This window comes from Colobus angolensis, unplaced genomic scaffold (genome assembly GCF_000951035.1).
Source record: "Colobus angolensis palliatus isolate OR3802 unplaced genomic scaffold, Cang.pa_1.0 Scaffold369, whole genome shotgun sequence".
NCBI lineage: Eukaryota > Metazoa > Chordata > Mammalia > Primates > Cercopithecidae > Colobus > Colobus angolensis.
In genome coordinates, this window is record NW_012117032.1 from 2,325,264 (window position 1) to 2,439,002 (window position 113,739).

A 113,739-nucleotide genomic window follows, 5' to 3' on the forward strand; every position below is an offset into this window, starting at 1 on the left:
CCCTGGGTGTGCACGTGCGCGCGCGCTCGTCCCAGCTGCGCCCCCGGCCCGCACACACCCCAGCTCGTCGCCTCTCGGTCCCCTTGTCTCTCGCCTTCTCCACCCCTAGAAGTTGCCCCGGGGCCCCTCCTGGAAGGAGAGGACGCTGTGACGGGCAGATGTTGGGGGTCTTTTGTGCAGACACATTCGCCTGGGGCGCTTGCTCCTGAAAGGACAGCGGCAGGACAAAGCCAGCTGGACTCGTGGGGCGCTGCGCGGAAGCGGCGGTCTCCAATCCCGCCTGGGGTGGGGGCATGGCTTGGGGAGCGCTGCCCGGGTCTGGAGAGAGTAGAGAAATCGCCAAAACAGAGTGACGGTGACTTGATGAGGTAGCGGACAGGGGCAAACGAAAGAAAGATGCTTCGGATTGCCGCGCTGTGTGTCTGCGCGGGTAACTAGGCGCCCCGCATTCGCATATGACTGGGTTACCTAGTAGATTTTGCTAGTGTGTCTTTGCCCCAAGATGTTATTCTCCACCCGCTCCGATTTCTTTTTCCTAGGGCTTACTGTTGCTAGTAGACGCTCTGCCACCAGAGGGGAACTGGTGGGCGGGGGAGACTGCGGAGGAGAGGGGAGGTGGTTATTTATCCTATAGAGACAATTAGGAGCCGTGACGCCCCCTTCTCAGCCGCCAGCCCTCCACACCTCAACCGCCTTGCTCCGCCTCCCCAGTGTACCGGCTCCAGCCCCGCCAACACCGGAGGGCGCTTGGATTTTCTTCTCTGAGGCGCGTATCTAACCCCTCCTGCATGTATTTCACTGCAGGCTGAAGAAAGCTCAGTCTCAATTGTGTTTCCTGCCTGTCAGCCTCTTGCCTCCTAAACACGTACCATTTCCACTTGATGTCATCACGCAGAAGGGGGTGAAAGAGACTCGGTGACAGATTCAGGTAACCCCCCCCCCACGATCTGGGTAGCCGCCTGGGTGTCTCTGGGTCATTTGGGCCGACAGTGCTGGCACAGGGCTGTTTGGGTGGTTTCTGCATCAGCATCGTTCCTATCTGTGAGAAGGTGTGGGGGCTGCTAAAACTCCAGGTTCAGAGAAAGAAATTGCAAATGACTTTATACCTTCCCTTTGAAGAAGCCATTGGAGGTAGGTGCAGGGTGAATTTGGGATTGTAGAAATCCCACCTGGTTTCCTTTGATGGGAATTTTGATATAATTAATACACAGGCGGTTGTATCTGAATGTGAGGTTTCCATAGATGCCTGCTTTCTTATCTGTAGTACTATATTTAGGCTTCAGTCTAGAGGTGGGGTATCCTTTGTTGAAAAGATGTCATTGGAAGGCTGATTGTACTTTTGCCCAGTGCTCTAATTGAGCACTGGTCAAATGAGGTGACCTTCTTATGAAATACTGTCTTTCTCCTGTTCCTTCATTGTAATAGTGTTTGTAATATTAAGAGAGACATGCTAGCAGCGAGTACTGGGAGGTGGAAGGAAGGGCTGTTGGGGGCAGCAGAAAGAGAACAGAGAAAACAGCTTGAGTGAAGTTTCCATTTAGATAGCCATGAACCAGTAGACTCTCATTCTGCATTTTAGCTTGAGGTTATTGGGGCTTTTCCAAAAACTCTGGCCTGTTCTTTTCTTTCCAAGGATAGTTCTGTTTTGATGTCAGCCTAACCGGATCTGGGGTTATCTTGGTAAGAGTGCAATGAAAAAACATAACCTTCAGACTTAGCAGGACACTCCGGCATTAGCATTTTCTCCTAGAGGGCAGAGTCCTGCACATCCTATACTAGTAGCAGGGAATAAGGATGGTTATGGAAATGGGCTTTCGATTTTTCTTGTAGGAAGACAGATTGCTGAGGGCCAAAGGCTCCTGGTATACTCTCTTTTACACTGCAGTAGCACCTTGGTATCTGTGACAGATTCTCTCTTCACCATTTTCCTCCAAATCCCTTGAAAAATGAAGTTAAAAACTTGAAAGATTTATTATTCACCTCTAATATAGTTTTGTTTTAGAAGGTGACTTTAAAACCATAGGTGACACTAACATTTATCCTTCTACTACAAGCATTCAGGAGTCACTAGTAAAAGTAGTTGGGTTATCTAGTTCCAGGTGAAACAAAGGCCAGTGCTTTGCAAAGATCAGATGAGTAATATGGTGCTAAGCTAGAGGTATTTTTGACAAGTAATTTTTATGTCAGCAATAGTACAGGGTGTGTACTGTGTTGCTGCAAGAAGAAAACACATGTGATGGGATAATAAGGAATGTAATAATGCAATAGAAACAAGGGTGTGGTTATTTTTTTTTAATAGAATAAACACTTCACACACAAAATTCCATATGGCAAAACAGTAGCCTGCGCATGTAAATGCACATCCAAGAACAAAGATAGCCACAGTGCAGTGTTAGGTTTCATTGTGGTTTTAAATTGTGTACAGTGATAAATCATAATAAAGTGTCCATTGATGCTTAATTTTTTTTTTTTTATAAGCAGAAGGCTCCCCACCCTCAGATGTGTTTAGCTTTAGGCTGGAGGATCCCTAGACACTATTAGACTGATCTTTGCCTCCAATGCCTGCTTCCTTTCTACAATGCTCATTTATTCATTTAGCAGATGTTTATTGGCACCTGATAGATAATGGACTCTGTGATAGGTAATGGACTCAAGGGGTTGGGATTGGGTGTAGGGGGAGACACAAAATTCAACTCCCTATAGGAAGACCTGATTCTAATTAACTTCAATGGAACCTCAAGAGGGGTAGGATTGGACTTCTGGGGAGATAAAATATGGTCATCCAGCCTTGACTTAAATGCCTTTTTCACTGAGGAGCTCACTGCTTCATAAATGGCTGTTCCTGTTGTCAGAAGGTGGCCTTTTCATTGCAGTCTTTTTAGCTGAATTCCATACAGTTCAATCCTTACATTGTTGAGGGTCATTCTGTTTTCATTTCTAATTCCCTCAGAGTTGTTTGAACCCACCTATACTGTCAGCACCCTCTGCTTTTCAAGATAGTGTTCCATTCCTGATGAAGCTGAATTTTGAAACAAATGCTGTTTTTCCATATTATCTGATTTAGAAAACAGATTGATGGGGTGCTTTTGCAGATTTTTCTCTTTTTTAAACAGTGACGTACCAGCAAGATAGGTGAAGTTATGCTGCAGTAACAAATACCTCCAAGTCTCCATGGCTAACTAGTTTCTTTCCTTCCCGTGCTGCATCCTGTGTGGTTGGCAGGCGGACCCTGCTCATCGTAGTCACTCAAGGACTCAAACTGATGGCATCTTGGTCTTGATGTGAGCTTGCATGATCATTGCAGCATTGAGAAGGAAATGCTGCAGGGTCTTGCTCTAGCAATTATGTGATCTCACCTAGAGGTGAGTTCCAGAACTCGGCATATGACCCTATTTAATCCCAATTCAATATTTCTTGTGCTGAAAAAGGGAGAAGTGGATATGGGTGAGTAGCACTAGTGACTTCCACAGTGATCTGGTCTAGGTGAGGTTAGAAAGTGTGTCCTATGGGACCTAGCTCAGTGCTTGGTAGGTATTGGATGTCACAAGAGTATTGACTGAATCAACAACCTGTAATTTACAACCTGTATATTTACTACTCCAACCTGTAATTTACTAATATATAGTCCGACCCCAACCTGTAATGTACTACTAATATGTTGATATGTTATTTACTAACAGGGTTGTACACCGGTCATCAAATAAAATAATTATAATCCTCTTTGCCTATTTCAAGTGCATGTTTACTCTGAAGTGAAAGGCCATTAGGTATTTTCAAGGCTGATTCACAAGGAGGTTGTGAGCTTAGCATTATGTAATAGAGAGGTGTTACTTACAGACTTTCTCTTCCTCACCATCTGTGCCTCTTGTTTAAGGCTTCCTGAGTTTGTTTGGAACAGCCCAGGGTAGAAAAAGAGTGGCAATGGGCCTAGGGCCACCCAGGAGGTGGCCTCCTGCAGCAGAGACCACAGGGCAACAGATAAGATCTAAAGGGGGCAGGAATGTGTTTAGGGTAAGCTTGGGTCACCCTTTTGTTACTTTGATGTTTACAAAAAGAAATTTGGACAAGAGGCTTTTTCTGGTCACAGGCCTAGTAGAACACCCAGAGAGTTCGGGGACATTTGTGCTTCCATCAGCAACTGTATTGACTAGGAGGGTGGTGAGTTTTAAAGCCTTCCTTACCTCACTCTCCCTAAAAAGAGTTGGATGCTATGGAATAGGCATTGCAAGGTGCTCTGGATTCAGCAGTTGGTGGCTTGCAGAGATTTTGCTTGGGGAAGAGCTTTTCACTCACACATCTTTGTTCACATTGTGATAACTGCATGCACGGATGAGCATTTTTGAGATTTGATAAATACCTTAAGCATAAGCATAGAATTTAACAAAATGATATTGCTTTTGGTTCAGTAACCACCTTGGCAAAGTCATTTTTATAAAGATAGCTCTCCAAATAAGGAAGTGGTATGGTAAACTATGTTAGTCTCCAAGTCACAGTGACTGGGGGGATATCAGTATCAACCTAGGGAGGTTGAGACCACCCGACTTCATTCAAGTGATAAGATGTAGCACCCAAAGGGTTTCTGAATTGGGAGATGAGCAGCTGGGAGACCAGCAGGAAAAAGCAGATATAGACCATCCAAAAACCCATTCAGGGTGCCTGGGGTTGGGCTGAGGGCCAGGCACAGACTGAGGGAGAAGGAAAATGAAGCCCTGAGGGATAGTCTTGAACTATATTTGGGAAGCCCCAAAAGGTATTTCTATATTTTCTCTGGCCTCTGCATCCCTACCACTTTAATTTCATACCCAAGTCAGCTGGTCAAGTAGAGGACACTTGTGGCGTGAAAGTGGTTTCTGGCACTGCCCATTGTGACGTCATGGAAACCGGAAAGGAAGAAGGCGTTGGTTTTCCTGCTCCTTTCCCCATGGCTTCCAGAGTTACAGTGTGTCATCCTACAGTCTGACTCCATGGTTGAAATCACAACTGGGATAAAGTTGGTAGAGACGCCTCTTAATTTACAGTGGGGCTACATCCTCATAAGTTAAAATAAGTTAAAAATATTGTAAGTGGAAAATGCATTTAATACACCTAACCTACTGACATCACAGCTGGGCCTAACCTACCTTAACTGTGCCCAGAACATGCACATTAGCCTACAATGGGGGCAAAATCGTGTAACAAAAAACCTGTTTTGTGTTAAAGCATTGAATATCTCATGTAGTTTATTCAAAGTGAAAAACAGATTGGTTGTATAGGCACTCAAAGTATGGTTTCTACTGAAAGTATATTGCTTTCACACCATTGTAAAGTCAAAAAATCAAAAGTCATAGGTGAAACAGTTGTAAGTAGTGAACCATCTCTGTTTGTTACATGCTTAAGGATTTTCTATTTCTAATTGACTCACTGTCACTGTAGGATTTAAAGAGGGAGGCCTCAAATAGTGTATCTGTGACCTGCATCTCCTTTGGGTGGTTCTTGACATCCATGATTTCTTGGCCTAGATCATGTTTGGCTGCTGAGGCCTGGACTATGTTCTTTGTGGAGTTGTGAGGGGCCTGTTTGTGATCTCCTGGGAGTGGAGAGGATGCCTTACTTACCCCTTGATGTATTAATGCCTGCATAAATAAAACTCATTGGAAACATCCTGCATGATGAAACTTACTCAAACATCACATAGACTTCCTGGGTACCTGCCTTTCATGCAAAGGAGGGGTTGAGCAAATGAAGATGTGCTGCTCGTGGGAGCAAAGTTATGAGGAAGTGGAATCTCCAAATGCTGTGTTCTGTGCTTGTATTTTCTCTTTCTACAGCCTCCTCTCTCCTGCCACTGTCGCATTCCCACCTACCAAGGAAGTGTAACCTTCCCGGCTCAGTTCTGATTTAGACATCCAGATAATCACACTTAGTGCACTCCTCACTGAGGTTTGACAAGAATTGATGAGATTTTGGTGAAAGCTTTGACAGATACTATGGAAATACGGAACATTCTTTTTTTTTTTTTGAGATGGAGTCTTGCTGTCACCCAGGCTGGAGTGCAGTGGGGCGTGATCTCAGCTCACTGTAACCTCTGCCTCTGGGTTCAAACAGTTCTCCTGCCTCAGCCTCCCAAGTAGCTGGGATTACTGGGATAATTGTTTTCTATTTTTAGTAGAGACAGGGGTTCACCATGTTGGCCAGGCTGGTCTTGAACTCCCGACCTTGTGATCCACCCACCTTGGCCTCCCAAAACGCTGGGATTACAGGCGTGAGCCACTGCGCCTAGCCAGGAGCATTCTTTTTAATATTGCTCTTCTGCTCCTTAGCAGATTTACTGTTTCCCCTTAGTGACAGTTCCCACTGCCGCATCTTAGTCAAGAACCTTGTTTCTCTCTGGGCTATGACAGTGGTCTTGCTCACTTTCTGGCTTTCCCACCCTCACTCCAGTTTGGAAAATGCTGCCACTCTTAGACCACTAGGCCGATTAATCCTTCATCCCCTCACTTAATAACTTTTCGTTGCTCTTGTGGGAGGAAGCTCATATTGTTCAGTCTTACTTTTCAAGTTTCCGCAGGTTGACCCCAAACTTCCTTTCCAACCTTGACTTTTGCTCTGCCTGACTTTAAAACTGAACATTAGCTGGGATGGTTAATCCACTGTTGCCCAAAATGTTTTTCATTGCCTCTTTCTTATTCTAGCACATTCTGTGGCCTAAAATGTCCTCTTCCTTCCTCTGCCTCTATCCTATCGTTAAAGCCTTGGTTCAGCTCTGAACTCTTTTGAAAAATTTATCTTGATCATGTTAGCCTTTAGCAATTCTTTATAATCCAAAGTTCCCTGGCAAAATTGCCTCCATGTCTCATTTCATTCAACATTCATTCATTCATTCTACAAAGGGCACTTGTCATAGATTGTCTTGTATTATCACCTAAGATTGAAATGTCTTTTTCTTTCTGTTTAATTGCAAAGAATAGAAATTCACTCAAGCTAGTTTGCATAAAGGGAGGTAAATTGAAAAGATGTCCCAGGATGTCTTGTCATCAAGCCACATTTCCTAAGAGTTCCAGTGAATGGGACCCTTCCAGTTATCGCTCACCCTGGACCTACTTAGCTGCAGGAGAGGGTTGGGGGCACAGTTCCTTCCAAGGGGGCCTGTGGCTGGCTGATGTAGCAATTGTGACCTGCAATTAACCTACAATGGGGGCAAAATCATGTAACAAAAAGCCTATTTTGTATTAAAGCATCAAATATCTCTGTAGTTTATTAACGCTGGATTGAAAGTGAAAAACAGATTGGTTGTATAGGCACTCAAGGAGATCTCAGTTCTCTTGCAAGCTCCTTAAAGATGATAGGATTAGGCTTTACGCCATTGTGTATTTGCCACCATGTTTGTACACGGGAAGGGCTCAATAAACAAATCATTGGTAACTCTTTGACAACACAGAAAATGATTTTGATTTACAGTGATTTAAAGGAATTTTAGACGCGTTAGCTTGAAGTCTCAGAGGAAGTTAAGAAGAGAGAAACTTATTTTTAAGAGCTTCCCCTACTTGCATTCATAAAGATTAAATGTTGAATCAAATTAGAATGACCAGGCTGCAGTGAATATACCAATGTTTGGGAGGTGAATGAGGGTCATCATTCTAACAAAATTAGTTATTATTCAAAGTCTGTTTTTCAACTTCCATTTGCCTCCTACTTTGCCCACAAAAAAAAAAAAAAAAAAAGCAAAAGAAAAAAACCCTCTCATTGGTGACATATAACAGCAGCTTTAGGACTTTACAGCCCATGAGGCCACCCCACAATCTAAAGGAGCAGGCGTTGATGTCTGGATTTGCAATGACTGGGTGTAGCTGCCCACCACTGACCACCCCATCTCCCTTTATAATTAAGGCTTCAATGCCTTTGTGATATACATCTGTTTTTGCTTACTTCGTTTGATTGTGGAATACTCATTGACATGATAGAAACTCTTCTTTGATACTCGAAATGCTTGATCATTATGAGAGTGCTATTATGAAAGAGGGAAATAAGTTCAGCTGCTTGAAGAAAATGACCAAAAATACATTAATATTAAAAATAATACTCTCAGCTGGGTGCGGTGGCTCATGCCTGTAATGCCAGCACTTTGGGAGGCCGAGGCAGGTGGATCACTTGAGGTCAGGAGTTTGAGACCAGCCTGGTCAACATGGTGAAACCCCATCTCTACTAAAAATACAAAAATTATCCAGGCATGGTGGTGTGCACCTGTAATCCCAGCTACTTGGGAGGCTGAGCCAGGAGAATTGCTTAAACCTGGGAGGCAGAAGTTGCAGTGAGTTGAGATCATGCCACTGCACTCCAGCGTGGGGGACAGAGCGAGACTTCATCTCAAAAAAACAAAACAAAACAAAATGAACAAACAAAAAAAACCACTCTCAGTTTGAAGGGTAGTGAATGGGGTTGAGATAAATGTCTCAGGAACCAAGTATTTGTTGTGATATTCTTTTGTACTTGTGTTGTACAAGTATTTGTTGTGATGTTCATTTGTACTTGTGTTGTACAAGTATTTGTTGTGATATTCATTTGTACTTGTGTTGCTCTGGGGTTGATTTGCAAAGTGCTTCCTCAAAGATTAATCATATGAGATTAGAAGTGGTTGGTGAGCACGTGGACAAATTTGTGTACTTTGGAGAATTTACCGCTTTGTTGCATGAGACATAGGATTACTGCTGTTTTAAGTGAGTAAGAGTTAATTCAACCATGCAGTTAAAGAGGCATCCTTAACTGGAATAAATACTTCTCCATCCACTCCCACTCCTTCGCACTGGTACTTCAGAAACTGAAGGTACAGATCCATCTATTCACCTGTGGTGGTGTGTAAAGCATCATTTGAAACACTGAGCATCAGGGATTTAAACCACTTATTGGGCAAACAATTGCATTCATTAAATGTATTTGAATGACTGGGTGTGGTGGCTCACACCTGTAGTCCCCGCACTTTGGGAGGCCGAGGCGGGCGGATCACCTGAGGTCAGGAGTGCAAGACTAGCCTGGCCAACATGGTAAAAACCTGTCTCTACTAAAAAATACAAATTAGCCAGACATAGTGGTGGGCACCTGTAATCCTAACTACTCTGGAGGCTGAGGCAGGGAGAATTGCTTGAACCTGGGAGGTGGAGGTTGCAGTGAGCTGAGATCTTACCACTGCACTCCAGCCTGGGTGACAGAATGAGACTCCGTCTCAAAAAAAAGAAAAAAAAAAAAAAGAATGTTGAATGCCTATGTTTTTCCATGTATAATTCTAACAAAAATCCCTGCCTTCTAGCTTTCTGTATTTAACTCATAATTAATTTGGTTTTCTTTTTTTTCTTTTTGTAATGGCAAAGCTAAAAGGGTAGAGAATAAAAGAAATGTATCTGATATTCTCTCAATTCTTGATACCGTAGCATATATGCCTGCCTTACATGGCTCTAATTCAGGTAAGTAATTATGAACTGGAATTTTAAAAAGTAAGATGGGTTTGGGTTTAAATTTCACGTCTGTCGTGTGACCTGAGTGCACAAGGTCTGAATGAGCTTTGTTCTTCAGCTGCAAAATGGGGGAGAACCAACCTCATTAAGTTCGTGTGAGAACAGGAGAGACTTACATAGAAAGTGTTTAATGTGTTGTCCTCCACAATGTAAAACTAAATAAATGGCAGCTGTTGCTACCGTCATTCTACCCAGCATCTACCATCCACCAATCACTGGGCTCCGTTCTGGAAATATCGGGATGAATAGGCATGATCTCACCTGAAGAAGCTCTTAAGCTAGCCAAGGAGGTAAGGACATCCAAATAACTACAGCCTTCAGCGTTTACATGGGAGCTTCTTTTGCGTGTCATTATTATCAGAGTCTTTCGGTTGGAAAGTCTTTGTAAAGCTTTAAGTGGCTCTGAGTTTAAAATGATAGGCCTTCTCAGGAGGAAGCGGGAAAAAGCTGGAAGCAACTGGAGGAGAGGATTCTGAGAAAGGGTTCTGAGCTAGCCCACAGGCAACCTGGGCCTTCCTTAAGGGAGATGAGTCGCCTTTCTCCTGTGGCTTCACTCTTCCCAAGTGAGATGATAGGACATCCTCTTTCCCAGGGTCTGCTTTCTTGGAAATAGAGTGAGTCCCAGATGTGCCCATGACTAAGAGCATACCTGGGTCATGGAACTTTCCATTTTAAAACAGTCCCAGAAAAATTGGGATGAGCTGGTCACCCTCCAGTCTTGTTCTGTGATTGTTGTTTGACATCCTGAAGCAGGCTTTGTAGAGATCTAACATTGTTAGTAGAGATACAGCCATCCTACAAGAGAGGAGCAAACGGGGCAGAAAAAGATGGGAAAAAACATCGTGGCTTTGGCAACCCCTTTATTTAGGAATCTGCTTTTTGGAATGGGATATTTATTATTATTATTAAAAAGAAGAGAACTGTTTAATAAAGGCAAGGAAACTAGGCTGTACAATATAAAGTGAATGAGACCTTTTAGAAATTCCTCTTAAAAAGGGGTAGCTGCTTGGGGCCTGGTACACAGTAGACACTCAGTAAAGACTTATTGAAATGGTGGCATCAATTTTTTCTTCAGAAATATTTTTGAAAGCTGCATAGAGAAGTGCAAGGGGCCTCTGAGACCTGCATTCCAGGACAGGTTGAGTGGCTGAACGCTGTGGGCTTTGAACCACTCTGTGCCTCACTCTTCTGGGCCCTTCCATCACTCATTTGAAAATGTGTGTGTCTAGATACACTCTGGGTTTCCTGCGCTGATATCTGAGTGTGTTCATGTATGAGCTGATGCTCTTCATAACTGTTTTTTTTCTTTCTGGTGGAACCGCATGATGCTAGCAGACAAGTTGCTTTGTCTTTTGTTTGAAGCTAGGATGCCTCTGGAACGTTCCTGGGTTGTAAGCATGATGGCATTGTGGGCTGGGTGGAGTGGGGCATTGTGTACTCAGCACCCTGTGTTTTCTTTCCAAAGATTCCAGAGGGTTTTTGTGATGAGTCTGTAATACCAAGTGGGGGTTGGGAAGGGAACCAGGCCTGGTTCCACCCTATGGCAAAGATCTTAGAGATCTCAGGAACTGGGCTCCAATTTGCCAGCATTTCCTCTCTCTCTGAGTCTCCATTACTAACATGTGGGATTGATGGAGACTGTTAAGGCCCTTAGCCAAGCCACCGATTCTTCTAGTATTTTGCTGATGCCTCAGATGATAACCCTTTGTGCTCTCTGTCTCCTTGGAACCTTAGCAAATTGCCAGCAACAGTGATTAGTTTGTTGGTTGCCAGTCCTGTAAACCTCATGCACAGAGCACCTGAAGGCAATTGCCAGACACTTGCGTGCCTCTTTCCCATGTAATCATCATGCACACCAAGATACTGTATTCACTATGTTCCTGGCACGCCAGATTTCTTCGTAGTCTATTACTTCACCGAATAAACAGGCAAATGATTTGTTTTTGGAAGGGGAATCTTATAGGCAGACAGAATGCATTTAATAAATTGCCTTTATTTTTACACACAAAGTGCTAAATATTAGTACAAAGAGTTCATTTCTCTGCAGATTAAGTACAGGCTAATCTATGTTTTGGATTTTGGATTTTTTTTTTGATTTTGTAATATTTGCATTACACTTAACATTCAAACATTATATTTACTGGTTGAGCATTCCACGTCTGAAAATCCAAAATCCAAAATGCTCCAATGAGAATTTCCTTTGAATGTCATGTTTGCACTCAAAAATTTCTGATTTTGGAACATTTCGGATTTCGGATATATGAATTTGAATGCCCAACTGTAGTTTACTTTTCTTTTTTCCAACAGGAGCATCAGATCTATTAAAAATTAATAATACAAGCTACATCTTATAACAAAATAATAAGTTATTTAAGAATGGCATCTCAAGGCAGTCCACACTGCCCTATAAGAAGTCTGTTAATTAACAAGGAAAAATGTCTTCACTGGAAAGGAAATAAGAATATGTCAGATTTCACCCCAAATTTATTTCATCTTATTTGTAGAACTTGTGCATGGAGATGCTAAACTCTCTCTTTGTGCTCCTTAAAATAACATTCTCTTGGGGTCAAATCTAGTTTGCAATGAAGATTGAAAAATGGATGCCATCTAGACAATTTAGAATTCCTTATAAATTAGGAGGACAGTGACAATCAATTTTGGATTCTCAGCCTGATTCAGCCTACTTATAGTTGCCTCAGCATTCATTTGATTTCATGTCTTTGACTGTTGCAAAGGGCAACAGTATTAGCTTCTGTTGCCGCTTTTAGTAAAGGTGAATGTGATTTTACTGAGGCAAAAACCCTAGAAATGGGTTGTTTGCCTGCAATCTGCAATTCTCCTCTCGCCATCAGGGGAAGCAGTTCTGAACAGGCTCTTTGTCCTCTGGGTTCTGGAGTCTGTTTCCCTCATTTTTATTTCTCCCTGGAGATTCTGACTTGTAAAGAAACAAATTTCTTCCTTTTATGAGGCTTTTTAGTACCAGGTGACTGATGTCGTTCGATATAATCTATAGTACTTAACAGCTAAATACACTTTGTTTTCCCCAAGCTGATTACAGTGAAAATAAGAAAATGAGAGGGAGAAAATTTGGGAGGCCGGGCGTGGTGGATCACGCCTAATCCCAGCACTTTGGGAGGCCGAGGCGTGTGGATCACCTGAGGTCAGATGTTTGAGACCAGCCTGACCAATCTGATGAAACTCCATCTCTACAAAAAATACAAAAATTAGTTGGGCGTGGTGGCGTGCACCTGTAATCCCAGCTATTTGAGAAGCTGAGACAGGAGAATCGCTTGATGCACTTCAGCCTGGGCAACGAGAGCGAAACTCCGTCTCAAAAATAAAAAATAAAAAAATAAGGCCGGGCGCGGTGGCTCAAGCCTGTAATCCCAGCACTTTGGGAGGCCGAGACGGGCGGATCACGAGGTCAGGAGATCGAGACCATCCTGGCTAACACGGTGAAACCCCGTCTCTACTAAAAATACAAAAACTAGCCGGGCAAGGTGGCCAGCGCCTGTAGTCCCAGCTACTCGGGAGGCTGAGGCAGGAGAATGGCGTAAACCCGGGAGGCGGAGCTTGCAGTGAGCTGAGATCTGGCCACTGCACTCCAGTCCGGGCGACAGAGCGAGACTCCGCCTCAAAAAAAAAAAATAAAAATAAAAAAATAAAAAATGAAACTAGAGAGAGAAAGACAACAGTTTGAGGGAGGAGGAGTGAGTAAAGAGAAGAATAAGGGTAAAGAACTGTGTAGGTGTACAGTATTTTTAAAATTCAATTTTAGTCAAAATGAAGAACAACTGTTGTTTACATAATGGTGTTGGCTTCATAATTAAAAACATTTTTCCCAATGTTTTACAAAATGACATGGAAATTTATCAAATATCTTTCCTTCCCTAACTATTTTGGATTCCACAATGTATTTCATGACAACCAAAAGACAATTTGGGAGAGTAGGGGAGATAACTGTAGTACAAATATAGCAGTAGATAGTGTTTATTAGACACTTGCATGCTTTCAGTTTAAACTGCTTTAATCACATTACCTGGGAGGCAGTGGAACCTGGAAAAGTCAGGTGACTTGTGCAAGGTTACGTGGTGAGTTTGTACTGGAGCTGGAACTGGGATATGTGACCCTGGGCAGTCTGGCTTGAGTCCTTCCTCTTCACTGCCTGTAAGCCACACTCACAACTGGAATTAGGGTTCGAAAGCATTTTGAAAACTGGTTCAGTGTAACGTAATTTAGGAAGAGATTTGACTTCTTTGCTGATCTGTCTTTGGGAACAAAGATGGACAATTTTGGCCACCCATCTGTTGAATGTGTTTGATTGTTGACTTAGAGAATGGGTTGTTTGAAAACATGGGTGTCAAGTTTTGTAGGGAAATTTGCAGCGAGATTTCTGGCTATTACCTGAGCTTTATCCCGTGCTAATTCAGGTTTCTGTGAAGTCAGGTGGTGTGAATTGTTTCTAAAGGGCCGCTTAACTGAACACCAGTGTATATAGTTATGTGAGAGATTCTGTCAGATGCTAAGAGCTTAGGACTTTTGGGAATACACTACTAAAAAGTGTGAACAACAATTTTTTTTTTTTTTTTTTTTGAGACAGAGTTTTGCTCTTGTTGCCCAGGCTGGAGTGCAATGGCACGATCTCGGCTTACTGCAACCTCTGCCTCCTGGGTTCAAGCGATTCTCCTGCCTCAGCCTCCTGAGTAGCTGAGGTTAGAGGCATGTAAAAACACAAAATCACACCTGGCTAATTTTGTGTTTTTTTTAGTAGAGACGGGGGTTTCTCCATGTTGGTCAGGCTGGTCTCGAACTCCTGACCTCAGATGATTCACCCGCTTCCGCCTCCTAAAGTGCTGGGATTACAGGCGGGAGCCACCGTGCCTGGCCTCAAAAAACTGTTTTTACAATCCTCCCTCCCTAGTTACTGTTTCCCCCGACCCCATACCAGAAAGTGGAATAAATCATACCCTTTTGTATTCCCATTCCTTTGATTAGTTCCCGTTCCCTGGAACACCCTTTCTCCCTATCCTTCCTCTCTGCCCTCCCACAAAACACAGCATAGTGATGGAAAACTGTAAGTACCACATATACAGTCGTCCCTCAGTATCTATGGGGCACTGATTCCAGGAACCCCCTTAGAAACCAAGATTCATGCATGCTCAAGTACCTGATATAAAATGCCATAGTTTTTGCATATAACCTATGCACTTCCTCCTGTATACTTTAAATCATCACTAGATTACTTATAAAGCCTAATACAATGTAAATGCTATGCAAATGTAATGTAAACATGATGTAAATGTAAACGCAATATAAATGTAAGTTGTTATACCATATTGTTGAGCAAGTAATGACAAAATGAAGAAGTCCGTGCATATTCAGTGCAGAGGTAACCATTTGATATTATTTTTCCTGAATATTTTTGATCCATGGTTGTTTGAATCCACAGATGTGCGAACCAGATATGGAGGGCAGACTGTACTTTCTTCGATACTTCATTCCCATTTCACTTGTCCTATTGATCCTCCTCCAGCTCCCTCAGGCGGACTTACTTTTCTTTCCATTTGTTCTTTCTAATCCCACTTACCCTGGGTGTGATAATTCTGCATATGGTTGCCTCTGCAGCTCTATTGTAAGTTCTTTAGCTGTAGGAACTGCTATCATTTGAATGTACGTGTCCCTCCAAAATTCATGTTGGAACTTAAACCCCAAGATGATGGTATTAAGAGCTGGGCCTTTAGGAGTTGATTAGGCCATGAAGGCTCTGCCTTTGTGAATGGGATTAATGCCCAAAGAGGCTTCAGAGAATGCCACGCCCTTCCATTTCTTCTGCCACGTGAGGACACAACAATAAAGTGTCATCTTGGAAACAGAGGCCTCTCACTAGACACTGAATCCACGGGTGCCATGATCTTGGATTTCTCAGCTTCCAGAACTGTGAGAAATAAATATTTATTATTTACAAATCACCCAATCACAAGTATTTTGTTGTAGCAGCACAAACAGACTAAGACAGAAATCTTGTCTTGTTCAGGCGTTTGGATGAATGAATGGAGGCTCAAACAAGCAAAGGAACAGACAAATGATTAACACGTGAGTTTGTTGGGATTGCTTAGGGTGTGTGTTAGTGGACAATGATGTTAGACCTGAGCATGGACCTGTGACTGTGGCAGAGGCTGGCTAGATGCTCACCAGAATCTCGGCATTTTGACCTCTGGGGCTGGATAATTCTTCATTGTGGGAAGACCGTCCTGTGGAGTATGGGATGTTTAGTGGCATCCCTGGATTCTACTCACTAGGTGTCAGTTGTCCCAGTTCAATCAAAGATGTCTCCAGACATTGCCAGATGTCCCCTAGGGGACAAAGTTGCCCCTAGTTGACAATCACTCTACTATACCACTTTCTGTACCTAGGTGGGGCCATGTGACTGGTTCTCACCAATGGGATGTATATGGAAATGAGAGACAGTTCAGAGCGGGATACCTTTTCTACCCTCGCTTCTTTCTAATCTGCTGGTCAGTTTCCAGGGTCCAGGGGAGACGTCTGAAGTCCTAGGATATGACAGAAGGAACCTGGGTTCCTAAGAGACCTTGTGGAGCAGATCCTCCCTTGCCAAGTGTCATTGGAATACACAGTGAAGAAGAGAGTAAACCATTACTGCATTTGGCCACTCAGATTTGGGGGTGTTCATTTTGGCAGTCTACTGTCTGACCTTCCCTGACATTTGGGACGAAGGAACCTTGCTGAAGCAGCCATACCAGTGAGTAAAAATAGAGATTCCAAACACAAAAAATGGGACAGATTTTGTTTGTTTTTTTCTTGTCCAACATCAGCCTTATTGCTATAATTCTTGTAATTTCTATATTTTATCAGAAAATGAGATGATGATAAAATTTGTTATTCCTACCACTCTAATAATGTTGACGTGTGATTAACAAGCAGCTTTGAGCTGTAAATACTTTTAGTAGAAAGTAATAAAACCTCAAGTGTACTGGCAGTTTTCATTTCACTGTGTAAGTATATGTATCTGCAACACAAGTTCAAGTTGAGATATTTGCAGCAATTTATGTATAATGCATTTTAACATTTTTTGGGGGAACAGTGACAGATGTGGTTACCCTGCAGTCACAGCTGTTTCCCACACCATTAATAAATACATCACTGTATGATATGACAGTCTTTGAAATGGACTCTTATATGCTTAGTCCAGCTGAATGCCATGGATTAGTGTCCTGTAAAATGCTGGACCCGAGAACTTGCTTATCAGACTAAATTCAGTGCACCATTCTAAATTTATTCTGCCGCAATCAATTGTATTTGTCATTGTGTCTACGCAGAACCCCTGACCAAAATACGTAAGTCAAATGGTTTCATTTGGTGCCCATCTGGATGACAACAGCCGAGTTGTTTGTGGGAGACAATGGCTATTTGTGGATGAGTCTTTCAGTGGCTGGAAGCTCTGTGTTTGGTTCAGTGGTCTGTGTGCCTGCTCTATTTGCACAGGATTCAATCCTTTGTACAAAGAGCAACCCCAGCTGAGTTTCACCATACCTGTCAGTCAAAATCCCTGTCTCCCGGAAATATAGCAAATCTGGCTTGAGGATACAATGGTCAAGTCACTTTTTCTAGTAAATATTCTGCTAGGCGTCTTAACTTCCAAATATCTGAGTCTAGTGTTTTGTTCCGCCATATAAAGCGTTTGCACAATAATTAGCATAAGACTGACACTTATGCCATGAATCGTGTGCCAGGCTCTAAGGGTTTTGCTGCAGTACGTGCATACTCCTCACAGCAATCCTAAGGGGGAGAGTAGACAGTACTATTAATATCTCTATTATATGGGTGAGGAAATTGAAGCACAGAGAGCTTAAATGACTTGCCTGAGGTCACAAAGCAAGTAAAAGCCGGAGCTGGGATTAGAACCCATGCAGGATGTCTCCAGCATTGATGCTGTAAGCCACTGCAGTGTGCTGCCTCAGCCTTGTCTTTCTGTTAAGGAGATGTGCTTTCTCTGCGATCTCTTGTATTTTCATGACTTCGACTAACATCTGTATATGATGCTTAAAAAGAGTTGTTGATATTATTGCTTAATTTTTGTGTGGGCTGAGTGTACTTTCTCAACTTCATTGTCAGCTGATGCTCTTGTATCTTCCCTAACTCTTGGCATAATGCTTCCATGTTAGAAAGTAGTTCGTTAGCATGTTGATTTGGTTGTTTTTATACCAAGATGCTCCTTTAGGAGGTTACCCTGCAGGAGTAAGGACATGTGTACAAAGGGATGCAAATGCCAGGTGCTATGGGAATGAAATGGTAGTGGAATTCGAAGGATTCAGAATGCTTTCACAAAAGATGTAGTATTTGACAATGCCCGTGAAGTGTAGGTAGTAATTGTCTGGACACGTGGCAGTGAGGAATGGCATTGGTGACAGCATGGGGATAGGTGACTCCTGTCTTCCAGACAGTGAGTAATGCTTTATGACTGGGACTGGGAGTATGGGAGTATGAGAGTAGGAATAGTATGAAAAAGGATTGGAAAGGTTGGTGGGAGGGGGACTTAGGGATTTATTTGCCAGGAAGCCATTGATGGTTTGGGGACTGGAGGAGGATGTGGTCATAAAGCTATGTTTTTAGAAGCTTAATTAGGCAGTCATAAATATGGATTGGAGCAGGAAGGGACAAAGGTGGGGAGACCATGGAGGTGGGTGGGGGAGGTCCAGAGATGTAGTGAAGACCTGAATCCTTGTAGAGGGTGGCAGGAATGGGAGTGTGAATGAATGCCAGAGATGTCTCAGAGACGGAACTAATAGTAGTTTGGAGATTAACTGAATGAGTGGTGAGACATACACAGGTTTTCAAATCTGAGGTATTGGGTGAATAATGGTAACAAATATAAAATTGCAGGGGAAAAAACCGATTTGGGAGAAATTAAGAGTTTGCTTTAGAAACAGCATTGAGTGGACAGGTCAGAGCTGTACCTTTGTGGGTAATCCACGCCCAAATTGTCATTATGAATGTGAGGCTTAAACACCTTGCCATCAGGGAGACAAGCCCTCTAAACAGCTGACCAGGCATAGGTCTGAAGGATTGTAGGAACGAAGAAAAAAAATGTGTTTTCTGGAACAGAGGACACTTGCATGCACTGACAATTAAATCATATGTCTTATTTAAAGTTAAGATGTAGCTTAACTTATATTTATTATTCCCAAATTGGTTATGATTTCAACTGGATTTAAAAGACTGAAAATATTTTACAGACTGTGCTTAAGGACTGTTCCATATAGGACCCTGTCTGGAATATTGGGAATCTGGTTGGCAGATCCCTTCTCATACAAATTGGTTAACTCATTAGCCTCCAGATGTTACCCAAGTTGTTGCCTCATTTAGAATGCCTGCCTTCCCTTTCTTCCTCTATCTTTCTATTCAAACCCTAACTCTTCCTTCAATACCCTGTTCAGATCTCATCTCTGAATCCCTGATTCCGACTGGAAATGGCCTTTGCTGCCTGCAACATCTTGCAGACCATGACATATCACTGGGGATGGCCAGGTGCTGGCCGGTGATGCAGGCGGGTCTTTGAGGGCTGGACTTATCTTATTCATCTTTGCATCTCAAGAATCTTACTTATTTTTTTCACCAGGTCAGCATAAAGAGTGTTTAAGGTCTATACCCAGTAAAGCTAAACTTCATCTAAGTTGTAAAAAAGCCCAGCTAAAATAAAATACACACTGTGGAAGTGACTTTAATATCCTGAAAACACGATAGCTAAGAACCAGACTGGGATTAGATACCCCACTATGCTTAGCCCTAAACCCAAGTAGTTAAATTAACAAAACTATTCACCAGAGAACTACAAGGAACAGCTTACACCTACTTGGCGGTGCTTTATATCCTTCTAGAGGAGCCTGTTCTATAATCGATAAACCCCGATATACCTCACCATCTCTTGCCACTCAGCCTATATACCGCCAGCTTCAGCAAACCCTAAAAAGGCCTTAAAGTAACCATGAGAACTGTTATGTCTCTCACTAGTTCTGCCTTCTTAAGGACTGTGGTGATCTAATGCTTTTTAAAATAGTCCCACACTTTTTTGAATGTGATTTCTTCGGTGGTTGATTGAGGGCTCTTTCATCAAGAAACGTTCTTGCCACTCTGTGCATGCTAACTGCACTTTGGTAGCTGAATCCTGTGTCTGTAATCAGAAATACAATATGTTGGCTATCACCAATGTCTAGGTTTATATTTGTCTGCTCTTCGGAAGACACTGACTACCTTGATGGATTCTTCTCTTTGGTCTGTTCACGCGCTGTTAAACTACGGCAGCGAGGAAGTAATATTAGGAGAAATTATTATGTCATTTTGCCTTTAGTTTTACCTAAGATGTCAGGGTAGTTTTTCAGGAACTGAAGTACACTCAAGCCCAAACAAGTAAAACAGTAGTAAAGTATAAAATTAGTTTTTATATTTCTAAAATTAAATTAATTAGACAAAGTACACTTACTATGGTATGAAGAATGATCATGAATAAGCAGAATGAAACTATGCTTATTAAGATAGATTAGGAAAATACTTTAGAGGATGCAAGGTGTTTACTGTTCCTTTTATGAGATTTGTTTACTAATAAAATTTCATCTCCATCAGCCTCAACAAACTCCCAGTAATTAGTACCGATTAGCTAAGATCTGTTACCTTGGGCTTGGACTGTTCCATTTTCTTGGAAAACAAGTCCACTTTCCTTGGGTTGTAGGGAAAGAAGTTTTATTTCCTCAGAAAATATGTCAGGTCAACTGATGTTCATAACAGACTTTTCAATAATTAGAGTTTACTATGTCAGCAGAAGAAGAAACAAATGGTGGTGGTAACCCCATTGCTGTAAGATGTGAGGCCTGCCTGTGTTTAAGAATGGAGACTGAGGCTGGGCGTGGTGGCTCACACCTGTAATCCCAGCACTTTGGGCGGCTGAGTGGGTGGATCACCTAAGGTCAGAAGTTCAAGACCAGCCTGACCAACATGGTGAAACCCTGTCTCTACTAGAAATACAAAAATTAGCCAGATGTGGTGACATGCCTGTAATCCCAGCTACTTGGGAGGCTGAGGCAGGAGAATCACTTGAACCCAGGAGGCAGAAGTTGTGGTGAGTCGAGATCGTGCCATTGCACCCCAGCCTGGGCAACAAGAGCGAAACTCCATCTCAAAAAACAAGCAAGAAAAAGAAAGGAGACTGCAAAATTTTGAGTATAATTTTAAATATTAAATATCTCTGATATTTGTACTTGTGTAAGTTAAAAAATTACTAAATACTTGGCAATAACTAACTTTTAAGCATTTTGTGAAACTCTGCAGAAGTTGCCCAATTTCATTCTCCTAATAATTTAGGAGTAGGTTCTGTCTTTGCCCTGTAGTTTTTGATGGGCAGACAGAAAGCACAGTGAACTTTAGTAACTTGCTCAAGATTGTGTTAGCAAGTGGCAGAACCAGAACAGAACCCCAAATCTGGTAAGTAGAAGCATTGATACGTTGTTGTAGTCCATTAAAATATGTTAATCTTTCAAAACTTTGCTGTAAGTTATTGAAAAGTACCAACAAAAGGAAGCTATTATCAGAAACAAAATAAACTAATAATAAACATCTTTAGAATAATTATTTACTCACTACAGAAATGAGCATGGTATTAAAAATGAAATACTACAAGTTTTAAGAGTTTTAATTTCAGTCATGGTGTGCTATAGTAATAATAGAGTTGTAATATCTTATTGTGGTTATTTTGTTTCTATACCAGAAATTCATCAGGAAATTATAGCACAACAAATAGCTGTGAAAATCATGATGGTAGTAATTATGTCAATGACATAGTTGTGGAAGAAGAGAATAATGAGGTTATTTTGAGGGAAGTCCACTACAGTAGAATAGCAAATGCTTTTCAAATGTAGGACAAGCCAGAAGGGAAAGAGACCTAACTTTGGGTTTATAATGTATCATGAAAATGGGGGATTGGGAGCAGGGGGTGGTTTCAGGAATACTTTGGTGATTAAAAATTGGACTGTGAGGAGTTCATTTGGAATTTTTAACCAGACATTTTCAAGGTTGTTAGCAATAGTTTTGGCTCTGATAGTAAAATTTTTAAACAAGCATTGTTAGTCTCTAGCTTGTTGCTCTATGAAGTTTCCACCTGTAGGACTGGAAGGAACTTCAACCATCAGGTTTGCTACCTGATGTGGTTTGGATCTACGTCCCCTCCCAAATCTCATGTTGAATTGTAACCCCCAGTGTTGGAGGTGGGGCCTGGTGAAAGGTGATTGGATCATGGGGGTAGATCCTTCATGATGGTTTAGCACTATCCTTTTGGTGCTGTTCTCCTGATAGAGTTCTCACGAGACCTGGTTGTTTAAAAGTTATAGCACCTCCCCCACCCTTGATCCTGCCATGTAAGACGCCTATTCCCACTTTGCCTTCCATGGTGTTTGTAAGTTTCCTGAGGCCTACCCAGAGCCGAGCAGAAGCCAGCATCATGCTTCCTGGACAGCCTGCGGAACCATGAGCTAATTAAGCCACTTTTCTTTATAAATTACCCAGTCTGAAGTATTTCTTTATAGCAATGTGAGAACTGACCCATATGCTGCCTTTAATATAGGATCCTTTCTTGGAGGCTTCCTCACAAGAGGTTTTAGTTGTTACCATGAAGATATGTATCTATCAGAGGCTTACTACCTCCTAAGTAAATTGCTCTTATTTTATAGTTGGAAAACCTGAGACTAAAAGAGGTAATTTGATAGACCAAGGGCTCTGCAGCTCTGAGGTGGACCATGAATTGTCCCTGCCAGAACAAGCCAGGCTGTTCATGCTCCGAAGCCCAGTCTTACCTTCTGAAGGTTTGGCATCGGGATACCATGAACCCCTGCCATGCAATCCCACAACATGCAGAGTAGCCTGGTTTTACCACTAGAGATTCATTTCTCAATGATGTGGTGAAAACAGCATGAATTTTGTTCATTTGGTCAGCTGAGGGCAATAACCCTTCTGTTTATTTTCAGCCCTGTGATCCTAAGTAAATTACTCAGCCTTGCTGAGCCTCTGTGTTCTGGTTTAAGGTGAGACCAGCAGTACCTATCTCGAGAGGTCATGGAGATGATGGATCCTGGTTGTTGATGTGGTGGAGCACTTGTAAGGTATCTGGTGCTGTTTTCAGTATTATTATTAATTCTCAGAACAGTAGTCTAAGGTGGGAATCCAGAGGCAGGCCCAGAGGAATGAAATGATATGTCTGAGTCCAGAAGCTGGTAGGTGGACAGTTCAGTGTGAATCAATTCCCTTCCCTTCTGTTTTTTTTTTTTTTTTTATGGTGGAGTGGGGGGCGGTTCACTGTCTGTGAGTCCTATCCTAAACTGACAGTGTCCTTGTGGAGGTAACACGCACACACTTCTGAGAGGTTGTAGTAGCCAATGATTTCAATCAAAGCCTAAGGTAATAGCCTCTAACAGAAAATACAAATGCTTCTAGTAAATTCTAATAGCCTCTCTGGGAAGCAGGTGCAGGGCCTTGGGATGCCATTATCAGGATGGGGTTGAGGATGTCTGATGGAGGGAATGTGGAAAAGACTAAGGTGGCCCATTATCTAGACAGCTGGGCTGAACTGATTTGGGGCTGAAATCATGGGTGTGATGTGTGTGATGGGTTAGGGGTCAGGTGGGTGTTGGAGGTCCAGAAGGAGTTAGGGGAACAGAGAGAAACAGGGATGCTCAGTTTCCCCTGGACTCTTTTGCCTGAACTGGACCTGGCTCCTTATGTGGGTTTAGCTTCCTTTCTTGCTGAGCCCAAAGAAGGGAGGTCCATAAACCATAGTAGGAAAATAGGACCTTGATCCTTTTTCTTTCTTGGTCAACCTTGAAAGAACTCCCCTTCTCCCTGCATCCTAAAAAAGGAGAGGAAGAGTGCCCTGATGGAAAACCTACAGGGGGTAGCTTTCAGAGTTCATGCTTGGCCAGGAGGCAGACAGCATAGCAGGCTTTGGAACCACAGAGTCGGCAGGGATTTGAAGTCTTCTCTCGAGGGACAGCAAGCTAGCGGGTAATGTGACAGGCGTGGTCTCCCCTTTCTTCCTGGGGTGGAAGAAAATCAGAGCAGGGGAGAGCCCAGAGTAAGAAAATACCACGTGGCAGATGAGGCCAGGAAATGCATCAGACATGAAGATTTCCAAGCCTGTGCGTATTTACAGTAATCAATCCCACCCTCATAGGCTGGGATCAGGAGAGCCTGTTTCTCTTTGGAGTGCAGAGGCCATGTCACAGCTGCAATGGGATTTGACCACCAAAAGCTCCCTGCTGTGTTTTCCACACCCCCACCCCAACACAGCTTCTTTATAATCCTAAAAGCAGGATATTCGTGATACCTGATGTGGGTGCAGGAACGTAGTATTTCCAAATTTTCAAATTATTTCTTTCCAAGAGAGTGTGAGGTGTAGAAGAAATGGAAATACTTTTTTTATGGTATAACAAGTTATATGGTGACTTGCCTGTCTTTTCCTTCATGGATAAAAATCAGAGTCAACAAGCCCAAGGTAAAAGCCTCTATCAAGAAATACAAATGCTTCTAGCAAATCCTAGTGACACTGTTTCTCTCATGGTTTCCTGTTCAAGGTACATTTGCTTATAAACTTTCTGATTTTCCTTTACGTCATTGTTGTGCCAAGCTCATGGACGCATGAAAGCTGAGGAAGTTGGTGGGTAGGTGGCCTGTCTGAGTTTATGAAGATGATAAGCTTCCAGGTGTGTGGATATGTGTGCATGTGTGTGTGTGAATGTGTGTGTGTCCACTCAATTATATGAGTTTTGCTTTTCATTCATTTACTGGACACTCATTTATTTTGAAGTTCCTTCTAAAACCTGTACTTATTCTAATGATCTGTGGTGTCTTCCCGGCACCCTGCAGGATCAGCTAAGTTCTTGATGCCAAACTTTGCTGCATCCTTTATTGAAGGTATGAGTGTAAAGTAAACCCAAACAAATGGAAATAACACAAAAGTTTGTGTTCCTTTATCAAGTGGGTCTCTGGGTGTTCACCTTTAGTGCCGTCTGTGGTGAGGTGACAGGGCATTCCACATTTAGTTCTTTTTCAGTAACAGAATCTCTTTTCAGGTACAGGAGATAATACCTCCAGGGCCCACATTTATTTGGAAGTAGGGGTTGTTTTTATGTATCCTAAAAGATGAATCTTGGAGACCAGTTTTTTTGAACACTTGAGTTACTTGGAAATATGACTGGAAGAAGGCATCTGAGAACTTTTTACCCCACCTGGTGATTTTGTGGAGTTAGCAGTTGAAATTTGAGGATAGACATTCCCTATTTCTTTGGATTTTACTAATTAGGGTTTTGTGGTCAGTGAAATGATTAAGACTGGGCTTTCCTTTAGCTCATCCTACTTAAAGAGACATGGTGAACTTAGGAAATTTTATATAACAAATGAGATTACCTCTGAGATGTTAGAATATTCTCAGAATCTTTTCTGATAACCTCAAATGCTTATGAAAAATGTGTGTTCTTACAAATGATGACTGCTTTTTAGTTACTCTAATCATGAAACTGGGAACCCTAAGAACCTCAAGTACGGGCGATTTATTGTCCATTTGATTTTAAGTCATCTATGAAGATGTGTGGATGCCGCTGGTCTTTTCGCACTGTTGCTTTGTGATGCCTGCTCCTGACTTGACTACACGCTCCACTGCTCTGTCTTTCCACCACATAACTACAAGGCACGCTACTGATTTATGCTTTTCATTCATTTCCTGGACATTCATTTACTTTGAAGTTCCTTCTAAGACCTGTACTTTTGTTTTTTGAGAGGGAATCTTGCTTTTGTTGCCCAGGCTGGAGTGCAATGACACGATCTCGGCTCACTGCAACCTCCGCCTCCCGGGTTCATGCGATTCTCCTGCCTGGGATTACAGGCGCCCGCCACAACGCCCGGCTAATTTTTTTATTTTTAGTAGAGATGGGGTTTCACCACGTTGGCCAAGCTGGTCTCAAACTTTTGGGCAATCTACCCGCCTTGGCCTCCCAAAGTGCTGGGATTACGGGCGTGAGCCACTGCAACCGGCCTAAAGCCTGTACTTGTTCTAATGACCTCGGTGGCTTCCCAGTGCCCTGCAGGATCAGCTGAGAGGTGGCTGGGCTGGGTTTACCTCTGTCCTGTGGTCTCTGAACTGATATTGAGCAATGTAGCGGCTCTTGAGACTTGGAATAAGCTGGGAGGAAAAGAGAAATATTGGGACAAATTTTTAACATGTTTTTAAACATCCCTGAAACATAACACAGATATATGCTGTAGGTTTACAGCAAGCCCTGAAGGCCAACCTCTACAGTGGGCAGCTTGTTCTGAATGCCTGTGCTGGCTGCGAGGAAAATGGGGAGAGGAGCCAGGAAAAGCCCAGCTGCTCACATTACCGTGAATCTCCTCGGACAGCTTTGTAAGTGAGGAGCTGGGGTATCTGAATTGCCCCTCGGAGGCTCGTTAAGTTCTAAGAAGGTGAGCAAAATTGATTTAATATATTATTTGTGTTAGCTAGCATATTCATTTAAGGTTAAATTTACATAATAGTAAAGTTGTATTTTTATGTGCATTTTGTGTATTTTTATAGTACAGTGGGGGGTTCCTTATAGAATTAGGGTGCTCTGGACATTCGTGGCCATTTTATAGGATTTAGGAGCAGTATTTTACATTTTAAATGATTACTGTGAATCCAGTTGTTATTTTTATTTTTCCTGCTGCATTGCTGGTAATATCTAGGTTCATCTGATGCTGAGTTTATAGTCAGAAATGTATCCCAGGATGGTGAGGCCAGCGATATGGAGAGTTCAGCCTGGTTTACATATGGTTCACCCTGGGTTGGGGGTTGCCATACAGTTTCATCAATAGTGGTTGCTCTCCCTCCTTAAAATTAAGAAAAATAAAAAACAGAACAACCAAACTCCTTTCAAATATCTCTTTGACCCTGCTCCCCCTCCTCCCAGGAAACAGCTATAAAAATCAGACCGAGCTGACGATTCAGTTTGTCGTCTTTTTTTTTTTTTTTTGAGATGGTGTCTCACTCTGTCGCCCAGGCTGGAGTGCAATGGCGCAATCTCTGCTCACTGCAACCTCTGCCTCCCGGGTTCAAGTGATTCTGCTGCCTTAGCCTCCCGAGTAGCTGGGACTGCAGGAGCACGCCACCATACCCAACTAATTTTTTGTATTTTTAGTAGAGATGGGGTCTCGCCATGTTGGCCAGGCTGGTCTTGAACGCCTGATCTCAAGTGATCCACCCGCCTCCCAAAGTGTTGGGATTACAGGTGTGAGTCACCGTGCCCAGTCCCCAATCTCTTTGTATTTGTCATGCATGGGTGACTCTTGAGTTTCCACCTCTTGCTGATTTAAAATCTGCCACAGGCTTTCTTCCTACTTCAGCTGGTGAGATTCTAGGTGTTCTCCCCTCTGTTGATTGCAATGTTTGATGTTTGGTGAGAAAAAAAATTCCTGATGTGCAATGTTTAATAAGGCCGCATAAGCCCCTTCCCATCCCTCCACCCCTGCTTATAAGGGATCTGACAGTCATTTTGGGACAAGCCCATAAGTCTGTTTTTTTGTGTTGTTTTGCTTTTTAAAGTTTCACTGATGATTTGCCTTAATGCATTCCTTGGTGCCAAAGGTATGGGCCGTCTTGTCACATGCTGCTCAGTGGTGGGGACAGCGGGCAACTAGGGGAAAGCCAGAGCCGCTGCTTTGAGGTCATACCCCCAGTGTCACCGCCAATGTTGGGAGAAAGTAGTGAACGGTTGGTGAAGGGATGAACGTGGCACTGTGGGAGCACACAGCAGGGAGAGGAGACACGAAGGAGCACAGGAAACACCACGTGCAAGTAACTGATGGAGATAGAGGGCAGATGGAGGGCAGGGGTCAGATGAGGCTGGTAACATAGCCAAGTCACCAAAGGACGCAGAGACCCTGCTGGGGTGTGTGTCCTCACTCTTGGTACTAAGGAGCCATGGGATGGCATGATCAGGTGGCTCAAAGCACAGAAATGCGGGCCGAGAGTGTGGGTGTGAATCTTGGCCTCGCAGATCCTCACTCTATAGCTTGGGGGACTGTTTGAACATCTTTGCTGCCAGCTCCTGGTCTGTAATAAGAAGACAATGAGGGTGACTTCCTCAAGTTGTCCTGAGGATAAAGGAATCCCCATGTATAAGGCACCTGGTGGGGAGTAGCTGTCCATGGGGCTGCCTGGGCCCAACTTGCTGTCTAGAAGCAGTAGATTGGATGGTTGGCATTGGGGAGAGATGAGAGGCAGGGGGAACCTAGTTTGCAGGGCTTTGTGATGATCTGGGCAGTGGTTACCAGAGGAGGTGGGGCCCTGTGCCACTCAGCCCTCCAAATTCCCTTGGAGGTGGGAGTATGTGGCCAGGAATATTCCTGCCTGTTTCTCCACTCAGCCATAAGAGTGAACCCAGGCAGTGCGAGGAACAGACCTGAGAGAAATTTTAGGAGGCAGAATAACCAGGGCTTGGTGAAATTTAGGAAGCCTTATATCATCTGTTGGACAACAGGGTAACTCTAGTGCCTGATTGTTCTAACAGGGAGATATGTAATTGACACTCAGCTGACTAGCCTTCCTTGCAGACATTTTAAAAAATGGTTTTAAGAAAACAGGCATTTTAAAAAATGGTTTTAAGCATATTTTTTGTAGGTTTCTTTGGGGATTGGGACAGCTTTCATGGGAATATTTGCCTTCAACTTAAAGTGAGTTTCCTTAGAAGTCCATTGGGCTCTACGTCTAAACTCTAATGTTTAGAAAATTCTTTTCTGAGGTACAAAGTATTAGTCTATTGTGAAACTCTTTGTGGCAACAGAGACTCTAAGAACTAAATTTCATAACGGAATGGAAGCTGCTAGCAGGGGATTATCTAGTACTCGGGTTTAGGCAATTTGCAAAAACAATTCAGCAAAGTCTATAAAGGCAATGGGGGACAAATAGTATTGCTTTCTTTGTGCTGCCAACCAGGTTTGTCACATGGATTAGTAATTTAGATAGGAACAGCCATGAATCACTGCTTAGAGTTTTGCATTTAATTTTATCCTGGAAGCAATTTCCTTTCAAATTCTTGAGCTGTAGTTATTAATGAATTAAACATTATGAAACCCAGAGAACTATTAATTCATTTCAAAATAAGTAGACATTTAAATCTGAAGAAGAAACCTTACATTTTTTCAGTAGTGTTTAATATTTTACAGCTGACAAAATGTGGCATGGCATTTTGTAGATGTGGTTTCCCCAGAATGATTATTGGTAGGTATCAGAGTATATGTGCCAGACAATTTGGCTGCAGGTTCTACGGGTGTGATGTTGTGATATAATAAGAAACATATATATTTGGTTTTTGTCCTCCATTTCCTGGTACTGAGCTCCTAAAACCCTTGTAATTTCCTGTGTGATAGAGGTGACAGGAATATCTTTTGTTTTTCATCATAAACTCCTTTTTTTTGAGATGGAGTTTCGCTCTTGTCGCCCAAGCTGAAGCGCAGTGGTGCGAGCTCGGCTCACTGCAACCTCCGCCTCCTGGGTTCACGTGATTCTCCTGCCTCAGTCTCCTGAGTAGCTGGGATTACAGGCACATGCCACCACATCCGGCTAATTTTTTGTGTTTTTAGTAGAAACAGGGTTTCACCAAGTTAGCCGGGCTGGTCTCAGACCTCAGGTGATCCACTCGCTTTGGCAGGCATGAGCCACCATGCCCAACCATAAACTCCTTTCAACCGTACCTTAGCTTATGCTAATATGGTGACTCTTGGTGGGCTCTTAGCTGGCCTCAGAGTGCCAGCTGGTTGCCAGAGGAACCAACCCTGTGATTAGAGGGTTGTGACTTTCAGCCTCATCCCAGACCTCCTGGTAGGGAAGAAGGGCTGAAGATGGAGTTAATCCAGAGTGGCCAATAATTTAATCGACCATGTCTACACAATGGAGCCTCCATCAAACCCCTAAGTGATGGGGTTCTGGGAGGTGAACACTTGGAGGAGCTGGGGGAGGGTGACGCCTTCTACAAGGTCATGGAAACTCTGTGCACCCAACTTGGCCCTATGTATTTCTTCCATTTGGCTGATCTGAGTTGTATCCATTATCATAAACTGTTCCTGAGTTCTGCCAGCCATTCTCACAGAGTTCTGCTAGCCATTCTCACAAGTTATTAAACCGGAGAGGGGGTAGTGAGAAACCCCATTGATAGCCAGTCAGTCAGAAGCACAGGAGGCCTGGGACTTACGCTTGGTGTCTGAAATGGGGGCAGACTTGTGGGGCTGAGCCCCTGACCTGTGGGGTCTGTGCTGACTCCAGGTAGTTAGGGTCACAATGGAATTGAATTACGGGACACCCGATTGGTGTTGGAGAGTTGGAGACTTGGTTGTTGAGGTGGAAGACACCCATGTGTTTGATGTCAGAAATGTTCTATGGGTAGAAACAGACTGTGGCTATAAGGGGCAGGAAAGAGAAGTCAGGTTCTCTTGATGACCAATGACTGGGTGTTTTTCAGAAAGAGAAAGATTAAAATATATGGAAAAGGCAGCTGATTAGAGTGGGAGCTCCCCACCCAAGTTCCTTATCATCAGTGCTGCTCAGCTCAACCCTTTCAGTCCTGTTCTTACCTTGGACACCTGCCACTCTGCCCTGGTTCTGCCTTCCTTACTCTTGTCAGGTGTTGCTTTGGGGAAAAGATTTGTCCAGTCATCAGTGTGTAATGCACCCATCACTCAAGCACTCTTCAAAGCCCAGCATCAGGAAAACGTTCTTTGTACAGCATGCTAGTTGAGGACAGGCCATACAGTTAGACAGGATCGCTTGAAGATTTGGAAGCACAAAATGAGACAGGATGCAAAAGCTGAAGACTTGGCTTTTCCAGCTTGGAAAATGTGCTTAGTTTTTTTCCCCAAAGATATTAAATACTTCATGTAAAAAGTCAGTAGGAGAATCTACAGATTGTGTCTGCAGTGATGTTACCTGAACAACTGAAAAAAGTCAGGGGACTACTTTTTTTTTTTTTTTTTTGAGACGGAGTCTTGCTCTGTCGCCCAGGCTGGAGTGCAGTGGCTGGATCTCAGCTCACTGCAACCTCCGCCTCCCGAGTTCACGCCATTCTCCTGAGTCAGCCTCCTGAGTAGCTGGGACTACAGATGCCCACCACCATGCCTGGCTAATTTTTTTTTATTTTTAGTAGAGATGGAATTTCACTGTGTTAGCCAGGATGGTCTTGATCTCCTGACCTACTGATCTGCCTGCCTTGGCCTCCCAAATGCTGGGATTACAGGTGTGAGCCACCGTGCCTGGCCAAGGGACTACTTTTCAAGAGCAACACATTTGGTTTGTTTTGGACATGGATGGCTTCCAGAACCTTTGGTTAACCTGTCTTCAAAATTTTTTAAAGATAGTATTTTGGGCTGTGTGTAGGGAAAATTCTGTTTTTTTCTTTGTTCTCACACGACAACAATCATCAGCACACAACTAGAGACACCAGCTGAGTATCCTCTAATTCAGTTCCAACACTGTCTACCCAGAGATAATGTCAGATCCCACTGGTTAAGGGCTCAGTCCCCAAGACCGCTGCTACCCACAGACCAGTGATAAGTCTGGGCCTCTCTGGAACTTCTGGCCCAGGAGCTTCAAGTTGGGGTCCCCAGAACCCCTGTTTTGGCTTTGATGAATTTGCTAGAGCAGCTCACAGAACTTGGTGAAACCCTTACTTACGTTTACTGGTTTATTGTAAAAGATATTGCAAAGGATACCAATGAAGAGAACGTGGGATGAGGTATGCGGGACAGGGTGTGGAGCTTCTGTGCCTTCCCTGGGTGCCACCCTCCAGGAACCTCAGCGTGTTCAGCTGTTTGGAGACTCCTTGAACCCTGTCCACTGGTTTTTTAAGGAAGCTTCATGATGTCAGCATTCCTTCCTCTAGGGCACAGGGTGGGACCCCCTCTTTGGAGGGTCTTAAGACCCTCCATCAGAAAGACAGTAGTGTTCTGCCCTGGGACAAGTGAAAGGGAGGCAGAAGAAGGTCAGAGGCCCGCCCCGAGACCCAACATACCTAGCTTTATAACAAAAGACCGTAACAAGGGCTATGGAAGTCGTGAGCTGGGAACGACAAAGGAAAGCCAGTACATTTCATAACACCACAGACAGTTTCTTACCCTTCCCTGCCACCTTTTGAAAGCCTCTTGCTCTTACTTCACCTCTTGCTCTTGCATTGTCAGCTAAAGTTCTTCTCAGGACAGTCATCTCCTCTCTGGGCAGTCCCTGATCCCATCTGAGCTTTAGTTTCCTCGTGTGTAAAATGGGAATGAGAATTTTTGCCTCCTTCTCTGCCACGCACATTGTCGTGAAGATTAAATGAGATGATAGACATGAAAGTACTGCATCTAGTGCCTTTCTGTAAGCATATGATGCAGAGAGGAAATAGGGGGGTCAGGATGGAGGAGGCAGGGCTTTGTATTAACATGTAAATAGGGAGAAAAAAGCCTCAATTCCTACCTTTTCCCACTCATGGTCCTTCCCCAACTTAGTACCTGAATTAGATAGAAGGTCCAGCTTCTTCTGGGAAGGAAGGTTCTTCTGAGGGCCTCAGGGAGTTGTCTTTGTTTTTCCAATTTAACCAAGCCACTGCTGTGAAAGATGTTCCTTAGGGGTATAGTTTGGATGTCTGACCCCTCCAGATCTCATGTTGAAAATTAATGCTCAGTGTTAGAGGTGGGGGCCTAATAGGAGGTGTTCAGGTCACAGGAGCAGATCCCTCGTGAGTAGACGAATGCTCTGTGGGTTGGGGAGTGGGTTCTCACTCTGTTAGTTTCCATGAGGGCTGGTTGTTACAAAGAGCCTGCCTCCTCACCCTTGCTTCCTCTCCGGCCATGCGAGCTCTGCACATGCCAGCTTCCCTTCGCCTGCTGCCCAAGTGGAAGCAGCTTGAGGCCCTCGCCAAATGCCCAGTCTTGAACCTTCTGACCAATGGAACTGTGAGCTACATAAACCTGTTTTCTTTACATATTACCCAGCCTCATGTATTCCTATCTAGCAACACTAAAAGGACTAAGACACTAAGCATAACATGTACGGTCATGTCTCACTTGATGACAGGGATTTTAGAAATACATCTTTGGGTGATTTTGTTGTGTGAACATTATGGAGTGAGTACACTTACACAAGCCTAGGTGGTGTAGCCTAGTACACATGTAGGCTATACAGTACAGCCATTGCTCCAAGGCCGCAAACCTGCACAGCATATTATTATACCGAATACTGCAAGCAGTTGTAACACACACAGTATTTGTTTATGCAAGCATGGAAGAGATACAATAAAAATGTGGTATAAAAGATGAAAAAGGTACATCTGTGTGGGACGCTTTGCATGAATGGAGCTTGCAGGACTGGAAGTTGCTCTGAGTGAGTCAGGGTGTGAGTGGATGTGAAGGCCTAGGACGTTACTATGCATTCCTGTACACTTTACAAACACAGTACACTTAGACTACACTCAATTTATAAAAAATAGTTTTCTTCCATAATAATCTTAGCTTACTGTGACTTTTTAACTTTATAAACATCTAAATTTTGTTTAGCTCTTTGACTCTTTGGTAATAACACTTAGTTTAAATCACAAATATTATACAACTGTACCAAAATATTTTTCTTTATATCCTTCTCCTATAAGCTTTTTTTATTTGTAAAATTAATTTTTTTCTTTTACTTTTTAAACATTTTTTGTTAAAAATTAAAATACAAATACACACATTAGCCTAGGGTTACACAGGGTTAGGATTGTCAGTATTACTGCCTTCCACCTCCGTATCTTGTCCCACTGGAAGGTCTTCAGGGCAATACCATGCATGGAGCTGTTATTTCCTAAGACAGTAGTGCCTTCTTCTGGATACCTTCTGAACCTCTTGCCTGGGGCATTTTACAGTTAACTTTAAAAAAAAAATAGGAGTACACTCTCAAATAATGATAAAAGTATAGTACAATAAATGCAGAAACCAGTAGCATAGTTGTTAATTATCATTATCAAGTATTATGTACTCTACATGATTGTGTGTGCTAGACTTTTATGCAACTGGCAGCATGGTAGGTTTCTTTACACCAGCCTCACCATCAACATGTGAGTAATGCATTGCAATGCAACGATGCTCTGATGGCTGTATCACCAGGCAATAGGAAATTCCAGCTCCATTGTAATCTTATGGGACCAGCATCTTCTATGTGGTCTGTTGTTGACCGAAACGTTATGTGGTACACGACTGCATTTTCTCTTTGCTATTTGGTGCTGCTTCTACATTGGGAGGGTTTTATGATTTCTCAGTTGCTTGCTTCCCCCTTATATGAGTTTTCTAGGGCTGCCTTAAAGTAGGTGGCTTCAAACAACAGAAACTGTCACAGTTTTGGAGGCTGGAAGTCCACAGGCATGGTGTCGGCAGGCCCATGCACTTCTGAGACCCATGGAGAGAACCCTTCCTCCCTTCCCCAGCTTCTCATACTATTGGCAGTCCTTGGTATTCCTGGCTTTCGGCTCCTGTCATCACATGGCTGTCTCTCCTTGTGAGTCTTTTCTGTGTTGAAGGACACTAGTCACGTTGGATTAAGGGCTAACCCTACTCCAGTATGACCTTATCTTAACTAATGACATCTGCAGTGACCCAATTTCCAAATAAGACTACATTCTGAGATATTGGGGGTCAGGATTTCTTTTCTTTTTTTTTCTTTGAGACAGAGTCTCTGTTGTCCAGGCTGGAGTGCAGTAGTGTAATCTGGGCTCACTGCAACCTCCACCTCCTGGATTCACGCCATTCTTCTGCCTCGGCCTCCTGAGTAGCTGGGATTACAGGCGCCTGCCACCACACCCGGCTAATTTTTGTATATTTAGTAGAGATGGGATTTCACCATGTTGGCCAGTCTGGTGTTGAATTCCTGACCTCAAGTGATCTGCCCACCTCAGCCTCCCAAACTGCTAGGATTGCAGGCCTGAGCCATCGTGCCCGGCTTAGGTGTCAGCATTTCAACATCTCTTTTTGGGAGATAAAACTCAGCCCATTCCCCTGCCCCACACAGGTGGGTGATGCTCCTTTGCTCTGCAGCCTCCAGGCCCTTCTTTGAGGGCAGCATCTCCTGCTCTGCATGAGAATGAAGCTCCCGGACTCTCCAGAACGCTTAGCCTTGCAATTATGTCTCTGACGCATGTGTTGGGAGCCCCAGGAACACTGTGTGAAAGAGACGTGACGTTTCTGAAGCACGTCAGGTTTGAATTTGCACCGCAGCAGAGCATGCCCTCTCATGCTCCGTTGCCTATTTCACTGCAGTCAACTAAGCCTGAAGCTGAGGGCCTTTGATGGTACCGGTGGGAAGGACAAAAGTCCTTCCAGTTTTATTTGAAACAATTGGTGTGGTCAGAAGTACTGAGGTGGGAATTTGAGCAAGTGCTCATACCAGTCTTTGGGGTGGAACAAGCGCACAGTGGCATCTGAATGGTGGTGATGACTTGTAGGCAGCCACCAGCCCTCATCTATAATAGGGGGTCACGGCTGAGGGACATCAGACGGGCCCATGTGGGTTAGAAAGGGCTTCCTTCACCCTCCTGTAATTAGATATTGACATCACCCAGTGCGTAAGAAACATGGAGTTTCCCCAAATATGATTTATACAGTAAGAACAAAGCCAGGGGACCCCAAATTTAGTTTTTGTTTTGTCTCAGGCTTGCTGACCGAACTTAAGCACATTTCCTATTAAAACGGGATCTCCGTTTTTGTGAAAATAGTGAAATTTGCTGCATCATGATGTCTGCAAAGCAATTAATAGGTTGCTGAATGCAAACTTCCGGCAGACCTCAAGTAAATAGCCAGGGGTGATGATGAGGATGGCCACTCTCCAGCTTCTTCTCCATGGAATACAGAAGTTTTAGGCTGGGACACAGGATTTCAGTAAGAACAAGGCCAGACTTAGGAATGGGTACTGTGGACTGGCTTGGTGGGAGCCCTGAGTGGAAGTTGAAAACTAGGGGAAGTGGAGGGGCTGCAGTAGAGTTGGGGGCCTGGGGCATCCTTCAGGGTGATGGGTTGGAATGTGAATTCTAGGGAGAAGGTATTGGGGAAATATTTCTAGAGGTGGCTGTATCTCAGGGGCAGATTCCTCATCTAAGGTTTACGGTTGCAGGGGAGATAGGTCCAGAGAGCGTGGGGGAGGGAAGGGCTGGCAGGAATCTAACAAGTAGCTGGATCTCAGGGGCAGATTCCTCATCCTAGGGGATACAGTTGCAGGGGAGACAGGTCCAGAGGGCTTGGGGGAGGGAGGGGCTGGCAGGAATCTAACAAGTGTCAGGTTCAAAGAGCTAAGGAATCGAGAAAGCACTCAATGTCACAGAGCTCTGGGCAGGAGGTCACAGCCAAGCCCACAGTCAGCGGGACCTGGGTGGAGTCCCAGAGAGTTATACCAAACTACCTAAATGTCTCTACGAAGTTTAGGGCTGGTCCTGGAAATTGGGGTAGAGGGTTTGCATGTGACTGCAGAGGGGGATTTCAGAAAGACAAACAATTGTCTTTTTCAGCCTCTGCTGGGGTGGCTCTGCTTCATTTATTTAATAGATTGTAGCAGAGGAGACCCCAGAATAAAGCTAAACCCATCCCCACTACCTCAGATTGACTAGCATTGTTTTTTGCTCCTGCTGTTATTGTTTTAGTTGTCTGATTATTTATATAATCAGAAGGCAAATGTGTTATTTTGGAAAATGCTCTTGAATGTAGATGTTTATACACCATGACAAATTTACTTTAAATGACTATTGATTAACAGGACTGAGGCTGAAAGGTGTTTTGTGATAGGCTATTATCCGAAACTAGAATGAGCAAAGGCCCGTAGTTTCTTTTGTTAATTATTATTTATTTATTTATTTATTTATTTATTTTTATTTATTACTGGCGAGTCCCCGGAGGATATGGAACTTGTGGGGTCATTTGCTACTTCTGTGCCCCTGTATTGTTAGAACACGGCCATGAGATGGAAGGTGTGGTCATTTAAAGGAAGTAACAGTAGGTTTGAAGAAAAATTATAGCAATAACAACAGACTGTGGAGAACATTCTCTTGCCTATTGCTGTTTGAAGAGAAAAAGCCATTTTTATGGCTTTTGAAAATTTGCTTCATTCTGCCAGGATTCAAACTAGACTATTCTGAGGCCCTAAAGGTTCTAAAGCAATTCCCAGGCAAAATAGTTGGCAGCTTTTAGTATAAAAATTATTTCAGTTTCACCATGAAAATAAAATCATGTGGACACAGTGCGTGGTTCCCGGAGCAGGCATTGAAGATCTAGGCTTTTGACATGAATTGACTTTGGACAAATCATTTAATTGCCTTAAGTCTCAGTTTTCTCATCTGCAAGAGAGAAAAGTGTCTGCACTTTCTCCCTGTTACAGTGTTGGGGGTAATGGAGACAGAGCTTGAACCCTGACGTGTAATGCAAGTCAGGGTAGGAATTATCAGCACAAAGTAAAAAGTGAGATTCCTCTCTTTTATGCCTGTTCCCCTGCCTGTATTTTAATTATATTCACTCTAGAGTTTTGATTGAATAATGCTGATTTCTCCTTGTTTTACTACTTAATTAATTTAAAATGTTGCCCTGGGTAATAGCTCTGTATCTAAATGAGGGCTGTTAGAAGAGGAGGGATTGTGTGTACAGATGCTTGTAAATAATGCTTAGGTGACACTATTATGATAATTATAGCTTTTTGAAGATGAGCTTTATAGCTAGTCTTCAATTTTCCTGTCGCTTCTTTCTGGGCTTTCCCACTTCAGGGAGCACATTTGTTACATGGAGCTAGCTGTTCGGGGAACTGAATCCCAAGAGATGTCAGCAGCTCTGTGAATCCACTTTTCATTTTCTGTGCCTAACTTTGCAAATCCTCAAAAGTACAGAAGATTGCTCAACCACCCCTCCCCAAACTCCTCACCTCTAGTAAGAATGTGGAATGAGTAAGGACAGCAGAAAGAAGGGGTATCAAATCTCCTAAACACTCCAGTTTTCAACTCCCAGGAATAGCCATCCCTGGATCCGAGAGACCCGGAAGGTGATGCTGGGTCCTTGGTGGCTAGAAGGGTCCTAGCTATGACTCTTTATGTGGGATTTGCACCTCACGACTGTCTTCCCACCCCCTCCCATCCTTTCTGTGCCTGTACTCAGGGGACCCTGAGTGCTAGAGCTGGCATGAAAGAAATAGGCACTGTGGCAAATGAGTCCCCAACAGGCATCTTCAAAATTAACTCTTGGGACCCCCAGTCTTGTAGTGTTCCCAGGAGAGGAACCCATTGTGTATTTCCCCGTGTCGTTTTCCAGCTTATGTGTTTTCTCCAGCATTTAGTTTTCAAGAGTCTTCGACATTGGCTTCATTGTCATAGCTTTACTCACCAACTCAATTAGAATCTCATTTCGGATAGAAATCAGCCAGTGAATTTTGTTAATGGATCTTTTGGAAGCTTTTAGAGTCAGAATTGTAAAAGACCTTGGAAGGTCATCTCATCCAGCCCTCTCCCTTTGCAGATGAGAACCCTGACACCCAAAGAAATCATGTGACTAGGCTAGTGAGTTAGTGTCAGAGTGGGGACTAGAACCCAGGGTTCTTTAAGTACCTCGTTGTAGGGAAACATGGCGTGGTCATATTAAAGTATGTGGAGTAGTGAATACTTAGCAGGTGTACTCTCTTTCAGTTTACTTAGTTTATTTTTGATGCTATTGTCACGGGATCCTTGGGGAGTCGCTTCGCCAACCGGAAACCTCTGTGGCCAACGGCACCTTCTGCCTGAGTATTGCTCCTGCCTGCTGGGCTCGTTCTGCCCACTTGGCCTGGCGAGCTGCACCCAGTTTCATGCTACTGGCCCAGATCCCACACCTGCCAAGGATGAGCCAGGCATGGAGTGATGAGATTGTATGGTGAGCGAGTGTGGGGTCCAGCCACTGTGCACAGCCAGGCACACCCGGGGCTGCAGTGGGGCAGGCAGCTCCAGGCGCTGGCACAGGTGTTGGCTCCATGCGAGGCTGCAGCTGCACCATATGTACTGCACGTGGCTTCCACTGCAGGCACCCACATCTGGACGCGAACGCAGTGGCACCCAGAAGGTTGGAGATGCCAGGAACCACAGAGCCCCAAAGAGGGTGTCACAGCCCTGGCTCGGGGAGCCCCTAAGTCTGGGCTGTGGAGTGCACAGTCCTGGCCTCACCTCCCCAGCTACAGCTGGCGTCCTTGCAGTGGCTGCTCCAGACAGGCCACTTCTGCCATCACTATGATATCATCAAAATAATGAATTACATGAACCAGAACTTCCTAATTTTATTAAACTTTTAAGGTTGACTCCTAGTAAACCAGAATTCTCTTACAATGACATCCTTATTGAAAGGCTTTACAAAATGCATTGTTTTAGTTTTTGAATTAGTGACCACAATTGACTCTTTCTTAGATATTGGGGAACCTTGCTGTCCTTCAAATCATTCCTCCCACTGGTTATAATTGTGTAAGATGATAGCTTCAGAACATGGCTTTGGCGTGAACACAAGCCAGCAGCTCCCTCTCCCCACCACCATTAGCTTATTTAAAATATAATATTTAGGTTGTTTGAATTCTTCCACATGACCTTTAAAAGCCCTATTGCTGGTATTTTATAGTATTTGAGACAGTCTTTGAGTTATCTGGAGTTCAGGAAAGTCATGTAACTTGCTGCTATTATACCAGTTGCATTTTGATGTGACATTGATTTTTTTCCACCTGCTATTTTCACGTCAGGTTGAACACAGACATAGGCGAAATATAAGCCTGGCAGCGAGCTTTGCTTGGCTTGTTTACTTCTCTCGTTGGTAAAGTGGCCATGATTCAGCACTGGGTTCTTTTCTCCCTGATGTGCTAGTGGAAGGAGAGAGAGAGGAAATTCCAGGTTACCAACAGCAGTATGACCATCATAGTAAACTGAAAATTGTAGTCACTACCTTCTGATTACCCCAGCTAAAATATACCCCATTCAAAAAGTGACTAAATGAGGCTCCAGATACCACCTTCCAGCCCTCTTTAATTCCCTCCGTTGAGAAAGAGGAAGAGGGGAAGAAGCTATGGAAAACCATTGAGAGGATGGTTTCCTGTGTAATTTTGAACAGATTGTGTTGAACATGGAAAACACTGGTGTTACTTATTGTGCATTTCCTTCAAGGCTGTTGCTGTGTGTATGTCTTAGCAAGTTCAGATGATTTTGCACTCTTAAAACTGAAAGCTTGCTTTTTACCCCCGTATACTTTCTTGCATGACCAGTCTCTCAGATTGTTGTGACACTGTAGTCTGCACAATGAATTCCTGCCTTGGTGGGCTTTCCGGGTCCTTTGAACCTTAGGGAAAGGCTTGGTTAGTTTTCATTTGGTATGCATCGGCTGAGAAGCAGAGATAACTGAGGGAAAGTAAAAACACTTCTTGTTAACTGTCTAGTGGAAGCTTGGAAAAGAAAAAAATATTGCAAACATCACTTTATCACGGGGAGTCAGTAAGCAGTGGCAGAAAGAAAGTACGGCTTGGAGTTATAAGATTAGGTATCAGCTTGGATCATTTCCATGTGTGGACCTGAGCAAGTCATGCAATCCTGAGCCTGAGTTTTCTCAGTTGAAAAATGGGCAGGTTCACAGGAAGGATGGGCACAACAGGGGTGGCGATATTTGCCTTACTCTGTGGTGAATAACGGACCCCAGAGAAGTCCTTGTCCTCATCCTTGGAACCTCAACCTTGGAACTTGTGAATATGTTACCTTACATGGCAAAAGGGACTTCAAGGAAGTGATTAGGTTAAGGATCTTGAAATGGTGAGTTTGTCGTGAAATATCTGGTTGAGCCCAATCTAATCACAGGGGTTTTTATGAAAAAGAGGTAGAAGAGTCAGAGTTAGTAGCAGGAGATACAGTGACAGAACAAGAGTAAGGCAGGGAAAGGGCTTGTGAGCCGGGGAACGCAGGCAGCCACTGGCAGCTAAAAAAAGGCAAGGAACTGGCTGGGTGCGGTGGCTCAGCTTGTAATCCCAGCACTTTAGGAGGCCGAGGCAGGCGGATCTTCTGAGGTCAGGAGTTCAAGACCAGCCGGGCCAACATAGTGAAACCCTGTCTGTACTAAAAATATAAAATATTAGCTGAGTGTGGTGGCATGTGCCTATAGTCCCAGCTACTCAGGAGGCTGAGGAAGGAGAATTGCTTGACCCTGGGAGGCAGAGGTTGCGATGAGCTGTGATTGCGCCATTATACTCCAGCCTGGGCGACAAGAGCAAAACTCCGTCTCCAAAAAAAAAGACAAGGAACCAGATTCTCCCTTTAGAGCCCCCCAGAAAGAACCGGCTCTGCCAACACCTTCGCTTTAGCACGAGGAGACCAATTCAGACATCTGGGCTCCAGAACTGTAAGATAATCAATTCATGTTCCTTTAAGCTGCTAAGTTTGTGGTAATTTGTTACAGTGGCAATAGGAAACTAATAAACTAGCCTATGCCAGTTCTTGTAGTGGTTATATGTGACGTTGTATCTTATATATTTATACATTTCAAAGTGCTACATAGATGTTACCACTTTTTAAATGGATCTTTTTATGTTCATCTAGATTTCCAGGTTGTGATTAGAATGAGTCAGGAAGACCAGGAGAACAATAAAAAGGGCTTCTTAATTAGGCAGTGAACAGATTGTCTCTGAAAATGTTAAACCCATGTTATTGAATGCTTCTTCATTGTGAAATTATTCATGGCCATTAGTACCTGTGAGGCACTTTTTAGGGGAGCAGGCAGGTGTGTGCCTCACTTTCTGTAGCTGTGGGTCTCAACCTTGTAAGCTCAATGGAGTCATCTGGAGAACTTTTAAAAGTCCTGATGTCCAGGCAGCACCCCCAAGACAATTGAATCAGAACCTCAGGAAGTCAAACCACAACAATGGAATTTTTAAAATCTCTCTAGGTAATGGAAGTGTGCAGCTAAGTTTGAGACTCACTGCAGAGGTATTGTGTTTGCTGAATAAGATTATAAATCAGTTTCTCTTTGAAGACTGACAATCTAGATGTTCTTTTGAGTTTTGGCGGAAGTGGGTGGTCTGTTGAGGACTCTGTCTTATATCTTTCAATGATATATACAGTGAGCGATGATGTAATTGTGGCAGGAAATACAAAAGTATTTGTTACCTAACACTCTTGAGTATGTTCAGCACACAGATTGGTATGTCCTGGTGGCAAACACATTTTTAATCAGCCAACATTTTTCTCCTCTTGTTGCCCAGAGGTTTTTTAAAAAGCAGTAGTGAGGGGGAAAAAGGAAGATGTCTAGGCCTTTTCCTCAAATGGGCTAGTCCCTTGAGACTTGAGGAATATTGTTTTTACTTCTGTCTTATGGCCTTATGTTTCCAGTTTGGAGGAGAAATAATCATATTGGAATGTTTTCCTTTGGAACCACTGTTGCTAGAAGCCACGGTTTTTGAAAATTACCATTGCTGCTGGCCTTGTCACATTCCTGGGTGTTTTGAGAGCAGATGTGCCCCCTGGCGGGCTCTGGGCTGTCTGTCACTGAGAGCGCCCTGGCCTTTGACAGTAGGTGATGTCATTTGCCTTATATATGTCACAGGGAGGATATTATAGATAAGATTGTTTTAATAAGCCACAAGGTGCTCTGCAGATGTCGTTGATATATTTTCAATGAGACTTCCAGGTTGAGATTGGAAAGATGACAGAAAGCCTGTAGAGTAAGTTTATTATATTCATGTACTGCTGTATAAGAACAGATGGGGGTTGTTATTTTCTAGTATCCTATGGTATTAACCAAGTAGAGACTGTAGTGCCACCTAACTTCTTACTGGTTATTTAAGCAATTGAGTTTAATTTTCTCAACTATAAATGGAAACATTAATGCTTGGCTTTTTTAAGGTTGCCCTGGGTGAACTTGGGTGTCCAGACAGTCTGGATTATATTGTCTCAGTTTAACCCTTGGCTCTGAAACTTACTGTCTGGGGGATACTCAGGTAGTTACTTCACTTACGTTTACCTCCATTTCCTCATCTGTAGAAAATGGATAAATAAGATCCCCTCCCATAGGGCTGTCATAAGGATGAGATAAGGCACGGAGAAAACTGGGCACAGTTCCTGAGTGTCTCACTGTAGCCTCACCCCTGAAGCTGGGGCAACTCAGGCACTTGCGTGTTTTCTCCTCCTTTCCTTCCTCCCTCCTCTCTTCGGTAAGCATTTATTGGACACCTACTACTGGTAGAAATATGATATAGATGCAGTGTTTATGCAAAGTGGACACCCTTGTGAAGGACTTCAGCGATTTCAAGTTTGATTTAAAAAAATGAAAATAAAAAAATAAAGTTTGATTTAAAATATTGATACAAAGTAGTGATGGGAGGGAGGGATGGGGTGAGTACAGCCTGTCTGTTTCTAATGGTCAGAAAGATAAGACCTCAGAAGGTTTATTTACACCGACCAGTGTCAGATCATAAGTTTGTTTTGTTTTGTTTTGTTTTTAATCATTGTGTATATCAGCAGATGGTCTCGAGGACCAAGCAGAGAGAGGTTGCTGGCTGATGCACTGGGTGGTAGGTACCCTGGGAAGTGGCCGTGATTCTCTGATTTGATTGGCTACACAGCCAATCATGTATCAAAGCAAACATGGTGATTGGGCATTTCCATGTGCCCAGAGCTTCACTAGCCACTCAGGGGTGCAAGCTGTCTGCCTGGATGGAGCTTCCTGAGTACCTGCACACCTCACAGCCTAAGGGGGAGGTGCTCAGGGGGAGGATGCAAGGTAGGAGGTGAGTAAGCTCTCATCAGTTCCATGAGCTCAAAGAAGTGGTTTGGATAAACCATAAAACTGTCTATATTTTAAGCTCCCTGTTTTTAGAGTAGCATTCACATACAGGTTTACTTTGTTGTCCTGAATTTATATCTTTTGCATAGCAAACGGTCCAAACTGAAATCCTCCTTTTTCCAAGATTCCCTTAGTAAATATTTATTGTGCTCTAATCAAGTATATGGAGCTTGAGTCTGCCTCTCAGTAACTTGAAATTTATTAGTGATTAGAACTGTTAACCAAGTTTGATGGTGATCATAATCACAATGTGTTATTTTTAACTCTGCTTTTCAAGAGTAGAAAAGAATTATTTCAAGGGTATAGAATAATTCTAGCAAATGCTCAAAGAAATTTTGTTCTGTCACCAATTTCATTTAAAAACCACATATGAAAAATGAGAGGATTGTAATAATGATAATGATCGCATTCTGCATTCAAGGAGTTATTCGGTGCCAGGCGATATGTCAAGGGCTTTGCACACATTTCTCATTTTATCAGCCAGAAACTGGATGAGGTCATGCTTTCTTAGTGTTCACATTTTACTGACAAGGGGCATTGAGGAATAACAAGGTTAGATAACGTGCCCACGTTCAAAAGAGCTTCTCAGTGGAAGGCCTTCCATTTGATTCCATACTCATGTGTGCTTTCAACACTACTGTATTATTGCCTTGGGTAGAATCCACAGTTAGGTGGTTGAGAGAGAAGAAGCTCTAAAAGAGAGAGGAAGAAAATATTGGCTAATTCACCCCAATATGTCCCTGCCAGGTTTGGATGAAGAGGAACCATATTTAGACATCTTAGAGATAGTCAGTAAGCACTGAAAAAGAGAATTGCCTCAGGTCACACAGTACTTGATAGAACTTAACCCAGAAGCCAGGTGCTCCTCAAACTCATTTGATGATGTCAGGGCATGGTGGCTCAAACCTGTAGTCCTAGCAGTTTGGGAGGCTGAGGCAGAGGATTGTTTGAGGCTAGGAGTTCAAGACCAGCCTGGGCAACATAGTGAGACCCCTTCTCTTAAAAAAACCCAAGCCAAACCAAAACAACAGCAGCAACAACACTCATTCAATGCTTTCAAACTAATTGATAGAGGAGAGATCCATTTTGTTTTGGATAATCTAAAACCATAGTTTTAAGAACTTTCCATTTGAGTTAAATTTTGAAATTTCTTTCTGCATATTTTGGAACACTGCACAGGGTTGGCATCAGCTCAGTGGCACTTTGGGTAGGTTACTTCAACCCCCTTCGTATGGCTGTTGGGAGGAAGAGGCGCTAATGACACCTAAAGCTTTGTAGGTATTTGTTGTAATTGCTCAGGGATTGGCCACTTGTGATACTTTTGACATAATTTTAGAAAAGGGAGCCAAGTTCTCAAAAGTAATTATGGGTCCAGGGAAATTCCTCAGGGTTAACTTCAAGGTAGCAAAAATGTAGATTTTCTGAAAAGCAAAATTTCTGGCCATGCCACAGAGTGATTGGGTCTTGGTTTTTATGTGTTGTGTACTGGAGACCATTTGCCCCAGACAAAGGGTTTGGTACTTAGGTTATGAGCTGGTAAAGCCCCGCAGGGCAATACTCCCCCGATTCTCCACCCATCTCCCCTCAGTGGAGTGAGAGAGAGGAGGCAGGGAGTCATAGCACGGGTTGACACAGACTTGGCTCCCAAATCCCAGGGGATTCACAGCTGACAATGATGGGAAAGTAAGGAATGATCGAAGGCCCTCTCCAGGCTCCCCTTCCCTGTTCTTCCCTGGGCTGGTGCAGAGTCCAGGATCTCCATGGGCTATTGGTTTGTGCTGGAGATTCTGCATCCCTGTGGATCATTCTCCAGTCTTGAGACCTCTGTGGGCTGTGTCCTGGCTCTCCTGCCCTCTGGCTTCAAGTTGGGTTAGGCCACTGGCAGGAGACTGAAAGACAAGCTGGAGAATTCTGAGTACTTTCCTCCTCCCTGCCTCAGCCCCTTATTCCCATCTGTGTACATCATCTCCTGCCCGGCAGGCCTCTTCCATGGCTCCAAACTTTCAATGCTTCTGGTGATAGCTGCTGTCTTGCCCCCTCCACTCTGAGGTCAATAGGGGCTTTCCACAGGTGCTGGTCTCTGGGGGCCTTGTAGAACCATTAACCCTGCATAGACCTACACACAGTTCCTTCCAAAGCCTCTCCGCAAATACTGCTTAGGAAGGTAGCTGTATTAGGCTTAGCCCACATACGGTCTGGGGGGCTGTGTGTGGAAAGCATACGGATGTTGCTTGCTATTCTCTTACTGACTTCTGGTTTTATCTGGGGGAAGGTGATGGTAGCAGGGTGGTATTGATTTTTTTTTCTTTGACTATATTTGACACATAAACTTAGAGCTTCTCTTTTAGGCTATGGAATCATTCAAAAATGTGGCATAATTACTAATGGTTAGAAAAATTGTGGAAACACTTATACCTTGCAAAAATGTTGAGAAAGCTAGAAAACTTTAGCTGTTATGGTGGGTCAGAGAGAGAGGGAGAGGGAGAGACAGGGCAGAGTTAGTTAGAGCCTGACCTTCCTGCTACCTCATAGGGTTTTAGTTAGCTGATATGAGAGCAGCCTAGAGGCACTTTTAAAATCAGGTGTCTACTGTGTGCCAGGCACAGTTCTAGATGCTGGGAACGCAGCCCCGAATGAAACACACAGGGGGCTTATGTTCTGGGGAGATAGCGGGCGACTCCAAGTAAAATCAGATGGGTAGATTACATAAGGTGTTAGAAGATGATCTGTATCTGGAGAAATATAATCACAGAAAGGGAAGCGTGAGTGTTGTGAGAGTTTGCAATGTGTGAAAAGGCAGTCAAGGAAGACCTTCTGAAGAAAGTGGTATTTGAGCTCAGACTTGAAGGAGGTGAAAAGGAAAAATACATCAGCATTTAAGAGAAGAGATTCCAAGCAGAGGGAAGAATAGGTAGGAAGGCCAGGCCATTGACTGAAGGGGAGGACTGTGGGTAGAGCAGGTTTGGGAAGTGGATGGGAGGGAGACCGGGAATTCCATTTTGGAAATACTAGCTTTGAGACGCCTGTGAGAAACCCAAGGAGTGATCTCAAACGCGTGACTGTTGTCAATGTTTAGGAGTTTTAAGTTTCAAATTGTATCACCTTTGGTGGCTTGCTTTCTCTGAGGTGTGTTTTAAGAAACATAAACGTATACACCATGGTTTTGGTAGTGATTTTGAGAGTGAGCCTAGGGGCAGAATATGCAATGCCTGTATCCTCCCTTGACAGGAAAACCACCTCTGCATAGTTAACAGATTCGAGGACACTTGCGGGAATTTTTTCTGAGCTGAGAGATTTTTGCCACTGTTTGACCAGCTCTGACTATAACAATACCAAATGCTTTTTTAGAGCAGAGCTGTGTTTTATGGCATTATGCAATGACAGTTTCAGTCGCCCACAAAAGCAGACCCCATGCAAATAGAAATAGCATGTTTCTCAAAGCCCCAATTTGCTTGTGTGTTAAAGCTTTGCTGCCCTTTTAGATGTATTTTTGCTTTTAAATGTTACTCTGGTACTTCTTTTTGTGTGTGTTTTTCTCTCCACTTCTCTCTTTTTATTTATTTCTGAAAGTTCTGTTTTCTTGGTGGCAATGTTGCAGTTGCTCCGAATAGTGAGGTGAGACTAAGTATGGGGGAGGAGTACCAGTGTTGGCTGAACAGCTACTATGTGCACTTCTGGGCTGGATACCTTGCTACTTACCCCCATTTAATCCTCATAACAGTATTTTGATGGAGGTGTGATTGTCCCTGAGTTACAGATGAAGAAGCAGATACTCAGTAAGATGAACTTGCAGAAGGCTACATTACTAATTGGTGACAAGAGTTGAGACTCAAATCCAGACTAGTGGATTTCCAAGCCCCAGAGTCTCCACAATTCAAGCAAAGCTTTCTCTGTAGACAGTTCAGTGCTTCTAGATATCAGTGCATTGCATTGTCTGGCTTTCTTACTAATGAAGGTGAGGAGAGCAGTATTAATATTTCTATGTCTGATGCTTCTTTCATAAATGTTTCTATGAATTTCCAGAATGTACAGAACACCTGTCCGGTGCCAGGTGTTTGCTCAGTGTTGAGTTGGTGGCAGCAGGGACTCCTGGAGCTTCCACCCTAGCAAACATTTAGTAAGGAATCACTCAGGAGAAGAGTGTTGCGGGGAAAGGAAGGAGTAGGTGCTCCATGTGTGTGCCTCTGTGAGTTGGGGACCACTTTTCCCCTTACCTTAACCTGTAAGACAATGAATTGTCCAGGTCAGGGAGGTAGAGAAGAAACTCTTGGCAGCAGAAGCAACATGAACAGAGGCTCAATGTAGCGATGAGATTGAATGAAATGAGATTGCACAGGCACAGTGGATAGAGGGAGATGAGAAGGGGGCCTACTATTTGGTAATAAGTGACTGTGTGACTGTTGTACCTTTGACTTTTTATTACATGACGCCATGGAAGCTCACCAAAGATAGTTTTTTGGGATTGTTTTTTATTAAAAAAGAAAGAAAAGATTGAGGAAAAGGCAAGAACAAGAGAGAGTGATTGGGTTGAGAATTATGAAGTGTGTATCTTTGTCCTTTGAGGCTGCTATAAGAAAATGCCATAGACTGGGTGGCTTGTAACAACAGAAATTTCTTGCTCACAGTTCTGGAGGCTGGGAAGTACAAGATCAAGGCAGATTTGGTGTCTTGTGAGAGCCCATTTTCTGGTTCATAAAGGGCATCTGCTGTGTCCTCACATCGTGGAACGAGATAAGTGAGCTCCGTTGGACTTATTTTATAAGGGCACTAACCCCATTCAGGAGGGCTGAGTCCTCATGACCTAGTCACTGCCCCACTCCCTCCCCCACAAAGCCCCACCTCTTAATACCTTCACATTGGTGATTAGGTTTCAACATATGCATTTTGGAGAGACACAAACATTGAGACTGTAGCAGTGTGCATTGACTAAATTTTTGAACAGGCTTACGGTCAGGTTCATCAAACAAAAGTGATTCCTGAGAGGAGGGTTTCAATGAGGAGTACTATTATTCGGACTGCCTCTGCTACGGGAGGTCAGTTCCTTGAAGAATGAAGATGGCGAGTGCATTATAGGGCAGTAATCTATAGCCTTGTTGTGGTGGAAAATTGACTTCACATAAACCCTTCAATGTCTTAAAGTACAAATGTATCTACCATTTTAAAATGAAATGTTATAAAAACTTTCCAAACCTGCTTTAAGGGAAGCAGCCGTTTTGACTATAAACTTCAAACTTCACCTGTGTAGGAGAGAGATTGATGTTTTCCTAGCACAGAAGCTCCCAGGTGGCTGAGTAAGTTTGAGCGGCGGCGGCCTGAGTGGTCTGCTCTGCGTGCCCAGCTGGCTGGGGCTGGTGTGTGGGCTTGGCAAGAGGTCTGGCACTCTGAGCAGACTTCATTGTTTAATGAGGTTTTATTTGAGATCCCTAGCATTGCTCTTCTTACATAGCACAGCCGAAACTGTCACCTCTACAAGTGAATAAGAAAATCGTCTTGGGTGGGTGCAGTGGCTCACGCCTATTATCCCATTGCTTTGGGAGGCTGACGGGGGAGGATAGCTTGAGCCCAGGAGTTTAAGGCTGCAATGAACTGTGATCAGGCCACTGCACTCGAGCCTGGGCGACAGAGTGAGATCCTGTCTGTAAAAACAAACAAAAAACCCACCACCCACCAACAAAAGAAAATCATCTTTACTCAACCTCTGCACTTGTATAGCAATCCTACAGTGGCACCAACGTTTTCAGCCCTCATGTCCACTTATGGCCCTCAGGAGGAACGGAAGGAATAAAATGAATGAAATAGGCTCTTTGTTAGTTGCCCGCCATAAATTGTTAATCACTGGGGCTAGTAGGTGAATAAATGCCTTTTTTTTTTTTTAAACAAGGCCATTGTGAATATCTAAAGGTCATCAGAACCTTTTAAAACTAGGTTAAAATGCATTTTGCACCTTCCCTTGATAAATCAAGTTTCATCGCATCTTACTGCCCTCATTAGACATACAGGTTTTAAGCACATATGACCTACCGACCCATGCTGTGGTTATGCTTATTCTCTCATAAACCCCAGTCATTGGGTAGACACAAGATGAATAATTTGTTGGCCTGTTTGTGCTAGTGATTTCAAAAAGGAAGCTTGGCTTTTAGATTAAAAAAAAATGCTACTGTAAATATTCTGCAGTCCTGAACATGTTTGTTATCCACAAACAATAATACCAACAAGCACATAAAATTCACCAGAGCCAGCGTGGCTTTTTCCACCAGATCGACATAATGGATGGTTTTCTTTTGCCAAGGTGAAGGATGGTGGTAAGGTATTGTTTTTATGATTTTCCAATAGTCTGTCACTCATAACTCCTCTCAGGTTTGTTGGTGTGAGATTTTATAAAAGATATTTGCTCATGAATTTGACTTTGGCTTTCATACAAAATGATTAGTATCATCTCTTTTTTTCTTTCTTTCTTTCTTTCTTTCTTTCTTTCTTTCTTTCTTTCTTTCTTTCTTTCTTTCTTTCTTTCTTTCTTTCTTTCTTTCTTTCTTTCTTTCTTTCTTTCTTTCCTTCCTTCCTTCCTTCCTTCCTTCCTTCCTTCCTTCTTTCTTTCTTTCTTTCTTTCTTTCTTTCTTTCTTTCTTTCTTTCTTTCTTTCTTTCTTTCTTTCTCTCTCTTTCTTTCTTTCTTTCCTTTCTTTCTCCCTCTCTCTCGCTCTTCCTCCCTCTCTCTTCCTCCCTCTCTCTTCCTCCCTCTCTCTTCCTCCCTCTCTCTCTCTCTCCCTCCCTCCCTCCCTTCCCTCCTTCCTTCCTTTTTTTCTCTCTCTCTCCCTTTTTCTCTCTCTTTCTTTCTTTTCGCTCATTCTTCTTATCTGCTTATCTATTTATTTTTACTGTAGTAAAATACAAATAACATAAAATCGAGCATTTCAACCATTTTTAAGTATGCAATTCAGTGGTGGTAAATACATTCACAATGTTGTACAACCATAACTTCCATCCATCTCCGTAACTCTTTTCATCTTGTAAAACTTAAACTCTATGTCCATTAAATAATAACTCTTCCTTCCCCATTCCCTGGCAACCATGATTCTATTAATTCTTTCTGTCTTTATAGTTTTGACTACTCTAAGTACCTCATGTAAGTGGAATCATATAGTATTTGCTTTTTGTGACTGGCTTATTTCACTGAACATAATGTCCTCAAAATTCATCCATGTTGTAATGTGTCAGAATTTCCTGCTGTTTTAAGGCTGAATAATATTCAATTGTATGGACATACCATATTTTGCTTTGCCATTCATCTGTCTATGAGCATTTGGGTATTTTCCCATGTTTTAGCTGTTGTAAATAATGTTGCTACAAACATGGGTATAGAAGTACTCATTGAGACCCTGCTTTCAATTTTTTGGGGTAAATACTCAGAGGTGGAATTGCTGGGTGATAGGTTGATTTTATTTTTAATTTTTGAGGAACTGCCATACTGTTTTAAAACAACAGTTATTGCTATAGATTTTTAAACAATAGCCAACAATCCTGAAGAATGTTAATATCTAATTTAGTGATGCTTAAGTTGAGAAACCAGTGAAACTGACTAGAAACACACCACTGACCGTAGTCATTTCTAGTGAGAGATGGCTTTTCTGTAGGGTGTGCAGGAGTTGAAAAGAAAATAGTTTTCTCAGCATTCAGCAACAGTTGTTCAGGTGCTTTTGGCACATATCTGGCATTCTAAAATCCTTCCCACAAAGCAGGTTATCAGATACCTGGCTAACTCTGAACTTTAAAATGCAAGACACTTGGAAGGAAAACACATTTAAACCACTTCCATTCTGTAGAGTCAGGTTGCTGTGAATGGAGAGGTTACCAGAACGAGTCATGAAACAGGATGATATGGTTTGGCTCTGTGCCTCCACCCAAATCTTGTCTTGTAGCTCCCATAATTTCTCCATGTTGTGGGAGGGACCTGATAGGAGATGATGGAATTATGGGGCTGTGTCTTTCCCATGCTGTTCTTGTGATAGTGAATGGGTCTCCTGAGATCTGATGGTTTTAAAAATGGGAGTTTCTCTGCACCAGCTCTCCCTTTGCCTGCTGCTCTCCACATAAGATGTGACTTGCTCCTTCTTGCCTTCCACCATGATTGTGAGGCCTCCCCAGCCATGTGGAACTGTAGGTCCAATAAACCTCTTTCTTTTGTAAATTGCCCAGTCTCAGGTATGTCTTTATCAGCAGCACAAAAATAGACTAATACATGGGAAGAACAGAAACTCACTCATGAAGGTGCTCAATAGTCCAGCATTTGACTTTTTGCCATGAAGGAAGAGAGAGGCCAGAGAAGAGTCTCTTGCAGGTCCTAATTTTTGTGAAAACAAGTCTCCAGGGAAACAAAGCCCTTGTGACTACTGGCTTGGGTGTGACAGCTGCCAGCCTTGTTCCAGCAATGACAGCAGCCTCCAGAAGAGAAATGGGCCACTGGGGAACACGAAAGAATGTGTTTTGCTTTTATGTCTGGTATGTGGTCAGCTGTCAATTAATAGAACTGTGCTGTGAGTTAGAAAACTAGGCCACAAAGGGGCTTTCAGGAAATGTTTATAATGTGGAATTATTCTGACACTCACTGTGATGGCTAGAAAATGGAACAATGGCTTGTTCATGACAAATTGTTCAGTAGGAAAAAATGTCATAAGCAGAATTGCTGGTTAAGAAAATAACAAAGTGAATATGATAAACTTGTGGTAAAAATACATGTGATCCCTTAATAAAACTCAGAACTGAATTTAGTTTGGTGATTTGCTGTTAGATTCCTTGTGCTAGCTTTAAAGTGATACTTTTTAGTATAGCCCAGGGGTCAAATGCAACCCACCTCATGTTTTTGTAAATAAAGTTTTATTGGAACACAGTCATGTCCATTTGTTACGTATTGTTAATGTCTGCTTTCTGTTAACAGTGGTAGAGTTGAGAAGTTGTAACAGATGCTATGTGGCACACAAAGCCTAAAATATTACCATCTGTCCCTGTACAAAGAGTGTATTGACCCATGTTCTACAACCTTGCCACTGAAAGCAGGATTAGTGATTCACTGGCATGTTGAGTTTGAGACCAGTTCTTCACTTGTGGTTTCATGGAGAGGCTTAAGTGATTGCACTCCATGAAATTATACACACAATTCTGTTTTTGTACAAATGTGTATTTTTCTGCATCTCTACCCACTCAGAAGTAGAGGGATCTGTAAGCCTTATCACTTTTTCAGAGTGACTTGTAACCCCCAAAAGTTAAGAATCCCTAGACTAGAAAGGGTGGCCTTGACTCAGTACGGGTTCATGTCTGAAATGATGGTTGGAAAGATCTTATTCTTCTACACCAAAAATAGATCCAGCTCAAGTTCATTTATTCATTATTCTTAAATAAAGAGTATAAATTTGCAGCACAGCACAGAGGTGGGCTATGTCATTTTGTAACTATTATTAATGGAGAAGGGACTATTTCGTGAATATTGGCTCCTTGTGCCTTAATAACTAGTGTCATGTTATGTTGCAGGTCTGCAGATATTTATTACATGCCTCTCCCACCTTGATAAAGTGAAAACTCTCTCATGTCCAGAATTTTAGGACTTTGTAGTGACTTTTAATGGGAAACTAGAAATCACAGCTAGTTAGCCTGACAGTATTATTAAACTTCCATCATGTATGGAACCCTGCAAGAATTTCTAAAAAGCAGAAGATGAAATCTGAAATGAACCGAGCCTGACTTCTGATCAGCTTCCCCGTGAACTGCTGCTCCATGTGCCCCATGGGTCTTTCTCACCCTATGCCAGCCTCCTGCAGTAGGTGGTAGGAACCAGATAATTTATGTGTGGTTTTGTGTTACCCAGGTGGACAGGTGCTTCTGGAGATGGAAGCTGGGAAGAGCAGTTAAGGGAGGAATAACAATGGTGCTTTTAGAAAGCTGTGGTTTCACAGGTAGGGAAGGGAAAAAGTCTCCGAAATGCAAAACTAGCCGAAGAGAACAGACCTTGTCACTTCCACAAACCTAGAAAGGTACATGCTACACTGTCTATCCATTAGAGATTAATATAGGGAAAGATGGACTATTGCTATTAAAAATATACGTCCTTTTTGGATTTTTCAATGGGAGAATTCTCTAGAACAAATAGGTCCCTGGGTGCTAGGCCCCCATTCTAGGAGCTGGATTCTGGGAGCTGGAATGGAATTGTGCAAGGTTCAGGACTAGTTCTCAGGCTCCCTGGGACCCAGGGACTCCAAAAAATCCATCTGTGAAGCCACAAGCTAGAAGCATATGCACAGAGTATGGCAAGGATGATGCAGTCAGATAGAACTAGGAGTTTCCAGACTAAAATGTGAAGAGAAGAAGGACCACTAAGAGACAGAATACCCACCCCACCCCCATCCTCTGCCCTGTACCCACAGCCCCTTGGGGTTCTGGGTTATGAAGAAGAGACAGACGAGGATCCTAGGAGATTTTACAGATGATGAGGCTTGCCTACTTTGTGGGAGCAAGACTTTGGACACTGTGGTCCATTCAGGCTGCTATAGCAAAATACCATAGACTGGGTGGCTTATAAACAACAAAACCTTATTTCTCACAATTCTGGAGGCTGGGAAATCCAAGATCAAGATACTGGCACATTCAGTGTCTGGTAAGAGCCCATTTCCTGGTCACACACAGTGTTTTCTTGCTGTGTTCTTACATGAGGGAAAGAGCAAATAAGCTCCCCTGGGCATTTAGGTTACATTTATTTCCTAGCCGTGCACATGGGCATGCATGGGAACAGTGATACCCAGTGGCAGTGAGCACACCTGTTACCCAGGCCTTGGCTTCTAAGTGACGTTTCTCACTAAAAGGAGCCAGGGCTCCCTGGAGAAATGGCTGAATCTGGGCCTGGGGATGGGGAAATACAAATTGAGCCTGAAATATTTTTTCATGTCACAAAGTAAGACAGTGCTCAAAGAATGATGGGGACATATCAAAAGCGCACAGGAGCCAGCTTGGAGGTGGTTGCCCTGGCCAAGCACCTTGGCCTGAAACCTGAAACCTGGGACAGTTTCAGCATCAGAAAAAAATAGTGTAATAGATCATAACTCACTGAATAATATGAAGTCTATGAGTTCATATCACTATAAATATATAGGAAATAAGTGAGAATGTTCTAACTTCACTAGAATGCCAACTAATAAATGTGGAAGAAAATATGGGATTTAAAAAATCATTTGGCAATTATTACAGTTGTAATTAATTTAGGCGAGACATTTTTAAGAATGATGGATTAGTGGACAAAAGTTTGATAAAGAATAGGATATTTACATAGTCAGGGTATTGCTCCACAAAATACTTCTTAAATGTAAAAAGAGGAGGAGAATCCAAGGAGGGACAGGTGATCAAAGTTACTACAACACAACCACCTGCTAGGATGGAGTGGGAACATTATGGCATTGCTTCTGTAATAGCTCCTCCTCTCCAAAATAAAAACAAAAACCAAGGTAAACCTGAATCCATTCATGAGAAAACATCACACAAACCCAAACTGAGGGATATTCTATGAAATATTAATAACTTCTGGAAATCTTTAAAACTGCCAACGTTATGAAAGTCAAGGAAAGACTAGGCACTGTTGCAGATTGAGGAAGACTAAAGGATTATGACAAGTAGATGCAACCTGTGATCTTAGGCTCTATCCCTTTGCATTCTTGGAGGAACACTGGGTGAAATGTGGATGAGATCTGTGGTAGTGTACCAAAGCAGATTTCCTGATTTTAATGACCGTACTGCAGTTATGTAGAAAATACTTGGAGCATATGGGCATAACAGGACCTCAGGCCTGCAGCTTACTATCAAATCATTCAAGGAGGGAAAGTTATTAGTACTTTTTTTTTTTTATTTTGCCACAAAGTGGGATCTGATGGGTGAACATTATGTTTATTGAAGTTATAGAAGATGACGGCCAAGTTCAGCTTGGATTGGCGAAGTGTAAGGAAGGTGAGAGTGAATGGGCAGTTTCTAATATTGTCAGCAGAGAAGCAGGTTCTCACAGGGACAAGGAGGATGAGAGGGCAGGTGGGATGTGCTGTAGCCAATTTAGGGTCAAGAAGCATCAGCTGACAAAAGGAAGGAGTCAAGGAGTCAAGTCATGAGAAAAGGCTGGATGAAGACTGATAGATCTGAATGTGGAGGTGAACAGCGGAGGGAGGTGCATCAATCTTGTCAGCCCTCTAGTGCCATCCTGATAAACGGCAGCTCTTCCTTCTCTTCCCGGCCGTGAATGCTAGTGCTGTCTGGGGACCGTCTGTGGCTATCTATAGATGCTTTGGGACCAAGTTGGGGGGTTGCCAGGGACTTCAGAGGAATGATGACTGTTTGTTCTAGAAAAGGAGGTTGGTTTACGCTCACACTGAAGTCCATTTCATTGAATCTTCATTCTTTGAGATTCATTTCTGCTAATGTTAATGAAAATTTGGCTGGCTAGAAGTGCAGATCCAAAATGGGAGGATGTAAGTACGACTCCTCTGTCTCTGGTTACAGGGCTGATCTCTGGAGTCTTTTATGATTGCTGCTTTGGTCCCTTGAACATGCCAAAGCAAATGAAAAGCCAAAAGAGGAGTCTGAAATTGAATTAGGATTGTTTGTGTTTCATATTAATTCAATTCACCAAAGGATATGAATGCCTAGTATGTGCTTTGGATGCTGCAGTTTACAAAGATAATGAACATGTGTTTCTTGCTCTACAGGAAACAAAGTCTGATGGGGGTGAGAATGGTGAATGAACAAGTAATTATCATGCAGCATGGGAATTGTGTAATAGAGACTGATAAAGGCTGAGGGTTTGGGAGGAAAGGAACCTCTACTTTTGTATGTGGGGGCGGGAAGCCTTCAAGTCAGAGGAACCATGTGTGTGTTTCTTCAAAGACTGGCACAGAGGCAAGACGTCAGAGGTTGAAGAGTGTGTGGAGCCTTGGTGAAGATGGGAGGGCAGGAGATGAGGCCTAGGTTTTGTTGGATCCAGATCCCCAGGACCTTGTGGGCCATCCTTGCAAAGTCTGAAGGGAAGAGTGCATGTGGGTGCTGTGAGCCAGGAACTCTGCTAGACACTTTGTCTGCGCAAAATAGAAATTATATCAAGAACAGCACTAAGTTAGGAAGCGTTATTTTTGTGGATCCTCACACAAGTTGTTTAAAGGGCTATTGGCAGCTTTTCTAGAAGCTCAAGAGGCTTGCTATCCCTGTTTTGAGGCTTTCTCCTATCAAGAATCTTAGAAGTAAAAGGAACAGGTGGAATGGAGATCTGTGTGAGGGATTTTGTTATATGGGGATGCAGATAAGTCCATAGTAATTAAAAAAATACTTTGAAAAATGCAAAATATGCAGAAATGTGGAGAGACTGGTACAAAGTCAGCAGTCTTAACATTTCATCTCATTTGCAGACATCATAACCCTTTACCCTGGAATACTTCCAGTAAATATCTCCTGATAATAAAGACATTCTCTTACATAATCACACCATTATCACACCTAAGAAATTCACATTAATTCAATAATATCATCTAATATGCAGTTCATATTTTAAAATGCCTTGTATCACTGTGGGCATTTTCCCCACTCAATCCTGGATCTCATTGTGGTTCATGAATAAAATTTGGTTTCCATCTTCTTAGTCTCTTAAAATCTAGAACAATCTCTTTGCTTTTTGTTTTCCTTTCCATGACATTGACAGTTTTGAGGACCCAGGACTAGTTCTACGTGTCTCATCATCCCTGTCATGACTGGTTGCAAGACGAACATTTAGGCTTGATACCTCATAAGGGATGTTGCCTTCTTCCCATTGCATCACCTTGGGAAGCAAGATGTCAGCTCTTCCATTATTGAGGGTGCTAAAGTTGATCTTCGGTTAAGGTGATATCTGTAAAGATAACTCTCTTTATCATTTAATAAGCCATCTGTGAGCTGATACTTTCAGACATGTAAATATCCTGTCTTTCAAAACCTTTAATCCAGTGATTTTAGCATCTATTGATGATTTATAACTAAATTGGTCATTACATTGGAGATGGTAAAATGGTGACTTTCAAAAAGTTTAGTCAATCGTAATCCCCCCTCTATTCCTGCCTTTCTTTCCCCTTCTTTTTCTGTATGTTTCCCTCTTTGATTGTTACTATGGAGTCAAGGATTTTTTTTTAATTCAGTGTCTTATAAAACATTACCATCTGTCCTAGCTAGCTTGGGCTGCCCTAACAAAACAACATTAACTGGGTGGGTTAAACAAGCATTTATTTCTCATAGTTCTGCAAGCTGGGAAGTCTAAGATCAAGGTGCTGACCATGGTCAGATTCGGGTGGGAATCTTCTTTCTGGTTTGCAGACAGCCGCTTTCTTGCTGTATCCTTACTTGGCAGGAGAGAGAGAGGGTGCTGATCTTTTCTTCTTTTAAGGGCACTAATCCCATCTTGGGGCCTTAGCCTCATGACCTCATCTAAACCTCATTACCTCCCGAAGGCCCTACCTCCAAATGTCATCACATTGGGGGTTAGGGTTTCAACATATGAATTTTGGGGGGACACAGACACTCTATCTATAGCACCTTTTTTGTTTTTTTTTCTTTTTAATATCAAATTTGACCACTCCACTGTGAGCTGGCTCCTGGGGCCTTTTGACATGTCCCCATGTCCCCACTTGATGGCACAAAAGGACATTCTAGGCTCACTTTGTATTTTCCCTCCCCTAGACCTGGAATCAACCATTTCTCCAAGGATGTCAGCTTCTTTTTAGTGAGAAATGCTATTTAGATACCAAGATCTAGGAACTAAGTGTGCTCATTGTTACTGAACTGTCACTGTTTCTAGCCTTTCAGTTGACAAGGCTTAGAAATTTATGTATTATTTTAAATCATGGGCATAATCTGTTGGTTCCAATTTAAATTCAATATAACTATGTTCCTTCTCACCTTCTCCCATGCTAAAATTTTTGTCTCTCCTTCCACAGTGAGAAAGCCTTGGCCTTGTTTTCTGATAATATTAATCTAGTTGCTTATTTGTTTTAGCATATGGTCTATGCAAAATAGTTTCAGAATTACTACTATACTAGTCTCAATACCAATACCAACAACTAACCAACTAGGTAAAGTTCAAGACTGCTTTAGGGTTATTATTGTTACAGAATGTACCCCACTAAAGGCGTATAGAGTGTTTGTATTCAAAAGAGATTTGAATGTGGTTCTATTGTTGAGTTGAATCCAGTTTATTTGTTTCTGTTTGTATTTAATTTTAGGGTTTGATTTTGTTCATCCTTTTTAATTTATTATGTTTGATATGTAATATATTTCCATGGATCAAAAGTCAAAAATTCAAAAAAGGCATACTGAGAGAGGTCTCCCATGCCTTTCCTCTCTGTTCCCACCTGCCTCCTTATTTGTGACCCTTTCCTTTAATTGATTTGTCCTTTCTGTGTTTATTTTTGTAAAAATAAACAAATATATATTCTCACTCTTTCACCTTGAAATAAGGTGAACTCTTTCACGTAACAATATAACCTGGCTCCTATTCCAAAGCCATTCATAAACATCTTTCTCATTCTTGTTTTACAAACACATACTACTCCATCAGGTGGAGGGACATAGTTTAGTCAGATTCCTATGGATAGGAATTTAGAATTTTTTCCTATTGCAAATAATGGCGAAATGAATTACCTTATAAATGTGCTGTTTTGTACTATGGAGCTGTATTTTCAGAATGAATACTTACAAATGGAATTGCAGGGTCAAAAGTTAAATCATATGTAGCTCTATTGGATAATGCCACATTCCCCTGCTACCATTTTGTCTTCCCATTTAGCACTGTTTGAGAGTGCCTATTTTGGGGCAAATTGTTAGAGTCCTTTTTAGTTAGAGTGAGGAATTATCAGTGACTCTCAACCCTCAACTGGCATCAGAATCACCCAGGGAACCTTGCCTTTTTGTGGATCTTTGCAGTGGGACCTTACCCCCAGACACTGATTTATCAGGTTTTCTGTGGACATTATGAAGCATGGATTCAGATTATTTTGTGGAAGTACTAGTTTAACATCTAAGTTTAGTTACCTACCTAGTAACTCTTTCTTTTATCTAACCATTCTGTGAGGAGATATAATAAAAGCATACTGATTATGTATGAATCTTACTATACTCATGATTTCTGAATTGCCTGCAAATACTGGTAGCCAGATATGTCTAATTTTTTTAAAAAAAATGCCTAATATCCGTTAGTTTTCACCCCTTCTACAAGCATTTATTGAGCACTTACTGAGCTCCAGTCATTGCCTAGGTACTGCAGAAAGAATACAAGCCAGACCAGATCCCTGTCCTTGGGGTCTTCTTTGTAGCCAAGGGAGATGAAGGTAAATAAAGGTCAATAGAGTCCATCAGTTGGCTAGATGCTGGGTGTGTGTATAGGTTCCTGCTCTTTAAGGAACTCACTTTTCAGTGTGGGAGACACAAGGACACAGAATATGATCATTCTAGAAAGGGGTCCTAGGAGAACATAGAAGTGGTGTCTAAGCCAGCTGGTGGGGAATGGGAAGGCTTCTTGGAGGAGGTGATAGACATTTGAGCTGAAAGCAATGTGCCTCTCTCATCTATAAGCCATTCTTTCTCTTGGCTTGGGATGCTCTCCTTCTCTTTTTTGGTTCCAGGCCAAAAGGACAGCATCCCAAGCTAAGAGAAAGAATGGCTTAGAGATGAGAAATGCACATTGCTTTTTGAGATGTGCAAGTGACTCAGAGTTGCTGGAGTGTGGGATTCAAGCCAGGACATAACAAAAATAAGATTGGACAACTAACCAGGGGTCATATCTTTTGCTCCAGTGTCTGGTGCATAGTAGGTGCTTAATAAAGCACTGGATGGTTGATTGAGTGAATGACGACTTGCTGATTTGTGGAAAAGAGCAGTTTTGTATTAGATTTTTGCTACCCACACATAATTAAAGGAGTTGGTGTTCTTAGCGTATCTGATATTTTATCGTGTGGATAAAACATGCTTTTTTTTTTTTTCTAAAAAGCCCAAATGGCAACCAGATTATGAAAGTAGCTATAATTGAGAGAGGTCACCTGAGGTGATATATCACCCCATTCTAGATCTATGGACAGAAAGAAAAATCTCTTCAAATTGTTGTCACAATGCTTTTGTCTCTTTATCTGCTTATTATAATCCAGCTTCAGGGATGGATGACATTTTTAAAATGCATAGTCCCTTTGGCCCTGAGAGCTCTTGTAATGTTTCCCATCAACCAAAGAAAAACAAACAGATGAGACTAACAGACGGCCCTCGTGTTCAGTTATGTTAGCCCTAGAATCACTTCCTCAGGAAATCGTGTTTGTGTGTGTCTGTGGTTCTGTGGTTTCATTGATATTCCATTAGGGGGAAACGCAGAGGAGTTTCGACAATTAAAACAATCATTTGAAGGACAGCAGTTCTTGGTGAAAGCTGGAATTGGATTTGCAGCTGTGGCAGTGGGGCATTGTGAATCACCTTAAACTTGGATTTCTTTGAGGCTTTGCTACCTCTACCTTCTTTCTAATGTAGGTTAAATTTGACCTTGTTTTATTTTAAGTGACTCAATAACTTGATAGTATTAGAGAATTATTTTCTGAAATAGACTGGCTGTCTCAATAAGCCAATTTAATCTCATTCTTGAGAGCTACATCAGCTAACGGTTTGTGAGAAATCTATCTTCATTTAAATCTGTATTTGTTGTTTCACTCCTAGTATTGCTGCATCTCCAGGAAAGGCGTCAGAATATGCATAAAGCAAGGAAATAATCGTTTTCTCTGTTGGTAGAAGTCAGTGAATTTTAGTAGAGACACAGGCTGAGGAGTGGAAGAAAGCACGCTGCCATCCCTTAACTGGCACAGTGACTGAATTAATATATGCCTTACAATTTCTTCTGCTTTGATAAATATCTTGAATTAAGCAGATATAGATTTTCCATGTTATAGGTACTCATAAAATGGGAACAGACTGACAAAAGCCATAGCAATATCCCTGTGTGGAGTGAAGGTCATGATATGCCGAGTGGCAAGATGTATTATCATCTAATTACTATTTGGTGATTGAAACCATGTTCTTTGTATCTGGCAAGACCTAGTAATACAGGTGGGCTCTAAACACAGGGTGGCTTTTAAAATCCTGTCAATTTTATTTGCTGGCCCAGAAGATTCTTGTAAGGATTTTCTGCCTGTAAAATGCATGCCTGTTAAATCAGGCTGTTTTTTTAATTCATAGGTAGAATTAAATATTCTACCTATGGGTAATTAAAATATTTTGGATAATTAAAAAATATTAACATTGATTTTAGATACTTTTCATGACTATTCTGAGAAAGATAAGTTATTGAGAATATTTTCACAAAGAAAATGAAAGCTGAAACTCAAGAAGTTATTTGTGGATTAAACAGGCTTAATTCTACAGGGTATGCATAGCTATTTGGGAAATATTTTTGTCTTACTGAATTAGGATAGCAGTTTTTACCAAATGAAACTTAATTACTTTAACTAAAATGACTAGCTTAGGACAAATAAATATTTTATATTGTAAAAATAGACATTTTTATTTTTAAAGTAGTTTTAGTTAAATAGTACATATATACATGTGCACTTAAAACAAAAACAAAAATCCATATACTGTGAATAACAGCAGTATAGACTTTCCTACTTGTGCACATCTGAAATGCTTTAGAATGAATTCACCCCAATCAAAAATATATCCTTTTGCATTGGTAGAAATTACTATTAAGTGTTGATCATTATCGATTAATTCAGATGTTTAATGGCTCTCAACAGTTTACAAATATGACTTGAATATTTTACTTCCTCTAAAATTGAATACATTTGATGTTATGAAGGACAATTGTAACGACTGTAACAAAACCAGTTCAAGGCTTAGGAACTGTGTCTCGTAGTTTCAAGAAAATGAATTGGATTTTATTCGGCCTGTATGTGTGAGTATGATTATAGATCATGACATACTCCCCTACACACACCCACACCCCCCCACACACATAATACTATATTTATAATAATATTTACATTTTAAATGGGTTACATAATTTTTTTAAATGTTCTGGAAGTAAATCGTTTCTTTTTTTCTTTTTTCTTTCTTTTTTTTTTTTGAGACAGAGCCTCGCTCTCACCCAGCTGGAGTGCAGTGGCCCGGTCTTGGCTCACTGCAAGCTCCGCCTCCCAGGTTCAGGCCATTCTCCTGCCTCAGCCTCCCAATTAGCTGGGACTACAGGTGCCCGCTACCATGCCCAGCTAATTTATTTGTATTTTTATTAGAGACGGGGTTTCACGATGTTATCCAGGATGGTCTGGATCTCCTGACCTGGTGATCCGCCCGCCTCGGCCTCAGAAGGTTCTGGGATTACAGGTGTGAGCCACCGCGCCCAGCCAAATTGTTTCTTATTGATGACAGGACTCTAAGTTTTTACCATTGGACAGGACACTTTTTAAAATAGAAGTCATTAACATGTAAAATTTTTAATTTAATGGATTGTTGTTCTCTATCTGACATAGAAATTGTATTTACAGTGGTTTTTGTTTGTTTGCTTGTTTTGCTTTGAGGGTAGTTAGTGACAGCAGAAGGTGAGCATTGTGTTCTAAATTGCTTATTTTTTTTTCTTACATCTTAAATACTTTGTGTATAGTCTTGGATATAAAAGTGTGAATAATCCATAACCTCACATTTCAGTTCCTGGATCCTTAGAAAGTTGAATATTCTTATTACGGAGATAATGAGGGAGACAGTAAAAGCAGGATGCATTTTCATCCTGGTGTTATTGAGTAAATTAGTGCCCAGTGTGTGCCATCTACTCTGCTGGAAAAGCTTTCATTAGTCTGTAAAATGTGTCCACTCAGAGAGGAGGAAGGAGCTCAAGCTAAATAAGCAGCAAAGGGAAAGATGATGAATCTGAGCTTTTCCCCTGGCTGATTCTGTAATCACAGCCCAGGGTTTAGAGCGGGAGGGATTTACAAGACGAGAAGTGGCTGTGGACTAGAGACAGTGGTGATCTGAGGACCTAAAGACCAGCTCCAGCCTGGCACACAGAACCCCTTCTAAGTACTTAGCTGCAGCTTTTCAGAGATGAGAAGAATTTGAGTGCTGTTAAGGTTTAATCTCTATAAACATAAATATTTGTGATTCATAGTCTCTTCCATATCCTTTGTTTCTTTCTAGAAGGCCTATTAATGGGAATTATCTTTATTGTCTAATAATAGACCTGGTGAAATATAACTTCATATAAATAAAATTATAGGGTAAAGCTAGTTTCCCAATAGTTGTCTAAATTACACATACAAGTCAGGACTTTGCTAGTTACAAAATCTCAAGGTGCAGGAGAGTATTGGCCATCTCTGTAACCTTCAGATACCACTCTCTTTGCTGAACTTTGTCACAGCTGTGCCCCTCAGAAATGCTTCCTCCATCCAGTTGCCTCACTGGGAAATCAGGGATCTTTTCTATACTGCTCCCTCACTCTCAGCTCTCTGTACTTCCAGCCAATCTCCAAGCCTTCTTCCTCCTCCTTCATCCCTACCTTCATTCCAGCCTTGCCCCTCTCTCCTTTAGTTCAGGCTCTGCCAATTCATGTCTCACTCTACTGCCAGAGTGGCTTAAAAAGAAAAAATAATACACAATCAAATATTACTCAGCCATAAAAAGGAAATTCCGATACATGTTACAACGTGGGTGGACCTTGAAAACATGCTTAATGAAATAAGCCAGACAAATATTAGGACACTGGTCGAAGGACAAATGGTGTACAGTCCCACTCTTAAGAGGTACCTGGAACAGGCAAATTCATAGAGCCAGAAAAGTGACAGGTTAGCAGGGGCTGGGGGCAGGAGAAACAGGGAGCAGTTGTTGAATGAGTATGGAGTTCTGTCTGGGATGGTAAAAAAGCTCTGGAAAGGGCCGAGCACTGTGACTCACGCCTGTAATCCCAGCAATTTGGGAGGATGAGGTGGGTGGATCACTTGAGGTCAGGAGTTCGAGACCAGCCTGGCCAAATAGCGAGACCCCCATCTCAATATACAAAAAATTAGCCAGGCACGGTGGTGTGTGCCTGTAGTCCCAGCTACCCGGGAGTCTGAGGCAGGAGAATCGCTGGAACCCGGGAAGCAGAGGTTGTAGTGAGCCAAGATCACACCACTGCACTCCAGCCTGGGCGACAGAGTGAGACTCTGTCTCAAAAATAAAAAAAAAAGAAAAAGCACTCTGGAAATAGATGAGGATGGCAACACATGATGGTGACTTAAAGCCATCAAATTATACACTTTCAAATGGCTAAAAGAGTAAGAATATTAATAGCAATAATAACACAGTTTTAACAGTTACACTTGCCCTCCTGAAGTCTTCACAAGCCCCACAGCCTACAAGACAAAACCCAGATTACAGAATAGGAGGGGACTGACCTTTCTCTTCCATTCCTCAGATTCTCACTTCTCACAACATAAGAACTTCTGCTTCCAGCTCCTCCTGGAGGCCTGGCCTTTCTCAGCGCCCCTTGCTTTGGATTGGAAGAGGAGGGGAAAGGTTTGGATGGCATCCTGCCCCTTCTCCCCTCTTCACTCACCTTCAACTGCCCTACGATGTCACTCACTCTTTCTCTCTCTCCACCATATCTCTCTCTCTCTCTCCCCCAATCTCTCTCTCTCTCCTTCTCTCTCTCTCCCTGGGCCTTGTTTTGCTCTCTGCTTCTGCTGCCCCCTAGTGACCTGGCCCATCCCGGCTGCAGGGACAGCCGCTCTGGTCCTTGGGACCACCCCTGCTTTAGAGCGCTGGGGCCAGCAGAGTGGACCTTAACCCCCATCTAGGTCTGTGCTTCCTCTGGCCGAGCTGATTAGTCATCTTGAGAACTGTCACACCGCACACCGCTGGGCAGGCCAGTCCTCCAGGCTGTGCCCTGCGTCTCCTTCTCGTCTCCCCTTATGGTGATATTTGCTGTGAGAAGAGCTAAACCACCTGCTGTGTGCCGCCCTACATGCTCAACATGTATGAATGCATGTTAATCTTAAAACTCTATTGCAGGGGGATTTGACTTACTGGAGGGCCCAGGCTCTGGTTCCTGCCCGTAACCACCCCAGGCACTGCCTCCCCTCGTCTTGGTCTCTGTGCCTTTGTGTCTGCTGAGTCCTCACCCTTGAAATTGAAATGATATTTTTTTCTTGAAAAATCCTTCCTGGCTGCCCCAGACAGACATAAGTTCTCCTTCTTCCAGTTCAACCTGATACTTCCACGTGAAGCCCAGATCAATCACCCGACTGCAGTTTCTTCATGTTGAGCATGGCTGTCTGTATTCCCCACCGGCCTTAGCAGGAGAGGACCCTATCTTTTTCTCTTTAGATTCCACAAACCTAGAGTAGTGCCTTATACTCAATATGTATTTGAATATGCCTGTGTTAATAGTTGTATTTGTTACTCTATGGCTTTCTCTGGGAAATACAAATATGAAGTTGGATGAAAACTTTGTTTCTAAAAGCACACTAAAGTACCCTGAGAATATCACCACTTTTTTTTTTTTTCCTAAACCAATACCTATGGATTGGGTTTTAAATACACAAATTTGCCAGTGAAATGGTGTACACCTGTAGTCCCAGCTACTCCGGAGGCTGGGGTGGAAGGATCACTTGAGGCCAGGAATTGGTGGCTGCAGTGAGCTATGATTGTGTCCCTGCACTCCACCGTGGGCAGCATGGCAAGATCCCGTCTCTACAAAAAAATGTTTTTTGGAAAAGTAGCTGGGCATGGTGGTGTGCATCTGTAGTCTCAGCTACTCAGGAAGATAAGGCAGGAAGATTGCTGGAGGCCAGGAGTTCAAGAATGCAATGAGCTATGATCGTGCTTATGAATAGTCACTGTACTGGCTTGGGAAACATGGCAAGACCCCGTCTCTTAAAAAAGAAAGGAAGGAAGAAAAAAACACAGATTCAAATTCTTTGGAAAGCAGAGCAGTGACCATTAGTGGCAGAGATAGGGGTAGATGGATGAACTGCATGAGGCACAAGGGAACCTTTTGGGGTGGAGGAAATATCTTGATTGGCATAGTGGTTACACAGGTGAGTACATTTGTCAAAACTGGTTGAACTAAACACTGAAAATATGTGCATTTTATTGCTGATACATTTTGCCTTAAAATAAATTTAAGAAAGCAAGAGGAGAAATCTGGTTTTTTTTTTGTTAGGTTAGAAAAGGTGGATTAATGATGGATGGTGTTGGGTTGCACCACTGTTCCATATCTAGTTTCAAGGTTTGTACTTTTTTCTTTCCTTGTTACCTTGCCTAAATGGAAAATCAACCGTCATTGAGTTACTGCAGCTGGAAGTAAGAAAAAGCAGAAGTAATGAGCAGACTGACAGCTGACTCCCTGTAGTGCTTAATTTTAGTACCAATGCCTTTAGGAATTCTTTGCAACTTCAGTGTAAGGCTTAACTCGCGCGATGAATCATCAATATTGAGGGTAGGTAGAGAAATTGCAGCAATAAACACTCTGTGCTTAAAGAAAATAATGTTTTGAATGGCTTTTGAATAGACTTATTTAAAGAAATATCTATACAACCCACTGGGCTTTTACTTTACCATTCTTTCCAAATGTTAATATAGAATGTTCTCTGGGTAATTTGAGGAAATTTAAAGAAATACATATTTTTTAATGTGTGAAAGTAAATGAGTCTTAGCAATTAGATAGGTTTTTGTTGTTGTTGTTGTTGTTTGTTTTTTCACTGAGCCAAGATTTTCCCTTTATGCATCTCCTTCCAGTCTTAGGGTACCTCAAATTAATGAAGCTCTACTCATCATAAATCTTACGTGTTCTTTAGTATTTTGAAGGAATACTGAATGTGTTTGGGCAATTTATTCAATGTCCCTTCTTGACTGTCAAGGTGAACCACCATACGATACTGCTGTGTAGAGTGAGATTAACCTGGCCAAATCGAAATTTATTCAGCTACTTTGTAGCCTGCTATAGCTATGCAAGGGAACATGGGAATTATGGCCAAAGTTCAGACTATAAGGAGGAATTTATCATCATGTCTTTGTGAAGTTTCATCAAATAAGGAATTAGCTTTAATCTGGAGCTATTATTATGACTTTTGGTATCATTGCACATATTGTTGAAATAATAGATCCCTATTTCAAAGGATGAAGAAAGCTTGGACCCCTTCCTATATGTTCTCAATAATGGCAAATAATGGCCATTGTTTATGTTCTTTGCTCAGCTCTTTCTGGTTGTCTGGAAACAGTTACTTAAAAACAAAGTTGCATCTGTAAGCCTTACTGTCTCCAAAATAGAATGCACAATAATTTTGAAACTATTTTGCATTCTGGAGCTTGACAGAAAACTCAGGTAAGGTAACCACTGTTAGAGCAACAAGCTGATTTCCAGGTAGGTGTCTCCAGAGTAATATACTAAATTTAGGAGAATCAGGAAAGGGCTAATGGAAAATGGTATAGATCTGAGGTCAACAAATAATAGCCTGTTTTTATAAATGCAGTTTTATTAGAACTGTTGGGGAGGAAAAGTTCTTGTCCTAGGTTCAGTGTCACGGACATGCAAATGAAAGTAACCAAAAACATATAAAGAGAAAAAGTTTATATATGGATACAACATGTGCCCAGATGAATGTGAGGATTACATACCTAACTTAGTAGAGGGAAGGGACGGGGGTGAGAAAGGCCTCTATGGGAAGAACAAATAGGTATCTTTAGGAAAGACAAATGGGTTTTTAGGAGTTCAAGCGGGAGATAAGAATGTTTGTGATTTGTGATAAGATGTGTGTTTGCATGTGTGAGTGGTTTTTCTGTCTTCTTTGTGGCCATGAAACTACCCTGGAGAGGGGATTTATGGTGGATTTCCCTTGGTTTCTCTCCTAGAAATAGATCTGCCCTAAAGAGAGAATTTATGGCAGTTCTCATTTCTCAGAAGTTTCTGCTTTTGGTTAGATAAGGGATGTTCCACAAGCCTTCTTTCTGTATCTATTGAGTCTCAAATGCCTCCAGCTTAAAATAGTCTTTATACCAACTCTGGGGTTTCCACTGGGTCCCCACAGAACACAGCCTTGCTCATTCCTTGAGATACTGTCTGTGACTGCTTTCACACTTGGATGGCAGCGTTCAGTATCTGTGAAAGACACTGTAGGGTCTGCAAAGCCTAGAAGCTGGATACACTACCTGCCCATTTCCAGGAAAAGGTTGTGGGTCCCTGACATAGATAAAATATAATGGGAAAATATTTTTGAAAGCCAACAAATTGACTTAAGGTTTCAATTTGTTCTGGAATTTGTGGTTGGTAAAAAAAATGAAGAATAGGGAACGTGTAGTTCATTTTATTAAAATGTAAATTTGTACATGGTAACTTTGGGCCTTTGGGGGCCCTGTATATCTTGGACATGAAGAGTAGGGGCACTGGAGGGCTGTAGCAGAGAGAGGCCTTTGCTCTCCAAGGGAGCCTAGCTACTTGGAGGCCCTTGCAGCCCCTAAGGAACAACTCTCAGCCCTCAAACCCTTCACCTCCAGTGGTGACTTTGTGTGCTTCCCTGGTCTGTGGCTGCCTCCAGACCTTAAGTTACCATCTTGATATCTTGCATCTCTTGAGGTTTGTGGTTGGAGTCTGCCTGTATGATGCTGACAGGGTCAGTTGTGATGTTTAATCAAATAGAGGAAATGCCACTGTCCTTCCCCTGAATTTTCTTCTCTCTCCAGTATCTCCAGAGTGGAAAGAACAACGGGCCAGCTTGTAGGCTCCTTAAATGCCAAATGTGCTTTCTGGCTCTGACAGGCAATGATAGTTCTGTTTAATGTTTCTGCTTAATCCCTATGTATGATCAATTGGACGTACAGGCTCTGTTGAAGAAGAGTCTCCTTCCAGTGTTCTGTCTACCCTTCTCTCTTTCCCGTGGTTCTCTTTGTACGGTTCTTTCCTTCTGGTTGTACATCCAGGCTCCTTGAGGGTATGACTCTTGTTTGCCATGGCAACCCCAGTGCCTTGAATAGTACACAAGGTGAGTTCACAATAAACATCTGCTTACTCACCACGATGTGCTTTGCGGCCGTTCAGCTGCTGGTAAGACTTAGTAGGATTTTTGTTTTGCCATCTCTTTGGCTTTCCCTGTGTGCTTGATTTGTCAGTTTTTCAACTCTATTCAGAATTCTAGCAGTCAGGGTAATTGATCATCTTTATTTGCTCTACCTGTCTGTCTGTCTGTCTGTATCTTTTATCACTTCCTCTTTCCAGGGAGCCTGGGGATCTCCTGACAGTCTTTTATAGCTCTTTCCTTCTTTAATGACCATGAGCAACTTTTTCTTGACTGTCACTGAGTGATCAGAGCAAATGAAGATAAAGCCATGTGTTTGATGAATGCCAGTGCTAACCTTGGCTTCCTGCATAAGCCAGAAAACTGTGCAACTTCTTTTCAAAGTGGAGTTGGGAACCCCTTCATCCGGTAACGAGTTTGGGTAATAGGAATATCTTTCTTCATCTGGGAAGGATACTGATTAGACTTGAAGGAGTTTTTCTTTTGACAGTTGCTAAAAAATTGAAGTTGTAGCATTTTCTGTTAGGGTATGGGCTCTAGCTAGATGCATTCATTAAGCTGAAGGCATAAAGGGAGAACTTTCTAAGTAGTTTATATGCCCACTCCCCCATCTCACATAAATGTGCATTCTTGCCAGATCACTAACAGATAATATTTGTAAATCATCTGTCAGGGATGAGAAGCATAGAATAAGTGGCCTGGTAGTACTGCCATGCGGTTGGAAACCCAGCAGTGTTTTCAGCAATCATTTAGGTCACAATATTTTTACTAGAAGGTGCTTTAGGGGACCATCTAGTCCAGAGTCCTCATTTGTCAGGGGAGGAAATAGGAGGTTCATCTAGAGGTTATTTGCTTAAGGTAACCTATCTACGTGAGGACAGAATAAGAGCTAGAATCCTTATCTCCTGATTCCTAATAGTAATGATTGGCAGATGTCCAAAGAAAAACCAGTAGTTATCATCATTCATTGCAATAATGACATGTGGCTTTAATTCCTAAAAATGTCTAGATTCCAATATACTTTGATTTTTAAATATGCATCACCAAACCGTGGAGGGGTCAAATTCATTCATTGTTTGTTAATTTGAAGTAAATGAAATGCACCCGGGGCTGGGTAAATACCTCTCTGGTGACCGTGGAGCTTGATGAGTTGAGTTCTGTAGTGACAGAATTGGCACATGCCCTAGCAGAGTCCCCTGGCACAGGAAGCCCTTGGCTCCATGGCACATGCAGACAGGGACAGCACCTAGGCTGCAGCCAGGCCAATTGGGTCCACACTTTTCCTAGTGGGCTGTGCTGGCAAGGCCAGGCCTTCAGTTGTGTGGTGAGTTCCTGGGGTGACCTTGGCCTTCTAGATGGTGTGCTGCTTTTGTCTGGGTCAGCCACTATTATTCTCTCTGTCCCATCCTGCCTGCCTCCGCCACCTCGGCCAGATGGCCTCCAGCACTGTCAGCATCCCCTGCCCTATTCCCTGTTTAGATATTTGAACATCTTAAATAACCAAAAGGCCGAGCGGGGTGACTCATGCCTGTAATCCCAGCACTTTGGGAGGCTAAGGCAGGCAGATCACTTGAAGTCAGGAGTTCGAGACCAGCCTGGCCAATATGGCGAAACCCCATTTCTACTAAAAAGACAAAAAAGATTAGCTGGGCATGGTGGTGCACACCTGTAATCCCAGCTACTCAGGAGGCTGAGGCAGGAGAATAGCTTGAACCGAGGAAGCAGAGGTTGCGGTGAGCCGAGATTGCACCACTGCATTCCAGCCTGAGTGGGTGAGAGTCCGTCTCAAAAAAACAAAAAACATGTTTAACTGACAATTTTCACTTTCTGGATTCTTTGCTTCATCAAATACGGCAAAACCAGGATGCTCATAGGATGAAACCGTACAAATATTAGAGCTCGAGCCAATGGAATTCTCAGCTGAGATTTGTCAGAGTCCTGCTCCATTAAAATAATGACTGTAGTTACATCAGTTGGACTATGCATGTGTGCAGCAGTTGTGTCCTGGAAGGATTGCTCTTTGCTACCAGAGGACAAAAAGTCAATGACACATCTGTCACCGGGCATTCCCATTCTTGCCACTAATTGGAGTGTTTGCTAAGATCCAATATAACTAAGTGGCTGGCAAGCCAGCTGAAATACCAGATGAAATGGAATTGTGATTATTTTGTTTAATCCCATTTCAAATATTTATATTTTATTGAAGATTTAAGTAGATGGCCTGTATCAGAAAGATGTGCTATTTCAATAGGAAAAGAAAAGCAACGTAGTGCCTAGTTTAATCTCTGCATCTGAGTTTTTTCCCAACACAACCATTGAATTTAAGGTCCTCATAGAGACTATCAACTGCAATGCTTCAAGGTCAGCCAGATGTAATCAATATCAGATCAGTCCACAATTCCACAGAGAAGCTTCATAATTAACCCCACTGTCGCAGAATGTATGAAGGTTCTTAAGAGTGTAAGCAGAGTAAAACGATCTGGATTATCTACTTCACTGGCTTTTCTTTATCCTTGGGCTCATATGCCTGGACTTCTAAAAGCAACTGGGATTATAAAAATTCAATGTTGGAGAGGTTTGCTATTTTACCACCTACCAAATGAATGGGCGCACTTTGTCACACCCATACCTTTTCAAAAGATGAATAAAATTATTTATAGTTTTTAAAAAGAAATTTTATTTTGTGAAAGTAAATCGTTATTGTAAAGGACTTTCAAAAGTACCCAGTATCTGTGGCTTCAAAATAACAACAGCAACAACAACACAAAGACCCCCTTTGTTTATCTGTGTATTGTTCAATTAATATTATTTATGTAACTAGGTCCTGTTTTATGAGGTTATGTTTGAAATAAGTTCTATCTTGGGAGCCATCCGTTTTTTGAGAATGCCATCCCTGAGCTACTGTTCTTCTCTTTGTGGTCTGTTTTTCTCTTTGATCTTGACTTTAAGTTATTTTCAAATAAATTGTGGTGACATTTAAAAATTTTTCTCATATATTTTCTTATATACTTATGCATTCTACTGAAGTACTCTTTCCCTTTAAATGTTAATGAGTATTTTATTGGAGTATCATATCTTGCTCTTCCTGTAAGGAAAACGAGGCCAAACACAGGTCTCTGAAGCAGCAGTCCCCAGCCTTTTTGGCACGAGGGATGGGTTTTGTGGAAGACAATTTTTCCACAGGATGGATGGGTAGGGAGCCATGATTTCGGGATGAAACTGTTCCACCTCAGATCATCAGGCATTAGTTACATCCTCATAAGGAGTGTGCAACCTAGATATCTCACATATAAAGTTCACAATACGGTTCATGCTCCTATGAGAATCTAATGCCATCGCTGATCTGATGGGAGGTGGAGCTCAGGCGGGGATTATCTCTCACCAGCTGCCCACCTTCTGCTGTGTAGCCCGGCTCCTTACAGGTCGTAGACTTGTACCGCTTGGTGGCCTGGGGGTTGGAGACCCCTGCCCTAAAGTAATCACTGATATGTGTTTATTATAACACACTTGATGGGGAACTCTGAATTTCTTTTCTGGTCTACACGGACTTTGTTTCCATTTTTTCTTCTATAGTTGATGCACATCTTTAGACTTTATGATGAAAGGGGGAAAGAATGATTCATCATTAGCTTCACTCCATAGCCTCATAAATTTCCTTCTCTTTACCTAACAAATCATCATCATTACTAATTATGCTCCAGAAAATAAACTGGAATGCAGGACAGGCTGGCTTCATGTAGAACAAATCAGTGCATAACTCAGAGAGGCTGCTGTCAAAATGGCTTAAGTGGCTGAGCATGGAAAATAGGAACTTTTTCCCATTCTGGTTTTGTGTTCAGCTTGAATTGTAAGGCCTAGAACTTACTTGGATAGAGTTGGAAATTGAATAGGATAATCTAATTTTAAGGAAGCTTAACACAAATTAAGAGAACATTACTTGGAACATAAATTTATGAATAAAATTGCATATTGGTTTTGTTGACAAATGATGGTGCGTAGGTCTTGGGGCAGGGCCAGGAAGAACACTTGCATGCCTCCTCCCAGGCTGTTCCAAGTGGCAGCTCCTTGATAGCCAGGAAGTGCCTCTGGGCAGATCTGTGCCTCAGCGCAGAGCACTAGACTGAGTGGAGAGGAAGTGGAGAAGAAGCACTGTCCTCTCTGAACCTTTCACTCTGTGGAAGTATGTGGATCCCCTGAGCTCGCTTGACCTTCAACCACAGCTCCATCATCCCTGCTTGGCTAGGGAGAAAGCAGCCTCAGAGAAGGTAAATGACTTTGGTCTGGTGTCACAGCTGGTTAGTGACAGAGCTAGGCTTAGAGCCCAAGGTTCTTTGAGTCCCAAATGTCAGTTCTTCCCACTCTGTTGAGCTGCTTCCCACATTGTTATGTAGAAGTTAAGGCAAATAGTATGGAAGGAAAGAAGGTTAATAAGTAAATCGGTAGTCACTGTTTTGATAGGATGTCATGAAACATTTTTGTCCCCAACCTCATTTACAATTGAGGGTGGTTGTCCTGGGTGCAATTGTTAAGGAAAAGTCTCTCCAAATTCATAAAATTGCAGGAGTCTGTAAAATTTTATACCCTGCCTCATTTTATTGTTTCTACCCACCCGTAGCTCTGATCAATCCTTCCCCGCAGGCACAGCCACATCTCCGTAGAGTCAATCATAGTCTCACCTGATCTCTGTCTGCGCACTTTAACCTGGAGAGAGATAGAAAAGGATTCACCAACAAACCCTGTATTTTGTTTTAAGAAAAAAAAATGTATTACCTTGGATATAAAATTATAGAAGCATTTTATCCTACTCTCTTTGATTTTTTTTTTTTTTGTGAGATGGCATCTCACTGTCATTCAGGCTGGAATGCAGTGGCGCAATGTTGCCTCACTGTGGTCTCCACCTCCCGGGTTTAAGCGATTCTCCTGCCTCAGCCTCCTGAGTAGCTGGGATTACAGATGTACACCACCGCACCCAGCTAATTTTTTTTATTTTTAGTAAAGATAGCATCTCACTATGTTGGCCAGGCTGGTCTTGAACTCCTGGCCTCAAGTGATCTGCCTGCCTTGGCCCCCCAAAGTGCTGGGATTACAGGTGTGAGCTACTGTGCCCGACCTTCTCTTTGACTCTTTAATACCTTCCTGATTAACTTAAATACCTTCCCTAGCACCTCCAATGGAATATGGCCTGAACAGAACTCATTGTATTTCTCTTCATGATCCCTATTTCTCATAATGACACTACCTTCCTCTAAAGGCTTCATTTTTGCCTTCTTTCCCTGTACAACCTCATTGTAATACCCTGCAAGATCCTGCTGGAATTCTGTGAACCTCTTCACACATCTCATCATTCCGTGCTAATCATCACTATTCACTTTAGCTACTCATTAACTGGGGCCTAACGTTGTGATAGCCTCCCAATAGGTCTTTCCAGTCTTCCCTTGAATGAGTTGTTCTGCTACTCTTAACCTTTCTGGTGTCTTCCCATTGCTCACTCCTGAATCCTTCGCCTGGCACTGGGGGCTGCCCATGGTCCGCAGTCTGTGGCCTACGCCTGACTAAGCTCATTTCTCCCCTCCCTGTGTGATCTGCTATCCCTGGTTGGGTCTGGGGAGAGTGCTTGCAGGTTCTCTGAGAGTTTTATTTCTTTAAAAGGCATCTGTATCAGAGACTGTTAAGGGCTAAACCGATCAAACTCTTAGAGAAGACTTCTGTAAGTTACTCTAGTATTAGAAACAATCCTCTAGCCAGTGTCCTACATAGAGTAGGAAATAATTCTGTAATCACTCAACCTTCTTTCCTTTGCTCATGCTGATTCCATAACACCAAATCTCCTGATTTTATGTGTCTAATTCCATAATCCAGAGTTTTCACTAAACTCTCCCTGATTCCTTCGGCTCCCTTAGGGTACCTTGTATTTACCTTACAATTGTCTAAGTACCTAGCACTCCCATCTCTAGGCCAGGACTTTCTTATGGGCAATGACAAGATCTTAGTTACAAGGGACAAAAAGAAACATCATGCTTGACACATAGCAGATATTCAATGAAAATTTGAATGAATAAATGAATGAAAGAAGAAAATACATTCATGTGTTCCTTCTTACCTAAGTTTAAGTTATTTTCAGGTAGAATCTGGGTCTGATTTATATCCTACAGTATTTAGCATTGTGCTTTGTGCATAATAGATATTCCATAAATATTTTTTGAATTAGTGGATAGCTATGTAGTTGATCCTGATATGAACTTTCTGAATGCTACATTATTGTATTTCACTTTCTGTAACTTCAGTGCTTTTAATATAGCTAATATATTTTATTTTAAAGTATGTTGATCTTTTGATTGCTACTAGTTTTTAACAGTGGTTATTTTTGTCTTTGAACTGGCTTTTTTTTCGTTGTTGTTTTGTTTTGTTTGAGACAGGGTCTCACTCTGTCATCCAGGCTGGAGTGCAGTGGTACAAACACGGCTCATTGCAGCCTCAAACTTCCAGGCTCTGGTGGTCCTCCCACCTCAGCCTACTGGGTAGCTGGGACTAGAGGCGCGTGCCACCACGGCTGCCTAGTTTTTGTATTTTTTGTAGAGATAGGGTTTCACCATGTTGCCCAGGCTGCTCTGGAACTCCTGAGCTCAAATGATTCCCCTTCCTCAGCCTTCCAAAATGCTGGGATTGCAGGTGTGAGCCCCCACGTCGGCCAGGTTGGCTTTTGCTGCATTCTTAATTTTGATTGTTAACACATTATGTATCATCGGTGGAGGTGCTTTCTTAATTTCACAAAGGAAATTAGAAAGAAAAAAGAAGAGTTACTTTTAAGAAAAATGTGAAGGAGCTTATCTATTTGTTATAGCTCCCATCTCTAGGTGTTGGTGGGGTTCTAGGACTAGCAATTTTTTCTGCAATAGCGATTGAGTAGTTCTTTCTAGAGTCATCATGGCTCCATCCAGGGACACATAATTTGGATGCTTTCAATGGGAAACTGAGTCAGGCAGCCTTTATTGAAATGCCAGTGGAGCGTTAGAGGGCATTCCCAAACTTCAGTGAAGTTGAACTAAGTTTCTCTGCCTCCCCTCCATACCAGGATGCTAACAGTTTTTTTGTTTGTTTGTTTTTGTTTTTGTTTGCTTGTTTGTTTTTTACAATGACAAATGCTTGCCAGTCTTCCCTGACAACCTTTAACTATAGAATATTTGAATTCAATTAGTGAATTAATGGTTCAGTCATCTCTCTATGTGAGGGCATTGGTTCCAGGACCCCCATGTATACCAAAACCTGTGAATACTCAAGGCCCACAGTTGGTGCTATAAAACCCAAGAATATGAAAAGACAGCCCTTGGTATACAGGGACTTTGCATCCTGAGAACGCTGTATTTTAGATGTCATTTGGTCGCAGATGCAGAACCCACTCATAGAAAGGGCTGACTGTATCTATTCAAAAAATTCGTACTTAAGTGGATCCATGTGGTTCAAACCTGTGTTGTTCAAGGGTCAATTATACTTGCTTTTAGTCATGCTACTCGGTACACGCCTAAGTAGTAACGAAGCAAAAAGAACTGACTGGAAAATGTCAGCGGTGCCTTTGTGATGAGCATGACTTTGTGATCCACACTGCCTTAAGGTTCACTGCTGCTTTTGGTTTTGTTGCTGTTTGGGGTTTTTTGTTTTGTTCTCTTCAAATGGTTTGGTGGGAAAGATGAAAGATGCCTTCACGTGCTTCTTCTGTAGTGTCACTTCAATTCTCTGTGAAGAGGAACAGTCCTAACCCATATATGTCAACTGAGCAAGCTAGTTATACCTAGGTTTGTGAAGTTGCCTAAATCTTGCAATTAAGACTTACAAGTGGGTAAACAGAGTCAGGAAAAAAGGTCAGAGGATCTAAGGAGAGAAATTTACTTCTAGGAAATGCTATGAACTTATTGGAAGCAGGAGAGTTTCTCCAGTATATTTTAGAAGGATGACCCAGAGTTTGCTGAAATGTACAAAACAGACACAAAATACTCTCTCTTTTTGAAATGCAGAGGCATCATCTACACCTATTAGAGGTGTTCATTTTTTTAGAAATGAACGGAGTGTTTGCCATGACATGCTCTCAGAGACAACTTTCATTTACCTTTCACTGGGCGTTATGGGAATCCTGTAGTCTCAAGAGTGGTACATTTTTAGACTTTTGGCCCAGTGTCAAGTCTTTTGAGCAATGGTATAAGTCCATTAGATATGTTGACATCTCAGCTTCTTTGAAATGATTAAGATTGTTTGCATTGTTTGTCTCTCTCAGAAATGAACACACCTGTGAGTACTGGATGCCTGTGAGCTCGCCATCACCCGCACTGCAAAGACACAGGGCGGCAGCCTCTGAGAAGCAGCTCCTTCCCCTTCACCTTGGCCTTGCCCTTCCGGCTCACAGTCCACCATGGAGACGCTGTCCCAGGACTCTCTGCTGGAATGTCAGATCTGTTTCAATTACTACAGCCCCCGGCGCAGGCCCAAGTTGCTGGACTGCAAGCACACCTGCTGTTCAGTGTGCCTCCAGCAGATGAGGACCAGCCAGAAGGACGTGCGGTGCCCCTGGTGCCGCGGTGTCACCAAGCTGCCTCCCGGCTTCTCCGTGTCGCAGCTCCCCGATGACCCAGAGGTCCTGGCTGTCATCGCCATTCCACACACTTCCGAACACACCCCGGTCTTCATCAAACTTCCCAGCAATGGGTGCTACATGCTGCCCCTGCCCATCTCCAAGGAGCGTGCGCTGCTGCCCGGAGACATGGGCTGCCGCCTGCTGCCCGGGAGCCAGCAGAAGTCCGTCACCGTGGTGACCATCCCTGCTGAACAGCAGCCTCTGCAAGGTGGGGCTCCCCAGGAGGCAGCGGAGGAGGAGCAGGACAGGCGGGGCGTGGTGAAAAGCTCCACCTGGTCAGGGGTGTGCACTGTCATCTTGGTGGCTTGCGTCCTGGTCTTCCTCCTCGGCATCGTGCTCCACAACATGTCTTGCATTTCTAAGCGCTTCACTGTGATATCCTGTGGCTGAACAGGGCTGCAGGGAAGTCTCTTGTGGGTGCCAACTTAGGGGTTGAGCAGGTTGATGATGAGATTCCGGTGAGAAGATGGGGGGCGACACTGACCATTTGGTGCTGAGCGCTGGCCTCTGCATTGCCTCTTGATTACCCCAAAACAGACACAAAGGGCAGAAGGTGAGGTCTCAACAAGATACCAAGCGAATTGTTCTGAGTGTTGATGGCAACAGCTTGGAAGATGATTGCATGCATCCTCATAATCATGTATTCAATGGACTGTAATTTATGATTTTTCAAAATCATGTTACGAGATAGACATATTCTACTTAGACGTGAAACTGTACAAGTGCGTACAATGTGACCTTCTCTAAATGTGGTAGATTCAAACAAAGATGCTATGTAGACAAGTAGAATTAAACCTGCGAATCCGTGTAAAAATTCAGTGAAGACATGCACTGCTGGCTTCCTTACTTTTATTTTTCTTTTTATTGAAACCCAGTCTTCATTTAGTTGCTAAGGCTTTTATACGTTTTGAATGGCACCAAAAGAAAATAAGTCAAAATGGACAGTCATTTTTATTTTGGAGAAAATATTTGAACAAGTGTCTCCAATGTGTTGTGTTTTGTCATGAACCTTCATTTTCTTCACTTGTAATTAGAACTCGCTACGTGTTTATGAAACTGAAAGCTCAACAGGGGAGCAATAAACCGAGAAATCATGAGAAATGTCTAATCCCACAGGAAACCTGTATGCCGATTTTTCTCAAGCCATCTCGCAAAACAAGAATTTCAAATGTAAATATTGTGTATTTGTGTGTGTATGTATGTGTGTCTACTTTGATTTACCTCAGGTGTTTGAGTCTTTGCTGAAGAATCCTGGGTTAAGACTTAATTGGGCATGAATGAGTCCAGTCTCTGAAGCGGTGGCCACTTCATGGACATCTTGACCCAGCAGGGAGTCTCCTGCCCGTCCCCTGCAACACGCACCCCTCATCTGTGTATTGAAGTCCTGCCTTTTGTAAGAGGCAAATGGAGAGTAACAGAAGAGTGTCTTTTCTCCTGGTTTTGGAGTCTTGTGCTGGCCATGAGTGTTGTGATTGATGGCCAACCTGGGCGGGCATTTTAATAGATGGTCTGTGATTCTTTTTTGAAAGATGCTCTTCCACAAGAGTTAAGCCAGTTAGAATTCCAGTTTCCTCTTGTTGATATAAGAGAGAAGATCTCCTGCATTTTAACAGTTTTTACTGAGAAAAGTGGCAAGGTAAACTAACAGCTCAAATTCCCAATATAAGTGGACCAGTTCCTCATAAACTGTCAAATATTCTTAAATGTGTAATGATCTATAGATGCTCATGAAGAAAGATCTGCCAGAAGTGAGTGATAAATTCCTATCCCTGGGTGCATGTGCATTCAGAAATAGCTGTGAGCTTTATAGTTCTCATCTAACTTCTTTTAAGGAATTCATGAAGCAAGTGGTATGTGACAAGGACTCCACTTAGAAATATAACTGTTTTTATGTTCCACTGAATCCCTGAAAATGGTGAGGAGGGTGGGGGGAAGTGAAGGAAAGACAAGCAGGGCTAATTCCAAAAAGCAAGGCTAGAAAATAGCCCTGTGAGGTCAAGACAATTTAATTTATTTACATGCTACCTGTTATTTTCAAACAGCACAAAATATGCATATAAGAGTGATGGAATTAATGTGAAATAAAACAAAAATATAATGACTGCAATACAAAGCTAATACCGCTAATTGGCATGAGAATTTCAACATAAAATTATGAGCTATGATTTTTCAAATTTGTCATAAAACCTTTAGGAAATGTATTTGAAAGCTCAAAATAGAAATTAGGTTAAAATGCCATTTTATTGTGTAAGCTCTTGGGCATTATACAACAAATAATCTAGGATTTATTTGGTATTAATAATTTAGGTATCATATTAGCTGAGTACTATCCTCTATTACATAACATAATATACTGTTGGGTTAGTGTCAATTTCTCAAACTCTCCCAGGCTGCTGTAATGCATGTCTGACCTAATTTCTATTTCTCTTGGAGGAAAATACACACACACACACACACACACACACACACACACACACACACCACAGAAATGTTGCATTAAGAATGCTACATTTCAAATAGACTTTACCCTTGCAATTTTAAGCTATGCCATATTCAGATTAATTTTGTGAGTGATATCTGCATATGTTTCTGTACAGTATGAAATGACTGACTCTGTAGTGTAGTACGTGATAGAGTTCTACTTGTTAAAGTAGGTTAGATATAGACACTAATGTGTGTAATGATAGTGTCCTGTGTTTCTTAGTGCAAATCTGTAAAAATGTCCACAGAACTTTTACTTAAAAACAATCCTGTGCTAGAGCTGCCATTAAGCGTGCAAAATTAATCGGCTGTGTGATGGATTCTTGTTAAATTTAACAATAACAACCCAAATGAGATTATTAATTTTTTTTTTTGTGAGTCTTACTGACCTAAGAAACATTGTTTAAATTGTTTAAATGGATTCTACCTGCAGTTATTTGTGTACCTGTTTGTTGGGGTGTGCATTCTTGTGTGTGTGTGTGTGTGTGTGTGTGTGTAAGAGATCGAGAGAGAGTGAGAATCTCAGTCTGCCAGATAGAATTTTATAGGCTTAGTGATGTTTTAATGTTGCTTGGCATCCCATTGCTGTGGCCTCTTCTGGAATTTACCAATGACCCTTACCAAACACATCTACCCATGTGACCAAAGTCCACTGACACAAGAGGCCAGAATTCATACTTGCACATTAATGAAAAGTCACAACTGGAAAGCACAGAAAGTTAGAGGTGAAAGCAGCCTCCGGTGGCTTCATTTTGTAGATGAGTCCATTTTGTAATTCTGCAGACAAGGGGGGATATGAACTTTGCACTGCAGTGTCTTCTTGTTCCATCCTAGGTCTGTCTACATCTCTCTCTGGCTATGATCCTTTCTAGGGCTGATGAATACCCTTTATTGAGTCAACTAGTGCTTTAAAGGGTTTGTTTTGTAGGTTTATGTACTCATTTTAGTTAGCATCTACCTCTCTGGGAAAATGAAAGGAGGGTTGACTTAGGGATGAGTATAGCTGTTGAAAGACAACTATCAAACCATGTGGTTTGAGTTTTTAAAATTGTAAAACATTGGTGTCCAAACCTCCCACCCCACTTGTATGTAAAGGACAGTGAGTGTTGTGTAAATAGTAAACTATAAGAAGCATGAATTTTCATCTTTATTAATGATCTTGAAATAAGTAAGAGAATGCTTAATATGTTAGGTAGAGCCAAGAATGCTACTAAGAAGCATTGTCTTTGGAAAAATTTTGTATAATGACTTGGGGCATAAATTGTGATGAAAAGGCAACTCGGTTTTCGGTTCCAGTCATACTTAGTGATCAGAAAGCTGTAAGATATTTTCTTTAAAAATAGAATTAAGTTTAATTTTTTGCATGGCTTACAGATTGGGTCCCTTGAAGGTTAAACCATGTGATGGTATAATCCATGAGATCTTCTAGATGGGCTCTGTTCAATAGGGCTTTCTGTGATGATGGAAATGCTCAAAAACCTGTGCCATCTGGTATAGTAGCCACCAGCTACAGTGACTTTTAGACAGTTAAAATGGGGTTACTACAAGGTAAGAACTGGATTTCAAATTTTATTTAATTTTAATTAGCTGAAATATAAATAGCCGTATGTGTCTAGTGGTTGCCATATTGAACAATGCAGTTCTGGGTGATTGTGCTTGGAGATCTAGCATCAAGGTATTAATGGAGTAACAGTGAGGCTAAGAAAAGAGTTTGTGGGCTAGGAACATGCAGTTGGAAAAAGGCAAAAAATTCCTTTCTGGGCTTAAAAAGTGTATGATCTCAAGTATGACAGTAAAAATTCATTGTTGCCCTTTGGAACTGTTGCTTATAGACTTTAGATCAAGGAATGATCAGTGAAGCTTAAAGAGCACTTTATTAAGCCACTTTTCTGGGATCATTAGTTGCATGTGAACCTGTTGTCCAAAAATAGTAGTTAGATAGTAGCTGTAAAACGTTTGACTTGCAAGCTATGCATGACCCGTACTGTGAAATTGGGTCTTGTGGCCAAAAAGTAATGTTATGGGCGGGGGGGAACCTAATGAAATCCCTGTTCACTTCCAATATCTTATCCAAACTTCATTGCTGTATCAGTAAGGTGCAAATGTAAGAGCAAGCATGCTTTGCAGTGTTCAGACTGGTTTTGTTTGCCCTTGAAGGCCAGCTTGTCATTGTATTTGGTGTGGGTATATGTGGGCATCATTTTTCAGATGCCAGACTAAAATCTAGGTACTATTTTTAGAAGGAGATTTGACATCGTTTTAGTCACTTTCTTTTTTAAGCAAAAATTTCAGTTATCACTGAGTTGAAGATTTGAAGCTTTGCACAAAAGCACTTCTTTTAACAGTAAAAAGTATTGTCCATGAAATTTAAAGACCTGAAGGTTACTAAAGCTACAAGAATTACTTTTTAGCTAAATAAAAGGAAGCAGAAAATTCAGTTTGAGATATATTTTCCTATAAAGACCCGATTCTAACTGATAATCTGGTATTTATTCCAGTCTAGATTTTGATTTGAAGAGTTCCCATCCCTTTATTTGAAAACTTACGTTGTTTCAAAATTGGTTAGTCTACTTTTCACTGTTTTCCAAATGGAATATATACAAAATGCATTTACTTCATTTTAGCAGAAATAGGTTGTTTTGTTTTTTGGGTTTTTTTCCTAGAACTTATCAATGGGCAAGACTTTCCTTCTTAGCTTGCCTTTAAAAATCATTTATTTTATTTTATTTTATGCCAAGATAGTATCTTTCTTTAGCCTTAAGAGGAAGATAGAAGTTCAAAAGTTATCAGTGCAAGAGGAGTGATACACAGAAGACTTCAATTTCTATCTTCTCTCAGAAAAATGATGCTGCCCACCAGTCAGCATTTTGTTTCTGCGTAAGAAGTGTCGGGTAGTCAGTCTGTCATCCCTGACCTAGATAGAGAAGCTGTTCCTTGACATTTCCATCATTCTCAGTAAATTGTCACCCACATGGTAATTCTTACCAAAACAGAAACTACTGAGAAGAATAAGGTAGTCAAGATAATTCAGTAGCTGTTTTGAAAGTAGTAGTCTATTTCAAAAGCAATGATGTTCAGTTGCCGAATTTTGTTCAACATGAGACACTTATTTATATATTTATTTATTTATTTATGAGATGGAGTTTCACTCTTGTTGCCCAGGCCAGAGTGCAGTGGCGTGATCTCAGCTCACTGCAACCTCCGCCTCCCAGGTTCAAGCTATTCTCCTGCCTCAGCCTCCCGAGTAGCTGGGATTACAGGCATGCGCCACCATGCCCGGCTAATTTTGTATTATTTTGAGTAGAGACAGGGTTTCTCCATGTTGGTCAGGCTGGTCTCTAACTTCTGACCTCCGGTAATCTGCCCACCTCGGCCTCCCAAAGTTCTGGGATTACAGGCATGAGCCACCACACCCAGCCGACATGAAACACTTCTAAAAGATAAGTGGAAATTCAAGCCATTGATTTTTCTGACACAACAGACTTACTACACACACACACACACACCACGATTTAGCTGTAATTGGAGTTAAAAATCAAGTAAAATCTGTTATTAGTCATGTTTTCCAATTCGTGAGTTATACAATATTGGATTAGATGTTAATTTCTTAACTATTGCTCTGGGCTGCATACATTATGTCAAACTAACTACCTTTGGGAGTGTCCATATAAACACTTGAAACTTCAAATATATGAAGAGGTAGGTTCTACTGTATACGTTTTATTGGAAAGCCGTTGATCATTAAAGAACATAAGCAGGTGGGGCATTTAATTTCTTCCAAATACCTTATTTTTGGATCTGCTCAAGTGGTTAGGGCAAGTGCACCATTATTCCTGAACCCCTGCAATTTGGGTTCCCATTTTTCTGCATAAATTTTCTTGCTCAGTCGAGCCAATGACTTTTTTTTTCCTCCAGAATTCACTGCCTGGGGTATCCCACTATATATATCTCACCTATGATGTAGTGGTGCTTGAAACACTTATCTCATTGGCTAGATTTTATTATTCTAATCCAAGGTTTTTTATATTATTCATACTATGATATTTTTAGGGACAATCAGTAATATTTGGGGCAGAGTGCTGAGGGACCTCTTGAAGTCTGCAACAGCATGCATTTTCTTTGTTTTTCTGGGAGTGCTTCCCTGTAGCTGTCTTTGTTCTAGAACACTGCTCTAAATTTATTGCCATGGGATGTAGGGCTATAGCCCATGTGAAAGTCTTCTGTAATCTCCTTGGGGTATGAGTTATTGGGTTATTCTAACAGGAGTTTTCCAAAGGGATGGTCCATTTTTAATTCAACATTTGCTTTTTGAAGATCCAGAAGTAGACAGTTGGATATAATAGTGGTAGAAGAGCATGGGCTGTAAACAGAAGGAAACAGAGATGACAAATGCCTCTTAAAGGGGATCTAGTTGATACCTCTGTTAAATAGTGGCAGAACACAGGAGCTGGTACCTTACACTGTGCTTTAGGAAAATTCTATGAAGATTTCATTTACAAATCCTCATGGGATTTTCTGGGTTGAGGGACAACCCAACTATTAAGTAGAGGGAGAGGGAGAAGGAGAAGGAGAGGGAGAGGGAAAAGGAGAGGGAGAGGGAGAGGGAGTGGGAGAGAGAGAGGGAGAGGTGAAGCATTGGGTCTATGTCAAGGGACAGGCAGATATACCCAGAGAGGGAAAAAATACTTAGTAAAGGAGGAGTATAGCTGCAAAACAAGATATATAGGAGCTGAAGCAGACATGGCAGAAACCAGCTGGAGAAAGCACAGGACAACTAGGACAATTTAGTTAAGCACAATCTGTCATTCCAGTATGGACTACCAAGTTCAATTCAGTATGCTTCAGTTGAAGACACGTGGGGTAATGTGCTCAGCCGATGAGGGTCCAAGGAGGCCCCATTTTCCCTATCACCCTATCCTATGGTCGTGGTTTGGATCGTTAGCGCACTAGGCAATTTCAGAGCCCGCTCTAGAGTTGGTTGCCACGTCAGTACAGACAGACTGTAGAATCCTCTTAACCATGGAATGCAAAGCCTATTCCTGTGGATCTATCCTGACTTAATTATGTCAGTACTGTTGGGAAAATGAGTTCAAGAATATTTCAGTTTGTACACCCTGGTTGCTGTCATATCTTTTTTCATTTCACCGCTTGTTTGTGTTTGCCTCACTCAACAGTCATAGGTGTGGAAGCTGCTTTCAGCTTGGGACTGTTACAAACTCCCAACACAAGCCATCTAGCTGCAGCCCAGGGTTTCTCCCACCCTACGGCTTCAGCGGTGGGTTCCCTGACCCTCTTGATAACAAATATTCCAGTCTAATGGCTAGATTAATGCTGCTCAGAGGCTATTAACTCAAATCCTTGATGTGTTTCATTTACAATTATGTGGATTATTTGTTTTAGGAGCTGTTTTTTAAAGGGCCAAATAGCCTGACAGATAAATGAGCTGCTGGGCTGTGTAGAAAATACTGTCCAAATGTTGCCAAATATTGACTTCATAAAGGGGATATCAAGCTGCTGTTTATAAATCTGAATGTCTTAAAAGCATTCTTGCTTGCTCTCTCTGTTATAGATGGTGTCTTAGCCAGTCCTGAGTTTTCCAATGAACCCAATTTTAATATATGGTATTTTTGTATGCCAAACTGGTGTCTTGTCCTTTGTATATGTGGTAATGTTGATTTTATGACTACTGTAAAAACACATTTGCTATGATTAAAATTCATAAAATGATTTCAAATAGACTCACGTATTGTTTTTTCCCCCCTCCTAACCCCAGGAAAAGAAAAAAAATTGGTGAGATTTTCATCATCAGTTATTCTAAGGATTTCAGTAGACTTGGGTGATAAAGCAGTAAGAAGATCCTGAGCCAAGGATTTTAAATGGAGGTGACTTTCAAGTAGATCCTCTGAGAGGCCAAAGAACACATCTTTAATGAGTAAGCCCAAGCTTGTCTTTGCAACTTGGGTTTTCATGGCTTCTGGTGGCCCTTCCTTTATCCTCCACTGTTTAGAAATTGTGCCGCATGCCCCAGGCCCCAGAACCCTCTTGTTGCACCGTTTACAGAACAACTTCATGCAGCCCCTGTGTAGTCAGGTAGAGTGACTTGGCCTCTTGGCCCTGAGTCTGGAAATGTGTCCTTCGATTAATGTTCTCATCAGTAGGGTATTTTGGAGAGCCTGTTTTGACAAAAAGCATCCTGTCTTTCAATAACTCTATCGTATCAATGAATTTCAATTTAGTTTAACAGGTAGCCTACTCCTAATTAAGGGCTATCAATGACCTGGTATGCTTGGGTGCAGGTGTAAGCATGCTCTGGCTTTCTGGGAAATTATAAAGTAATCCCCACAGTTTTAAAAGTGAGATGTGGCCAGGCACAGTGTCTCATGCCTGTGATCCCAGCTTTTTAAGAGGCCAAGGCTGGAGGATAACTTGAGGCCAAGAGTTTGAGACCAGACTAGGCAGCATGGTGGGACCTCTGTCTCTACAAAAATTAATGAGGAAATTAGCCAGGCATGGTGGTGCACACCTGTAGTCCTAGTTTACTCATGAGGCTAAGCCTAGAAGTCACTTGAGCCTAGGAGTTTGAGGCTACAGTGAGCCTGATTGTGCCACTGTACTCCAGCCTGGGTGACAGAGTGAGACCTTCTCTCCTAAATAAATAAATAAATAAGAGACATTATTGTGATTCAATACCCACTTCTTATACCAAAAACGCAAGGAGTATTGTATTGTCTGTATTCTTAAATGTGCAAAATTTATTTCTGATCTGTGGATTTCCCTGGTTTCAAGTAGCATGGGGCAGAGGTGGGTGGGTGGGTAGGAATTTCTTTGCTAGAGTTGGTTACTCATTCTTGAACCTCTCTATCAGCTACAGAAGAGCTTGATTAGAAGAAGGCAGAGAGGCATTTAAGGAAGGCCTGGCTTCACCAGGTCTTAGCTCCTTCATGCCAGGAGCCAATGGTATCTACACTCTTATGTTATCAAGACTCACCTGTAGACTTGATGGGGACAGAGCAAAGGAGATGGGGTCTTGGGAAAGCCCTATAGGTGCATCTTGCCTGGGAATAGACACATTGGCAACCTCTTCAGATGACACTATTGGTGGTGGCACAGGTTTTCTGCCTCTGGATGTGGGCCTGGAAGGACAGGATGAGGCCATGCTCACTCCAGGATCCCTGCAGAGGAAGAATGTGTGTGAGTAGCTGAAGATCAGGCAGAGGGATATGAAGGTGCAGAGAGAGAGGGTAACCAGGTCTGGCATTCACTGCATGCCATCCTCACCCTCAGGCCTTCCACACACACAACCCTCCAACACTCCGCCTAATTTCCTGAAATGAAAGCCCGTCTACCTGCCAATACACTGTTTCTTAAATGCTTTTGTTTTCAGAGATAATTCTTGGAAGAGAAACCCATTTTTCAGTGTACACAATATAGCACTAGGCTGTGTAAATGGCAGGGGAGAAAAGGAAGGGTTTCTAGAATCAAGACTGAATCTCTGCTTTTCTTTTTATAGATTTGAAAACTTTTGCACAATTTTACTTGACCCATATAATAGCACAGCTATAATTCGATTCAGTCTCTCTCACTCCCCAAAACTGCTCCTTGAATCCCCTCTTTATTGTGTTGGCACATGCGTATTTGCTTTCATTATTTGCAAGAGTAAGTGAATGTATAGACATGTACGTGTGCATGTGTGTGTATACGCATGCATATGTGAACATTTCATGGACTCTTGGCATATGTTTTTTTCAAGGTTAAGAGGGTGAAGATCTTTAAAGAGGGATCAGAAAACTACTCTGATTTGGGATTACTTCTTTTATTTTCTTAGATGGAGTTTCACTCTTGTTGTCCAGGCTGGAGTGCAATGGTGCGATCTCAGCTGACTGCAAGCTCCACCTCCTGGGTTCAAGTGATTCTCCTGACTCAGCCTCCCAGTAGCTGGGATTACAGGCATGTGCCACCACACCTGGGTAATTTTGTATTTTTTAGTAGGGACAGGGTTTCTCCATGTTTGTAAGGCTGATCTCAAACTCCCGACGTCAGATGATTCACCTGCCTGGGCCTCTCAAAGTGCTGGGATTGCAGGCATGAGCCACTGTGCCAGGCCAGGAAAGGATTATTTCTATGGAATAATGAGGAAAATGAGGGAGAGGGAAAGCCCCTTCAACCTTTTGTTACTTCGCGCAGAGTTTCCATGATGGCCAGGGACGATGGCTGCTGAGATGAGCAAGGTGGGAACAGCCCCTGACCATGTAGGGGAGAAAGAGAAACTTCTTTTCTCACCCATCACAAGGTTTATGGTTGACACTCATTAATAAGATAAATGCACACCACATTTATTTAATATAAACTTTATGTGACATGGGAGCCTTCAGAAAAAAGACCCAAAGACTCAGAAGAAATTATTTTTATGGACACTCAAGCAGAAGTATAATTGGAGGACAAAAGGGTCTAATCTAATGGTAATAATCTGGGGGTTGGGAGAACTTAGTGGGACCCGTTTGTTCAGATTCCTCCTGGAATCCCTGCATGCCATTTCTTTTCTCTGGTCATAGGGTGACATGTCTGTCATATGGGGATCTTCAGGGGAGAAAGGAAGAAGGAGATCAGAGAGTGAGTTTCCTAGGTTTTAAGGTCTGCTGCGGAAAAGAAGGGGCAGGTGGAATTCTAGTTTCTATGGCCCAGTTCTAGAGAAAGAGGGTGGAGAAGGTCAGAGAGACCGTCCTGCTTTTGAAGTTTTCTCAATTTCCTGTGGCTTAAAATACTCAGTATGCCAAGGTGCCATACCTTGGGGTATCATGTTCTGAACCCTGACTTCATGTGAACCTTAGAGTCTTGTAGGAATGACAGACAATGATAATAAACAATGTCCAGGTCCAGTGCAGAGGTGTAGGGGATTTGAATGCATGTAACAAGGAAGACAGATGGAAGGCTTGCCTGATGGGTTTGGGGTAGGAGCAGAGTCAGAAAAGGCATTCTGGAAAAAGCAGCTTCTAGGATAAGAGCTAAGGGATACATTGGGATCGGTGAGGAACATTTCTGGAAACACACTCAAGAAGGGATCACAAGAGAAAAAGGAGGCATTGGGCATGGAGACTTCTCTCTGGCGTAAGTTGGCTTCTCTTGTCAGCCTCCCTGCAATTTGTACATTGTCTTGTGCCAATTACACTGCAATTGATGATACTTCAGTGTGACATCCCAGTCCCCAAGAATATCCATTGCGATGGTCTATATGTTGTGTCCCCCTCCAAATTCATTTGTTGAAATGCTAAACCCCAAGATAATGTTACTAGAAGGTGAGGCCTTTGGTGAGGTGATCAGGTCATGAGGGTAGGGCTGTCATGAATGGGACTGAGGACCTTATAAAAGGGACTCAAGGGAGCTGCTTTGCCCCTTCCACCATGCGAGCACACAGCTGGAAGTCACCATCTATGAACCAGGAAACGGGCCCTCACCAGACACCACATCTCTCAGCACCTTGATCTTGGACTTCTCAGCTGCCAGAACTGTGAGAAATAAGTTTTCGCTTATAAGTCACCCAGTTTGTAGTATTTTGTTATAGCAGCCCAAACAGACTAAGATACCCATAGAAGAGCATTTTACAAAAGCACAACTATAGGGTTGATTTTATAGGTAGATACTTTTTCATAAGACGTAATTACGTGTGAAACTGGCTCTGCAATGGACATTTGCTTCATCATGTTCATATAACATGTAATTATTTTCTTCTGCCTATGCTCTGTGCAGAAGAAAAGAATGCACAGAATCTTTTATTCCAATAGTTGTGCCACTAATTTCTGAATCAAACAGATTCAGACTCCAATATTGCTGATACAGGCTGCAAATAAACCTCTGTCTAAGGTACAGTCTTGAAAAGGGCATTTTCCAAGCTGTGTTTTGAGATATTATTAATAGTAGGTATTTTATGAAAAATATTTTGTGATTAAATAAGCTGGGAAAGCACTGGGTTAAACAGTTTTTTTTTTTTTTAATTGCATAACTTTTCAGAGCCTTTAATATGTACATTAGTCAGAGTTCTCTAGAGAAACAGAACCAACTGTGTGTGTGTTGGGGATGGGGGTGGGGAAGGGGCGAGAGAGAGATTTTAAGGAATTGGCTCACATGATTGTGGATTGCGGCAAGTCTAAAATCTGCAGGGTAGGTCATCAGGCTGGAGACCCAGGGGAAAAATAATGCTGCAGCTTGAGCCCAAAGGCGGCCTATTGGAAGAATTCCCCTTTCCTTGGGGGAGGTCAGTCTTTTTTCTCTTAAGGTCTTCAGTTGATTGCATGAGGCCCACCCACATAATGGAGGGCCGTCTGCTTTACTCAGAGTCTACAGATTTAAATGTTAAGGGTATTTAAAAAATGTCTTCACAGCAACATTCAGAAAGGTGTTTAACCAAATATTTTAGTATTATGGTCTAACCAAATTGACACATAAAATTAACCATCACAATATGCTAAGGGGCCCTGGACATCTCTAAAATGGGAACATAATATGTATCCCTTTCTCCCAATTTATATAAGTAGAGAATCCATCATCTGCACAATGTCTATTGATATCTAGTAGAACACGGTTGGGGGAATACTGGCCTTGAATGATAATTCGCTATTTTGACTTACTCCATTCATGTCTGGGTTGAAGTGATACTCAAAGACTGGCCCAAAGCAAACCAACCACCAACCTATAAATTAAGTGCCCATATTTACATAAGAAGATTGAACCATTAGCCTGTGTTTTGTTTTTTATTTTAAAACAATATCATGTAAACATAAAATAACCTGATACTTAGATTTACCTTGATGACATATTGTAAGTAATTTGCAAGCTAATATGTACTGCACACATTACCAATGAAATTTTCTCGTATGAGTAAATTATGGGGGAAATACGTATACATCTGCTTTAGCAATAAGAGTATGGATGAATCATACTTAAATGCAGTGCAAACATATCAGAGTCTAGTTTTAGAAAATTATAGCCTAAAAATTTATAAATATTCATTACCACATATTGTGGGGTTAGAAATAACCCACAACAAACTAAACTGATAATGATGAGCAAAACCAACAATAATTTGCTATTAAGCAAGAAGAATAGCAATTAAAAAACATGATCAATTCAAGACAGCACTGATAATAAGTATCCTTCCCACAAATTGTAGGAATTTCAACTATTTGCACATGCAGTAGGAGCCCAGCAATGTTGGGAAAATATCGAATTAACAAAATACAGAATTGGAGCCATTGCTGAACTCTCTAAGCTCTGAAAAGCACTCATTTTGGTTCAAAAATGCAAAATTTAGCAAATCATCTGTACGCAGTTATTAATGAGTTGATCTCATTCAGGCATTTAACAAGTTTCGGGGTTGCTAAGCAACCTGTTAATAAAACCTATTGGCCCTCCCAAGTGGGCAGGGAGCCATGCATTGAGAACCACTCCCTAGAAGATTAGGCAAACAAAAACAAGGAATTTATGAACATGGGCAGTACATATAAATGAGAAATGGAGCAGTTTTCCATTTCATAAAACATCACTTTAATAGAAATAAAATTTCATGGAATAAAATCGATAGTTGTAATATTTACTTTCAAATATGCTCAGGATATAGTCAAGACAAGAACTATCCATGTTCTATACATTTCTATCAGTTTTTATGTACTTTAAACACATAAGATCCCACTATGCATTGGCTAAGTTCCCTATGAAATTTTACCCCCCACCCCAACCATTTAGGACAAATCACAGCTTCTTTCTAACTTTGTCAGATAACCAAGAAATTGTCTACTTTTTAAAAATCCCATATTGTTGCCTCATCACCCACATTTGGAAAGGAAAAATTCATTCCTATGTAAAATGTTTGTACCTCCTTAAGCTTCAGTCCAGCTTCGCCAGCCCTTCACAAAGAAGATATTGATAGTTTTGTATATTTATATAGAAATGGTTATTAATTTTACAATGACTTCTGTTTATGTAAGAGATGTTTTGCTTGCAAAATATAGGATAGACTAAATAGTAAATTTTGCAGAGAAGCAGAATTAGTGAATGTGGTGTGAAATGGGGAAGACTTCCTATGAGAGATTTTGAAGTAAGCACCACTGGTAGCGGAGAGCCTGCTGCTCCTGCCTGGAATGTCACTGATAGACTGCATCTATCCATTCTTGCCACTCACCACTGCATCCCGTGGCACCTAAGAGAATACTTGCTACTCAGTAAATATTTGCTGGATGAATGAGTGTCTAAGTCATACTGTCTGCTGAGACAATTGAGTAACATTAGGCTTCGGATGCACCAACAGTTTTGGAATATTCGGGGTGGCTGGGTCTCTTTTCTTGGCAGATCTCATCATTTTCTGCACTTAAGAGTCTTGCAATTGCTGTGGGGAATAGTTCGCTCTCTCTTTCCCGCCCATCAAACCCATTTTAATGAGCTGTTTCTGTTCTGCTATCTTCCTGAAATAAAATCATTTCCTCTTCCTCAGAATGTTCATGCTCAAGGCTGACTGGCTTGGCAACTGGGTTGTTAATCAGAATTAACTAATGTCAAGTCTCTATCTGCCCTATTACTTTGACCATTTACAGATGCTGTGCATTTTCCCCATAGTCCATTAATTTGAATACATGATCACACTCCATTCTGTTGTATTCAATTACGGTGGTTGCTTGGTATAGGTTTAAGAGGGAGGGGGCAGGGCTGCACTAGGGTGAGGCAGGCAAGGCGCCTAGGGTGGAACATTTTAGGGGGCGCTCACTCCTTTAGGGGTCTCCCTTGCCTCACCCCATCCTGGCACTGGGAGGGGAAAGATTTGAGTGTGTGTGAGCATGTGTTAGTCTTGACTGTAACTAGATCAAAAGTAAGATCAGATACACATCGCTGGTTTTCCCAACAGTTGCCAAAGCAATTTTCTCGACATAGTGCTCGGTAAATACGGCATATGCCAAAGCATAAAATAATCCATATTACAAGGTGATACCTTATCTTTCCAGTGAGAAGACCTAACAAACAAAGCACAATACGATTTAGGCCAATTTGAAGATGTAAACTTTTGTAGATGTAGATGTGAAGTGTTCACTTTACATGTGATTCACCTTCATTGTACAACAGGTTTTAAATCTTGTTTTTCTAGTTGCCTTTTAAAAAAACCAATTATATCAGGCGACCTGTATAAGAATCTAAAACTAGCAGTTTCTGGCCTGGTGCAGTGGCTCACACTTGTAATCCTAGTACTTTAGGAGGCCAAGGCAGGCTGATCACGTGAGGTCAGGAGTTCGAGACCAGCCTGGCCAACATGGCGAAACCCCATCTCCACTAAAAATACAAAAATCAGCTAGGCATGGTGGCGGGTGCTTGTAATCTCAGCTATTCAGGAGGCTGATGCAGGAGAAACACTTGAACCTGGGAGGCGGAGGTTGTAGTGAGCTGAGATGGCGCCACTGCATGCCAGCCTGGGTGACAGAATGAGATGTTGTCTCAAAAAATAAAATAAATAAATAAATAAAGTAAAATAAAACTAACAGGTTCCTCATATTACAATCGGGGTAGTAATAGCAGCTGATTTAGAGGGTTGCTGTGAGGATTAAAACAATTAAGGCAAATCAAAGACTTAGGACAGTTCCTGGCATATTGGGAGACCTCAGCAAAGCATTGCTATGTGTGTGCGTGTACGCTCACACGTGTAGGTGTTTCTAGCCCATGCGTCTAACCCAGGTAGAACTTTGTTGTTCAAAGCATCTGAACCTCATACTAGAAAAGGCAATGACGATGTAAATGAGGGCTACCTCTTCCTTTCTGAGGGCAAGATCTTGAGGGGAAACAACCTTCCCTTTTCTCTGGGAATATACAGTATTTATCAAGTAACCAACTGACTCCACTTGAGAAGACCTGCATTCAAATCTCAGTGGGAGGTTCTAGAGAGATAAGCTGTATTGAGGCTGAGGAAAAGGCAGTTGGGAGACAAAGCCCCCAAAATAACAATGACCGATTCTCTGTGCACATAGGACTTCCTTGAATTTTTCATGCCTTTGGAGAGCTTTTTCCCCCTTTTCTTACTTTTCCCTCAAATAAAGAGCCGGTTTCTCATCTCATTACCATCTCCACTTTACTCTTCAAGACTGACTCGATACATCTAATTCAACGGGATTTATTTGAGAAGCTTAGGAACTAATTTATTCCATTGATTCTTACAGCTTGCCCACTACCCAGGGATTCTGGGCACATACAAATGATCTGCTTGAGATTGGCAAACAAGAACTGGTGATAGATGAAGAGTAAGCAAACAGTCTAAAAACATTAGTCAAAAGGACCCTTCCTTTCTAGAAATGCTTGGTTAAGCAAGTTGGTCTTATAATTTTCTTGGATCTGGGCATTTAGGCTCACACTGCTTGTCTTTTTACTGACATGCACAAGAGAAGTGTTGCTAAGCCCCAGGGTAAGAGTGGAGTAATCAGAGAGGAGCCTCGTGGGGCAGTGTGAGGGCAACCGGAGGCCAGGGGCACCTGCCACCCGCCCTGCAAAGGTCTGGGCTCTTCCCCTGGAGGGCTGTTTTGTGATTCAATAAGGGAAAGGCACTGGGGCAGATGATTGTGTGTCCTCCAAAGGTCTCTAGTAGTTTCAACCTGGATTCAAGGAGAAAAAGGGAAAGATGCTAGTCCGCACTAAAGAGAGGCCAGGAAGGAACAAAACTCTTCCCTTGTTGAAGGGAACCAGAGTTGAAGATCGTCTGAAGATTCCCATTTGGGAGAAAAGCACTAATACTGAAACAATAGAAATAAAACCAGAATGCTGTTTTTGGTCCTCCTTTTAAGTCCTTCCTGGGCTGAGGAGACCTTGGGGATACCATACTGTTCCTGTCACTTGCTGTCAGTCTTTGAGCAGGCCACCTAGCTCTCTGGGCCTCCATTTTCTTATATGAAAGATGTGAGGTCGCCCTGCAGTAGAAGTTTTCAAGGATGTTCCCGGAGAGCCCTAGGAGCCACCAGTGAATGAACGACTAGGGAAGGCTGTGGCCACTCCAGCCAATCCAGCATACATTTTGTCTGGGAAAAGCAGTTCTACTGGAAAAAGGAAATGTGAAAATCACTCCTCTTGGTTGATTTCTAAGGTGCTTTCCAGTTCTACTATACTTTTTCTCTAGCCAGTCTTTTCCCACGAATTTGTTTAACTAGTTTGGATCCAAATGTGGATTTGGGCAGCTTCTCTCAAAGGGATTCTGGAAACAAACTGCTAACATACCCTTCTTTAAGGTCATTCCCTCTACCAGGTGGGTCAGAGGCCTTTTGTTTTCTTCACAGTCAAAGTTCGATGGGATAAACTGGCTGATTTTTTAAAAGGCAGCCTCAGAACAATGAGGCTTTGAATGGGCCTCTCAACCCAAAGTGCTCTCTAAATGGAAAATATTATTACAGCAGGACTAATCCCTTTTTATAGCAATAAACGCAGACCCAGTCATGTAAATACATTGGCAGAATCAGCCAGATTTAACTCTCTGAATGGAAAATGTTTTTCAACAAGTAGGTCCGGGAGCAACAAATAAATGATGTGCTTAGCAAGAGGGGAAGATGTGACCTTGGCCTTTTGAATGCACTCATATATGGGATGCAGGAGAATGGAGACACCAAACAAAATTAGTGTATATTAATGTGCCAAACAACAGCACACTTCTCATGATGTCAGAGAAGCCTAAAAGCAAATTAAGCCTAAATAGGGCACCAGATGCTTTTTGGTTTTCTTAGTGATGGAGACAGATCTTCACAGCCCTATTAGCCTTTCCAGTTAAAGCAGAAATTTTACCCAAGCAGCAGAGAGGAGGTGAAGGCCTCCTGTCAAGCACCTCATAAATTCTCATTCACTGTGCCAGAGCCATGTGTCTGTGCAAGTGGATTCACTGTTTATTTAAAAAGCAAACCAGAGGCACTCCTGCATTTCTTCCCATTTGCCAGGCCATTTGTGTCTAGATCAATAACTCTGAGACTCCTACAGTCTGCTAAAAGTTTCACCTGTCTTTAAAATTTTTCATTCCCATGACTGATAGCATATTGTTGAGCAAACTTTTATTTTCTGGGGATGCATAAGTAGGAAAATTGTGGGGAGGGGAGGTTTGTTTATTTGTTTGTTTTTGACACAGGGTCTTGCTCTGTCACCCAGGCTGGAGTGCAGTGGTCCAAACACAGCTCATCAATCCATGGGATCCAGTAATCCTCCCACTTCAGCCTCCCATGTAGCTGGGACTACAGGTGTATGCCACCACACCTGGCTAATTTTTTTATTTTTTGTAGAGACGAAGTCTCACTGTGTATGTTGCCCAGATTGGTCTCAAACTCCTGACCGCAAATGACCCTCCTGCCTTGGCCTTCCAGAGTGCTGGGATTACAGGTGTGAGCCCCACCACACCTGGCCAGGAAATTGTTTTGAGCTGATTATTCCATGGAGTGATGGTGGAAGGAAACCTGGACCACAGTAAGCAGATTTGGGTCTAACTCATACTTTTCAGTTTGCTATCTGTATTAACCTTGGGAAAAATGAGTTCATCCCTCTGAACCTCAGTTTCTTCATCTGCCAAATGGAGATGATAAAACCTATTCTTTTTGTCTGTCATAATTACTCTGGACATCAAGAAATATAATGAAGCCCGCAAAAATGCTTCAAAAAGCTGAAAAGTATAACATAGGTTAATGAAATGCTTCCCTTAATAGCGAATGCTCATTAAATGCCTGTTAAATGAATGACTATAAAGACCAATAAAAGAAGCACTGTCTTTGTTTATTTTTCTTTTATTTCTTTATGGCCACTGCCCTGATTTCGATGTTCATCAGAAATTTCCAATCTCCTCCTGACTAATGGCCTTGTCTTCTGCTCTGTCTCTACCACTGGCTCTTTACTAAAGCTTGTACGTTCCTTCAAAGACCACAGATTTCTGAGGATGCCCCTCTCCTCATTAAACCCTTTCCTGGCTCCCTGTCGTCAATAAGACCAGGGTCCAGGTAGCTTAGCATAACAACACCCAGGTTCCTTATGAAACTCCTCCTACCTATATACCCCTCCAGTCTATTCCTAAGCTCCCACAGCGTTAAACTATTTTAAATGTTCCCTGGATGCATTCATTCATATGCTGTTTCTCCCTGCCTGTCAGTCTGGTCTGACTGGGAAAGTCTTTCAATTTTCAAAATCTAGCACAGATGTCATATGCACCAGGAAGCTTTCCTGACCCTACAAGAGAGACCTCAGCTGTCTCTCCTCTGTGTTCCCTGGTACGTTAAGGATTTGTATTCTCATGCTTATCATCTTAGCATTCATTGGCTTATGTGTCTCTGTCCACTCCTAGATTGTGATCTGCCTGTAAAGAGGGATAGAATCTTAGTTACATTTTTTCCTTCTGTCCACACCACCTTGTGTAGTCCTTGGTTATCAGAAAAGCTGATGCTCTCAGGGGCCATTGAAAGGCAAGTCAGGATTTCTGCACCTACATTGAATGGCTGCAGCTTATTCCACTTGGATTCCTTTTTGTTTGCTTGTTTTTGTTTTTTGAGACAAGGGCTGACTGTTGCCCAGGCTGGAGTGCAGTGGTGCAAACACAGCTTATCACAGCCTTGAGCCCCTGGGCTCAAGTGATCCTCCTGCCTCAACCTCATGAGTAGCTGGGATCATAGGCCCCCACCACTATACCCAGATACTTTTTAGATTTTTTTGTAGAGACAGAGTCTCACTATGTTGCCCAGGCTGGTCTTGAACTCAGGGGTTCAAGTGATCCTCCCACCTCGGCCTCCCAAAGTGCTGGGATTACAGGTGTGAGCCACCACACCAGGCTGGATTCTCCCTCCCCCACCTTCCTTCTTCTGTTTCTCCCTACCTCTTTTCCTTCTTTCTTTCCAAATATTTTTGTCAACTTCTCTAGTGAGAGTTGTCCCTGTGAGCCTGCTGTGTAGTGTCCTCTGTTTTGAACTTTCAGTGTGAAGGCTGAAGATGAGGCCACTGTATGTCTTATGGGGAAATGTGCATGGGCCTGGGTAGCTCTTATCTTTACCATTAACAATCCTTTATAAATCATTAGTCTCTGCAAATTGTCTGGATTAACTAAAAAGGACTAATTTAAATAAATTGTCTAGAGTACTTAAATATATTTACATATTTATAAAGATCAATAGTTCTCTATCCTGTAACCAGTCCCTGAAATGGAATGAAATTACTAAAAGTTTTCTGAATAAATACGTACTACCATGTACATGTATATGCATGTTATGTATGACATTGGCTATTAGAATTATTATTTATCCTAGTTTTTCAGATGAGGGTGCTAAGGCACAGAAAGGTTAAATAACTTTCCTAGGGCCTTATAGGTAGCTAATGGTGGCAAGGTTAAAATCCAAGCTGTCTGAAAATCATAGATTTCGATAAATCAATATCCTTTCCTTTTCAGAGAATTAAAGCTTTGAACGATGTATACTCAGTCAGTTTTAATGCCAAAAGCATTATTCCTTTTGTATGTATTTACAACTAAAATAAGAAAAAGGTTAAGGAAATATGGGGGAAAAGAACAATATTTTTAAAAAGTGGGATACATGCTACAACACGGATGACCTTGAAAACATGCTGAGTGAAACAGGCCAGGCACAGAAGGACAAATCTTGAATGATTACACTTCTATGATGTTCCTAGTATAGGCAAATTCGTAGAGATAGAAAGTAGGATAGAGGTTACCAGGGACTAGGGGAGGGGAAATAGGGAGTTACTGTGTAGTGGTTACCAAGTTTCTGTTTGGAATGATGAAAAAGTTCTGGAAATTGATGGTAGTGATGGTTGCACAGCACTGTGAATATACTTAATGCTACTGATTTGGCACTAGCACTCAAAAATGGTGAAAATGGAAAATATTATTTCTATTTTTCCACAATAAAAAAAATTAAAATAGGCTGGGCGCGGTGGCTCACGCCTGCAATCCCAGCACTTTCGGAGGTTGAGGCGGGTGGATCATCTGAGGTCAGGAGTTCGAGAGCAGCCTGGCCAACATGGTGAAACTCCATTTCTACTAAAAATACAAAAATTAGCCGGGTGTGATGGCATACGCCTGTAATCCCAGCTATGCCAGACGCTGAGGTGGGAGAATAGATGGAACCTGGGAGACAGAGGTTGCAATAAACTGAGATTGTGCCACACACTCCAGGCTGGGCGACAGAGTGAGAATCCATCTCAAAAAAAAAAAAAAAATTAAGATAAAAAGCAAATGAGGAGGAATGCTAAGGAATGCTAGCAGTTTTGTAAGACTAAAGCTTCCTCCTGAGGCAGCCAAAGAGATGGGAAGTGTAATAGAGACCCTGACACTTGCTGTCAGCAAACAGAGTTCTGACACTTGCTCTCAGCAAACAGAGTTTAATTAATCAGGGCAAGGCCTTTTTCACCAGCTCTTACCAGTGCACCAAAGGCTCAGAACAATTACTGTTGACAGAGCAAAATCATGTGGCAGGGAGAAAAATATCTTAAGTTTCCTCTTTAAAATTTGGGAATTATCCAGAGTAAATGCACTGTGTCTATATCAGGGTAAGCGAGGTTAAATATATTCTGCGTACACTAAAACCGAAGTCATTTGAAATGCAAAGTGTTGGATGAGAGAAAAAGCTGCTCATTTAGCTGACCTGGGTCAGAGCTGCAAAGCAGTCATCCCATCCAGCCAGAAACTGTGTTTCATTTGACGTACAAACGTGTTTCTCTTAGTGGCCAATACTTTAAAATCTGGCTATTTCTTACAAATATTTGGATTTCTAACTTTTCTTGAAAAATCAGAAGATGCATGTTACCAGTATCCTAGAGTGGGTATTGGTTCTTCCCCATCTGCCCTGGATGTGCAGAATTAATATTTCTATCCTATTCTTAGTCTCATTCATTTATGTTCTCTGGTTGGCCTCTGTGGCCATTTGAGTTCCCTATATCAGATTTAAGTCTTACCTTTCCCTTTCTGTTTTAACACATTTTTTGTAGAGATGGAGTTCTCGCTTTGCTGCCCAGGCTGGTCTCGAACTCCTGGCCTCAAGCAATCCTCCTGCCTTGGCCTCCCAAGGTGTTAGCATTACAGGCATGAGCCCCTGCGCCTGGCCTTCCCTTTCCTTTATCTCACCTCCTCAGTAAAACTTTTCCGTCTTTCAACTTTCTTCCTTCGTGTCTCTTCATTCCTGTAGTAGTTATTATGTCTATACCATTCTTGGTTCTTATCACATATTATTTTTTTATAATGTAATGTAGGCATGCCAGAAAGTTCCATATTTTCTAAAAAAGAAAATTTAATTATTTTGCCTCACTCTCTATTTCTGTTTCTAAAGACAGTCAATGAATATATCTGTCTCATGACCCCAGCTAGACTGTAAGACCCTCAAGTGCATAGACCATACCTTAAGACATGTTTTTTTTTTTTTTTTTTTTCCACCAAGCATAGGTTGAGTTGTTGTCAATAATAAATCAATAGGTTTGGGAGTGTCTTTAAGAACAAATATGACTCATGAGTGCAGACTGGCTAGATTATCCATGGCTGGAGCATAGATGAAGAAATGGACTTCATCTCTTGGGAAGTCAAGGCATTTTCCATATCTGATGGAATTAAATTATCATGTCTCATCCTTTTCCCAATACCTGTCCTTGTTTAAAGGGCAGAAAGTATGATGGACTCATGCAAGTTCATCCTTCAGTCCTGGGGGAGGAATTCATGGCTTCTGGATTGGCTTGATTATTTTTGCACAAGGAGACTCTCCCTAAGATGATAAAGGCATTTTTACCAAAAGAAGATAGCAGCTGTGTAAGTTCATGCTATGGCATTTTCAGTGAATCAATGTTTAATTATGATTATAACTCTGTAACTGATACAACTTATGTGTTAGGAAGAATGGTGGTTTGGAGATGAAGAAGGGAGGCTATGACAAACAGAAATCTTAAGAGAGGGTAAATAAAGTTCATTGTTATTGAAAAGTCACAGTAATTTATATTAATAGGAAAAACATTCTTGAAATTTAAAGAAAAAATGTGAAACTAAATAAAATGTTTCAAAAATTGAATTCCAACATCTTGACCCTGTGTGGTTTAATACTCTCTAGTAAAGTCAAATACAGGGAATCCTTGCTTTGCATGGCCCCAATTAGTGTGATTTTGCATAAATTTTTTTTCACTTAAAATATTTTTTAGTCCTCATGTGTGGAAGGCACTGTGGGGAGTGAGATAAGATGGGGTTATGGTGTAAATTTTGCCCCCAAAGGAAGGAATTTTAGAATGAAGAAAGGAGATGGGGAATATACAAAGGGATTATAATATAAGTTAAATATGATTTTCTTTAACGATAAGAATTAATATTTACTCTCAGCTACGTGCCAGGCTCTGGGCTAAATACTTTCCACAATTTAACTTATTTAACTTTCACAACCACTGGGTACCTCCTTTTTCAAAACAAACAAACATAAGATGTGACTTAAAGATGGTAAATGATTTGTCCAAGGTAACACAGCTAGAAAGCTGTGCTCTTAACCATTGTGCCCTGTTGACTTGTCTAAATGTGATAAATATCAAGACAAAGGTGTAACTGGAAGGCAAGAGTCTGCTTCTACTTAGGAGAAGGGAAATTAAGGGAGGCTTCTTGGAGGAAGTGGCCTCACTAGTGGCATTTGACTCTACTATATGCAGAATTACTTGGATTTAGGGAGAGGACATTCAAAGAGGTTTTAGTATAAACAGAGGCAGGGTGCTAAAAAAACTTAAGAGTGCATTTAGGGAGGACAAGAAGTTTGTGCTTGGCTGGAATTGGAGGATAAAAAAGGTACAAATAAGCTTAGAAGGAAAATTTGAGGTAAGATCACACAAGAAGGCTTAAATGCCAGGCAAAATAGTTTGAACTTTGTTGAAATCAATCAATAGTACCTACTGAAACTTTTGAGCAGAGAGGTGGAATGAGGAAAGGCTGTGTCTTGCAATGAATACGCTGGCCAACTATGCAAAGGGTGGATTTGATCAGGACAGTCTGGTCAGAGAGACCAATTAGGAGTCCTGAAAAGGGCATTGGCAGTGAAATGGAAAGGCATGAAATGAGAGGCAGAATGGATGGCATTTGTGATGACTGTGGCCGGGGAGGGTCCGAGAAAAGGGAGGGTGGAATAAAAGATAACCTGGTGAGAAGTCTAGATAATTCTGTATTTTCTTCCAATTTACACTTTGTTTCTGCTTTAACATTTATCTTTGATCCCCAGACAGAAGTCAAATCAGAATTTTATTGCAGAATTCTTTTGTGAGATTCAGTGAATGCCAATGGAACAAAGCTACTTAAATTATGAGTTGTAAAGCTTCACGTCTCTTTTCCCAGTGAAAATCTCATTAGCCTACCATTTGAAAAGTAGCACATGCAAATCTGACTTTGTTTGGCTTGTACAATTTGATCCCCTTAAAGTGATAGTTTTTTAGGAGTGTGGCAGGTAGCCTGAAATTTCAATTAGATAAGCTGGAGGTTTACCTGTTGGAAGAGAGAGATATTATCTTTCTGTTGCTAGGTGATGGGTCTCTGAAGCAATAGTTCAGTCTTAAAGGAACAGGGCTGTTTTTAAGTTCCTTTTCTTCTGAAAACAAAGATCAATTTAAAACTAACCCCAAATGCTCTGCTTGAGTTGTACACAGAATAAGACAGCCTGCCTGCTGTAGATCCACCAAACCTTCCATCTGCCCCAAGTTTTCATGGACAAGCCTCCTTTACTGTAACTATAGGGGATGGGCAACAATAATAATGACTAGGATTAATGCTGGGAGCCATCCTCATTGCTTTGTATGCATTGTTGCTTCCTAATTTTACGATATAGGTACTATTTTTTCTTCCCCTTAACAATAGTGTGACAGTTAATTTTGTGTGTTGACTTGGCTAGACTATGGTACCCAGCTGTTTTGTCAAACACAGTCTACATATCGCTGAGAAGGTATTTTGTGGATGCGATTGACATTTAAATTAGTACACTTTGAGTAAAGCAAATTACTCTCCATCATGAGGGTGGGCCTCATCCAACCAGTTGAATTGAATCTTAAGAGCAAAGATGGAGGTTCCTTGAGGAAGCAGAAACTTTCCTCAACACTGTAACATAGAAATCCTGCCTTGAGTTTCCAGCATGCTGCCCTATGGAACTCAAATTCAAGACTTGCAACATCAACTCTTGTCCTCCCTTCTCACCTGCCAGACTGTCCTGCAGATTTCAGACTTGCCAGCTCCCACAACTGTGTGAGCCAATTTTTAAAAAGACATCAATCTCTTTTTCTCTCTCTCCATTTCTTTTTTTCTCTCTAGAGCTATCTGTATCTCTATCTACCTACTTATCTATCTACTATTAGTTCTGTTTCTCTGACGATCCCTGACTAATACAGATGAAGAAACTGAGGCCTGCACAGGCCATTTTGTTCAAGGAAACACAGCTAAAAAATGGCAGAAGCAGTACCTGAAGGGATTCTGTTTGCAAGAGCCTAGTCTCCTAACAGCTAGACTAAGCTACTTCGTGCACACGGATAGAGAGTGACTAGTGGCAATTATATTCTATATCCAAAGCCCAGATAAGGAACATTTATTAAGGGAATTTTAAGTTCTAAACAAGGAGATGTAGATACTAGAAGAGACTCTGCTGACCTTCTTCACCTGATTACGCCTCTTCTTGTCTTTGAGGCAGGAGCACCAACCTAAGTCTGCCCAGGAGATTTAGTTGCCTCTTTTCCCTGAGCTGCTTATTTGACCCAGTTCCCATGGATTCTGCACCTCCAATTCCCTACAAATGGTTCTAACAGTGACTTTTGGCTGAAGAAAGAAGACAGTTTGTATTTGAGTCCTGGCATGGGGATATTCACAATAGTATCACAAATATATTTATCTTCTTTTAAAACACAGTGGCTTGGTCTCCTTGGAGATCAGGGCTATATATACAATTTATAAAGCCATTTTAAGATAGGAAAGCCTAGGCTTCTGAGGTGGAACTAGTATGGTCTAGGGTATGCAGGGGGTGTGCCCCTTCAGATCCTGGAACTGCATGAAAGATGGTGATCGTGAAAGGTACCATCTTCCCTGGACTATATTCACCAGGAACAATGAGAACTCAGTGTATATGGGGCCCAGGACCAAACTGGGAACTTCTCCTATAAAAGAGCAATTTCTGGGGAATTCGCCCCTAAAAATCTATACCCTAGCAATGGGATTCTGGGATAAATTGTTTGTGCATATGGCCACGATAATTTCCTTTTCTGTCCTCGGGTAGCACCCTCCCACACTAACTCTGGATTTGGCCACATGAGTTGTTTTGATTGATGGTATAATAGCAAACACGACGCAATCGGAAACTAGAAAAGTAGTCCCACTGAATGTTAGGATCTGCTCTTTCTTTCTGTTTTTTTTTTGGAACCTTTAGACTGCTATGTGAAGAATCCCAGGCTAGCCTACTGGAAGATAACAGGCCATATGGACCTTCATGATAAAAACCTTTAAAAAAACTGGGTATAGAAGGAACATACCTCAAAATAATAAAGTCATATATGACAGACCCACAGCTAATATTACGCTGAATGGGGAGAAACTGAAAGCCTTTTCTCTAAGATCTAGAACAAAACATGGATGCTTACTTCCACCGCTGTTATTCAACATAGTAGTGCAAGTCCTAGGTAGAGTGATCAGACAAGAGAAAGAAATAAAAGGCATCCACATGGGAAAGGAAGACATCAAATTACCCTTGTTTGCAGATGATATAATCTGATACTTAGAAAAACCTAAAAAGTCTACAAAAAACTAATACAACTGATTTTTTAAAAAATGTAGTTAAGTTGCAGGAGGATACAAAATCAACATACAAAAGTTATTAGCATTTCTATATGCCAACGGTGAACAATGCGAAAAAGAAATTTTAAAAGTAATCCCGTTTACAATAGCTACAAAAATCAAACATCTAGATCTCTATAATGAAAACTGTAAAATGCCAGTGAAAGAAATTAAAGAGGACACCAAAAAATGGAAAAATATTTCACATTCATAAATTAGAAGAATCAATATTGTTAAAATGGCCACACTACCCAAAGCAAACTACTGATCCAATGCAGTCCCTATCAAAATACCAATGACATTCTTCACAGAACTAGAAAAAAAAATCCCAAAATTTAGGATTTGTTTCTGCATTCTCTATTCTCTATAGCCAAAACTATCCTAAGCAAAAAGAACAAAACTGGAAAAATCATACTACTTAACTTCAAATTATACTACAGAGCTATAGTAACCAAAACAGCATGATACTGGCATAAAAACAGATACATAGGCCAATGGAAAGAATAGAGAACCTAGAAACAAATCCATACACCTACAGTGAACTCATTTTCAACAAAGGTGCCTCAAGAACATACACTGGGGAAAAGACAGTCTCTTCAATAAATAGTGCTGGGAAAACAGGATATACATACACAGAAGAATGAAAGTAGACCACTATCTCTCGGCATATACAAAAATCAAATCAAAATGGATTATAGAGTTAAATCTAAGATTTCATACTGTGAAACTACTGCAAGGAAACATTGGAGAAAATCTCCAGGACATTGGTCTGTGCAAATATTTCCTGAGCAGTACCCCACAAACATGGGCAACCAAAGGAAAAATGGACAAATGGGATCACATCAAGTTAAAAAGCTACTGCACAGTAAATGAACCAATCAATAAAGTGAAAAGACAACCCACAGAATAGGAGAAAATATTTGGAAACTACCCATCTGACTAGGGATTAATAACCAGAATATATAAGGAACTCAAACAACTCTGTAGGGAAAATCTAATAATCTGATCAAAAAAGGGGCAAAAGATTTGAATAGACATTACTCAAAAGACGTACAAATGGGAAACAGGCATTTGAAAAGGTGATCAACATCACTGATCATTAGAGAAATGCAAATCAAAACTACAATGACATAGCATCTCACCCCAGTTAAAATGGCTTATATCCAAAAGACGGGCAATAACAAATGCTGGTGAAGATGTGAAAAAAAGGGAACCCTTGTATGCTGTTGGTGGAAATGTAAAGTAGTATAACCACTATGGAGACAGTTGGTGGTGCCTCAAAAACTTAAAAATAGAGCGACCACAAGATCCAACAATACCACTGCCGAGTACATACCTAAAAGAAAAGAATCAGTATATGGAAGAGATATCTACATTCCCATGTTTGTTAGAGCAAACTATTCATAATAGCCAAGATTTTGAAGCAAACTAGGCATTCATCAACAGATGAATGGATAAAGAAAATGTGGTACAGATATACAATGGAGTACTATTCAACCATAAAAGGAACATCCTGTCATTTGCAAAACATGGATGGAACTGGAGATCATTCTATTAGTGACATAAACCAGGCACAGAAAGACAAACATCACATGTTTTCACTTATTTGTGGGATCTAAAAATCAAAACAATTGAACTCATGGACATAGAGAGTAGAAGAATGGTTACCAGAGGCTGGGAAGGGTAGTGGGTGGTTGGGGAAATGTGGAGATGGTTAATGAGCACACACAAAAAATAGAAGAATGAATAAGACCAACTATTTGATAGCACAACAGGGTAACTATAGTCAATAATAACTTAACTGTACATTTAAAAGTAACTGAAAGAGTGTAACTGAGTTGTTTGTAACACAAAGGATAACTGCTTGAGGGGATGGATACCCCATTTTCCATGATGTGATTATTCTGCATTGCATGCCTGTATCAAAACATCTCATGTACCCCATAAATATATACATCTACTATATGCCCACAAAAATTAAACATCAAAAAAATTTTTAAAGATGCCATCTGGAGCAGAAGTGATTCATCTCAGTGGAGGACCCTGGACCAATCAGCCTGCCAACTGCCAGTAATCTGAGTGAGGCCATCTCACCAGATTGGCCATAATGCATGGGAGTGCTGGACAGATTTAGCTTAGCCATTCCAGAAGAAAATCCCTGCCGACCCACAGAATTTCAAGCTAAATCAAATGTTGTTTATTTTCTTCATTTAAGAGATACTTGTTATGCAGCAAAAGCTAACTGATAGATACCACTGCCCTTCATTAAATGGATACCATTTCTGTTTTGGAAACTCAGCAAGTTTCTAAAACAGATGTCTATCAACTTAAACAGACCCAAGATACCCACAAGCTGTTAACCTTAAGAAAAGAACTTGAGTTTATTTCCTTTCTATACTTTATATAATTTATGATTTATACTTAATCCAATTGTTACAGCACACCAATATCAACGCATATTACTTTTTCCAAAGCAAAACTTCAACAATTAAGAATATTTCATAGCAATTTTTGGAGTTTCTCTTTTATCTTGATGTTGGTATTATAAAAGGACATAGCAACGTCAGTATTGATGACATTTACAATTGAGATAATATTTACATTTTCAAAAATATCCAACTGCTGTTAGACAATTCTAACAGTATTTTGATAAATAGATATAAATATATATTCTAATATGTTATCAGAATAAAAGTTTTATAAGAGCAGCCCTCTTGCCTGTTTGAGTCATTGCTTATCCATAGCACCTAGAATCTGGAGCAGAGTAGATGTTCAGTAAGTATTTGTTTAATGAATAAATATTATGGACCCAAATGACTTGGTTAAGTGTGTAGCTCCTTTAGGGTACTATAGAACATTTTAAAGCTTTTTCTTTTATTTATCAAATGGACGGATTGCTGCCTTCACACTGCTTAAACACACGCATACATACATACATACATGCAAATGCTGATTGCTCGTTCCCACTCCAAACCAAATGAATCATAATTTCTGAGTCTGGGGTCTGTGCATCAGAATTTTTTTAATGTTCCCTAGAGGTTTCTAATATGCAGCTAGGTTTGTGAAGGATTGCCTTAAAGGTACTGTAGCTTTTCTGGCTAATGGAGTAGCCCCTTGTTGGCAAATGGGTAAAGTAGTTTGATTTGGCTTTAAAATGTCTATTGGATGTTGAATGGAAATGATGGATAGAAGCGTTACAGGCCTAGAAGTGTGCTAATGTCTGAAAACAGGGAAGCACTAATCAGCAAATCATTAATCACAACTGTGCTTACACGGAATCTTCTAAGAAGGAGCACCGGTGAAATCAGCGATCTGCTTACTGTGTGACAGCCTCTGCTGCCTGTCTGTGCAAGACAATGGGCCTGAATTTAGCAACTATGTGCACAATGTGTTCAAGGGGACAGCCCCCGCCCGTTCCCATATGTTTATAGTCAGATAGCCTAAGGGTTGGCTTTGGGTCCTAATTACGGTGACATCTGAGCATCCTTCAAGATAAACTGCAGGCAGGATTCTAATTAATGAGCTCATTTCATCTGAAGCAAAAAGTCCACATACTGCACAAGAGAGACACATATCCATCAAGTATGAGTGAGGTTTGGGGCCCATAGAATGTGTTCTATTCATGTCATTTAACATCTTTTATCAGTGGCTCTCAGAGCACTTTATAAACATTAACTCTCACTGCACTCTTAGGAAAGTTACTGATAATGTGGGAAAGCTCTAGCCTTGGGTCACCCCAGGAGATCCAGCTACTACTGCTCCAGATCCTTCAAGAGTTGCTCACAGCCCAGCCTGGGGGAGGCAGGAGGAAGGAATGAGCAGTGCTTGGTAGGGAAAGAGAAAGTGTGGAAAGTGGTAATTCTGGTCCATGTTCTGACTCAACATTGGCAAATCTCAGACTTCAGCATCTCCACTGAGAAATAGGATGATGTCTCTTCTTCCCAATTTCAAGGGATTGTTCCAAGGTGGGGACTCTGCCTCTCTTAGGGGGTCCACTTGCTCCTTCAAGCCCTCAACTGTGGTTTCCTCCCAGGCAACCCAGTACCAGTGAGGAGTGTGAGAGTTAGTCTGACTAGGTTCAGGTTGTAGCTCTGTGGCCTCAGGCTAATGAGTCAACTTGTCTGGGCTGCAGACCCCGCTCCACACCACACCCCCAAATGAGGTTGATCCTATGACTCATCACACAGGGCTGTTGTGAAGATTAAGGTAAAGGAGAGTTAGGATTCTGCCTGTGCCTTAAACTCTATGCCAACTGTTTAAGACACTGTCAGGAACATAGTTCTCCATAAATGTGACTGTTATTGCTGCTAAGATTTCTCCTTATCCTTGGCCTATGACAGAGGTAGGGAGACCAGTTAGGAGACCATTACAGAATCCAGGGAAGATGGCACGGAGGCCTAGTTTGGAAAAACTGGTAGATCTGAGAGCTATGTGAGATACAGAGCATTGGTTAGGCTGCCATTTAATCCATGGTGGAGGCTTCAGGGTCTCCCTTTGGGCTTCTGCTTCTGTCCTTTCTAGGGAATCCCTGTTGTATTTCTTTCCTAAGGCTGTTGTAACCACAGACTAGGGGGCTTAGAACAATAGAAATTTGTGGCCTCACAGCTCTGGAGGCCAGAACTCTGAAATCAAGGCTCCCTCTAAGATCCCAGGAGAGAATCTGTCCCATACTTCTCTTCTAGCTTCTGGTCGCTTCTGACTATCCTTACATTCCTTGGGTTGGAACTGTATTCCTCCAGTCCCTGCCGCCATCTTCACATGGTCTTCCCTGTGTGCCTCTGGGTCCAAATTTCTATTAAAATGTACATAAATTAGTCCAAATTTATGAAGACACCAGTCATTGGGTTAGACCCACCCTACTCTAGCATAACCTCACCTTTATTTGATTATATCGGCAAGACTCTCTCTCCAAATAAGGTTACATTCACAGGACTTAGGGATTAGTACTTGAACATCTTTTTCAGGGTCACAGCTCAACCTGCCTATAATACCCTTTAAGAATGCCAGTCACGGCTGGGTGCAGTGGTTCACACCTATAATCCCAACAGTTTGCTAGGCTGAAGAAGGCGGATCACCTGAGATTGGGAGTTAGAGACCAGCCTGACCAACATGGAGAAACTGTCTCTACTAAAAAATATATAAAAATTAGCTGGGCCTGGTGGCGCATGCCTATAATCCCAGCTACTTGGGAGGCTGAGGCAGGAGGATCGCTTGAATCCAGGAGGTGGAGGCTGTGGTGAGCTGAGATCGCCATTGCACTCCAGCCTGGGCAACAAGAGCAAAACTCCGACTCAAAAAAAAAAAAAAAGAAAGAAAGAAAAGAAAAAGAAAAAAAAAAGAATGCCAGTCACAGCAAAAACAATTCAGTAGCCAATGGCATGGTTTTGCTTTCATGAATTGTATTGCCAGCACCCACTAGATGCCTCCTTTGCCCCAGGTAGGCTGGGAAGGTGGGTCTTGGCAGGTAGGATGATGCCACCCTCCTTGGGGATACACTCCTTCTGGGTGAGCCCCAAGTGTTTGAGCATCAAAGAGACTCTGGAAACTTGGATCAGCCTCTCACAGGCTTTGCAGGAGGCAACAGGGTATGTCCTTAACCAGCTCTCACAGGCAAGCATCAGCCAACAGTTTCTTGCTAGTTTGTCACAGCTTTGGGGCATTAAAACTGATGCTTTATCGCCTAACAGCAGATGTTATTCCTGGGGCTTCTAGAAGTAACATCACATTCACCAATATTAAACATACACTTTTACAACAAACTCAATTCAAATGCTTCAAAAGCAGACTTCCAAGAGCATACACAACAGCAGGATTACTACATTACCCCTAAACATTTCTTTACTACAAATACATGTCAATTCTTTTGAATATTCAAGTCCTGTTTCTTAAAACACAGATCTGACCACCATTAAAACATTTGCTTTTTACATACAATTCAGCTTATCAATGGCCTACCAGATAGGCAGAGCTTATACATTTTCTTCTCAGGGGCACTGGCCTACCTGAGGATTCTCTCATGCCTCAGAAGAGGTATAATCAGTGTGATTATAACTGACAGGAAGTGGGCATGAGAGAGGGGGCGAAGTAAAAGATGAGGTGGACTTTCTGGTTTGGGTAATTTATGGCATATTTGCCATTTCAACGGATGGCATATTGAAGAGGAGTTGGTATGCCTGTGGAAGTATGTTGAAAAAACAGTTTTTCCTCTGCTCTCATGCCAAAGTGTGGGGAAGGGGAGTTCCCTAACACACCAAGCAAGCAATCAGTTCTTTTATTTTCTATTTTTATTACTTTATTTTATTTTTCCATAAGTTATTGGGGTACAGGTGGTATTTGGTTACATGAGTAAGTTCTTTAGTGGTGACTTGTGAGATTTTGGTGCACCCATCACCCAAGCAGTATACAGTGCATCATATTTGTAGTCTTTTTTTTTTTTTTTTGAGATGGAGTCTCACTCTGTCACCCAGGCTGGAGTGCAGTGGCGCGATCTAGGCTCACTGCAACCTCCACCTTCTGGGTTCAAGTAATTCTCCTGCCTCATCCTCCTGAGTAGCTGGGACTACAGGCGTGTACCACCACGCCTGGTTAATTTTGTGTGTGTGTGTTTAGTAGAGATAGGGTTTCACCGTGTTAGCCAGCATGGTCTTGATCTCCTGACCTCGTGTTCCGCCCATGTTGGCCTTCCAAAGTGTTGGGATTACAGGTGTGAGCCACCTTGCTCAGCCCGTATTTGTAGCCTTTTATCCCTCATTCCCCTCCCACTCTTCCCCCCAAGTCCCCAAAGTCCATTTTATTATTTTTATGCCTTTGCATCAGCTTAGCTCCCACATATCAGTGAAAACATACAATGTTTGGTTTTCCATTCCTGAGTTGCTTCACTTAGACTAATAGTATCCAATCTCACCCAGGTCACTGTAAATGCTGTTAATTCATTCCAGTTTACGGCTGAGTAGTATTCCATCATATATGTGTGTGTGTGTGTGTATGTGTATGTGTGCGTGTATATATATATGCCACAGTTTCTTTATCCACTCGTTGATTGATGGGCATTCGGGTTAGTTCCACGATTCTGCAATGGTGAATTGTGCTGCTATAAATATGCGTGTGCAAGTATCTTGTTCATATAATGACTTCTTTTCCTCTGGGTAGATACCCGGTAGTGGGATTGCTGGATCACATGGTAGTTCTACTTTTAGTTTTTTAAGGAATCTCCACACTGTTTTCCACAGCGGTTGTACTAGTTTACATTCCCACCAGCAGTGTAGAGTGTTCCCTGTTCACCGCATCCACGTCAGCATCTACTGTTTTTTAATTTTTTGATTATGGCCATTCTTGCAGGAGTAAGGTGGTATCACATTGTGGTTATGATTGGAAGCAATCAACTCTGCAGGGAATACCAGCTGGATGTCCTCCAATTCAATTCTGACACTGTCTACCTGGAGATAGTGTCAGATACCTCAGGTTGAGGGCTCAGTCCCACGAGACTGCCCCCAACTTCCAACGCCTATCACAAATCCCAGGTGCTTCTTACCAACCAACTGTAAATTGAGGTTCCTAAAATCTCCTTTTTGGGGTTGATTAATTTTCTAGAGCAACTCACAGAACTCAGGGAAACAGTTACTGGCTTACTATAAAGGACGTTACAGAGAACACACATGAAGAGACGCATAGGGCAAGGAATGGCGAAGGGACTCAGAGCTTCCATGCCTCCAGATGTTCAGCTGTCCAGATGCTCTCTCTATATAACCCGTCTGCTTGGGTCTTCTATGGAGATTTCGCTGGATAGGCATGATTGAAGATGGAACAACTGTTATTGGACGGAAAGGGTAGGAGCTAATACTAATGGACTGTGTCGGGGAAACCCAGCAAGGCCTGTTCAGATTCTTCTTAGCCTCTTAGTGCAGTGTTCCTCCTGCAGGGGATAGGGCAGGATCTCTTCTGAAATGAGGGTCTCATGACCTACAATCAGAACAGGTAGGTCAGAGAATTTATGACCAATTTCGAGACAAAACTGCAGGGGAAATTAGAGCGTATTTTTAGATTCTATGACCTGCCTTGGGGAGGAAAATAAAAGCAGGTGAAAGGAGGGCAGGAAAAAAATCAGGGAGAGAGAGAGTCGGCTTTTTAAGGCCTACTTCTGAGGCCTAAAGCACCCCAACATTATGGTAAAAGACTGTCTTTCACCTTTATCACTCTGAAATTGCTTTGGAACCAAGGACAAAAGGCCAAATACCTGAACAAAAGATATGCTTATTTATTGTTTTGGTTACTTAGGAAATAACAAGGATGATGAGAGTTAGAAGCCAGGAACCCTGAAGGAAAACTTGTGTATATCTATATATACACACACACACACACGCACACATATATATACACACACACATATATATACACACACACACATATACACACACATATACACACACACA

General features: G+C 41.9%; 1 protein-coding gene across 1 annotated transcript; it reads left to right on the forward strand.

Annotated features, from left to right (window-relative positions):
* Positions 1-650: 650 nt before the first annotated feature.
* Positions 651-79,211, forward strand: RNF152 (ring finger protein 152). Its single transcript, XM_011953606.1, has 2 exons — positions 651-928; positions 77,680-79,211. The coding sequence occupies exon 2, from the start codon at positions 77,815-77,817 to the stop codon at positions 78,424-78,426; it is 612 nt and encodes a 203-aa protein (XP_011808996.1). The 5' UTR covers positions 651-928; positions 77,680-77,814; the 3' UTR covers positions 78,427-79,211.
* Positions 79,212-113,739: the final 34,528 nt, after the last annotated feature.

Excerpts from the sequence above, each read along its gene's own strand:
- RNF152 (XM_011953606.1), top strand. The coding sequence starts at position 77,815 with ATGGAGACGCTGTCCCAGGACTCTCTGCTGGAATGTCAGATCTGTTTC.